At 36.0% G+C, this 131571-nt stretch overlaps 3 protein-coding genes and 1 pseudogene across 9 annotated transcripts; 2 read left to right on the forward strand and 2 right to left on the reverse strand.

Annotated features, from left to right (window-relative positions):
- The first annotated feature begins 7252 nt into the window (after window positions 1-7252).
- On the forward strand, window positions 7253-20881 carry LSM14B (LSM family member 14B). 2 transcript variants are annotated; one of them, XM_031951717.1, is made up of 10 exons: window positions 7256-7616; window positions 10892-11055; window positions 11671-11806; window positions 13027-13143; window positions 15284-15448; window positions 15666-15743; window positions 15982-16143; window positions 17203-17353; window positions 18804-18987; window positions 19575-20881. In XM_031951717.1, the coding sequence occupies exons 1-9, from the start codon at window positions 7490-7492 to the stop codon at window positions 18973-18975; spliced, it is 1272 nt and encodes a 423-aa protein (XP_031807577.1). In that variant the 5' UTR covers window positions 7256-7489; the 3' UTR covers window positions 18976-18987; window positions 19575-20881. The 2 variants fall into 2 exon arrangements, with proteins under 2 accessions (XP_031807578.1, XP_031807577.1); XM_031951718.1 differs by lacking the exon at window positions 15284-15448 and having other exon boundaries at window positions 7253-7616.
- A 3179-nt stretch (window positions 20882-24060) lies between these two features.
- On the reverse strand, window positions 24061-35599 carry PSMA7 (proteasome 20S subunit alpha 7). Of its 2 annotated transcripts, XM_012539651.3 has the most exons (8): window positions 35467-35585; window positions 35181-35305; window positions 30604-30730; window positions 29009-29133; window positions 27918-28040; window positions 25784-25903; window positions 25136-25198; window positions 24061-24302 (listed from the first exon to the last, which is right to left on the reverse strand). In XM_012539651.3, exons 2-8 carry the CDS (start codon window positions 35274-35276, stop codon window positions 24210-24212), a joined length of 747 nt encoding a protein of 248 aa, XP_012395105.1. In that variant the 5' UTR covers window positions 35277-35305; window positions 35467-35585; the 3' UTR covers window positions 24061-24209. The 2 variants fall into 2 exon arrangements, with proteins under 2 accessions (XP_012395105.1, XP_003757676.1); XM_003757628.4 differs by having other exon boundaries at window positions 35181-35599.
- SS18L1 (SS18L1 subunit of BAF chromatin remodeling complex) lies at window positions 35599-115776 on the forward strand. 5 transcript variants are annotated; one of them, XM_031951716.1, is made up of 16 exons: window positions 35599-36050; window positions 56435-56511; window positions 58738-58822; window positions 61917-62061; window positions 64156-64353; window positions 65014-65178; window positions 65919-66020; window positions 68149-68241; window positions 73142-73261; window positions 80667-80794; window positions 105444-105653; window positions 109035-109182; window positions 110133-110248; window positions 110930-111148; window positions 111459-111597; window positions 112690-115776. In XM_031951716.1, the coding sequence occupies exons 1-16, from the start codon at window positions 35982-35984 to the stop codon at window positions 113082-113084; spliced, it is 2409 nt and encodes an 802-aa protein (XP_031807576.1). In that variant the 5' UTR covers window positions 35599-35981; the 3' UTR covers window positions 113085-115776. The 5 variants fall into 5 exon arrangements, with proteins under 5 accessions (XP_031807576.1, XP_003757675.1, XP_012395096.1 ...); XM_003757627.3 differs by lacking the exons at window positions 105444-105653; window positions 109035-109182; window positions 110133-110248; ... (1 more) ...; window positions 111459-111597; window positions 112690-115776 and adding an exon at window positions 82885-86872; XM_012539642.3 differs by lacking the exons at window positions 35599-36050; window positions 56435-56511; window positions 58738-58822; ... (5 more) ...; window positions 73142-73261; window positions 80667-80794 and adding an exon at window positions 100087-100394 and having other exon boundaries at window positions 112690-113186.
- On the reverse strand, window positions 95758-100088 carry LOC100925307 (annotated as a pseudogene).
- Window positions 115777-131571: the final 15795 nt, after the last annotated feature.

Genomic DNA, 131571 nt, shown 5'->3' on the forward strand with positions numbered 1-131571 from the left:
TAGCAGCAAAGATTCAGAAGAATCCTGAAGAAAGTGAAATGAAAAAGAGAAGCAAGAAGGGAGGGAGGGAGGAGAGGGGGATGAGGGGAAGAGGAGGAGGAGGCAAAGAAAAAGAAGGAAAGTGGAAGAGATAGCAAACAAAAGTCTAGTCCTAATGGCAGAAATTCATTGTTAAAAAGTAAATGATATAATAGAATAGCACTGGACTTAGAAACCAAGAATCTGGATTAAAATTCCTGGTCTATCACTCATTGTAAACTGGAATAAGTCATATAACTTCTCTGGGTCTCCATTTCATCTACTATAAAAACAAAGGGATTCCCCTAGACTATTTCCTAAATATACTTTCAACTTTAAATCCTATGATGCTAAAATTTAGAATTTCTAAATCCTGTAAAAGGTACAAAGTATAACCAGGTAACTAATTGTCCATAACTCCTAAGAATTGGAGGAAATGGTTTTAAATACAGCAAAAATGAGTCTTGAGAAAACTTCTTGAAGGTAAGAGAAAATATATACTGGATATTCTTTTTCTATGCTAAAGCCCAAAGTATGAGGTATAAGAGGGGCTGTGTCTCAGTATGTCCTCTTTCCCCAAAAACTTTCTACTTTTCTCTAGACTAATCAATGTTCATTACTATTTTTTAAAACTACTGCAAAACTCTTCTCTTAAGGAAAAACAAAAAAGCATACCTAACTCTTCTACTGTGTTCTTTTATTACTTATACACAAACTATATTGCACTCTATTTGTTGGATACGCTGTCCATCATATACCTTGAAAGAATTACAGAATCCCAAAATCCCAGAGTTAGATGAGATGTCAAACAGTATCTAGTCTAACCCATATTTGAGCAGGAATCTCTGCCACATCCTCTGCAAGTGGATTATAACAGCTACTTCAAGATCTCCAGTTACTCATCTGTAATATGAGAAGACCTGCTAAGTGATCTTTAAGAACACTCTAAAATCCTTAAATTCTATGAAACCATGAAAATCCTTTTGGGGAAGCCCATTTCACTTCAGAATTCTTTAAAATCAATGCATTTTATATTTCCATAGTGAGTTTTATTTTTAATATATTTTCATATGCAATGATGATGATCTCAGATGATCCTTACAATTACAAAGTGAAGTAAGGGGCAAGTACTATTGTCCCAATTTTGTAGGCAATATAGCATGACAGAAATGTACTGGGACCAAGATTTATCAGCCATGTGAACCTGGGCAAGACATTTAACTGCTTTGTGCCTCAGTTTCCTCATTCTCAAAATGGGAGTGGTATTTGTTATAATGATCTCACAGGATTATTAAGACTATGCAAATCTTAAAAGTACATAAAAATATTAACAATATTTACATATTATTTTAATTAAGACTATAGACTGCAGAGAAGGGGCTGATCTACCTTGATAGAGGGAACAGTCTTCTCTCCAATTTATCTTATCTCATTTGTATGTCATTTCTCCAATTAGAATGTGACCTCCTTGAGAACAGGAACTGTTTCCTATTTTTGCCAAGCTTTGTAACTACAATTTAGCATAGATGCTGACATACAATAGGCACTTAATGAGAGACCCTTAACTTGACCTTCCTGAAGAGGGGATGAAAAGTTAGTATTACTATTATTTTACAGTTGAAGAACCTGTCAAATGGAAAAGTTATAAGGGACTTCTCTGAACTGCAGGTTGGTTACAGGTCTCCTGACTCTTAGTCCATCTCTTTTTACTAAATCAATAGTTGTGTGATTCTATGGTTTGTTTATATTTTGTTTCCAGACCAAATCTAGATTTTCCAAATAGAATTTTCAGATTATATACTATATACAAATTAGCTTTGCTAATTTGGGATGAGGAAGAGCAGAAAGTTGATTAGTTCCCAGGCTAAGTATGCTTCCTAATCTGGAAAACAAAATCAAACTAAACAAATCAAATGTTAGAAAGTCAGATTTAGGGCATCTCCCCAGCTCAGATTTGTCTTTAAGCTTTCCCAGATAGTCACAGGTATGGATGGTATATAATATCTTTTGAGCATTTCAACTTTGGTCTAAAATGTTGAATCATGGGGGCAGGCAGGTGGTGCAGTAGATAGAGTACCAGCCCTGAAGTCAGGAGGACCTGAGTTCAAATCTGATCTCAGACACTTAACACTTCCTAGCTGTGTGACCCTAGGCAAGTCACTTAACCCCAATTGCCTCAGCAAAAAAAAAAAAAAATTAATTGAATAAAATGTTGAATCATGGTTGGTTTTGCCTATGTTCCTTTGTTCATTTTGGGTCCAGCAAACAAGGTGTATTTTTAGCTCCCAACCTTGCTCTAGCATACATGTGATAGTTAATGTCCTCGGGCATCAAGCCAGTGACTCAGGCTACCCTGTAGGAATTGCAAAGGGGCCCCTGTGAATCACTCAGGGTATTTGGCTACCAGGCCTAATTAGTAATGCTTCAGGAGTCCCAAACTCTACTTTCCTTCCCAGAAAGTTAGTTGTTAGTTCAAACTTTCCCCTTTGCTCTTGGTTCCAACATCTGAAAGGTTTGTTTGATTAGAGGAAGTGGTCCTTTCCACTTCCCAAATCCTATGAGATGTGGGCTGCATATCTCTGCTGCCTCTATGCTTCTTCTTTTAAGACTAATGAGCCGGAAAAGGCAGTCCTGTACACTGGAAAAAGTGCTGGTCTTCAATCAGAAAATCTGAGGACAAGGCCTGGATCCCAAAGTTCTTATGTGACTCAGGTCAAGTCACTTAACCTCTCTGATCTTCAGCTTCCTCATCTTTCCCTTAAAACAAAGATTCATGACCTTTTTTGTGTGCTACTGACTCTTTTGACAGCCTGGTGAAGGCTATGAACCCCTTCTGAGAATTTTTTTAAAAATTTTTAATAGTACCTTTTTATTTTCAAAATATATGAAAAGATCATTTCAAATTCACTCTCAAAAAACCCTGTATTCCACATTTTTCTCACTCCCTTTCCTTCACCCTCTCCCCTAGACAGCAAGTAATCCAATGTGGGTTAAACGTGCAATTCTTCTAAATATATTTATCATGCTGCACAAGAAAAATCAGATCAAAAAGAAAAAAAAACCCAACAACAATAAAGGTGCAATCTTTATAGCCCTCACTCTGGATACAGATGTCTCTCTCTCTCTCTATCACATGTCTATTGGAATTGGCCTGAATCTACCTCACTATTGAAAAGAGCCAGGTCCATTACAGTTAATCATTACATAATTTTGTTTCGTGTATGAGAGTATGTATGTAGCACAGTCATAGCCAGTTCATATAACTCCTGAGAATGTTTTTAAATGCATACAAAGGACTATAGAAAAAACAATTATGTCAAAAGTTATCAAAATATTTTGAAAAACAAGTTTGCATAACTCATTTTTAGAATCCTTGCAAATTCTCCTCTTTATCAAACTTTCTTATTTCTGTCAAAGTACCACCAGTGTTCCAGTCTTCTAGGTTCAGAACATAAGTATTAACCTCTCTACTCCTTCCCATCCCTTACCTTATATCTAGTGAGCTGTAAAATCCTCACATTTCTATTTCCAACTTTTTCTCCAATCAGAATTCTCCTCTCTACTCATGGCATTCCTTTGGTTCAGGTATTCATCACCTTTTGCACAGACTACTGTAAAATAAGCCTAATTGATCTTCCTGCCTCAGATCTTTCCCAACCACAATCCATTCCCCACAAAGTTGTCATTTTCCTTTAGTGCAAATCTCACCATTATTTGTTTCCAATTCTCACACATGGTACTTCTTTTTCCACATCTATTGCTACAATGCATTCTTCATCTCTGCCTCATATCCTTCACTCCCTTCAAGATGGAGCTCAAACATCACTTTTATACAACACCTTTCCTGATCCCTCCAACTGCTAGTGCCCTTTTTACCCTATCATGTACTTCAAAATAAACTTACAAATGTATAAATTTGTATCCCCAAATAGAATGTTAGCTCTTTGAGAAGAGGTATTGTTCTATCAAAAATGTATATAAAATGCTTTGTAAACTATAGTTATATACAAATGCAAGCCATTGTTATCAGTAACATTTGGGAAAAGAATATGAAAATTAAGATTTTTTTTATGTGAATACACACATACCTATATACATACAATCTCAGTTAGCCCTTGGCAAGGTACCACTCTAAGTACATTGTCTTAGAAAGAATGGACCCCATCAATTGAGGATATGGCTAAATAAATTGTAGTATATCAATGGTACAGAACATTACTACTGCACTGGTAAGAAAAAATGAATATGATGAATTCAGAGAAGCATGAGAAGATATATAAATTGAAGCCAAGCCTGCAGAACCTTAGGGCAGCTAGGTAGCAGTGGATGTAGTGTCTGGAGTCGGGGAAGATTCATCTTTATGAATTCGAGTCCAATGTCAGACACTTATTAGCTATCTGGCCCTGGGTAAGGGCCCTATTTGCCTCATTTTCATCATCTGTAAAATGAGGTAAAGAAGGAAATGGCAAACTGAAATGTCTGAACAACATGTAGAACCTTGAGAATAATATACTCAAAATGAAAGTAAAAGGAAACTGAGAATTATGTAATTGTGATCAAGTTTGGTCCAGTAGATATATTCAGAAATAAAAGGTGATGTAGAAACAAAAGATATAAATTAAAAAAAAAACTGTAAAGGACGTGAGGACTTTTATCAATGTAGATTTCTGAGAAACATGGGATTCTTGTTGGATTCTCAATTTCTTCTTATGCAAATTCCCTCTATCAATTAAATCAAAGATCCAGTCCTTACCCTTATTAGGTACAAAGCACAGTTCCATTCACTGACAAATGCACTATATCATTTAAAGTTAGAGATACAAGGACCCTATCTTTAAGGAACTTAGTAAGGGAATAAGACATTAACACAGATAGTTATAATAGCTAATATTATAGGAAAAGTATAGTAACAAAACTGAGAGCTATGTAAAGTTTGAGGAAGAAGATCATTTTCACTTGGGGATAGAACAAGGAAAGCTTTCTAGAAGTAGTGACATTTTGTGGAGATTTATCGGATGAGTTCAAAAGACAAAAATAGGTAAAAAAGCCATTCTAGGCAAAAGAAACAGTTTGAGCAAAGGAAAACAATCCACTAGACACAATCTGTCCCTGGCCCAAAGTCCACTATTCTTGAACTTTAAAGAGAAAAGGAGGAAATGATTGGATCAGTTTTCTAGAAACTTTCTAAGGGTTAAATTCACCTTTCAGTGGGAAAGAATTCAACTTAATGAGCATTCATCAAATACCCAATATATACAGTTTATATTTTATTGGATAAAGACAATATATCCATGTATACCGTTAAGAGTTAGGGACTAGAGGGACAGCTAGGTGGTGTAGTAGATAGTCAGGAGGACTTGATTTCAAATCTGACCTCAGACACTTAACACTTCCTAGCTCTGTGACTTTGGGCAAGTCACTTAACCCCAATTGCGAGAGGGGGAGAGAGAGAGAGAGAGAAGGGAATATAGAGGTTCATGGATCATTAGGAAACTACTGTTAAGGTGAAAGACACTGAGGAAGATGTGAAACAAGTCAGTCTGGTAACTAGAGCCAAGGATAATTAGGAATAGGCATTTCTCCATGGGGAAAAGGGAGGAAAAATGAAGAGTAGAGAACGATTCTGAGGTTCAGAACCTGATGAGGGTGGTGGTATTGTCAATAGAAATAGGGAAGATAGGAGAAAAGGAAATATTAAAACTATGTCTCCCTTTGAAATAGTGACCAAAAGTAAAGAGCTCTTCCAGTGTGAAAGGGAATTTTTAGCTCCACCTCACAAGCTCCCAGCACCAGTACTACCGGTCCATATTTGGCACAGTCTCTGCTTCTTCCCCTTTAATTTGACTTTTCAGGTTAATTCAGACAAAAGCAGAATAATCTTTAATTGGTATATAGAAAAATGCTGCCCTCTAAACCTGACATAAAGTACTTAAACGTTAAATAATAAATTATTACATTTCTGGAATCAGTAGAATTTACATTTGCAGCTCCCAAAGCTGATTGGCCGAAGGGCCCATGCCTCCCATCGGACCAGCATTTGTGACGTCATTCTCTCTCCTCCGCTTCAAACAGGTGGGCCCAGAGCAGGTGCCAGCAGGCAATGTCAGTTTCCAAATTGTCTTCCCCTTACCTGTCACCGTCTCCTCAGTCACCTGACTCGTGCAATCAGTGCTTCCCTGTGGCGTCTCGTCCATCTTCCGCCTGGTAGAATCGGGGAAACTTACCGAGCTAGAACTTTGGCCCGGAACAGATCCCCAGGGTGCGGGAAGAGCCTCGCGCGGGCCTTGGTGTTTCAGTGCCAGGAAAGGTGGAGCAGCCACCAGGACTGTGCTGACTGCCGGGCTGGGAGTTCGGCTTCCCCGTCCCCGTCAAGAAACGCGCTTCATCTATTGCTGTCGGTCTCAAAGCCTTTGGGCTCGAAATCCTCCGTCTCCGGTTCATGGAGTATCAGAGCTGGAAGGGTCTAACATCGGCTCCGAGAAAAAACTGAGGCCCAGAGACTAGGAAGGACTTGCGCTGCTCCTACAGCCACTGACGCCTCTGGACCCGTGAGTCGGGGCCGGCCGGCAGAAGCCTGTCCTCAGGAAGCCTCAGGATGGCGAAGATGTGGAGAAGGGACACTTGCTGCGCCGCGCAGGCAAACGGGCTGCCTCCAGCAGTTGGTGGGAAGAAAGGGGCGGAAAAAAGAAGACCGAGCGGGTGCTCACTGGAGCACAGCTGGGGAGGGAGGGCCGGGCTGCAGGACAAGCCCCCTTTAAAATGACCCCGCCCCGGCATGGGCTGCTCACAGAAACTTCGGCCCCAGGTGACCCCGTCTCGGCCCTCCTCCCAAGGCGCACAGCCGTGCCAAGTCCCGCCTCTTAACTTTCAGAATCAACCGCGACCCCGGGAATACGAGCTGGAGAATGCACCGCCCCCCGCACGCCCTCCAACCCCGCCCCCAGGCACGCGCCTCCTAGGCTTTAGCAAAGCCGCCGCCGCCGCCGCGGGGCACACCTCCCTTCTTAGCCCACCTCCAGACCCACAGCCTCGTTGTTGCGCCGGCGCGGGCGCTGGGCACGCCGGGAAGAGAGGCGGAGGGTGGGTGGAGTGAAAGGCAGGAGAGTACAAACAACCAAAAAGCTTTTCTCGTCGCGCCTTGCCTCCCAGTCTCTGCGCAGGCGCAGGGCGTGGAGTCCCCAGTCCCCCCCGCCGGCCCCCGCCGCCATATTTAAAGGGCAATAAGTGCGGTGGGTCGGTCCGCAGTGTGCGTGCGTGGGAGCGGACCGGCGGTGCGCAGTCGGGGAGCACCCGGATGTGGCGCTCCTCTCCCTCCGCCCCCTCGCGTTCCCCTTCCCTCCCCTCCCCCCAGAGGCCCAAGCCCCACAGGCAGCGGCGGGAGGTGGAGGGAGCTGCGGAGGCTTCAGTGCTTGTGTGGTGAGGAAGGCCGAGCGGACCACGGGCCAGGCCCCGGCCCCGGCCGGCCGTGGCCATGAGCGGCTCGTCGGGCACCCCGTACCTGGGCAGTAAGATCAGCCTCATCTCCAAGGCGCAGATCCGCTACGAGGGCATCCTCTATACCATCGACACGGACAACTCCACCGTGGCCCTAGCAAAAGGTACCGGATCCAGCGGGCCCCGGATCGCTTTCAGCTCGGTCCGGCCCGCGCCGACTCGCCTCAGCCCGGCCCGCGCCGTTCCTCCTCTGCTCCCCTCCCCCAGCTCGGATCCCGGCCAGCGCCCCCACCCACAGCCCCGCCACCGGAACCCTCTCCCCCACCCCACCCCCCGCGAGGCCCATCCTGCCCCGGGCCGCCGCCGCAGCTGACCCGAATTCTCCTCGGCACCGACCCTTCCCCTTACCGATCCCCTCAGTCTCCTAGAGCCGCAGTTCTTTCCGCCTTCCCTCCCAGTCGCTACCTTTATGCGGCCCCGAGGCACCACCTTTAAGCTCCCCCCAAACCTTTCTTCTCCGGAGTGTGAACGCCTTCCTTTCTGGCTGCTCTGAAGACCCCTCACCCCCCTCCCCGTCTCTCGTGTGCCTCCGCTCTCCTTCCAGTGGGAGGTTGGGATTTCGTTCTCAGCTCCAGCTGCGTGCTGCACCGTCAGGGAGAGAACAGCCAGCCTTCCATTTCCCTTCTCCGGGTCTCACGGTCTCCGGGTCTCCCTTCGGCCCCAGATGGCAGCCCTTTCCCAACCTTGGGCCCGAGTCAACAGGAGCTTATTCTTTCTTCCAAGGAGAACTACAGCCTCCCATGTCTTGTTCTCTCACACACACAAATCTACTTCCTGAGGCTCTCAAGAGCTCCCCTGCAAGGGGATCGTACCCTTTCTCCCTCTTGTACATAGCACATATGCCGACATAAGAGGTTTACTGATCGTCCACATCTTTTATCTTCCCCCTCCCTGGGGATATCCCTTACCCTCTTCCAGCAGGCCCTCTTGGCTCCGTGCCCAAAAGAGAAAGTGGTGGTACCTGGAAGAAGGATGCCTTTGTACCTTAATCTTGCTGACCTCCCTAGTTACCTCTCTCATAAGCTTCTTTGGTTTGGACCAAAAATGCCTTGAGGTTGCTGATTGACACCAGAGCTTGAACTTCTCCCTCCTGCTCCCCCAATTCTCTTAATATCTGTATTTAATTTGTCCGTTTTCCTGTCTTGACTCTGTCCCGGCACATATATATGCCATGGTCTCTGTACTTCCATGGCTGGCACCTTGTCTTCTAGATCTCTGGCTGCTAAGCCCAGACAATAAATACATAGGGAATTTAAGGTAGGAGGACTTGATTGGGAATGCTGGTTCTGACTTCAGCTTTGGTGTTATTTCGTTTAATATGTCCCTCATCCTATGTTTTGTCCCCTCTCCCTCCACACTGCTCTCTTCCCCCCCCCCCTTTATCTGTTTGTTGTATTCCTTATGTAGATCTGCATCTCCCAGAACAATGAATGTGGGCTGATAAGAAGGAAGTTTTAATGTAGCTCTCTAGGTTTGTAAAAGCGTGTGTGTGTGAAGGCCATATCATTCTAATGTAACATCTAGGAAGAAGTATGACAGAAACTGGCTGAGAGATTGTGTATTGCCTTGGATCAGACAGCTAGTAAACGTCTTAAGGCAAGTGTACACTAAAGCCTGAAGAATCCACTCTTGGCTATGGTGGCAGGGCATGTGGAGGGCTAGATTGCTACAAGTTTTTGGAACTAATTAAAGTGCTTAGACTTTGAGAGTGAACAAATTCCAGATTTTAAGATGCAGAAGTAGGAGGCTGTTTGCCCTTAGAGAGACTCCCTTCTCTCTTAACTGTTTCACATTTATGAACTGCCCACTAAGTATAAGACACTTATGTTTTCAATGTCTTCTTTTTTCCATTCCTCTCCCCCTCAACCCTCGGATTTGTAAACTAAAGTTATGGTTTCTGTCCCTGCCTTTACTGTGATAAACTCTACCAATCTGACTTGGGACCACTAAAAGGCATCAATTTAAGGAACATTTATAGTGGAAGGACTTTCTTTGTGGCTATTGCTGTGGGTTTGTTTGTTTGTTTTTAATTGTATTAAGGTAAAGACAAAAGATGGCTCTTTTGTGGCATCTATTCTCCACTGAAGGAAGTTTAAGGGATAGATGAAGTAGAGTAGGTAGTAATCTGACTAAACTCCAGAGCTGGCAGTTGTTTTACAATTTCCTTAGTATATTTTGGGCACCATGCTTGTCTTGTGCAATTAGCAAAAAAGGATCAATTTGTCAAACTTGATTTCTTGTATCGGGGAAGATGACAGATCTGCAGGATGCAGGTAATATGGTAATATGGTAATCTATATCACTGTGCATGCTTGAATATTTAAGTGAATGAAGACATTGCAATTTCATTTTAAAAAGAAAATGTCTATTTAAGCATCCTAGTTTAAGTACATACACACACTTATGCTCCCAACTACAACATTAAGTATAATGTCTAAATCTTTTTAAAGGGAAGAACTGAAACAACAATCATGTTGGACCAGCTCAATCTCTGGAGGATAGAGGATGCTTAAAATCCTGTACCCTTAATTTATACGGGATGGGCTGATTCTTAGTTCTGGCCCAGTGAAAACCTGGCATTAGTTGAATTGTGAATTTCTCAAGTACTACCTCAGGTGATGACAGTTAAGGTGACTAATATATCCCACTTGTTCTACATTCATCTAAAGAGATGAATTTACTGTTGGCCCCGGTTCTGGATGCATTTTAAATTCATGCATTTTTTTTCCCCTCACAAAATTTTAAATGGCATTAAATTTGTTGAAGAAAATTCTCTAAACTAACAGGTATCTCTGTTTTGAAGGAAGTTGTCTAGTTTCTTTCAATATTAAAACTTATTCTTTTCTTTTTTTTAATATAATCGATAAGTAACAGAGACAAAAATCTATTCCTAGTAGGCTTAGTTATGTAGAATCTGTAGAACTCTACATTTATTCTCTTCAGAACCTTTCAAATTTTGCCTACTGTCAAATAAACTACAAATAGATATCAAATGCTTTTTGAAAAAATATTACGAATTTAAAGAAATGGAACGAAAGGGGTTTGTGTATAATAATAATTATTGTATATATAGGGTTTTAAGGCTTACAAACTGCTTTATCCTCACCACAGTCTTAGGGAGTTAGATGCTATTATACCTGTTTTCCTAGTGAGGAAATTAATGGAGGTTAAGTGATTTGCTTAGGGTAACAAAGCTTATAACTGACTGAGGCAGGATTTGAACTCACTATCTTCTTGACTCTAAATCTAGTGTTTAAGCATCTGCTTCTCATATGTTTTCCCCTTGAGAAGAAACCTTTAGTCAGACTAATAGTCACACTAGATTAGTCACACTAGTCAGACTAATAGTCTAACATTCTAACCTTATTTCATTTCTAAGTGAGATCCTTTGGTACAGAAGACCGTCCTACTGATAGACCTGCTCCTCCAAGAGAGGAAATTTACGAGTACATTATTTTCCGGGGAAGTGATATCAAAGATATTACTGTCTGTGAACCTCCAAAAGCTCAACACACACTCCCTCAGGATCCTGCTATTGTGCAAGTAAGTGATACTAGAGTTAATAATTTTGTTTTTATGAGTTCAGGATAAATATTTTTTGCTGTTCCAATTTATTTAAGCATTAACATGAAGAGCTTAAGTGGGAAGTGGTGGTAAGGAAGGATTTTCATACTTTGGTGATTTGGGCTTGGTCTCTTAAGTCAGAGTTCTTGGGAAATGAAATTAGTTACCAAGACTTATAGGAATCTTAGTTGAAGGAAGTTTTAGATTAGTTTTTAGATACTAAAATTGATGTAATTTATATATGGCTAGTAGACAGATGGTTTTATGATATATGCTATATGAAGTCAACGAATTATCCTCTTATTTGTCCAGCAATGTTTTTGAGCTTTAATATTGAATTTGAAGTGTCTTCCAATTTTCTCACTGTACTATTAGCAAAATGAGTCCCTTTACACTGTCCCTGGATCTTCCCCTACAATATTTTGTTCACAAGGTAATGAAATTTTTAAATTAGCTCCTCTGCAGTGATGTAGGATAGATTTTTTTTTTTCCTTTACTAAACAAATTCTGTGCATTTTCAGTTATTGTGTAGACTGGAAGTGAATCTTGAATATTAGGCCTAATTATTCCAATCTTACATATTGTTTTATTTAGTCTTCCCTGGGCTCTGCCTCTACATCATCCTTCCAACCACATGTGCCTTACAGCCCCTTTAGAGGTATGCCACCCTATAACCAGCTTGCTGCCAGCTCATTACTTAGCCAGCAGTATGCAGCTTCCTTAGGTTTAGGTGAGTAAAACTTTTGTACTTTGTTTGACCCATACAATATTTTTATTTTGAGGTGATGCCAGCAACTAGGTATCAAAAATAAATATATTTTAATTTTCTTCAGATGGTATAGTTAGCAGTTGTACTTTTGTGACCTTTTTCTGTTTGCTCTTCTAAAAAGATGAACAGATTAATAGTAAATGTATATTCTGTAAAAAAAAAAAAAAAAATTTCAAACCTTAATGTAAAGTGTTATTCTGAATTTTACAGTTCCTTAAAGGAAACTAGTAACTTGAACTATTAATATTTCCCAGATGGAGGTTCTGCCTTAATATTATAGTTACACTCAATCATTGTTAATGACTGGATGTAAATTACTAAATTCTAGACATTCTGTTTAGTAAACCATCTTTCTATAGTCTTCAGTTTGAGCCATGGAAGGCTTTGCTAAGCATTTTAAGTGCAATTCTTATGCCATGTTGAATTTAGACAACCTAATCATGATTACTCACTGGTATTATAATGTCTGATGGTAAGGACCAGTATAAGACTTAAGTACAAGACTATTGCAGTAGCTTACTTTCTATTAAAATGTGTTTGTCTTGATGACTGTTTTCTAACAAGCCAGGCTACATTCCCACCCTGGCTTGCTGCTTTTCTTAAATATTGTTTGTATTAGCACCCTGGCCTATATTAGCATCAAGGTTACTTGGATCTCTTTCCAAACTTGCTGTATGTTAGAATAGTATCTCATTACTTATTTATGGGCTTTCTCTTTTTGCTCTTTTCTCTCTTTTTTTTTTTTCCAAATAAAAATAATTTGAGTTTTATTCTTAAATGTTAATCTGCTGTTTTAATTATGCAACTTTTCAAGTAGGATGGTTTAACATTACTACAAATAGCTACAGTAGTTCCATATATATTCATTGATTAGGAAAAAACACAGTTCATTAAGTTACCAAATCTTTCTTATTTTTAATTTTGAAGGCTCTGTAAAATGTTATAGCTTCTATCTATTTTTAAGGTGTTTACTAAAAATGACACTATCCTCATAAAAAAAAAAAAAGAACACAAGTGATTAAAACAACTCCTTCCGTCCCTCTCCCCCCTAACATTTAAAGGCTTTAAGTAATATACATTAAGGCAACTGCTTTACAAATTAACTAGGGATGGATGATTAAACCCAAGAGAGTCTGAGTTAACCAGAAGTTAAGTTGCTCTTTTCTCTCATCTTATTTTAGAGAAGTTGGTAAGCCCTCCAGCCTCAGCCGCTGCTTCAAGCCCTAGTTCTTCTCCATCTCCACAGCCTGTTTCAGAACTTGACATGTCCTCAGAGTCACATCAGCTTTCTTCTAAGGGTAACAACAGTTTTGGAGAACTGCATCTGTCTTGCAAAGCCTGCTAAGAGCAAGGGGGTAAAACTAGTAGAACAGAATGACAGTAGCTGTAGTTTACACATGTCAGATTAGTGGTATACTTAACTTCTGTTTGAAAAAGTATATAGTTCTTTTATCCTTTTTAATAAAAGTACTGGAAATGATAAGGAACCAACAGTACAATCTTCATTGTTTTTATACACAATATTGCCTTTCAATAGTCATTTCCATTGTATATAGTAGAAGTGACTATTGAACATGAAGTAGAAAAGTCGCTATCAGAAGAAAGTAGCCTCTGGTTTTGACTGAACATCAGAATTAATCAATATATTAGTTAGAGTCGGTAAGCTACATTCATGGATTGCTGCATGTAATCGTAGTGAAATATAACTTTTCTGCCTGTTTATTGAGACTTATGAATCACAGGAGGGAAGCTAGAATTCAAATTGAATCTTAAAGCTGTAAAAAATAGAATAATGTCTTGAAATCAATCAGAATATGTGCTAGTACATTCAACTTATCTTAATACTTATGGAAAATCATCTACTTTTCATTTAGAGGTGGGATTTTATACCACTTCTTAAATGACTTAAATCGCTAAAAATTAACTTTGACAATTCTATAATATGTTAAACATAAATTCCAAAATCATTGAGCTTTGAATGGATTTTTAAATGTGAAATAATAATAGCTTTCATTATGTCATGCAACTACTGTCAATCTGTCTTTGCATGTTTTGAATTTGAATATGGTATAAAGCCTAGAATATTCTAGTTATAGAAGTAGCATACCAAATCTGCATTTTAAAACTATTCTATAGTTTAATATTCTTAAGATTAAAACCCACTTAGGTATCATTGCTCATGGAAAGATGAGAATTTTTAAAAAAAATAAGTATATCTGATGGTCCTCCCAATTATATTCTATATGTGAATAGATTTAAATAAACATTTAAACACTCTTGAAAGACTTTAGAGGATTAGCATGGAAAGGCAAGATGATAGACTAGAAAACCTGTAAATGAGTTAAATTCCTGTTATGGTAAATAGAGTTACAAAAGTTCTTTTAAATTATAGCATGTAGACCTGGAGAGGAACTTTAATCTCCTAATTCTAGCTGAATTGAGAAAAACCATGGATCTATTCTAATCTCTTCATTTTATAGAAACTAAAAGAAAATTATTTGCCTGAGATTGCACAGGTGATAAACAGCAGGTCTTAGAATCCTTCTGTTTAAGAGAGCTATTTTCTAGTTTATTTGGCGTTTTTCTTTAAGTGTTTATGGTGAAATTTCTAATCCCTGCCTCCTATAACAAAAACTTGTGGTTTGCCCTATAGGAGAGGGAGAAGTGGTTAATATTTGCCCCAAACAATCAAAAAAAACTTACCTTTAAGCTAGACTTATCCTCCCTGCCTGAAAAATTCCAACTTCTATCTAACCTCCCAAATCCCCCCTTGAAAACACCAGGTCCAAGGATTTGGAGGAAATAAATAGGAGAAACTGAAGATACATGTCCAAACACAGAAATGTCTTTCCTCTTCATACTTATTTGCTTTGGAGAGATCATGCTTCAGTTCTTTCACTTCCAAATGCTTTGGACTAGAAATGTCTTCTAGCAGATCTACTCATGAAAATATTGTATAAAAGATGGAATTAAGTATTCTTGAGTTTTTATTTGCATTAAAGGAAACTTTGGGGATAAAAGAAACCATTTAAGACTTTAGGTATCAAGACCTTCAGGCAGAACTAACCTTCTGAAATCACTTTTGAAATGACTGAACCACTTGTGTTTTTTCTCAAGCTATAGGACAGCTGTTTTTGTCCAGTATTCCCCAGGATTAAATAATCATTCATAGGCTGATTTTACCAAACTTTAAATACTCGATATCATAGATACATTTGTATCATGTCTTTTAATGACATGGGAATCTGCTTTAGATGGGCTTTCTGGGATTCTAAAGTTGGGATCAGCTATGAGGCTAGCCATATGTTTTGATGGGCTATGACTATAGACCTGATATTTGCATACTTCTAGGAGATTTTCTGATGTGCTAACCATAAGGGAAAGGGTGTCATATTTTCTTTTTCCTCTGATTTTAAGCCCTATTCTCTTTTAATTCAGGAGCTGGTTTTCCATCTATCCCAGTACGTAAAAGTCCCATGGTGGAACAGGCAGTCCAGACTGGCTCTGTTGATAACCTGAATGCCAAAAAACTGCTACCCACTAAGGCTCCCATAGGGATCCAACGAAATGGTCGCCAGGTCCAAACAAACAGCAAAACAAGTGGTACTTGAAATAATTTACCCTACTTTTTGTTTGGTAATTGGGGGAGGGAGGGGGGTGAGGAGTAAGAGGAAAGAAGGAATGAAGTGGAAAGAATGATTATCTCTAGCTTTTTACAAGACATTTGCTTTAAGCATAGTATCATACTTGGCACTTTTCATTATAAACTTGTGTTCGACCTCAGAAAATCTTTCTCTTAATATTCTCTTTTATGCCTTAGATGTAGTTCAGCCAGTACCTGTGCAAAATCAAGGGCAGGTGAATGATGAAAACAGAAGACCTCAAAGGAGAAGATCAGGTAATTTACTTTAAAATGAATAACTACAGTTGAAAATTGATAGAGCTTTAAAAATCAAAGTCAGCAATACTGAAAGTTAAATGCCCAGCTACCTGTTGTTGTATCATGGAATATGTGCACTTTGGATAAAAATCCAATTTCTTTAGAATGGAGATTCCTTTTTGAAGGCCTTATTTAGAGGTACTCCTCTGTGGAAGCTTGTTAACTTGTTTTAATCTTGACTTTTCTGTTCCCATAGGGAACAGGCGAACAAGGAACCGTTCCAGGGGGCAGAACCGTCCAACAAATGTTAAGGAAAACACTATTAAGTTTGAAGGTGACTTTGATTTTGAGAGTGCAAATGCTCAGTTCAACAGAGAAGAGCTTGACAAGGAATTTAAGAAGAAACTAAATTTTAAAGGTCTGACTTAGCTATGTTTGATTCTTTATGGAAAAATGTTTATAATACATTAAGGTGTAATTGGCATTTTTAAGAGGAATACACTTAGGATACACTTAGTGCTAACAGGACAGTGAAGGGTTTTAAAACCATACCCTTGAACTAAGTTGAAAGAACTAAGGATTCCAGCTTAGAAAAAGACTTAAAAGAGATACTAGGCGAGTCCTGCCTTCAGATGTTGGACGGGATGGATAAGATTTGTATTACTATAGAGAATAAAAAGAATGAGTAGGTTTTACCAGAAAAGCAAATTTAAATTTTATTAAAAAATTTAACAAGTGGCACTGAACTACCTTAATATAATAGTCAGACCTATAATAAATTGAGCCTCTTTTGCTGGAGATATTTTGTATATAGTAGGAATTTAGTGAGACTTTGAATCAGAGGTCTCCTTTTTTTTGTAATATTTTGTAATATTGTGAATTGGCTTAACATTGGGTATAAAAATTGTAGTACTTGTAAATTCTAAGAACCTCTTCTGTTGACTAAAGCTTTAAAAATAAACAAGTGGCTACTGATACTGATTTCCTCATTTGCTCACAGTGGTAAATATTTAAGTAGCTGGGTTGAGATGTACATATGTTAAATTTTATTCGACAGTTGGGGCAGTGAGGGAGTCCTATCTCTTAACTACAATGATATGTAACAAAGCACAATAAACAGTTGTAGTAATAAACACCTACAGGATGGTATACAGTAACATTGGTATGCGTGCAACATGTGATAGTTATGTAGACTTTGCCAAACTAATTCAAGAACTAAGGAGACAGTTAAATGGCACAGTAGATGGAATACCAGCTCTGAAGTCAGAAGGACCTGACCTCAAGTCCAGTCTCAGACACTTAAACAACATTCTACTGTGTAGCCCTGGGCACAATTGCTTTGCAAAATAAAAAAACAAACTAATTCTGCAACTTACAGAAGTTGATTCTTGGTTATGTATCTATGCTGTATTGAATTAAACTTTCCTTTTAATTACTGACTTCTCAACATAGTTCATATACTTCTTTATATTTCTAGATGACAAAACAGAGAAAGAAGAGAAGGGAGATCCAGCGGTAGTAACTCAGAACAATGACAGTACCACAGAGGAGGACCTTCTGGGACCTAACTGCTATTATGACAAATCCAAGTCATTCTTTGACAATATATCTTCTGAACTAAAATCCAGGTAAAATTGTGAACGTAGGGAAGGAAAAGGATTCTTGGCTGGCTACCTCTTGAAAACTTTTTAACTTAGATAAGTGCTTTGAAGACTGAAACTAGAAACTCAATACCAATCAAATCCCACTATAATAAACATTTCCATACAACAGACTCTGAAAGAGTCCTAGTTGATGAACATTTAATTTGAGGAATGACAATAAAGCAGATTCTGGTCCAGTTTTTAAAAATTGGGCAACCTTAAATTTGTCCTAGAATTTGCCCATCTGTACACCGCTGGCATTTTTCCTGTTTTTCCCCTTAATTTTTGTTCAGCTATCAGTTGTTAAGGTTAGGATAACACTTGTATAAAGAGTTAGCATCTACTCTGAATGAGCATTCACTTACTCCCATTTAGAATAGGATTTTAGAACTTAGAATCACCAAAGCAATTCCAGTAGACTTGGGGATGGAAAATGCCATCTGCATGCAGAAAGAGAACCTTGGAGACTGAATACAGATCAAAGGATTGTATTTTCACCTTTTTTATTTTTCTTATGGTTTTTTTCCCTTTTGGTCTGATTTTTCTTATACAACATACACACACATATACATATGTATATGATGATGTAGATCCTGAACAGTCTTAGAGATCCTCTGTTCCTCTTGTTTTACAGAATAGGGAACAAGGGCCTAAGAAAATGAAATGTTCCGGGGTTAAAGCTTTAGACAATAGGACAAGTCCACCTAGTTTTCTCCATGTCTAGTTTTTTTTTTTTTTGTTTTTAAACTATACTACATACTGCTTAGCCAACCATTATACTATAGATTAGTGTGGTGTTTTTTTCTTTTTTAAAATATAATGGTTCTCTGGGAGCAGGTTTCTTGGGGAGGTAGCCCTAGTTCAGTTCAGATCAATAATCACCCCAAATGCAGCCAGGCTAACAGATTAGCACTATCTTTTATACTTGGCCTTTCCTATGTTTCTCTGATTCAGGGAAGTAGTTCTTCCCTGATAGAACTACTACATTTTGTTGTTGGTCTTTGTATACTAATTGTCTGGCACATAGTAGGCATGAATATTGCTTGACTTGAGTAGTTAATTTGAGACCAAGACTAGAGGGTGCCTGGCAGCAATGTCCTGAAAATGGTGTACAGCTATTCCAGGATATGTGGGCTAGATAGAGTACTGGATGTAACAACACAGAGCTGTTTAGGCTCCCAAATGGACTACCTTAATAGAAAAAAGCATCAAATAATGTGTGCGTAAGCGGTTCTAATCAGTTGGGATATACAAATTCATTCCATCTCCTTATTTTTACAAACGTGGACTGTACCTCAAGACCATTAAGTTTATCAGACAATAATGATATACAGATTTTTTTTTTCCTTCTAATTCTTTGAGTGTTTTTAATTTTATAATGTGTGTTAAATTTAGCGTTATGATTCGTGTTAAATATATTTCAATTCTGACTCAGTTCTAGGCGTACAACATGGGCTGAAGAAAGGAAGCTCAACACCGAGACCTTTGGAGTGTCTGGAAGATTTCTTCGGGGCCGTAGTTTCAGGGGTGGTTTTCGAGGTGGAAGAGGCACTGGAACAGCCCGACGGAACCAAACTTCCCATAGAGCCGGTACTGGGAGAGTTTGAGTGTAACTATTTGTAAGTACAGAGGAATGGCTATTTCTTGCCTTGATATAAATTGGACATTGAGGGAGATTTATGAAAAATTGGGGAATATTTAGGCTAGACTTGAATGCCTCAAAAGGCATTCAGCAGTGTTAAATTTGGCTTATTCCTACGTCCAACAAAAGAAAATTTTAGTTAAGGACTCCACCTGTCATTTGCCGGAAAAAAAAATTTTTTTTTTTTAATTTGTGATTTCAGTGGTGTGGGAAGTTCATTGACACAGAAAAAGAAAATTCCATCTTTGTGAAGATTGGTGATTCAATTGTCAAAGTCAGGAGTACATCAAATATAGTTACTTAGAAACTTGCCCTGGTCACATAGCTGGTCTGCCATGGACAATACTTGAATCCAGGTTTTTTTGATCCAAGAGTAATCATTCACTATACTAATCGTATTCAGGATATAATATCCCTAATAATTTCCTATTTATTTTACTAGATGAGCTTCTCTTCTATATCAGAAATGGTCAGATCTAGAGAGGGAGTAGTCAAGGGAAAATATAGCTCTTTTTCCCATGGAATATGAATACCCAATCTTGGTCACTATCTTTTCTCTTGCAGGCTAAGTGGCACAAAGATGATGCTGTGTATATAAGAAAACATTGAAAATGCTGCACTTAATGTGGGGAGAAAATGGGTCATTTTGTTTACTACTTTTTTGGAAAATCCCACAGTACTACTGCTAATAGTTTGGACTTCAACTGAACTTGGACTTGGTCTGAGTAAAAACCACTTGTTTTTTGGAAGTGTTCATGGGTAACCTCTTTTGAGGTATCTTGGTCTCTTTCCCCCCCTCCTTTTTTTTCCCTCAAAGCACAGCCTAAATTTAAGCTTTCTTTTGGTATTTTGCAGAAGGGTTCCTGTATTCTTTAGTGAAAGTTTAAATCTATATATTTTTTTTTAAATAGCTTTGACTTTTTAAAAGTAGAACCAAATCTCATTAAAAATAAGCCAATTACATTTTTAGTAACCAAACTGACCCTTTGGTGCTGCTGGTCTGTCACTCCCACTTCTAAGAAGCAACATATTTCAGTAACTCTTGGTGTCTGGAGACCTGGATGCCCTGTACTAAATGGGGTTTACGAGTACTTGGGGTGGTTTGGGGTGGGTTGGGAGGGAATATAGGGATTGTCACATGGATCATGTATAAGCAAGCCACAGAGTACCCAGGGTAGGTGTCGGCCAGAACCCAGAGATGAGTTGTCAGAAGAGGAAGAATTAAAAGTTGACTTCCAAGAGGCCCTGTGAATATTCAAAGGTATGGGGCCAGGGTAGACTATATCATCCCTATGGGAACTGATGGGGGATATAAAACTCAGGGTTAGCCTCCCTAGAAAACCTCTTCACCAGCCCTCCTTGTTGCTGCCAATCAGTCTCTGGTACACGCTATTTCCCAGTCATGTGTTGGATTTTGGCATAACACTCTTGAATGCTGTTTTCATCCATTTAGGAATAGGGGGAGGGGGGAGGGCGGAGAAAAGAGCAACCTGCTCTTTAGTGAAATTGAGTTGGCAAAGGGCATGTTTCCTGCAAATTGTAAATAGGTTTTTTTGTTTTGTTTTGTTTTGAGGTGGGGTGGAGGGGAGGGTGGGGAACATAAACTTGTTGCATGAGTAAATGGGTTACATCTATAGTATAGGCATGTACCCCTCTCTCGTTGGTAGGGCATTTTGTTGAAATAAGCACCTTGGTAAATGAAAACCCCCTTAAAATAGCTACAAGGTTTTAGTTATGCATTGACTAAGTTACTGTAAAAGCTTGGGTTTATTTTTGTAGGAGTTAATTGCTAAGAATTAGAATTATAGCAATGGGGCTGCTCTGTTGGAGTATTGTAAATTATAAATAAAACATGCAAATGTTTAATACTTTTTCTTGGCTTTATCTTACTTTCCCAGAATCAATTACTTAAGGGTAGTTATGACATATATGTGGCTTATCTTTTTTACTAGCTTAAGTTTTAAGCTGTTTCACATCAATCAGGAAAGGAATAAAATCTGTCCCTTTTGGTACAAACTAAGATTTTCAACAAGAGAGACAAACTAAAATTCATCATAAAATAATGAGGCTTAGTTTCCCTCTTAACCTAATAGCATAAGTAATCTTTAAGCTTTAGGTAGAGAAGAAACAATTTTTTGATAGTGGTTTTAACTTGTTAGGGAACTAATTATCTCCCTAAACATCCCATTTCTGTTCTGGTGATTAGCACCTTTCCCCTTGTGAAGCTAATGTGAGCCTTATGGAATCAAGAACAGATTTTTCCCATGTCAGCCCTAAGGGGCTCACTTAAATTGGTATTTTCTACCTGTATTTTCTCAATCTCTTTTATTCTTTTTAATGTGACTTCTAAATACTTAGTAACATATTTTTCTCCTCTCAACCACCCAATCCTCAAAACTTTTAAAAAGCTCCCCTTCCCCTCCCCCAAACCCCTAAAACCCTTGTAACAAATAGTTTGGCAAAAAAAAAAAAAAAAAGACTAAATTAGTTGTGTCCAAAAATGAATGACTCAATTCTGCATCTTGAGACTATTACCTGTGAGGTGGGTAGCATCATGCCCCTTTTTTCTTAAGATACTATGAAGGAAAAAAAAAAAAACTAGATTGGAGGGTATTTGGGATTCAAATCCAAGTTCTACTGTGTATTACCTGTGTGTGACTTCGAAAAAGCCACTTTTCATCTCCCGGCTTCCACATCTGTAAAATAAGGCGTTTTGATATCTTGAAGTTCTTTCTAGCTTTAAATTTAATAAAGCTTTACACTCCCTGGTGTTTGGGTTTATTAAAAAAAAAAACATTTTTTAAATGTAGCTATGGTTTTAAATTCCCTTCTCAAATTGCTCCCTCTCTAGCTTGTCTTCCCTTCCTAACCCATGTGGAAAAGTGAAAATAGTATTCCAACTAAGGCCCAACAACTCTGTTCGTTCTGCACATTATACAGTATTAAAGAAGTCTAAGGTAACTGCTTTTCTGTCAATCACAGTTATTTGCAATCTACTATTCCACCCCCAGGGCTTTTTCACATTAAATTTTATCTCAATAATTCCTTCATTTTATTTTTTAAGCTTCTTAATAAGCAATTAAGCAAATCACTAGCCTGAGGTCTCTCAACTAGAGCCACTGCTGAGAGACAAAAGTTCAAGTGCCTCAAAATTCTGGCTTTAAGGAAATATTGAAGAAACTGCTACAACAACAGGAAGGCCACTTCAGACTTGGCCTCTTTCTGTAGAAGCAAATCTTACTAGGTAGGTCTATGTTGACTGGCTTCAGGTAGTTAATTCTAGAAATCAAATCAGACAGTTAAAAGTTATCTTACTGTTGGTCCTTACCAGGGATCAATTAAATAATATGCCATGTTAAAAGCAGATATAGTATCAGCATGAGTTAAATATTAGCCTTATCCTCTAGACATTAGTGTTGAGATGTTGAGTGATCAATTTTGACCAATTAGTATAGACCTGAAGAAGGATATAGGCACGAGTTAATACCATTTCTTTCTACTCTCTTGCAACTGGGATAGTTAGCTGTATTTTCTTATAGACAAACCTCTCTAATCCTTCATCCACTCTAGGGCAGAGCAATGAGGAGGCTAACAAAAACTTTTTATAATCTGATGGATTTAAATCTGTTTATTTGGTACTGTTTCAAAATCAGTAAAATCATGTAAATATATTTTTAGATTTTTCTGAGGTGTTTCCCCTCCCCACTTTTTTTAACCAAACATTATTGATTTATAGGAAAATCTGGCTAGATTTGGTACTGTTTCAAAATCAGTAAAATCATGTAAATACATTTTTAGATTTTTCTGAGGTATTTCCCCTCCCCACTTTTTTAACCAAACATTATTGATTTATAGGAAAATCTGGCTAAGCCTGTTATCAATTTTCACATTGCACAAGCTTGGTAATAAAATTACAACCAGCTAAAATTCTGCAGCAGTATTTGAAGCCAACTGAATACAAATTCTGTGTAATGATCAAGTTGACTTAATAATTGTTGGACCTCATCTAATAGGCACTACTTTTCTCCAGTATAGACTAAATATATTTAAGTTGGACACTTCTCACTTGTGACTAATGGTGCTCTTCATTTTAAACATGTGACTTAACTTTGGCTGTACTTATGCTGGACAATCAGATAAGGAATACAACAAAACTGAATAATTGAGAAAGTGAGCCAAATTTAAGATATAGTTAAGCTAGTGAGTTAGTGGTAAAAGAAAATGGGAGTAAGGTGGGAGGTTAGGAAGCTGTGAATCTTACAAAAGCAACTTAGTGGATGGCAAAGGGAAGATTTTAACAGATGGGAATTTTGGAGAAAAGACTCCACATCTTCACGGGAGACCTAGAGAAATGAATTAATGTGCCCTAAGAGATTATAAAGCAGCACCAGAACCATGAGCACTTGATTGATTATCCTCTATTCTAACTGGGAAATTCTTAGTTACCTTTAATAAGTTGAGAAAAAAGAACTGACAAAAATTAGTCAAATAATACATAAATATATAAAATTAACTGAACATCTTCCAATAAATACGGACTCAATAAGTGGTCTATGTCTCCTACTAAGGAGGTAAAAACTTATTTAAAGTAAGATTCATTGCTGAAAATGCATTCTTTTAAATGTTCAACAGTGGCAACTCTCCTAAGTGTGCCCCTGGTGCTTCTGACATTCGAAGCAAGAAAGATTTTTAACTTCAGTTCATGATTGCCCTTCCGTGTTGTTCCACCCAAATGGAGACACATGAAGATCAGATGGGATAATTTCATTGAAAATTTGATTTCTAATTTGACTACGAGGTTAGATGTACAAAGTACTTAAGAGAATTGCATAAATTTGAGTTGCTAGTTAGGACATGTTTTGTCATAAAAGTTTTGTCATAAAAGAACAAATCTAGTGTATAGCTTGGCAAATAAAGGTGTAAGTTAGTATTAATAAGGGAAATGTTCTGAAGAATGAATGTAGAGCTAACAGTGGCAGAGGTGGTATAAAATTGCATTTTTGTAAACATCTTTTTTATAAGTCCAAATAAACACTTTTAAGGGGGAGGGAAAGGCTTAAAAAATACATAGGTTTATTGTAGGTCACTCAGAAGTACAATATGAATAAATGGACTGGAGCTGCCTACTTGTCACTGTAGAATTACCATGATTTGAATGGATTAAAAACAAATAGCTAAAGCAACTGGATATTTCATTCATCATGATGTTTTCTTTTGTTTCTTCTTTTCATTTTCTTCTTTTTCTTTTTCAATTTCAGCCACATATTTTTCAATTTCTTCAGGATTTAAAATCTAACAAAAGAAAGATTCCATTCATAATTATCAGCCTACTGAGTAGTAGTACAGGCCCAAAGCCTTGGCCAGAAATCCCTTCCCCTGATTCTCCAAGGTGAAAACTATAAGATTCATGCCAAATTAGAACGTTTGTCCCCTTTCATTTAGAAATGGAACCCTGAGATCCTATGTTATCCCTACTATTTTTGGTTTTGCAAGAAATTTGACTCCTTTTAGAAATGAACTTTTTACGTCATAACCTGAGATGATCATATATGAACATTAAAACCTAAACAGTTGACTTGACCAAGATCACCTAGGTAAGTAACAAAGTTCAGAATCGAACCTTGCTATGCTAACTACAAATTTGGTAATTCTCTCCATTGGCACCATAATGCCCTAATCCAACTAGCAAATATTCTTGTGTACTTAACAATAACAGTAACTAAGGAATTTATAATGATTACACATTATGAAATTATCTACATTTCCTTAACACTCAAATACCTATTTTCAATTGATCAGATAGCTAAGGGGGGCTAGTTTTTATCTGAATCTGTAGATATATTTGCCTCTCTAAAGCATTACAGAATAGGTCAAATTTCTTTTTCAGCCTTTTGCAATTTTTCTCCTCCAGCTGTTTTGTGAAAGCAACTGGCATAGATGAGAATAGTCCATCTGTTTAGCCAATTAAGTCAACAGTGCCCAGAGGAAGGACTAACAAAGCCAAAGGGACAAGAAAACAAATCTCACTTTAAAGCTAGCTACTTTTAAAAATGTTTAGGTCTTGAGGTTAGTAAACAAAAGATTTTACATGAACCAAGGAAGAAATGGGAAACTTTGGCATTTACCTTAAGAGGCTGATCTCTCCTCATGACAGCTAGTTCAATGTTTTTGCCCCCTGACTGAACCACCTGTAAAAGGAATGGAAAGAACAGGAGAAGAGGATAGGAGTATTAAGGACATTTTTGTTGCCTACCATCTTCATAAACCCAAGTCTTCCACAATGACATGAGTCACTGGTGTTTTGTTTTTTTTCAATGAAACTATATTACTAAGGACCCAAAGCAGGAATTACACAACCAAAATTAACCTATTTTCCAAAAAATCCTTTAAATGTTTTGACTTCCTTTACTAGACAAAAACTGGCTAATATGGAATAAAATGTTTTTTCCTATTCTTATGTTTGAGATGCCAATTAACAAGGCAATAATCTCTCTAGAAGCAATAGCAGAGAAGTTGAAAAGGAATTGTGAAGTTTCAGAAAGATTAATTCCATCCCCAAGTGAAACTTGCTTGTGCTACATGTAAGGTAGTGAAAAAGTATATACAAGCAATAATGAATGGAATGATGGCTTCACATTCTTCACAAGTGCTCATATGATTGGTACCGACTGTTAAATGATTTTTTAATGGGCTTAAAAGGAACAATGAAATATGGCAGTCTAATTTTCTGAAGCAAGTTAGAACAAAGAGAAACATTTCCCAGTCAGACTTACTTCCAGAAGAGCCTTGATAACAAGCTTGATGGTCAAATCATCAGTTTCAATGGCTTCATCAGTATAATTCTTCTCCAAAAATTCACGGACTGACTTAGCTCCTCTACCAATAGCATTAGCCTGAAAGAGACATTTATTCACAACTGAAGTCAAGTGCAAAAAAAAAAAAAAAAAAAAAATCCAGTAAACACACCCAAAGTATATACAACTGATTTAAGATTAAGATCTTGGGTTCAGGGACACATATTTGTATTGTAGGAAACAATCCACAATGGATTAGGAGTGAATAAATCTATATTGTTACTATATCCTATCTGTGAAATCACTTTGTCACTAGCCCGATTTCTCCGTCAGTAAAGAGATTTGGTTAGATGGTCAAAGGTTTCTATCTAGCAGTATATTTCCTAACCTAATTTAAACTGAAATGCAAATATATTCTTGTCTGTCACAAGAAAAGCCAGACAAAAATGCTAGTGCAATTACACTTGCTGGAATCAACTCAAAAAGCATGCCCTACTGATAGTGATGGTGGGTTTATCATCTAGATATTATGTTGTTGGGTGTTTAAATTATCTAATCCATGATGGTGTCAAACTCAAAAACAGGGTTAAATTGTACTCTAGGGCCCTACAGGCTACATACTAACTTAGAAAACACATATTAACAACCTCTTCTATTGTGTTTTTTTGTTAAATATTTCTCAATAATATTTTAAATCTGTTTTGGTCTGCAATGGTTCTAGATCTTATCTGTTCCCCACTCTTTATTTTTTTAAATGACAAACTAAGGCCCACAAAAGACTTGACCAAAGTCACAGAAAAAATTAGCAGCAAAGCTGTGACTCAAACTTGGATTTTCTGATTTAGTCCAGGGTTTTTTCTGATAATAGCCAATAAACATTAAGTACCTTCTGCCCATAATGGTCAATAAATCACATTACCTTGGTAACAAAACAAGACTCCCCAAACCCCACCACACACACACACACACATCAAAAAAACACCCCAGATCAAAACCACTGGTTAAATTTATACTTAGATAAAACAAACCTATTGAAAACTATTTGCACACATCAGTTAACATCACTCTTTAACAGTTTCATTTTGCTCTTTTCAAGGATTATATATTAGTAGGGAATTAAATTGGAGTATTCAATGGGGGCTGTAATTTTACTAATACAAATTAAAATATAGCACTTCTAGAAAAGAAAAATGTTTATTAAAAACAAAACATCATTTTACCTTTCAAATGACTACAATAAAAGCTAAAATTTTAACTTTTTAAAGTTGAAAAGTCATGGAAGTTAAAGATGCACTCCATTTCACCTGTTAAATGTACCAGACAGATAAAGAAGTGAATGACATCACCTTTATTGGGAAAAATAAAGAGTCTTGGAGAATTGTTTTTTTCCATCTTACATGAAGCAATTGTTACTTGTAGCAATTGTTACTTGCACTATCTATCAATAGTGACCAAGTAAGGAATTTGTTAAAGGCAACCACATGCCAGTACTTCCAGAAAAATCTCCAATAGAATAAATCTCTTTAAAAACTGAAATCCTGATTTTTCTTGCAAAGAATATTGTTTAAAGATTTAAACAGGAAAGCAAGAGCTTTCTCTTGTCCAAAATGTAATAAGCAGGTATGTTATTGAAAAACAAGAAAAGAAATTGTCAAATGTTTACTTATCTTTTTATTTTTATTACTTTCTACTACTTATGCTCTGAGTAACTCAGGGCAAGACACTCACCCTCTCTTTTCCAGTTTCCTCAGCTAGAAGATGAGAGAGTTGGATAGACTATCGCCTAAGCTCCCTTCCAGCTCTAAATCTGCCATAGGATCATATGAACATTAATACAATGTTAACCATATCACAGCCGACTACATTTTTCCACAGTTTTCATTGTCATATCATTAGAGATTCTTTGGGCACACCATCTAAATATGTAGTTTTCACAAAACAGACAAAAAAAAATTTATATTTATGAAAAAGTAAATCATTTTAGTAAGTAAATAATAAAAGTAAAAAATAAATAATTTACTGGCTCAAAAAAGAAGGTGCAACAATTTTATATGACACTGAGGAAAAAAGACATAGAAGAATTCTGTTTCTTTCCTTTCAGCTGATCACTCACCTTCCATGCATGGTATGTGCCAGATGGGTCTGTCTGGTAAAGTCTGGGAGTTCCATCAAAGTCAAATCCCACAATGAGGGCAGAGATGCCAAAAGGTCTACGCCCATTACTCTGAGTATAACGCTGGTTAAAAGGAAAATTTTTTAAATTTTCTTTGCCTTCTCTTCATCCCAAAATATTAACATAAAAAAACCCAGCAAGGAACAGAAGAAAAAAAACAAAACAGCAGAATTTGACATTTCAGATACAGGCTCACTTTACTACAAGAAGTCTAGTGAAATGATGATTTTGTGAATTGTGAAGGCCATTTTTTTTTTAGAAATCTGCAGTAGGATGACAAAGTAAACTGATTTGCTTCAATTCTTATTCTTCCCTGTTTATTCATCTTTCAACTTCACTGTAGTACCTGGATTCCTATTAAAAAGACACATCAGTTATCTCAATCATCCAGAAATACAAGATGATGGAATTTTTAAATTAATGTTCTATAAAAAAAAGACTCTTGTATAAAAGAAATAAGCTTTAAAGGTCAATCATATTGTACTACAGAGGTAAACAGGTTTCAGTAGTGGTTAAAATTATGGTATCTAAGCTTTTAGTTACCTCTGAATGATAAAGCATCTTCATTAAGATCATAAGAAAACAATTTTGCTTTCAGAAAAACTGATTAAGCCTGAATTTAAAAAAAGATGACATTTTATCTACTTACAAATGATTAGAATAAAAAAAAGTTAAATTTTACTTTTCTAAGAAGAAAAGTAACAGGATCCTTTCAAGACCCTTTAACATGAATCAACTAGATACACCTAATTAGAAAAAAAAAAATACAGGAACATGGGACAGCTAGGTAGTGCAGTGGCTAGAACAACAGCCCTGATCAGGAGGACCCGAGTTCAAATTTGGTCTCAGACACTTAATGCTTCCTAGCTGTGTGACCCTGGGCAAGTCACATAACCCCAATTGCCTCACCAAAAAACAAAACAAAACAAAACCTTATGTTTTCCTTTACAAAGTAGTGTAATCTATGTTCAACATCCCCAAATAAGAGATAGTTAGAAAGAACATTTTCAGGACAGAACTTGAAAACACACCTGCTTCAGACTAGCGATGTAACGGGTGATATATTCCACCGTGACAGGATCCTCCACAGTGAGCCGATGGCTCTGGCACTCCACGCGAGCCCTGTTTATAACTATTCTAGCATCAGCAGTGAGCCCTACAACAGCAGAAAGACATTTTAGTTTGACTCCAGTTTTTCATTTGACTCAATAAAAAAAATATTAATTTCAACCTTTAAATTTAATCTTTTGCAAAATTTAATCAAGATTCCATTATCCTGGTCCCAAACTAGTGCTGTTCAAAGTTAGCATCAAACCACACAGTTACTCAAACTAGTCCTAATCTCAACCCCTTTCCTCTAGAGGATATGTATGCACAGTAAGGAAACACCCAGAAAGACTGCTTATAAGCTCAATGTCATCCTTCACTTGGAACTTAATACAGAGCAGCATTGCATATAGACCTATAGCTGACTTCCCAATCACAAAAATTGTTTTGTATGGTAATTAAAAGAAAGGAAGGAAATAAGCATTTATTAATCATCTATGTACCAGGCACTGTACTAAGCACCTAATGAATATTATCTCATTTGATCCCTCAACATGTCTGGGAAGTAGGTGGCATTATTATTTTTATGTTACAATAGAGAAAACTAAGCAAAAAGAGGTAAGTGACTTGCCTTGGAATTGTTCAATCCTCATGTTTCTATATGAGGATTCCATCAATCAATCAATAGTGCCTATGATTTGCCAGACACTTTGCCACTCAAAACTGAACTTGGTTGGGTCTTCCTGATTCCAGGTCCAGTGTTCTATCCATTGTGTAATCTAGCTGCTTTTACAGTCAGTAAGTATTTTGAAACAGATTTCCAATTCAAGTATTCCCAACTCTTAAGCTCAACATTCTAACCACTATACCACCTAACTAAATCATTTTTTGGTACATCATGGCATATTTTAATGTACTGTATTAGTTTTCTAAAATAATACTGTTGTAAAGCAAATAATCTCAATATAATTTCTACTTTGTGTATATTTGGATTCTTATACATTATATATTTTAAAGTAATTTAAAACAACCTCTAGCACTAACATGAAATCTAAATTCTCCCAATAAGCATGCTTTGGAAAGACAAGCCTACTTCCTAAATAGTTTGATGACAGTTGCCAGAGAAAAGATTATGAAAGGTTGAAAATAAAAGGCAAGGTTCAGGTTCTTTATATCCAGAAATGATTTCATTTAGTACAAAGGAAACAGTTGCTTATATGTGAGTAAGGAAGATGACAGCATTAGTTACTTTTTAGACTGTGAACTCTTTTTTCTTTGTATTCTCCAACCTATTATACAATGAATACATGAAAAATGTTTACTAAGAATGAGAGTTATGCTTCAATTAAAACACTGTCAAGACCTTTCCCCCCCTCTTTAGACCCACAATTAGGTTTCTTTGGCAATATTATTTTATACAAATTTGCTAGAAATCTCCAAATTAACCACAAAACCTTTTTTCAAAAAAAAAAAAAAAAAAAAAAAAATATATATATATATATATATATATATATATATATATATATATGTATAGGGACATCACAGAAAAATAAAATTGATTGTTTCATAAGACCCATACCTGCAAATGCCATGCAGACATTGTCATCCAAAGCACAAATCTTCCGCACAGTCCTTTCATCTTGTAGTTTAGCCACTGATTTCTTCTCTACACCAAGAACAACAATATCTTTTCCCCGTACACCAACCTTCAATAAATTCAACAAGTCTGATAAAAATGATTATCAGGGTTAATTGTCATGTCTAATGCTGTTCTAAGACCCAGATAACAATGCAGGATATATCCTCAGAGAGCTGCCTTTCTTGGACAAGTGAATACATCTACAAGGTCCTTCCTACCTTATTATACCTTCCTGGCTATTTAACTTCTTTCCCCATATCTCAGGCAAACGGAAAATCTGTCACCAAGATTAGCAATATTTGTTTTTATATGGTCTATTTTTGTTTTATTACTGTTCTTTCTATTTACATGTTGTAGTCATTGTATATATTATTTTCCTAGCTCCACTTACTTTACTTACCATTGGCTTATGTGTTTTCCTATACCTTACTATATTCTTCATATCCATTATTCCATATAATACATTCATATCCATATACACATACTAGCATTTATTTAGCCATTTCCACTCAAATATGCATTCCAAAACAATATTACTATAGATATTTTGGAGAATATTAGACCTTTCTCTCTTTAATCTCCTTGGGGTATGTGCCTAGCACTAGAATCAAAGGGTATGAACAATTTAGTCACTTTGTTGCATAATTCTAAACTTCATTACAACTGACTGAACCAATTAACAATCACACCAATCGTAAATGAATATGTCCATCTCTCTCTAACCCTTCCAACACTGATTATTCCTATCTTTTGTCATCTTTGTCAATTTTCTGGATGTAAAATGAAACTTCAATTATTGTTCTGATTTGTATTTTTCCTAACAGTGATTTGAAGGAATCTTTTATATGGTTAAATTTGCAATTCTCTTCAGAATTGCTTGTTCATATTCTTTGACCACTTATCCAGTGAAAAACTGTCTTTTACTGTTATATTTTTATGTTCATTCCTTATATTTTTTGGGATATCAGACTTATACCAAAGATATCTCTTAACTTATTTGTGCTGATTTTGATAGGGAAAAAGCTTTTCAATTTTATGAAATCGAAATTATTTTATCATTTCTATCCCGTTTGTATGTAACTTTTCTCCCTTCCTATCCACAGCTATTAAAAAAAAAAAAAAACCACCTGATCAGATTATCTTCTTATTTTTAAAGAGTGTGATCTTTAATATACCAATGACTGGAACCATCTAATACTTTTACTTACTAAGAGATAATTCCCCAAGTTTCTTCACACTAATAATTAGAAAAAGAAATAACCCTAAGATGCCCTATGCTATTTGTACTACAGTTTTACTTAGAGCATTATTTTCTCCAAGGGCACACTACTCTCAAGGTAAAAAGTTTATTATAATAAAATATCTTGATGATTACTCTTTTTAAAACAGTCTTACTATGTTATGTAAATAAAAGATTCTTAATCCCTTTCCTCTGAATACAACCAAAGTCCTGAAATTTAAAAAAATTATTCCTATTTTGTGCTATGCTGCTATGCCCCAATAAAAATTATGAAATATAATCTATCAAATAATTAACAATTATGCTTATTTAATTATTAACATTTTATTTGGTGATCAAATGTTCCCTTTTACAATTTTATCAGTAAATAAGATAATTATTAGAGGTTTTACTAATAATTCCATCAACCAATGAAAACTTTGAGAAAGTTACCCCAAATCCAAAACAGAAAGATAAATAAAAATGGGTCCATTGTCCAAGTAATTGGGGTATTGGGATTCAGGAAAAAGCAAAATTGAGTTCTGAAAATAAGTTATCTTCTTTTTAGAACAGTAACTATATATATCTTGCATTTCAAAGACAAGAAAGCTAAAGTCTCACAAGTTGAAAATACTTTCAAAAATTCCTATCTTTCCCCATCATGAACTAGTACAAAGCCCTAGTTGACAGAGAAAACAGAAAACTGACAAGTATTTTAGACTGCATGTGTCTCATCACAAAAATTGTACTAATGTAGTTATAGAAAAAAAATTTCAGTGGGCAAAATGAGACATAGTCATAAAATGAATTATGGATGACAGGCCAACCTGACACTAAGCACCCAACACTTAAGAGCTTATTATGGCAGAAAAGTTAGACCCAAGAATGAATTTATTATTAGTCCCAATGCCTATTCTGGGAACTGTATTAGTAGTAATATCTAAATGTCACTCTTTCTTATGTGAACTGATGCTGAGTGAAGCAAGCAGAACCAGGAAGACATTATACACAGCAACAGGAAGATTATGTGATGACCAACTATGATGGACTTGGCTCTTCTCAACAATTCAGTGATCCAAGGCAATTCCAATAAATTTTGGAAAATGCTGTCCACAGTCAGAGAGAGAACTACCAAGGCTGGATGTGGATTGAAGCATACTATTTTTATCTCCCCCTCCCCTTTCTTATGGTTTTTCCCTTTTCCCTGATTTTTCTTTACCAACCTGACTGATATGAAAATACGTAAAAAGAATGCACATGTATAACCTAAATATATCCATATATATATATTTTTTAAAAAAGAAAATTAAATTCCACCCTGCTTTATACTCATTTGTATCTTTGAATATAACTTCTTTCCCCTGGCAAACTGGAAAACAGTGAATTTCAAGGGCTGCCTGTCTTCTATCCATCTAACTCACTTGCTTAAAAAAAAAGTAAAAAAGGGCACAAATAAGTCGGAATGTTGGTCTTGAAATGCCTACTTGATTCCTAACTTGCTCAAAGCTAGTTTCTCTCTTTGTACTTGATTATCAAGTCTCAGCAACTTCCAGAGATCCTTTGCAACTCAGCTTCCCCTAGTCTGAAGTACAAAAGTGAAACCAACTAAAATGGCAAATTTAGTCAATCTCAGACTCATGCTTTGGAAAAGCTGTTTAACACACGTTTGAGAATACTGAGAGCAGATAGAAGAAAGAATGATGACCTCAATAATCATATTTCTTTAGCTCCTTTAATCTAATGTACCATGGAAGACAATTAATAGCAGGTTTTTAAACAAAGTTTACGAATCCCTTAAATATGACTATGGTAATCTAATTATCTAAGCCAAGTAATTAGGAAAGACCATAAAAATAAAAACAAATTTACTTGGTCTAGTCTTCCCAATTGCTCCCAATTATTCCATTTTTGATCAGAATGCTTTGCTTTATATCTTTAACTAAAACGAAACCAATTTCAGTTTTCAGACTTTTAGGAATGTGGATTTCCTAATAAGTCAGTATGCCACATAATTGACTTAGTTCTTTTCTTCAACAGACCAACATCAAGAAAATTTCCCCACACAGAGCTTATGAAAATCCAATCTACAACAAAGAAACGCTCACTTTAACACAAAGGAGGGAACTCTCAATATCTTGGCAAAGGAACTGTGTCCATTCGAATTAAGAGAGGAAACACTTTCAATAACAAGATACTTATATTCCCCTTTTAAAATGGCAAGCTGCTTCAGAGTAGCAGCTGTGACTTTTCATTGTATCTTCCGTGCCAGCCTGGCAACTTAATCAGTGTTTTGTTTTTTTTTTAAACTTTGTTTTCTAATGAAAATAAAATTTCCTACTTACTGGAAAAATGGAATACAACGTTAATTCTCAACCATTAATTCATGGAATATATAACATTAAAATCCCAAAGTAGGAGCAAATCAGATATCCTAACTGAATTAGTTGACACAATTCCACATTTCTACTAAATCCAAATGTCTCTTTTGCAAACCACATATCTGTTTTTTCTTTCAGTTTCTATAAATCACGTGAACTCAAAACCTTAAATACAATTTTAAAAATTTAAACATTAAATGAGAATGGGGTGGAAGTGTCATAGTTTCAAAGCACATCTAGGAGATCAGTTAGACATCTCAAAATATAAATACACAAATGTATCTAACTTTTTTAAAGTATTTTTGAGGGCAATTCTGTGTTTGTGGGATTCTTTGTCTGTGGCAATGGTCTGGGAATACTTCTCTTACGAGGACCCACTTTAGCAAGAGCTACCCCCAAATTTAAGCGGGTTTTCCCAGTTCCGGGCCAATCTCACGACTGTCAGCCAAACCCCCAGGATTCCCAGCCTTCCTACTCCGAGACCGTGCCCCGTCCACTAACAAGGCCTACCTCACCTGCCGCGGCCAAACACAGCCCAGTGCCCCCGCTCCCAAATCCCCAAGACACGTGCCTTTCTCCTTGAAGAAAAACGCCTTTAAAACCTCCGGGATCAGAGGCCCCACTAGAACCGGCCTCCTTAGGCCGGTTTGATTCTGAAAGGCTGGTCCGGCCTGGGGCCTGGAGCCTGAGGCCCGGGGGCCAACCCCGCGAGCGGCCATGTGCAGCGCCCTTCCCAGGCGCCCGCTTCCCGGGCAAGCCGCCGGATCGTCCACGAGTGCTCTCTAGGCAGAGACTCTGGGCGGTCAGCCCGGGCCCGGGCTCGGCTCCCTTCAAAGAGGGTAGGCCGCCCGCCCTTCCCTCCCGTTCCCTCCTCCCCGGCCCCCGGTGTCTCCTGGGCCAGGCCTGCGGCCGCTCCTTACCGCAGTCGAACCCTTTTTCACCGCTTCCTGCGCGTACTCCACTTGGAAGAGGTGCCCGTCCGGGGAGAAGACCGTGATGGCGCGATCGTAACTCATCTCCCTCGAGGTGGTGGGCGCCGCCGGCTCTGAGGGACGAAGGGAAGAAGGGAAACGAGGGAAGGAGGAAGGGAGGGGGAGGAAGGAGCCGCTGAGGCCTGGCTTGGGGTGAAGGCAGTGGTGAGGAGCCTAACACAGACAGGCAACAGTCAACCGCCACCAACCACTCTCACGAATCTGAGCTCCCTACCTAACAACACCCGAAGACAGACTCAAAAGCGCACAATCATCGCCAGGCGCAGCGCTGCGGCGCTCCCGATTCACAGAGGCGTCTGCGCCCAGCGCCCCCGCCGAGCCCCACTTGCCCCAACTGGCCTTTCCGTACGTACTTGGCGTAAGGCAGCCCGAGAGCGTGAGGGGCCGTGCGCCAGCGACGGGAGATGGAACGTACTACTGACAGCCTAAAGGGAGGGGAGAACTCTCTGGTTTGGGAGCCTTCTGGAACAATTTCTCTACTTCTTGCTCACGATAACGGAGCCTTTACTCAGTTGAATGAACTTCACGGGTGGGATGCGCAGCATTTGTTGTTGTTGTTGGGTTAGTCTGAGCCGGAGGATGGGCGAATCCACTTCCTTATCTCCCCTTAATATGCCCTCCCCCACCTCCCCCCCCCCATTGACTGCGGAGAATGAGAAACCTTTGGACAGGGAGAGGAGCCAGATAATAAACCCCAATGATTAAAGATTGAGACCCGCGGAGAGAAACATGTCGGTGGCCTTTGCATCTGCCCGTCCTAGAGGCAAAGGGGAGGTCACTCAGCAAACTATCCAAAAGGTAAACGCATGAAAGGGTAGGGGGAGCACCCCCAAAACCCCCGTATCCCAAGGGGGGTGGGGGGGGACTTAATTTTGAGGTGTTAGTGAATGTGTAATACCAGGAGAGAGGGAGAACTAGTGAATTTCGAGGATTGAAAAGATGGACAACTAGAGGGAGGCGGTGGAACAAAGCAAGGTGTGCAGATCCGTGCAAACCGGCGAGCCACCCTGGGAACTCTTGCAACCAGTCATTGTATCCTAGTAGGGGCTTACTGCCGAGTCCTGCATCCCCATTCTTGCAGCCGGGCAACTATTGCAACCGATTATTGCAACTGGGCAACTATTGCAGTTATATGCAAGTAGGCGTCACGCATTGCAATGGGTAATGTGAACAGACACACACGCGCGCACGCACACACGCCTCTGTGGCAGAATCTGCACGGGGACAGCGTTGTTGCTATTCTTGTCATTTCTTTGTGGAAAAGAAGCAGAGCCTTCTCAGTCCCCCTGCAAGTTTGTTTTCGTGTTTCCCCTCCCTTTCTTTAAACTGGGGGAATACATTGGAAACTCAGCTTTGTAAGGCGCTGTCAGTACTAGCAGGTGTGATTAATACTGTCTGAGACAAATGCACTCGTGGGGTGGAAATTCCGGGTGGGGACGATGCTTTTCTGGGAACGGGGGGCGGGGAGCTGGAAGTGTTAAATTTTTTTTTTTTTTAAAATATTGAGCAGGTCGCCGGTATTTTGTTTTTGTTTTTAATTTTGGGCCAGGGTTCCTCGGTGAAGCCCCGAGTGAGCAGTACAGTGCAGTTGGGAACTTGGCCGGAGGCAAAGACGGTCGCAGTTTACGGTTTTCTTTCGAGAGCTTAGTAAATGATGCAAGGTGCAGAGCACTTCTGGTCCGCCGAGCTGCTTTCCTTAAATTAGATTAGGCTAGTGGGTTCACCTTCTCATCTCCCCAAGGTGTCTGGGGTTCTACATCCTGCAGCAGTCCCTCAGCTCTTGCACGATAGAGATGGGGGACTCTGACAGGGAAATAAAAACCTGGCTTCCAAACCGAGACCCTAACCTATTTGTCAGTTATAATGGCGAATGCGAAAAAGGTGTCTGTGTTAAAAGAGCAGCCAGCGAGGTGCTCCTCCGAGTCTTCTAGTCAAGACAAGACAACCATCGCTGCAGCCTACAGATGGCCCTGAGCAACGGATCCTCCCTCGCGTTGAGCGATTGGGACCGGGAACTAAACAGGCTGGTAGGCTGACTTTCGAAGCTCAGTTACTGCCCTAAAATGGATGGATGGATGAATGGATGGGGACAATGCCTCATAATTTTTTCTTGTAACTTCTTGAAATGCAAAGGTATCAGTACAGATATGCGGAGAGATAGAATTAAACGTTACTTCCCATAACCTCACCTATCCCATAAGGTGCTGAAATACTCAGCCACAAAAACTTGAGGCTGAGTATATTAAATCTTGGAGCTTCCTGGTTAAAAAAAAAAAAAAAAAAAAAAAACGACAAATGTAGAATACCGTCATGTATGTATGTGATTGTAAAACGCACCACTAATGCATATTCCTATTTCACATTGTTTGGTTACACTCAATTTCCTACCTCCTTATTTAACAAAAACTTTCCGAATTTTAGTTCCAAATTCGGCATTATTTCTTGGAGTGATATTAAAATGGATTTTGTCATCCTTTTAAAAGTCTTTAAAATAAAACTTATTTCTCAAAATTGCAACTTTTTATTTTTATATGGTTGTTGGTTATTTGACAGGATTTGCAGTTCAGAAAAAAAAAGTTGATGTTATTAATTATTCCATTTTTTACTATTGAATGTATGTTGAAAACCTGATGTTGGGGCAAAAAATGCAAAGAAAATATTGCAGTGTCAGTGTCATTCCTTTTTGTATTTCTAGCATCCTAACAATAGTGATGTGTTGGTTTTGAAATATAATACTTGATTCATAATATTAGAGAAAAGGCAAAGTGTTTAAAAAGTCTAGAGTTTGAGTAAAAAGATATAAATCCAAGTCTAAGCTCTGCTATTGTGTGATCTTGGGGAAGTCACTTAATTTAGTGATAAACAATAATAATAAATGATTATAATAGAACACCAATTTTATGAAACATTTCCCATATTTTATTTGTTCCTCACACCAACCCAGATGTGATAGCTACAATATCATCTCCTCTTCAGAGTTTTGAGAAAACTGAGAATCATTAGAGGTTTTTGTTTTTTTGTTTTTTTTTTTTGTCTACCACTTCCTTTAAGTCTTAGGTAAAGTTTCTGAAAGAAGCTTTTTTTCCCCAGTTCTTTTTTAACTTTGTATTTTGCCCCTAAGATGATCTTCAAGTTAATACATATATATAGTTTGAAATTACATATTTGTGTGTAATCTATCTTCTATCTTCTTTGTATATAGTTATCTGTATGTCTTCTCCCTATCATATTGAGAACAGAAACTAACTGTTTTTCCTCCTTTATTTGTATCCTCAGTGATTAGCATAGTGTCTGGCATATATTAGGCACTTAATAAATGTTTCTTGGTGCATTAACCAGTAATTATGGGGCAAAAATGGCATTGAAACCCAAATCTCACCTGATTCCAAGTCTAGTCCTTTTTCTAGCATGCTTGAAGCCTATACTTCTAGAACATTGTGTTACAGGATTGGAGAGAGATATTTTGGCTAAAACTGAGTCTTGGTCATCATGGAATTTACTTAACCGTGCAGTTTCAGGTTCTTCACCTGTTAAGTGGGAAGAAGAATTCTTGTTCTACCTACTTCTCAGGGTTATTTGGGGGAAAACCTTGGTAGATAGTCAACTCGGAAATGCCGTAAGCATGGAAGTAGTCATAATAGAATTGATTTTTTAAAACTAAATGTGGACAATATTTCCTACTAATTTGTTTTTTAAATTTGTAGAAACATTTAGCAATCCATCATATTGACTACTGTGACATGATATATTAATAACATAACCAATATATGTTATTTATATACTTAATAATTTATTTTTATACTCTAGAGCCTCAGATAACTTAGAAACCAAGAAACTGCAGAATTTATTGAGTTTTATTGAGGAGACCCTATAAGTGGTGGGTTTAGAATAGCACATTGCTTAAAATGTTGGGAAAGCAGTTTTTCAATAGGACTTTAATTTGGACTTTGAAGAATTTGATTTTGTAGGAAAGTTAAACTGTAGATAGAGGAACATATGGGAAATATGAAAGATACCCATATCTGACATGTCAGTTGTTATGAGAGATAATTGAATTCCTAATTCCTAGTAGTAGAGGTTATTGCTGTTTTAACTTCCTTAGTATAAGAAGCACAGTTATTTATTACTGAATCCATCCATATTGCATTTCAACATATTAGCCCAAACTTCCAACTCACATCTTGTTCAGAGACTATGTAAAAATCCTCCAACCAATCTAACCTGAAAGAGATCTGGATACTTAAACAGATGGTCTGAAGGAATCAGAGCCAAACTGATTTACTGTGTAGGTCTCTCTTTAAATGGTACATGTTACTACAGAAAAGAAAATCTGAAGTAAGGTGAAGCTGCTGAATAGCCTACATTGGCATAACTTGATATGGACAGAAATCCCCTAGTTTCATGTAACAGAAGCTTGATATCATAACAATGAATGAATGAATGTTTGTATGTGTATACTGGGGAGGGGAACATCTTGCTCTCTGAGGAGAAAAAGGATAAGGGCATATAGACTTCTCTAAAAAGTAACAGGCCCAAGAACCAAGAAATGACTTGGTATGATGAAATTTGAGGAGATCTTCACTCTTCTTTGTGGCCTACTGTGAAGAAAGTAGCCAGTTCATCCTTTATGTCCCCCGTGTCTGTCATCAAAATTCAAGTCCTGGCAAAGTGGCCTAAAACAAAATTCTTTCCTAAATTTCAGTTTCCTATCTGTAAAATAGGAATATTAATCCTCACCCTATTGACTTCATTGGGGTTCTTTGGATCACAGGAGCCTAGTATTAAGGGTAGAAAAAGGTCTAAGAGATCATCTAGTCTTAACTCCATTATTCTACTGAGGGGGAAAGTAAAGTCTCTAAGTACCTCACAATTAGGTGGAAAGATAGAGTACTAGACCTGGAGTCAGGAAGGCCTGAATTCCTATTTGCCCTTATACAGTAATTTTATGACCTGGATAATTCACTTAGCCACTGTCTACCACAGTTTTTTCAACTATAAAAGAAACTGGCACCCAGTAGGTGCTTAGTAAATACTTATTCCTTTCTTCTTCCCTTAAGTTTCTTGTCTAATGTCACACAAGCTTTAAGGATCAGAGATATGGGGTGTTAAGGTATCTTAAAGGGAAAATGCTTTTCAAATGTAAAGGGGTGTTATTGTGTGCTTACTATATGGAGATCAGCAGATGGTATAAAAGTTGTTGGAGAAATAGATGATAATATATGGTACTTGTCCTCCAGTGAAAAGAGGGAAAAACACCCATATATGAGAAGAGGTACTTAACACATCAATATATGAGAAGACCCAAATTATTGATATAGATCATAGAAAGAATTTAGTATAGATGGAAATAAGGAAATTTTCATTGAATGGTGGGATTTGAGTTTGGCCTTGAAAAATAGATGGAATTTGGATGGGTAAAATAGGGGATAAGGCAAAAGTACCTTAGGGAGGGGAAGAAATCTTTTATTTCATTTGTGGGGGAATTCCTTTCATCAACGTAGATTTGCAACTTATCTCTGCCTTATAAGTCTTAATAGTTTTTTGTTGTAGTAGTTTTTCCTTCAAATAAATATCCAATAACTGTTAAGTGAATGTATACTTTACATATATTTTGTATATTGTTTACCACATATGGCATGGAATAAAATGGTCACTGAAAGACTGTCATAAAGAAACTAATGGAAAGTTGCATGGTAGGTATGAGCATGCTGCACCATATGAGGAACTCGAAAGAAGAAGTATTAAAAAATGTCATCAAGAAATTTTACTACAGGAAGAGAAAAGATGGACTGGTCTCATAATAAGGGGTAGGGATAACACGTGGTTGGCCAAAGTACTCTACTGCTACTTTCATGGCATCAGGAAACAGTGAGGAAAGCCCCCATCATATTTGGTGAATCCTCACTATCAAAATTACAGAAGAATGTGACTAAAAGTTCCCACAAAACAGGGAAAATGTCAGTGGTTGGGAGTCTCTATTGTTGGAGGTAACTTTGAAAATTATAAGCCCAAACCCATTTGAACTGATGCATTTTGCACTCAGGAACTTTCATTTTTGCCTTTTTATTTCCAGGATTTAGCACATGGTAGCACATTAGCTAAATTAAATTAGCACATGGTTGGCTCATTGTTGACTGAATTGACAGAAAAATATATATCTACATGTGAGTAAAGCAAAGATTCCAATATGTCCAAATGCATAATCTTTCATTCCAAACCCCACTTCTGTTCTAGATTTCCTTCATACTGTGTCACCACCATCCTTCTAGTCATCTATGTTTGCAACTTGTCCTTATGAGTTTCTAGTGACAAAAGGAATAGCACACTGGGGTATATTAGGAAGGTTTATGATACTGAAAAGAGCTGTGTAATAAGACTGTATAGTGAGGTGAAGTCATGTGATGTGGGAATTCTGAAAGACTTGTAGAAGTTAAAAGATGGGAACGTATCCCTGTCTAGTGAGTTATTTCTTCTCAGATGCTAAGTACATATTAAAGTTCTATGTCTTGTGTTCTGAAATAAGGAAGGAATATTCTTTATAACCAACTCTTGAGTCTACCCCATTGTTAATTACAATTATTTAAGTCTAGATCAATTGCTATGCATTCCTAAACTGGGCTTATTTCGTGTGATAATGAGTTATTTTTCAGTATTCGAATAGAAGCAACATAGCAAATATTTGGATTTTAAAAATTATGGGTAATATAATAATTTAGCAGTAAATACATATCAATTTAAATTATTTTTTACATTTGTTTTTTAGAATTTCGCAATACTCTTTGAGGGAATTGATAATATTCTAGGGTGTCACTAGTGAGATGTGATTTCCTAACTCTTCTCACTCTCTGACGCTTAGAAAAAGCTGTCTATAATCTTTACCACCATTTACTCATGATTTAATTACTTCTCACCTACTTGAAGTCTTATTTCAGACTCTACTATTTAACCGAAACTACTCTCTCCAATGTTACTAGCAATCTCTTAGTTGTTAAACCCAATGGCTTTTTCTTAGTCTTGGTTCTTCTTGGCCACATTGTGCCATTTTAAGACTTCTGAATTCTCTCTCTTTCCTGGGTTTTTATGATACTGTTCTCTTCTTGTTCCTCTTCCATGTCTGTCCTTTCCTTTGATGAATTATCACATTTATTTCTCACTCCCTTTGTATAGGTGTATCCCAGGACTCTATCCTGGACCCTCTTTTGTCTCTCATCTTTCTTAGTGGTTAAGTACTATGTCTTGTAGAGGAATCCTAACTACATAGCCAACTCTCATCTCTGCCCTAAGCTCTAGTCTTGTGTTATCAGCTCTTTGCTCTATATTTACACTGGATAAACCACAGACACCTCAAATTAAGTTTGTTCGAAATAAAACATGATTTACCCCAGTCCTGCCCTTTTCCCCACCCCAACAATCTCTCCTCTGTTTGGTGTTTAAATTCCTTCACAATCTGACTCCAATTTATGCTTCTAGATAGATTTCACAGTGATTTCGATCACATAATTAATGTCTAAACCACACTGGCTTTCTTGATGTTCCTTCCATGGAGCCTTATCTCCTTCATTCATGCCTTCATACAAATTATTCCTCATGCCTGAAATCCTTTCTCTCCTAATCTCTGCCTCTTGTTTTCTTCAAGGTTCCAATCCAGCACTACTTCTTACAGGAAGTCTTTCCAGATTTCATCCAGTCAGCATTTTTCCCCACATGCTTTTTTGTTTATTTTGTATTTGTTTTATATTTAATTCTCTGGGTATAAATGGCTTCCATTCAATATAAAGGAATGTCCCTAAGAACAGGACTCTGATTTTTTTTCTAGATCTTCCTAACACTTAGCACAATAGTGTGATCACTTCAAAGATTTTTGTGAAATTTCATTAATGTGGGCAGTTTCCACTAACAAAGATAATAAAGCATCTATAACCTATCCTGGACTATTCTTGGCCATGTTTTCTTTCTTTTTGGGGGTGATTGAGGGGTAGCTATGAAATGATACAACCATTTTATTTTTTTTCTTGCTTTATTTATTCAATATTTTCCCCAGTTACAATCAAAACAATTTTTTTATATTTGTTTCTAAAAATTTTAAGTTCTAGGTTCTCTCCCTTATCTCCCCACCTATAATTAAGAATACCACTTGTGAAGTTATGCAAAACATTTCCATAAAAGTCAAGTTGTGGAGGGAAAAAATCCCCACAGATCCTCCAACCCTAATGAAAATAAAAACCCTCAAGAAAAAATAAGTTTAAAAAAAAAGAGAAAGAGAGAATGCTTCAATTTGTATTCAGACACAATCAATTCCTTCTCTGGGTATGGATAGGATTTTTCATAAGTCCTTCAGAGTAGCCGTGGATGATTATACTGCTAAGAATAGCAAAGTCATTCACAGCTGGTCATCCCAGAACATTGCTATCAATTTGTATACAGCATATTTTACTTTGCTTGAATTCATGGAGAACTTTCCAGGTTTTGGCTTTTTTTTTTTCCCTCCTGAGATTGGCCATGTTTTCTTACAAGTTCTCTACAGAGGAAACACCCAATTCAATGAAAGTCTTCCTTTGGTTCTTTTATTATCTGAAGGATAATAAAGCATTCATTCATGCTGTCCATTTGCTGATTTCCATTCTGGGTACATGGCCAACCTAATAATAATCATATTTTTGAGTCTTATGGCACTTTAGCAGATATTTAATGTCTACCAACAATGTTCAAAGTGCCATGCTGGTCTTATATTACTTGTCACAGAGTAGGTGTGCATGAGTGCCATGAGATTTAAGAGATCATTTCTATTCCCAGAGAATATATAATTGGATTAAATGCAATAGGAAGTTTTGCTTTTTAAAGTACTTTTCTTTTGACTTTTTTTCATAATAGTTTCTGACTTGACAGGACAGAAATTATTACCACTTCACCTATGAACAAAGTTAAGCATTTGCTCAAGGTCTTTAGCAACAGAGGTAATTCTTGCTGCAGCCATGAGTCAAACTATAAATATTCCTAGAAGAATTAACACATTGACTTAAATTTATATTAACCTATAAGTACTCATTCCCATAGAACAGTTTTTATTTTTTTTATTTTTTTTCCCCGTTTTCTTTTTTTTTTTAATTAAATAACTTTTTATTGACAGAACCCATGCCAGGGTAATTTTTTACAACATTATCCCTTGCACTCACTTCTGTTCCGATTTTTCCCCTCCTTCCCTCCACCCTCTCCCCAAGATGGCAAGCAGTCCTATACATGTTAAATAGATTACAGTAGATCTTGGATACAATATATGTGTGCAGAACCGAACAGTTTTCTTGTTGCTCAGGGAGAATTGGATTTAGAAGGTATAAATAACCTGGGAAGAACAAAAATGCAAGCAGTTTACATTCATTTCCTAGTGTAGAACAGTTTTTAAAAGGGGGAATGATTGAAAGGAAAAAAGGAGAAAACTGGGCATCTGAAATAGGAAGGAGAAAATATTTTAAAGAAGAGAAGACTTGGGGCTTGGAAAACAAAGGGAAGGAGAAGGATAGAGTGCTCTGGTTATTCACTAGATGAGTATTTATAAGCATTCTGTGATGCATTTGGCTTGGACTTCAGTAGTGGTACTTCTTATTGCTGCTTTAAAGAGCATTTAAAAGATAGTGGGCCACTGGTTAGAATTCAAACACTGCTTTTTATCTCCAGACCTTCAAAGATTCTATATGGACTATTAGAGAAGAAATTGTTCTTTGTATATGACAGCAGTGAACCAAAAAAAAAAAAAAAAAAAAAAAATCTCCCTTTGTGAGATAACTAATGTTTAAGGAAGCAGAGGTTAACCATTCTTGATTAACTGAGTATAAGATATATACTGTAGCCCCATTTTTCTATGCTTTCCTATACCTAAAGCTCCAAAATATTAGATTGTTAATGTGCTACCCAAAAGGCAGTATAGTATAGTTTTAAAAAAGAGGAGAGGGACATTTTACAAGTTATTTATTTTCTCATGAGATTATTGAGCTAGGTGGTCCCTAAGGTCTCTTTCTAGCTCTGATGATTCTAGAATCTTGGAGCCATCACCAACACTTCAGTCTTTCTCTTTACCATATACAGTCTTGTCAGTTTGACCTCTACATCTTTCACAGGTTAGGATTTTAGAATCATAGGTTTACAGATGAAAGTGACTTTTGAAGCCATCCAATCTAACCTCCTCATTCACAGATAATATCCACCTTCTTCTTGCCACTCACAAAGACATCATTCTAGTTCAGGTCCTTTATCATCTCTCACTAGAACTACTTTCTTGTATTCCAAAGTTCTGTATGGCTCTCTCATATTATTCCCTATAGCATGATATTCAGGGTTTTTTTTTTTTTTTTTGTTCTTTTCATATAGGAAAGCCTTGATCTTCAAGTTATCTCTGCATATTTTCTCTTCAAAATCAATCTCTTCAACTTTTACAGATTTCATGTGTTCTTTTAATGTTATAGTATTTTACTTGTCTCCTGCCAGTTTCTTCTTCTGGCTTCCCAATTTCTTCTACACTATTATATGTGTTTTTCATCTTCTTAATGAATTCATATTTCTCACTTAATTTCTTCTTTCTTCATGCTTAATTTTTTCTTTTAACAATTCCATCCTTCTCCCCTTCCCTCTTCCTCTCCCCCTTTTTCTCACTATGTGAAGTGACCTTCTCTCATTTCGAATTTCTTGTTATCCTCTGATCTCTCAGAAGGCCATAGGATCCTTTTTTATCTGCAAAATTTGGCTTATTTTCCCTCATATTATATTTATACAATGTGCTCCAGCCTCTTTTTGAGCTTTACATATCTTTGTTTTTATCTTTATGATCTTTTCTTTTGCCTAAGTTTTTATTTGGTTTCTCAAACTTTTGGTCTTTCAAGTTTTTCTTAAGCTCCCAGTCATTTTCCTTTAGTTCTTGTCCTTGTCTTCCTCCTTTCCTCCCTTCCATATTCCCTCCTCCCTTTCCTCTTCCTACCTTCCTTGACCTGTAACCTTCTAAAGGGGGAGGAGTCGGAGTCAATGGAAACCCATGGAGAGGGAGAGAGACAAAACTGGTTTTACATATTCTTTTCCCTCGGGGCTGATATTCTTCTCTTCGCTCCCCTACCCTCATGTCCAAAACTGCATTGGCCTCCTCTAGTCACTTTCTGATTCCTTTACCTTACTGGACTTTCTTTTGGAGCTAGGGGAGGGTTCAGGCAGAATCGTTTCCATGGTGGAGGAACGGGCAAAGATTTCTACAGCTTGATCCCAATCACAAATCTATGAGTTTGTTTGTGCTCACTTAACTTGGGGAGTGGGAGTGGGGGATGGAGGATAATTACTCTTCATGAGAGCTTTAAGTATTTTAGTTAGTTGATATTATTTCATGAGATTTTAATCTCATAGTATTTCTGCCATCTTGTATTATAGATTTGGTTTTAATTACACATCTGGCACATAATTACTTTTTCTGAGGGTTTTGTGCTGCTGAAAGCCTCTCACCAGAATTATTGCAATGCAATGGAAAGAGCACTAGATTTGGAATCAGAGGACCTGGATTCAAATCGTCGCTCTGTCTGTATGACTGGAAAAATCATTTAGCTTTTCTGAAAATAAAGGAAAACTTCCCAGAGTCTTGGTTTCTTCATCTGTAAAATGGATTGTGTAATATCATGTAAAAGAATATTCACTCGAATCAAAGAACCTACATCCAAATCTGACCTCTGATATTACCTAAGGGAACTAAATTAACTCAGACCTTCTATGCCCCAATTTTTTTTGTAAAATGAGTCAGCTTGGACTTTATGGCCTCTAGAATTCCTTCTAATTCCAACTGTATGATCCTATAATTAGGTGATTTCTGAAGTCTCTTTAGAGATCCAGGCCTCTGATTCTGTGATCTCTGTTCAGTCATGTCCAATTTGTCATGACCCCATTTGGGGTTTTGTTGGCAGAGAACTGTAGTGGTTTGCCATTTCTCCAGTTCATTTTACAGATAAGGAAACTGAGGCAAACAGTGTTAAGTGACTTGCCCAGTTAGTAAGTGTCTGGGGTCAGAAATGAACTAATAAAGATGAATCTTTCTGATTCCAGGCCTTGTACTTTATCCACTGCATCACCTAGCTGTCTGTCCATCATCCTCACAGTTGCCAGATTGCTGTTCTCGAAGCATAGGTCTGACCATATTAGGCTTCCCCTTCCCAAGAAATTTAATTGGCTCCTTGTTGCCTCTAGTGTAAAATTCAGATTCTTTAAATTTCTATTCAAATTGATACTAGTCTCCTGACTAATTCATTTTACTACCCTCTACTCAAACACACTATGTTCACTGTACATGGTAGGTATTTCATAAAGAGCATAGATTTAGAACTAGAAAGAACTTTAGGGGCCATCTAGTCCCATTTCTTCATTTTAAAAAGAAGGAAACAGACTCAGAGATTGCCCAAAGTCACACAGGTATTAAATATTTAAGACTTTCTCTCCTCACTCTTGCCTCACTAGCAATCCCCTTTTTAGGCTTAGCTCAGGGGTCAACCCCTAAAAAAAGCCCTTTCCTGATTGTCTTCCTCCCTCATCCCCATTGTTAGGTCCTTTTCCTTGCTCCTGAAATTACTTTGTATTCACTTTGTATTTTCTTATCTGTTCATGTTGTTTCCATCCAGTAAAGTATAAGGCATTCAAGGACAGAAGTTGATTCATTTTATCTTTATATTCCTAGCATCTAGTAGAATTCCTGGCACAGAAGCCCTTGATAAATATTTTTTAATTGAATTGAATTAAACCCTGTCGGCCAGAGAGATTTCATGCTCCTTCTGTTATTTGGTCACAGATTGAGGCCCCTTCTGGCTCTTTTTTGTGCCTTAGACAGCAGAACCTTTTCATTCATGACAAATTCCTCTTCTCTGCCATGCCTGAAAAGGCGCTCTCTCTCTCTCTCTCTCTCTCTCTCTCTCTCTCTCTCTCTCTCTCTCTCTCTCTCTCTCTCTCTCTCCATTTCTCTCCTGGATAGTGGAGTGATTTTACTCTGGATAGACTCAAGTACCATTAAGTAGTATTAAGACAGGTGACAATTTAGTCATGGTGATGATTCTAAACTTTCCTTCCTAGTTTCAATCAAAGGATGTGCTACTTCTAGTTTAATTACATTTTAGTGTTCCATGTAAATTTAACACAAATTCTGATCCTACAAGAAAATCCTCTCATGAATTGATATCTGCTGAGTATCTACAGCACTATTTTTGGTGCTTCTAGCAGCAGGTTCTAGCGTGCCTAGTGCATAGGGCACTGGACTTGGAGGCAGGGAGAAATGAATTTAATTTCCATCACATCTACTGTCTGTATCACTTTGGCTAAGCCAATATCTGTAAAATGTGGAGATTGGACCAAGATCCCATTCAGCAGTCTGTGTTTTTGAATATGAACTAAGCATTTGCCTGTGTGTCTATTATTGATCTAAGCTCCAAAGGTTCTCTTCAAAATAGTGGTCACCAGTGGGGGAGTCTTTTGGCCATAGGGACTGATGAAGACCATCTCTTAAGGTATAAAAGAGGGTACCATCTGTACAAGTAGTTGAAGGTGCCACACTGTGTTTAAAATACTCAAGTAAAAAAATTCACTTTTATTTTCTAGTAACTAATTGCCTGTAGAATTCTGAAAGATGGGTATTTCAAGATCAAAAGAAAGGTGTGTTTTAAAAGAGAAATTAATATTGAGACATAGGTGAGGTTTGTCTATGTATTTCTAAAATTCTAAACTTCTGTTATCCACAACACAAGCTTTAAAGAACCAGAATTTCCCCTCAGCATTAAACATTGCTATTTGAGATTTATAATATTGTTCCTTCAGCATTTTGAGGTCCAACCCTCCAGCCATTTGCACAAAGCACTAGGAACTAAAGATACAAAGATGAAGAAAAGAATGAAAGAAAAAAAGGAAGGAAGAAAAGAAAGAAATAGTGATAGTCACTGTTCTCAGGGCACACACATTGTACTGAAAGGATATAACATATATGCAAAATGTATACAAATTAATTTTGGGGAGATGAGAAAGAGCCTCATGTAGGTAACTGAGCCTCCTGAGCTTTGAAAGGAGCTAAAGGTGTAGATGAAAGAGAATGTTTTGGGAATGAAAAGCACATAAGTGGGATAGTTATCAAAGATAAGTCAAATTATATTTAGTATTATTCTAGAGTCAATAATATTGTATTGTATTCTTATCTATGAAATTTGTCCAAAAGTGTTACATATTAGGGTGATCAGACAGGGCAAGAATAGGTGCCAGTGGTTTACCAGTCTTACTGGTAATTTTTTTCTTTGACTTTTTAATTCATTTTATTATATTGACTGTAGTGCAAATGGCTTAGATTGCCCATTTGTATCCCTCTATCATAAACTTTTGAGACTTTTAGAGGCAGAATGTTAACTTTAATTGTATCATCAATGTAGCTTATCATTTTTTGTACTCAGTCCTAAAATTTCATATAAAGCTCTGAATTGCTACCTTGCCATCTTAAAAGAAAGAGTTGTCTACCTTTGTATATATGGTAATTCCTAGAAATCACAAGATTTAAGTAGCAAGAGCATTCCATTTTTCCAACTCTCCTGAACAATCAGTTTAGTGTATTTTTCTTTCTCTGGAAAAATATTTTGTGCAACCAACTCTGTTGCAGATTAATAAAGTGGTAATGGCCATTGGCTTAAATCATCATCTGAATCCTAATTTATCTTCAAAGGATTTTATTATTATTAAGCTATGCTATTCTTTCTTATCCAACTCTAATGTCTTTTTTTAGCTTCAGACTCACCTCTCCACCTCTCCATTAGACATCTCAACCTTAGGTGTCCATAAACATCTTAAACTCATTCAACATGTTCAAAATTGAACTGTCAAGGGCACCACTATCCTCCCAGTTACCCAGAATTGAAACCTAGTTATCCTTCACTCTGCACTCACTACACATCCTCTTCAATTTGTTGCTAAGTCTTATCAATTTTACCTTAATAACAATTTTCATTTATGCCCCCCATTTTTCCTCTGATGTTGCCATCACATTGCATCAGACACTCATTACCTCACTCCGGGACTGATGAATAACCTACAGATGAGTTTCCCTGCCACAAGTCTCTCCTCATTACAATCCATCTTCTATGTAGCTGTTAAATTAACCTTTCTAAAAGTACAGATCTGACCCTATCCTGCCTCTTTTTATTCAGTAAACTCAGTTTACTCTGTTCAGTTGCTCTCTATCATCTCCAAGATCATTATAAAATCCTCTGATATTCAAAGCTCTTCACAACCTACAGTTTCCCATCTTTCCAGTCTTCTCATATTATTATTCTCAAGGATATTATATCCTCGATCATTCAGAACCAATAGAGATTGTATTTGGTGATGGTGGTGGTATTATTCAGATCTGTGATTTTGTCATTATTGTCTAGTGATGCAAATCAGCAATTAACTCACCTGGAATTTATACACTTAGCAGCTGCCTAGAGAATTTATAGGTTTAAGTGATTTGCCTTTGATCACAAAGCTAATATGTCAGAGGCCTCAAAACATGAACCCAAGTGTTCTTGGCTCTAAAAGGGCCCACTATGCTGTAGAGCCTGAAGACACTGCCCTCCCTGGAACATTACAATCCATCTCCACTTTCTGGGCATTTTCTATGGTTTTTCCTCATAACTGGTTTACTCTCTTGGCTTCCTTTCAGTCCCACCTAAAATCTAATCTTCTACAAAAAGCCTTTCCTGAGCCCCCTTAATATTTGTGCCTTCTCTTTATTGGTTACCTCCAATTTATTCTACATATATTTTATTTGTGTATAGTTGTTTACATATTATCTCTCTCATTAGATTGTGAACTCTGAGAGCAAGAACAGTCTTTTGGCTTTCTTTGTGTCTCTAACACTTCATAGTAGGCCTCTATTGACTGTTTATTGACTGAATGACTTTCTATCTTAAAGACAGCAGTCTCCAAAAAAGAAATATGATGTTATTGTCCTTGTGCTACTCAGATAATAATGCAGATTTCACATTATGCTTTTTAAAGTGAGGGAATTCCTTGTAGGTTTGTAGAAAATTAGTCAAAGATGAAATTAGTCCTTATATTGAAAAAGTGGAATTCATCTATGTCTGTCTGTCTGTCTGTCTTGTCTTTCTCTCTCTCTCTCTCTCTCTCTCTCTCTCTCTCTCTCTCTCTCTCTCTCTCACACACACACACACACACACACACACACACACACACATACACACATCCCTCTCCTCTTTCCAACTTCCCTATTTCTGTCAAGGCTATATCTTCCTTCTATTTCTCCATCTTCAGGGTCTCATATTCATCCTCAATCCTTCATTCCACATATTTAATCAATTTCAATTTTTTTTCTGCTCCCATAGTCATCACCTTATTTCAGGTCCCTTTCATTTGTATTCCTTCCACACCTCTGCTTCATATAATCCTTCAGTTTAAATATCATCTCCATGAATCCTTTCTTGACAAACCTCCACCTCAGTTTCTATTGCATCTCTACCCAATTACTGTATATTTATTTTATATACACTTACTTCTGTGTATATGTATCAGCCTCTCACCCTCACCCACTGGAAAGCCCTTTGAGATTATCATTGTATCTGAAATGAGTACAATCTCTGGCATAACTTGTTCAATAAGTATATGTTGATTGATTGTCTCAAGCCTAACATAATATATATGTTTTAAAAAGAAAGTGAATTTGTATTTTAGAATGAAGGGAAATTTTCATATTTGTGCTTCCAAAAGCCAAAATTGCTCTGCAATTAAAAATAAATTAAAATTTAATTACATTATAATTAAAACATTTAAAATCTGAGACAATGTAAATATATTTACAGAGACATATATTATTTCTTCATGATCTGTAGCATAGTGGGGTTCTTTTAGAGCCAAGAATTTTTGCATTCATATTCTGAGACATTAGTGTTGTGACCAAAGGCAAGTCACTTAATCTATAAATTCCTTAGGGGTCCTCAAACTTTTTAAATAGGGGGCCAGTTCACTGTCCTTCAGACTGTTGGAGGGCCGGACTATAGTAAAAACAAAAACTTTGTTTTGTGGGTCTTTAAATGAAGAAACTTCATAGCCCTGAGTGAAGGGGATAAACTTCCTCAGCTGCCGCATCTGGCCCGGGCCATAGTTTGAGGACCCCTGTGACTTATGCAGTTGCTAAGGATTATAAATTCCAGGTGAAGTAGATGCTGATTTGCATCGCTGGATAGTTTCTACATTAGAGAGTTCCCAATAATGATAAAATCACAGATCTGTATACCACCACCACCACCACCCCAAAAAAATAGAGCCTCTGTGGTATTTGCATATTGGACTTTCACATTTTATTGGAATGCCAGAGTAAAGTGGAGAAGAAATGGTTTCCAAGCTCCTTTTTTCCCCTCACTTTCACTTGATATTGAGAAAGTCTTTGAAAATGTGCATTTCTGTGACAGTTTTATTCTTCCTATAGGTGGGAAATCCATATCCTAGTTGAACATCCAACAGGCCACTGAAGAGTAGGTGCTGTAGCTCCCTCTAGTGGCTCACCCCAACCTTGAAGCAGGGCCACCCCCTTAGAATGATTTTATTTCAGGATGTTTGCAATAATAAAAAAGTAAAAAAAAAAAAAAAAAAATGTTCACATGGAAAGAGAGCTTTCAGATTTATAAAATATTTGTTTGGCTCTATTTTGATGCCAATTTAGAAATTTAAATACTAACTTAAAATGTGATTAAAACTCCCTATTCCAATATATTTTTTTATGTTGCTGCTAGGATAGTCTAATTTATTCAGAAATTTGGGTAGCCATGTCAGTATCACACTCAAAAATTTTCCCTGTTTTACTTTCTCTGGCATTTAAGCACCTTCATAAACCTGAGGTGCTCTTCCTTTGTTATGATTAACAAGGCAAGAAAGCTCATATCTCATATTGAGAGGCAACATGGTATAGTGGGGAGAAGTTCAGTTTTTAGAGAAAAAACAAACTTCAAGTCTTTCCTCTGATGTTACTAACTCTGTGACTGTGGAAAAGGTACTTAACTTCTCAGTACTACCAGGTAAGTTCTAAGACTATTTTATGTTATAAACAAATTGCTTATCTGTCTGATAGAGGGAGTTTCATATCAGGTATTGCTTATACGTTAAAAAAAAATGCAGCTCAGAAAACAAAAATCTCATATTATTTTCCTTTATACATTCAGTGACCCAGTCCAGTTGATCTACTCAATGTTACAGAGCCCATAATATACTTTCATAAGTTAGTGTCTTCCTTTAGGTTGTTTTCTGTGAATAGCAAAATAGGCAAAATGAGTAGACACAAAACATCAACTAGATATCAAGACAGTCTTCCTGCAGGAAGGATTATATGAGAGAAAGAAGAAATGTATCCTAAAAAAGGGGCAAAGCTGGGGCAAAGGCAATGGAGGTAGAATATACAGGAAACAGCAAGGAAGCCAATTTAGTTTAGAACATAGTTTGGGAAGGAAAATACTTCATAGGTTTCTGCAAAGCAGTCCAAGATGAGCTTGTGAAGGGTCTTCAAAGCCAAACAAGAGTTTAAAATTGATCCTAGAGGCAATACAGCTACAGGAGCTCTTTTGAGTAGGGAATGACATGAATGGATGTATGTTTTATGACTATCAGTTCCAGAGCCCCTTAAACTTTTCCACTCGCTACCCCTTTTCACATAAGAAATTTTTAGGTGATGCCGGATATAAAGGAACATAAAATAGGTATGCAAATCAAACATTTACTGATAATAATAATTTTATGACTTCCACATTCAGTTATGAGACCCTATATAAGAACACAAACCACAGTTTTAAGAAGCTGGGATTTAGACAATTAAATGGAGAATGCATTGAAGAAGGAGATCTTTGAGATAGAGAGATCAGTTACAATGTTATTGTAATAATTTAGGCAATCAGTAATTGTCCTGAGCTAAGGTGGTGGCTGTGTGAGTGGAGAGATGAATGAAATACACTATCGTTGAGGTAAAGAGGGAAAGATTCAGCAACTGATTGGATATGAGAAATGAAGGAGAAGAAGGAATTGTGAAATGGTGAACTTGGATGATTAGAAATATGGTAATACCTTAAAACAGAAATAGGCAAGTTAAGGAGGGCATTTGGACATGTTGAATTTGACATGTCTTGTAGGACATACAGGTAGAAAAGTCTAATGGCAATTAGTGATACAGGACTGCAGTTTAAGAGAAAGCCAAGGTCTAGAAGTCTTCATGGTACAGTGGAAAGAGTACTGACTCTGGAGTCAAAGGACCTGGGTTCATCTTGAATACTTAATATATCCACGATCTTGCATAAGTCACTTTTAGAGCTTCAGTTTCCTCATTTTTAAAATGAAAAAGTTAGAATAGATTACTTCTTAGGTCCCTTCCAATTACAAACATATGATCATTTGCATAGAGATGATAGTTGAAACAATGAGAAATGAATGATAATCACGATGACATAAAATATAGAAAGAGAAGAAGAGCAAAGATGGTTTCATTTTTGTCTTGATGTTCATAGTGCTGAGCCATATCCAGGATAAGGGTAGGATACAAAGAATCGTCTAGCAAAGAAAACTAAGAAAGAATGGGCAGAAGAGTGGGAGAAGAACTAGGAGAGAAACAATGTCATGAAAGTCCATAGAGATGATAATGTTTTGTAGAAGGGAATAATTTACTGTTTCAAATGTTGTTTAAAAAAAAAAAGTCAAGAAGAAAGATAATGGAGAAAAGGTAATTATTGAATTTTGCAATTGAAAGATTTATTGGTAACTTTAGAGAGAGCAGTTTTATTTGAATGATAACATCAGAAGCCGGATTGCAAGTGGTTGAGAAGAATGAAAAGTTCAATAAGTATTCAAAATTTTAAGTGAATTTAAGTGAAATTATAATATCTTATAACTTTAAAATTGTCTGAAATTCAGCCATCACCTAAAGTAAATTAAATTAAGTTAAATTTAGGAGCTATTATCACTTAAATTAAATCAAGTAAATAGTCTTTTTTTCCACAGTAATGAAAACTTGTAGAGAAAATGAATATGCAACTATTGCTGAACTATTAAAATATATATTTTTTTTATTTGAAGGGAAGGAGAAATTTTTTCATTGTTATAAGTTGTATTATGTTTCTTTATTTTCACTCCTCTTGAAAATACGTAATGTATTCATGTTCCTATTGTCTGCTAAATTAAATTTCTACACAGTGATATTTCAGTTGTCAAACTGAACATATTTTGTTTTAGGGTTCTTTAAGATTTGATGTATGAAATTCTATGAATAAAAATGTTTTCAATTTGTTTTCAATTCAACAAACAGTTATTGAGCACCTACCAAAATAGAAACACTAATACCATTAGTAATTAACATATAAATTATAAATATGGCTTTTGTGATTCCTATCAAAATTTTATCAAATAATTTTGATTATAAACCCCATAAGGGTTTCAGCTCCATGACACTGATTGACCTCCCCATAACACTTGTTTCTCTGCCCACATTAGAGTCTTATAGATTATTAGAACATGTCTTAATCTTCCATTTTCTATTGAGATTTCTGGTGCTGCAAATAAATCTAACTTGTGTTCTTTCTTCATATTGTAACACATTCTATTTGAGGAAAATGTCTCCTTGAATGTTCATTCTGATCTCTCTGGCATTGTATATCATCTTGAAACATTAGGCCTATTTTTGATGGTTATAGAAATATACTTCATTATTCCTTCTCTTGACTAGTCCAAATTCTGTACTTCCTTCAAAGTCTTACTCAAAACTATCTTGTAGCAACTGTCCTTATTCATGATACCATGATGATATGCCAGTGATACTTGGTCATGTTAAAGGTTTTTAATGTTTAGTATTAAATTAATTTAATTTAAAGTTTTAATTATATTTGTATTTGTTCTCTGGATGCTCTGTCTTTTCCTTCCAAGTAAATTGCAAATTCTTTAAGGGCAGAAACTATGTCTTTCTTTTATTTTTGTTACCTTCCCTTTTGTGCCTAATGTAGCATCATATATTTCATGAATATAGCAGGCACTCACCAAATACTTGTGAAATAAATGAATCAACTTGCATAAATATTAAGAAATTCTAAAACAAAAATCTGGATATTCAAGGATTGGAAACCATGCAAAGATATTTTTGTATTTTAACTTTATTTATTTTATTTTCTTAAATTCAGATGCTAGATGAAAACCATCACTTAATTCAGTGTATTATGGACTACCAGAGTAAGGGCAAGACTGCAGAATGTACTCAGTAAGTAATAATGCCATAGAAGTGTTATTCTTGCTTTCTAATGCTGCTTTTGTTTTTAGTGGTAAAGGAAACATATATGTGACAGAATATACTTGGTAATTAACAAGGCTCTATATAATTTGATTAACAGGCTTTAACCAGGACAGATATTTTCTGCTTTCTTCTGGAAGTGGTAGCATTCAATACAAATTAAAAATGGCCCATGGAATAGATTCTTTTACAATTAGTGTAAAAAAAAAAAAGGTTATTAAATTTCAGGCCACATGGCCTAAGATTCTGAGCATCAGACTTGGAATAAGAGACTCTGGGTCTAGCTTTAGACTACTTTTTGTGAGCTCTTAGTCTAATCACTTAACCCTTAATGGCCTAATTTCTAAAATGAAGAGATTAGACTAAATGATCTCTGAAAACCTTCCCAGTTCTTAAATCTATAATATTATAAATAGTTTTTATAAAAAATATTTTGCTAGATTTAAATTAATATAAAAATGATATAAAATATAAATAATAATAAATATATAATATAAAATTTTTCCTTTCAACTTATTTTAGGACATTTGGTTGACATATCAAACTTGTCACTTAGTTTTTGTAGAATCTTTTATTTTGTGCCAAAAGTTGTGTTATTCTTAAGTCCTAGGAAATTCCCATTTTGGATGCTAGTTGTTTTCAGTATAGGTGGTTAGGTTTAAGAATTATATATGTTTTAGAAGTACTAGATTCGGAATAAGAGGACTCAAGTTTTAGTTCTATTAGATTGGACAAATTACTTCTTTGAGCCTCAGTTTCTGTATTTATACAACTTACTTCATAGGATTACAGTGATGAAGGTACTTTGTGAACTATAAAGTGAGATATTAAATAACAATAACTATTAAATTAAGTGCTATAATATGAGAAATCAACTTAAAGGACATTTCTTGACATATATCCACAGAAAATTTTAAAAAAATTCCAAAAAATCCATAATGGTGAACATAAAGGCCTCTTTCTTATGTTTGAATAGAATTTATTTTAAGTATAGAGAATGGTGATGATAACAACGCTAATAATAGATTTTTATATAGCATATTACATACACTACCTCTTTAATCCTCCCAACAATCCTGGAATGTAGGTACAATTTTATTTTACACATTAGGAAACTGAGTCTCCGAAAGATTTAACTGATGTGCCCAAGGTCATAAAGCCAGTAACTTATTAGCCCTGAATGGGACAATATATGCACCAAAGGTTCAGCTTGGCTTTAGTAATTTTCATTTAAAATGAAAGCTGTAGAAGGAGTTTCAGAGATTAGGTCATTCCCAAATTAAGTCATCCGGGACTGCTATTGATTAGGTTATAGGCATTTATTACAGTCTGCTCCTTGGATATTCAGAACTGTACTTGCTAACTTTTTGAACGTAAGTCTAACTGTCTTCCCAGATTTTGTTTTGGACAGTTCTGAAGTTAAAAAAAAAAAAAGTTCACCAAGAAAAGTTAATAGAATTTGATAGATCAGATTGAGTATACTCCACAAATTTGCACTTTCTTTTAGCTACATTGCTGCCATTATATTTGTGGTCTCTCAAAGCAGCGTTTTCCTCATTAAAAGAAAATCCTGTCCCTTAATTACTTTTTTTTTGGAGACAATCAGGGTCACACAGCTAGTCAGTCTTAAGTCTCTGAGGTCATATTTGAGCTCAGGTACTCCTGCCTTCAGGGCTGGTACTCTATCCACTATGCCACCTAGCTAACCCCCCCCCCCAATTACTTTCTAAAGAAATGTTGGCATTTTCTACTATGGCACAGCTAAGATTTCTCTTTGAGTCTTTTTGACATCATATTTATTATTTTCTGTTTTTGGTGTGAGAGGGCTTGTCATTTCATTATAAAGTATATTTTCTATTGAATATTGCCATTTCAGATATATAGCTAAAATGTACAGACTGAGTATTATGGGTTTGATGCTTTCCTGAGTGGAATAGCAGTTTGATTCTGCCTTAGTGGTTGATAGAACCAAGGGACTTTAATGAAACAGCCAGCTTATTTATTTGTTTCTTTTTAATTTTTTATATTATTTTCTGGTGACTCAGAGGCATGTAATAAATATTTGTTGATTGACTGATATTTATGTAATATCATTAAGATATCAGTTATATCAAAAAGATAATTTCATGCTGATTTACATGGGAATGTTCAATATTGGTTCCAGACTCTGAATAATTTTACTCCTTTATCCCATAGATACCAACAAATACTACACAGAAATTTGGTTTATTTGGCAACAATAGCAGACTCTAACCAGAACATGCAGTCATTGCTTCCTGCCGTAAGTACTTCTAACCAGAAGAATATATAATGCCCACTGGAAGAGGGTCATTAATTCTTACCCTTCACTGGATCCCTGGTCTCATGAATGTGGACACTCCCTCCATTGCAGATCATAGCTCATTAATACCTTTACATCCTTTGCATTTCTTGTTTCTGTATTCTCATCTTCAAAGGTCTTATACTGGCTCATCTTGGTATGGAAGTGATCAAGGTAGTTCAAGGAATGGAGATATAAAATATGACTTAGACTTTTCCTTGACAGATTTCTTTATTCTGGGACAGCAGTTTATAGGGGATTTATCCCTTGAGAATTCAAAATTAGCTCCTAATAGATTTGTCCTTATTAGGTTTTCCACTTTGTGTTGAATAGTTATGATTCCACCATATTGGCTTTGTTTGAGTGAATGGAGAGGCGTATAGTCAAAATGAAAAACTGATGGACTTTGAAGTGAGAAAATCTGTGTTAGAATTGTGATAGGAATGAAATTATCATGGCCAAATCAGATAACTTCTCTGAGCCTCAGTTTCCTCATCTATAAAATAGGGATAATACCTGTATTACTTACTTCATTGGGTTGATGTAAACCAAAGTTTGTGATTTATGATTTTGAAAAAAGGGTTTTTAAATGTGACATCATTTTTGCTTCTCCATTGGGAAAACAGACCTGGTAACTCATACTCTCAAGAATTCCTTCATCTAGGGGCAGCTAGATGGTGTAAGAGATAGAGCACTAGTCCTGGAACCAGGAGGACCTGAGTTCAAATGTGGCCTCAGACACTTAATACTTCCTAGCTGTGTGACCCTAAGCAAGTCACTTGACCCCAATTGCCCCCCCCCAAAAATCCCTTCATTTAGAAAGTCAGGAAGTTAGTTCTGTGATTCCTATATATATCTTACAAATTTGTCTGAAGTCCTTTGAGTCCTTGCTTACAGTAACATTTTTGAAATTTCATTTTTGATTTAAGCCTCTCTGTATGATTACTGGTAGACATGAAGCAGTTAAGGGATAAGAAAAGGAATTAGAGAAATACTATAAACTGAGATGCTGAGTGCAAAAGATTTAACGCTTGTCTTATTCAAATCTCCAATGTAAGAACATTTCTACCACTGCTTAAGATAACTTAGATTTATAAAGTTTTTTTGATTGATGCAAGTGACTAATATGGAGGATCAATCCTCATGTTTTAAAAAGTATCAGTTTTTCATATCATTCTCAGCTGAAGAAATTTAAATCTAGCTATTCTTCTTTGGTATTTAAAATAATATGTACAAAAAGATGTTGAATTCTTTCTAAATTGGCTTATTCATTAATTCTAGAACATTTATTAAAGCTTTATGTACAAACATGTGTGGCTAGGTGGGCCAGGGCCTAGAGTGCCAGGCCTGAAAAGTCAGGAAGACTCATCTTCATGAGTTCATATCTGATCTCAAACATTTACTAGCTGTGTGACCCTGGGCAAGTCACTTAACCCTTAACCCATCAGTAAAATAAGGTGGAGAAGAAAATGGCAGACTGGTCCAGTATCTTTATTAAGAAAATCTCAAATGGGATCACAAAGAATCTGACATTACTTGAAACTGACTGAAACAACAACATGTATAAACACAATGCTAAGTACTAAGGAAGAAACGTGACTAAGATTTGTCATTTGCCTATAAGGAATTTATTAATGATGATATGATGAAATATCATTATGATCATATATATAATTAAAGGATTTGTAACTTTAGTAATATTCCTTAATGTAGCCTACAGGCCCTCTCTAACTTAGCAGATGTTTTTTGAGAGTTGTTGTAACCAACAAATGTCTAACTGCCCAAGACTACCCCTTGGACCAGTATGTAGCTATTTATCAGTGAGCATATTATGCTCAAAGACTTTTTCACTGAGGAATATATGTCCAAAACTTACAGTGCTCTCCTGACATAACTAAAACCTGAGCTTCTCTGTATTCTACAATGAGCCATAAAACTAGAACTTTAGTGGGAGCTTATGATGAATATAATTATATACTATAATTACAAATTATAGCACAATACCTAATACATATTTAATAGTCAATAGTATAACAGTATAAAATAGTTTAATATCAGAACAACATTTATTATATTTTCTATAGCATAGTTACTATTGTTGAGTCATTTTAGTTTTGTCCCCTTCATGACCCTGCTTAGGGTTTTCTTGGCAAAAATTCTATAATGATTTTTCTATTTCTAGCTCATTTTCTAGACCAGGAAACTGAAGCAAAAATTTAGGTGACTTGCCCAGGGCCATAATTTGAATTTATGAAGATAAGTCTTTCTAATTCCAAGCCCAATATTCTATTCATTGCATATTCTGATAGTTATTACAACAATGTATAATTACACATTTTACATATGTAATACATAATTATATAAATTAATGATGATGATGGTGATGATAATAAAATTTCTTCTCAAATTTTTTATGGGAGTTCAGAGAGAAACAAGTCATGGGACAAGTCACCATCCTGCTGCTGCTGCTCTTGTTAATGATGTTGCTTTTGTTATTGATAATACTAATTTGTTCTTTAAAATCTGTTTGCTTCAAAACTACAAGGTTGGCCAGCAGATTATGAATGGGGGAAGAGGAGGGCACGTCAGCTCATGATAAATTATCTTCTGATGGCCTAAAATTTTTGTTGGTGTAAGGAGTAACAGTATAGATTGTCCTGGATCTTTTGGCTCACTGAATTATACAAAAAAAACTGTGGTTTGAATGTAACATCTTTTTGTAAATGTTAAAAGTATCAAAATGTTCATAAACTTGATACATAGTTTAGAATTTTCTGTGTATGATGCAGTTTCAACACATTTAATATTAAATGTATTATTTTATGTAATCTCTTGTAGATTGGAACTTCAGATTAAACAGATTTCATACATATACACATTTTTATCTTTGTTTGGAACACATACATTCAACAGTTACTCCTTCTACACAGAAGTTTATGAGGTTAAAAAAATCAAAATGAATGTAGCTACAAGTTTTATTCCAACGCAGTCCTTTTTTTTTTTTTAAATAGCATCTTTCTAATAATAAACTTAAACTCCTTTTGAATGTTTGTAGCCACCAACGCAAAACATGAATCTTGGGCCAGGAGGAATGCCTCAGAGTGGATCCAACCAATCTATCCATTCCCAGAGCAATCTCAGTGACGCCATTGGAACAGGCCTCCCACCATCCTCTCTTATGCAGAGTCAGATTAGCAATGGTAAGCATCAGAAAACCTTTTGTGCTTTTTAAAAAATAGTTGCTTGGCAACAAAATAATTAATGCAAAGTATACTTGGAGGATGGAGGTTTTTTTAGACAAGGTATCTCACCTTTCAGGCTTATGGGAATTTAATCAATCATGTGCTGAAGCAGTCACAAAATGGCTACAGTTAGTTTAGAAACTGCCTTCAAAAAGACTAAATATAATTTAGAGATTAGAGATGTTTATGTGGAGACGTTTAAACAATAGTTAATTGTTCCTAGGCACACATTTATCTAGAATTTAATATGCAAAGAGTGGGTAAAAAGCTGTTATTTTCAGATTAAATAATTTATCTTGAATTCTCCAACTGTTTGAAGAGATATAAGATCCTTTTCAAAATATAGGATATATATTCTTTTTGTAAAAAGCAAACAAAATGATCTTATCTGTGATAACAGTTTATTTCCTTGCAAGCAGTATATCATTTTCTCATTTGTTCAGAATATATAGATGAGGGCAACATAGAGTCATAGTGGACTTTAAAACTGGAAGGGATCTTATAAATTATCTAATTGTATACCTCCTCTTTTACAAATGAGGAAATTTAAGCTCTGTGAGGTGACTTGACTAAGGTCACAGTTAGGAAAATCAAAATTGGTACCTAATTCATTGGATTCCACATCATTTGTTGTTGTCCTCTTCTTCCTCCTCCTCTTCCTTTTCCTTACCCTTTTTCCCTTTTCCCTCTTCTCCTTCCCATAATTATTCTCGAAAATCTCTGGATTTGGGTTTTAACAATTAATTTCACATTGTTCAAGCATTTAATTATTTTCCTAAAACTACATTAAGCTGCTAACTTCAAAAAGAAAGAAGGAAACCATGAAATAGGAACCTTTATTCTCTAAGAATTTCAAAACTTGACCATATCAGACTGAAAAAAACAAAAAAACAAAACAAAAAAAAAACCTAGAGTTTTACATTAAGTCCTAAAGCCCAGGGCTCAACACTTCCTGGCAATGTTTCCCGCATCATAAAACAAAGTCACCTTATTTCATTGTAGGTATTTAAGTACTTGGTTAGGAGAAAATCCCATTAATAAAATGAAGGGGGAGGAAGAGAGGTTAAGTTTAGATTGGTCTCACTGCCTTATCTTTTTTTTGCATCTTTAGACATATTCCCTATTTATTTTAACTCTTTCTCACTTGATCATATACTTGTTTGGTATAATGGAATTTATCTTAATTTGGCTTTTGTGTTTAGGAGAGAGGGATGATGATAATAGAATCATGGAAATTCTCTCCCTTACCAAATGATATGTCCATACCACATTAATGAAGTATAGGACAGGAAAATAGTCTTTTAAAAAAAATTGTCACTGCACGTTTATAATTAGAAAAATGTGAATGAAACCTTACTCAGAAAACATGTGACTGAAGTAAATGAAAGAATATAGAGGGTGAGAAGTAGATAGGGCAAAGAGGTTATAGTCACGAGGGTAGAAAAGGAACTGAGATGAAGAATAATCCAAAAACATTCTGGAAAACAAACAATAATCTGTATGAATGAAGAGGTACTTTATAAATGATTTTTCAAGAGTGACTAGAAATCTAGAAATCCAAGGGTAATTTTGGGAAATAATTCTTGCCGCGGGTCTGAGAGGCTGATGTATGAGTAAATCTCAAAGTAAGTTATATTAATTTAGCATTGTGAATAGAATGCACATCAGGCCTCTGTGAGACATTTGGTTTATTGCCTTTTTAGGATTCTACTGTGTATGTAGTAGAAGAGCATTAAGCAGAAACAGTCTTGGCTCTGCTACTTTTTCTGTGACCTTAGATAAGAGTGTTTATTTCATCTGATCCTCTGTTTCTCAATCTCTAAAATGTGGGAAATAATATATGACCGATTTCAAAAGGTTTTTATGAAGCTTAAATAAAATAGTTATGGACTTTGTAACCATAAGATGTCATATATGTTTTATGTTGTGATTAGGTTAGTTTTTTCTTTAACTTTAAGCATACATGTCCTAATAGCCAAAGCTATAGTTGGACAATATTTATAAAAAAGCATTTTACTATAAATCACTCTTGCTATTGCCTCTTTGAAATAGGTCCAAACCATGTGTCCATGCAGCAATCGGGACAAAACACAATGCCAACAACTTCTATGAGCATGACAGTCAGCAGCCATGGGACGGGACCAGGGTATAGCCACACTGTGCCTGCTTCTCAAAATGTGCCAATGCAGGGCCAAGGATCCATAGGGAATTATGTATCTAGAACCAATATCAACATGCAGTCCAACCCAGGTAATTCATCCTGTTCCCCTTGCTTTACTTTGGACTACAGGCAGTTCCTTGGTGTTCTAATGTGGATGTAGCATGAGATAGTGAACATTTTTTTTTTTTGTACAGAAGTGAAATGTTGTCCTGATCAATGTTTATAAAATAACACACCATTCACTTAAGAATGCTTCAGAAAAATTACAGTGAGCAGCAGAACATCTCAGTTTTAATTTTTATGAGACCTAGGCCTCCATATAAAGTAAGGCAAGGGGGAAAAAAGTGTGTTTATTTGAAAGATGAATCTTAAAGGCTTCAATGCCTGGAGAATAGGAACTAGATTAGTGACATTTCTATATGCAGTGTAAGATCCCCTTTGGTAACCCTGCTACAACCATGCTTTCTGTTATTTTCTGAATGTAGGTACGTTTTAAAATAGCTGACTGAAAAAGATGGGTGATCTGACCATGTAGTAGGATATTGGTTCAGGTTAGTATGCAGGAAATTTAATCTGGATATTGAGGGGGGAAATTAATAAATTTCATAGTCATTTGTGTGGAATAATAGGAAGAGAGTGAAAGAATTCATTATAACAGTTATAATTTTCATTTTAAGGAATATGTATGGTATGGGAGGGAGATAACTCTGATGGCTCATTTAGGAAAGTGTTCTGTATGTGTTCTGTAGTCTCCATGATGCACCAGCAAGCAGCAACATCCCATTACAATTCTGCACAAGGTGGAAGCCAGCATTACCAAGGACAGTCCTCTATTGCAATGATGAGTCAAAGCAACCAAGGAAGCAGCATGATGGGTCAGCGACCAATGGGTCCATACCGCCCTTCACAGCAAGGTAAAATCCAAAAATGTTTCCAGAAAAAGTCACAAATTTGGTTCTTCACACTCATTTTAATTCATTCTCCCGTTCTGCAAAAGGAATACAGATTGTGTAAGAAAGAACATAGAAAAAGTGAGGAGGGCTGAGTCTTCTAATGATGTACCAATGCTTTCTTTCTGTATTACTTCATGTCACTTTTTAGCAACATAATGACATTATGATCCATTTCACAATTCTGTGTTAACTAGCAGTTAGAGCGGAGTCCATCTGTACTTTGGTCTAGTGAGATAACTGAAAAGCCTGGAAATAAATTGAGAGTACAAAATGCCAAGAGGAGAAATGCAGAAAATGGTGGTTATTCAAGTACATTGTTGAAGTAATGAGATTTTTTGAGAACTGTATGACTAAATATTTGGGTGAGTTATTGGGAGTTCCTAGATAAAGTATTCTGTTGAGACAAATGTAAGACTTATGTGATCCTTTATAGGGGCAAGTTGGAGAATACCAGTAAATACTATTATTTTAGATTTTGTCATATTATGGGATCTATAAAAACTAATCTTATTGTTAGTATATTTTTAAAAATCAAAGCAGTGTTTTCTTTTATATAGAGCAATATATCCTTGAAATCCAGTAATTATAGATTAAGTAGTATATATTTATATATACACAGGTATTTAGAAATATAAGACTAGATGATATATTCTTGGGTTTAGAGACAATTGACCATATTTTGTTTTCTCTGACTTTTGTAGGCTCTTCTCAGCAGTATATGGGACAAGAAGAGTATTACAGTGAGCAATACAGCCATGGTCAAGGCGCATCTGAGCCAATGAACCAGCAATATTATCCAGATGGTAACTTTCCTGGGAGTGGGGGTGGAAGGACTGAAAACTTGCTGCAATTTTAAAAAATGTATGAATGACTTACAGCACACCTATAAGATCTGAGAAATTTATAGCATTCAGGCCATTTTAGTTTCTTTAAGGCCTCCAGGTTGTTGTTTGTTTGTTTTCTTATGTAGGATTCTGCTATGACATCTTATTTCTGACCCACAGGACTACCCATCCAGAAAACCAGACTTGGGTTTGATCAAGAAGAGTTAGATATTTGGTTATGCATCTGATAAGATTAGAATGAATCCATTAGCTTAGACCATTTCTGTTGTAATTTGAAGTAGGAGCTACCAAAGTGACAGAATTTAAATTGAACCCATTAGTGCTGTACCCTCACCCTTGGTTTCATCTGAGGGCTTTTAATTTTCTTTTTCATCCAAGGCACTGTATAGAATCTTCAAAATGTAGGGTCGGAAGGTGTAAGATGTCAGTTGTCTCACCCATCCCATCTCCAAGCATGGATACATATTCTTGAAAGATGTGTATAAATCTCGTTGTTAAAGAACTCCAAGGCAGAAGATTACAAAATCTTATTTGGTAACTTATGCCAGCATTTAACAAGAGTCCACTAATTTTTTTTTTCAAGTTCTTTTCCTTCCTACTAAATCACCTTTTGGTCTTTTCTTCTTTAGGCTAAATAATCCAATATCTTTTATTCCTGGGGTCTTCTTTATTCTCTTAACCATTCTTTTCTGTTTCTCTTAACCTGCATGTTCTCCTCATCTCATCTCTTTTAAATTGTGAAGTCCCATACAGAAGAGGGATGTGGAGAATTATTATTACATAAAACCTGTTTTATAACTGGTAGACTCAATCAATTAATATAAAGTTATTGAACACCTGTGAAGTGCTTGACAATATAGTAAGCCTTAGAGATACAAAATCAAAAATGTAATAGTTCTTGCACTCAAGGAATTTACACTTGTTGTGGGGGGAGGACAATGAATATATAATCAGTATATAAAGAGTAACTATAAAATAAATGCAAATTAGTTTAAGGAAAGATGATATTAGCATTTGAGGGAACCAGGAAAGGTTTCTTGTAAAAGATTATGTTTGAGGGATTCTGTGAGATAGAATTGAGGAGGGATAACATTTCAGAATCCTCTTATAACAAGGCTCATCTTTGCATTCATTCAATAACTATTTATTGAACATATGCTATGTATAAGAGAGAGCGAGAGAAAGATATGGAATAATAATAATATGTGAGATTTGAGCATATATAAACTGCTGCATTCCAGATATTTATATAGCTTAGCCAGGAAGATGCATTTACTTATAAGTAAACCCCAAAGCATTATTAGATTGGGGCACAAAACAAAGTTCTATAGAGCTTCAAAAGATGAAGACTAGGTAGAGGCTAGTGGGAATTGGTAGATGCTACTTAAAGAAGGGGAAAATTGATCTGGGTCTTGAAAGGTGGGTTCAGTTTCTTTTCCAAGAATGGAGTACTGAAGACATCGAAAGAATATTTCAGGAGAGTGGAATGGTATGAATAAAGACTTAGAGTAAGGAAAGTACAAATTACATTTAGGATATGAAAATTAAACCAAAATTAAACCAAATTGAGATATATCATAGGTCAGATCATGTACTCTCAAATGAGAACATATAACTATATCTTGCCTAATATTAAGAAAAAAGGAAAGAGAAAAGGTAGGGAAGGAAGGAAGAAATAAAGAAAAGGATGGAAAAAAGGCAAAGAGGAAGGAAACTTTTGTTTTAGGCAAAATGGTGTTCCGGGGAAGAGTTAGTTCTATGAGAACTATATCATAGTGAGGTTTATTTGTAATATATCTACAATCCTAGTTCTGCTGCTTGCTAACTTTATCACTTGGACAAATTTTGCTCAGCCTTTCTCAGCCTCAGTTTCCCCATTTATAGAATGATGGAGTTGGATTAGAAGTTCTCTGAGGACCCTAGTAGTTATGAGTCCTATGACAGATCATGTGGATTGCTGGCCTTTCTATATGGTATTTGTCAGGACATAATGCAGGGCATGTCTCATTCCACATTCCCTACAACCATACACATCATAAAGGTGTTCCCCAACTTTGATTTTGTCTCTGTGTTCCTTTGATTTCAGGACATGGTGATTATGCATATCAGCAGTCATCTTACACTGAACAGAGCTATGATAGGTCATTTGAGGATTCTACTCAGCATTATTATGAAGGAGGTAAGAAAACTAATTGACTTTTTTGGCTGACAAATATTCAAATGTATAATAGCCATATTCAGTAATCAATAAATATGCATATGGTGAGTGTTCACTGATTGCCAGGAACTATGCTAAGCACAAAGAGAAGTAACATTTGAACTATTTGTGCTGGCTAATAAAGTTTATATTAAGTAAAGTTATCTATATATTTTCTTTTATCTGCAGTAACATAAAGTCCAAGATTTCATGTATACTTAGTGAAATTCATAGCATGCTGGTTATCTACACATCTTTTGAGAATCACTGTTCTAAATCTGTAGAAGTTAATAAAGAGTGAGGAATACTTTATATAATTTAATAAATTATAATATTGCTGTTTAGGGAGATATCTTTCCAGTAAACATTTGTTACATAGTTTTATATTGATCTAGACATTTTCTGAAGTCCTGATACATATTCACCAGGCTATCACATTTACTTTATGTCTAATGAAAATAAAATCAGATACTTAAACATTAACCCTAAAGTGAAGCTAAAGAATCTTAGAATAAATATGAAAAACAGAGGTTTGGCCCAGACTTGCGAGTTGGAGACAAATAATAAATGTGGAATGAGAAATAGTATAATTTAAATTATGTAAAGAGCCAGTATTTGCATTTGTAATTCTAAAGAATTTGTATTTCTAATCTGTAGATTTGTAATTCTAAAGAAGTTCACATTTCACAAATGTAATACATAAACATAAAATTATTGTTGTTGTTGTTATATCTTGGTGCTTTCCATTTTACAGATGACAAACTGAGATTAAGGGAAATTATGTGACATATCACAAATCACACAATTAGCAGGTGTCAGATTTTAGGCAGTGTAATAAAATATATGGAAAACTGGCCTCCAAATCAAAAAGACCCAAGTTCAAATTCCACCTGTGACATGTTGGATGCCTGAAAATAGTTATTCTCAGTGCTCCAATCAACTCTGTAAAACATTTAAGTTGTAATGGATTTGCTGATCTGTGTTCACAGAGGGAGTTTTCCATACCAAAGAAATCACAGGACCAGACTGACAAAACCAAAACAAAATGAAAACGAGAAACATTGTGGAGGGAGAGCCAACAGTCTAGTCAAAATAACAAATGTACTTTTCTACAAGTGTGTGTTTAAATATTACAGTGTGAACATTCAAATCTAAAGTCAAGAATTGCTCTGAATGGAGTAAATTATCAAAGGTTTACAGGAGATTTAACATTATTCATTCTTTCATTTGTTTATTTAACAGACATTTACTAAGCATATGTTCTTTGACTTGAGCTCTCTTAAGCATTGGGGGAAATTCAAACTTAAATAAGGCCTCTCCCCATGGAACTAAACAGCCCTAGTCAATGATGTCATGCAATATTATTTTTGCAATTTTTATATTATTGAAATACAATGGGAAATTCTAAAAAGTCAAGGTTTTTTGCAATTTGGTTGATTTCCTGTGTATACCTTGACATGTTACCAGAAAATAACTGGCTGACCATTTTTTTTCTTTAGAATATTCAGAACAATGTCCATGGTTGCCATGGGAGATTTTAAAATCTTATGGGTCATAATAATTCATGTTAACATAGCATTTAAAGATTTACAAAGCACCTGTCCTTACAGTGATCTTGGGAAGTAAGTACTGCAAACATTTTCCTTATTTTATATGTGGAGAAGTTGAAACTCAGAATGGTTAAGGGATTAGCCCAGAATCTCACAGCTAAGTATAAGAACTGTGGTTATAGAACCAGGTCCTTTGTAATTAAAAATCCAGTGCTAATTTCCACACTACCAAACTGCTTCTATTCCCTTTGAAATAGTAGCTATTCACTTGCCTTTGAAATTTTCTTACTTTGGCGAATTTTGATTTGGATAAAGGTTTTTGCTATTTCTAGTTCATTCTCTAACCATATTCTGTCTTTAAAATTATTCTGGTTGTTTTTATATCAATATTGTAGAGCAGAAAATTTTCTAGAGAACACCATGTTTTATCAGGCATGAGTATTTTCACAAATAACAACAAATGTTATGTTTTCTTGGGTCACCACATTATGTTGCCATATTCCTACAATAACAATAGTCATTATGAATTTTCCATTAGAAGTACAGATTTTGCTGGTGGGAAGAGGTTCTGTTACTGATGACACAGCTGTGGAAAGATATAAAAGTGCATTTTGTTGTGCTCCAGTTCTACTGGTTGTGTGGAATATTGTTAATCACTGTTGAAGAGGCAGTCAGGATGACTGTACCTTTGATGCCTATGCTTTGATACCTCTCCCTTTATTTTGTTCCTATTGAAGGACTAGCTGTTTTCCCCTGCTAAATATGGTCTCTTTTTGCTCAGGCAGTGTATATATAACTTGTTATCAGTGTATGAAGAATAAACGTGGTACTATACAACACCAAAGGTACCCAGCAATAGCTACCTTAATATGTTTAGGAAAACTCATTTTGCCTCAGAGGCATGAAAAGAAGGTCTAAAATGAAGCAATTTTGAGAATTGTCTCCTTCATTTAACAGTATTGCTTCATTTTCCACTCTATTGTTGGAACCAGAGTTATACTTTTCAGAAAAGATTAACAGAAGTTAATGGCTGCTGAAATATTCTAAGGATGCTTAATAATTGGCAAGACTTAAATTAAGTTATTCAAGTATCAAATGAAAAGTACAACTTTTATTCAAGAGCTTCCATTTGTTTTGTTGTTCTGTGTAATTGCAAATTGAATTTCCCCCATAGTTTTTTAAGTAACTCCAATAAAAAAGATTATTAAGTCTTATTGAAACAAATAATTTCACTTTATTTTTTTCTTCTAAGAGTAATGCATAAAATGATGCTAAAAATAAACTGAACAAATATGAGGGATGTGACGAAGAGAGGAGAATTTTTTGGACACCAGATGCTGTGAACTGGCACTTTTGTGACCATGACTCCATTTCCTTACCTCTGGGACAGTTTTTGATTAGAAAAACTATCCATTTCAGACCATGCTGTTTATTTGCATTTTCTGTGCTAGAAATGAGTAAACAATTCCTTAGATCCCATCTGCCCCCACTGTGTGCTTCATAAGAACTGGAATTAATGAAGATTTAGGATTCAACAAATTGCAAATTAAAAGCAATGTGTACTTTGCATGTCTTTTTTTTTTTTTTTTAACAAAGCCCTGCTCAAAAGAAAATGATTGGAAAAGACAAATAGAGTCTATTTATAAAGATGTTTTGAAAATTGTTGAATGGAATTAAACAGCTGAATCTGAAATGGCAACTCTTTAGATTCATATTAGGAGGACTTAGTTGAAGTACTTTAAAATATAGTAATGGCTAATATCATTCTTTAACTTTTACATAATTGCTTGGTAATGCAATCATTTCATAATAAAAATTCTTTTTTTCTATGTAGTACAAAAACCAGTCTCTGATAGCTTTTTTTTTTTTAAATGATGCTTTCATAACGAGTGCTAAGTGGGACGAGGTAGTTTTTTAAAGTAAGAATTAAAGTTTTAATAACAGGATAAAGAAAAAGAGAAGCAAAAGAAAAACATGGAGTTTTACTAATACATGTAATTGGTAAATTCAGGTCAAAATTTCAGTTCCTTTGTCTCTATATCCAAAATGTCATAAAAATCCCCCTTTAAAAACTACTAGTATTTGCAAATTTAGCCTACTTGATTATAAATGAAATTAAGGAATTGTATAAATTATGGGGTCCTTTTGAATTCTGAAACACTGTATAAAATATGATAAAGATTAGTTTCATAGAAAATATGATTCATAGGATTATTGATATTGAACTAGAAGGGATCTCAGAGACCACCTAGTTCAATGCATCCATAAAATAGACCCAAGGAAGTGAACTTGCCCATGATTATACAGGTAGAAAGTACTTGAAATAAAATTTGAACCCAAGTCCTTTGTCTCCATAGTTAGTCTTCTTTCTTCTGCACCCTATTGACCCTGATTCCCAGAATAAGGGAATGTTTCAGTCACAGACTGAAGAGATGTATTAAGCAAATCACTGATTTTAAGGGTTTGAATGTTGTATCACCTTCCTTTTAAACACCCATTGACCATTTCAGAGAGACTATGGCCATTTCTATAATTAAATATGAATATGTTAGTTTTTGGACTCCTTTTCCTGGATTCTATCTTCTCAGTGCTTTGCCCTCCTAATCAGCTGTAACTTAGATACAGAAATTGCTGAGAGGTCTGGCTTTCTTGCCAGTGAAAAGATTTTCCTAAATGAGATCATTAGATCAATTCCTCTAAACTCCTGGTCCACAGATTACTAGTCTGTATTCTTATTATTACTAAAGGCCTTTAATTTCTTTTTTTTAAGGTACAGTTTATTGATGCCTTTTGTCTTTATATCACAGAAATCCTCCACCCCCTTTCCATTTTGACAAAGAAGAACATTAAGCAAAAAATCTGATACATAAGCATTGTCTGGCAGTAGTTACAATATGTTATCTTGGTAATCTTTGATCTCTTAGCCAAGAGGGAGGAGATAGATTTTGTTCTACCTTCTCTAGGACCCTAAAGGCTGCCTACTCAGTTCTTAAAACCTAACTTTACAAATGTGAAAAAACAACTAGTTCCACCTTCTTTTCTTTCTCTCTACATTCTTTTCCTTCCAAACTGAGTTTTCAGTATCCACTCCTTTGAAAGAGTAAGAGTAGTCTTAAGTAGAAGTGTTTGGATTGGAAATGAGTTCTCTTTGAAGCAAACTTATGGGCTCTTTTTCTTTGAAACAAATTTTCAAGTATTTGAACCACAAAAATATCAAAATCAAATTTGTTTAAGTAACAGACTCTAAAGATCTCAGGAGATTTCAGTTATTGATTAGCAACTAAAGTTAGATAATGAAATCATTTCAAATGAACTCTGCTTTCCTATTCTAGGAAATTCTCAGTATAGCCAGCAGCAGGCTGGATATCAGCAGGGAGCTGCCCAACAACAGACGTATTCACAGCAGCAATACCCAAATCAACAGAGCTACCCAGGACAGCAACAAGGATACGGTGAGAAAAACAGCATTGCCATGTCTTCTATGGGTTCCCCTTAGTAAAATGATCATTCAGCACACTGAAACATTTTTTTTTCTTTTAATATCCAAGGGAACATTCATTTCAGTTCAGTTTTATTGCTAAGTATATTTAGAGGCATACTTTTGGAAGGAGGCTGTTGCAATGTTGAGGCTATTCTACTTTGTCTATTGATGATGAATTATGTGATATATGGTAGGCTGATATTATACACAGTATTTGTATTGACTTGCTTTTTACAAGTTGAGCTGATAGGTTCCTTTGTTAGAATCTCAACAAAAGAAGCATAACTTATGTTGATTGGTTGTTATCCTTTGTTGTCGAAGAGGACCAAAATGACGTCACTATGTTAGAGTCAAGTTACAACGTGTTCAACTATAGTTGAGCAGATCAATATGAGTTTGGGATGCTCTACCACATGTCAGATACAAATAGTCCATGCAAACATTTGGGGACTTCTTTAATTTTGCACATCTAGAGTTTTCTTTGGGTTAATTCAAGTATGCTTTGCTCATAAAGCAGATCATTTTCTCTGATAAGGGCACACCATTCTGGGCGGTCCTGTGCCAGTGTCTCCCATGTCATACAATTGATTCTAAAGTTCTTTTTTTTTTTGGCTGAGGTAAGTAGAATTAAGTGACTTGCACAGGGTCACACAGCTAGGAAGTATTAAGTGTCTGAGGCCAGATTTGAACTCAGGTCCTCCTGACTTCAGGGCTGGTGCTCTATCCACTGTGCCACCTAGCTGCCCCGGTTCTAAAGTTCTTAAGAGAGAACCTTGAGAGTGTTCTTTTATTGCTTATTCTGACCACCTTGTGAGTGCTTGCTCTGTGTGAGTTATCTATTAATATTATCATCAGTATATAATTGGATTATATTACTACTAATAAAATTAGAGTGGTACACAAAGAAGAGTGAAGAATCACATTAGTTTGTACATAGTCAAGAAGAGAAAGAGAAATAGATTATATTCAGGCAATATGTCAAGAACTCATTAATCCTTCAAGGTGGGTATCCCATACACATCACAATCCCCTTTGCATTAAGAGATGGTCATCATGAGGGGCTATGACTAGATTTTCTGATCTGATAGCCAACTCTTATGATGACCCTTCAACTTTAGCTAATATGGTCCTTAGATGAACTTGGTGGGATCTGCTAGAGTTTGAATTCCATTAGCATTACATTCAACAACCAGTAATCATTTCTGTACTTAAAAGTAGGACCATAAGAATAAAAAGAAAAAAAAATTTAGCCAGTTCATCTTTTCACCAGAATTATTTGGCATCTTTAACATCATTTAAGTTCATATTATCACAGAATCATTAGAATTGGAAAATACCTCAGATGGCCCGTGGTCCAATTCTGACCTAAACAAAACTTCCCTCTATAAGACATCCTCAAATTGTCATCCAACCTTTGTATGAAGATCTCAAATGAGGAGAAAATTACAAGGCAGCTGATTCCACTTTTATACAGTTTAATTTGGGATTTTGCTACATTTGCTTCTTTGAAGCTCCAAGTTCTCATTTCTGGAGCCAAGCAGAGCAAGTCTACTTGCTATTCAACATAATAATCCTTAAGTCTACTTGCTATTCAACATAATAATCCTTCAAATACTAGACAGCTACTATGAAGTTCCTTCCTTCCAACAAATAATTCTCTAGGCTCAACATTGCCATTTTTTCAACTAGTCTTTATATGACTTGATCTCAAGACCTCTCTCCATGATACTTCTCCTTCCCTTGATGCTTTTCAGCTTATTAATGTCTTTCCCAAAATGTGGTATCTAGATTTGAATATCGTATTTCAGATGTGGTCTGATCAGCACATTGGGAACTATTAGCTCTGTAGTCTTTGGCACTAAGTCTTCCTTGGTATAGTCTAAAATCACATTAGCTTTTTTGACTGCTATATTATTGTACTTTTGAGCTGTATTTATATTTTAATCCCCCAAAACCTTGAAATATTTTAAAGACAAATTTCTCTGTGATAACACCTACCCCCTACTTTATACTTATGAAGTTGATTTTTTGAATCCAAGTATAAAACTTGATATTTATCTCTATTACATTTCATCTAATTACATTCAGTCCATATTGACTGTTAGGATATTTTTGGAACCTGATTTTGTTATCTAAGATGTTAACTATTCACTTGGATATTTTTGTTTATTTGCTTATACCTTGCAAATTTATTGTGTATACCATCTAAACTATGTACTATAAGTACATCCTTCAACTTTGTTTGTTGCTTTCATTTACATTGTTTTAGTTGTTTTCTTGGTTTTGCTTTATTTACCCTACATCCATTCATGCAAGGCCTCCTATTTTTCCATGAATTTCTTTCTTGTTTCTTATTAACATGACAATATTCCATTGCATTTATATACCATATATGTGTATATCAGCTATTCTACAGCTGATAAGGAATCAGTTGTTTCAAGTTCTTTGCTACCACTAAAAGTACTAATATGTATATATATATATATATATATATATATATATATATATATATACACATACATACATACATACATGTGTATATATATCTATATCTATCTGTTTATAGATAGATATAGATATATATATACACATCATGGTCTCTTCAGGGAGCCATACTTTTCCTGAAAGATAAGAAACTGCTATAGGGAGACATGCACCAATGGGGAATCAGGGTCAGAGACATATATCAGGATCAGAGGGAAGAAAACACAATTATGTTCTCCTTTCAGTATATTCTCTTCAGAGAGATCTCTGGGTCAAAGGATAGAGACACTTTAATAATTTTCCCAAATAACTCCAAATTGTTCAGGTTTCATTCCTGAGAGCTTCTCATATCTCTTGTACTAACTTTCCCTGTAGAAATCTTAAGCCATGAGATCCTACTCATCCTGTCTTTTAATCGCCTATTCTAAAATCTACAGTTCATGTCTTCTTCTCTTCTATCAGAAATTCTCAGATGCAGTAATCACTTTTCTGTAAAGTTAATAATATTTCCAATCAGTTCATCATTGTTAATGTGAGTCAGATCCAGAAAAAAAAAAGTTTTCTTTTATTGTTTTGTTCAACTTTTGAAGGATTTGATTATCATTAAGGTAAGTTAAGAAAGTATTAGCTGTCCAGCTTAGAGAGAGGATAGAGAAGAGTAAAGAAAGGAAAAAGGGAGGATAGTGAGAAAGAGAGAGAGAGAGAGAGAGAGAGAGAGAGAGAGAGAGAGAAATTGATTCTGCCCACTTCTTCCTCTAAAACTTATGTTTTCTTACTTGAGTATAATATTAATAAAAAGTAGAATTCTGCCATCTTTCAACTTTTTACCAATCTTACTCCTTCTGGATAAAGTCTGCCCCAGAGCCACATTCCAGTTTTGTATCTCATCCTGCCTAGTCTCAATAATATCATAAGGTCAAATTTATCTTGAATTGGGACCACTAATTGACCTGTTATACATACTTTGAGTATTTGCTCACAGATATCTGAAGGCTTTGTGTTTTATTGCAGGCTTCTTTATTGGATTTTGTCTCCTATGAATTTTAGGATGTCACTACTCCTTTTGTGTTGTTGCTATGACAATCCTATGGCAGGATTTTTTGAACTTTTATATATAATATATAAAATTATATTTCAGTATCACTGGTTTCTTTTGTAAACCTGACTATTTTATTTAATGCATTTAAAAACATTGTTCTGAGTGTGGCAAATGAAAGCTGGAATCACTAAAGAAAGGTTTGAACTTATAACCATATCATTTTATTAAGCAATGCATGCCAGTTGCCTCACAGATTGAGACCAGGCCCCCACAGTTTTAGCACTGGATCCTGAATACAGAGGGAGACAGATCTTTATACATTAAAAACAATTAATCAAACAAGACAAATTTATTTAAAGAAAACAGTTAATCGAGATACGAAATTAGGTAATCTGATTTCTAGTTGGAAGAAAAATTAGGGACTTTCCAAATTGGGGCTGGGTGAGAATGAACTAAGGCAGTACCCTGAAATAAGAAAAGGAGGTGTCCCACTCTTCCTAAGTATCTGTATTCAATCAAAGAATCATGGAAACCAGAACTGATTTACCAGTATGTGACCAAATTTCAGATAAGACATATGGATTGCTTAAGAAAAGCAAAACCCAAAGTTTTAAGAAAAGTCCTTGCATCAATCTTCCAATCTGAATGGGTTTCCAATCCAAGTCATTTAACCTCTCTGAGCTTCAGTTTCCTCAATTCTAAAATGGGATAAAAACATCACTTAACCCAAAAGGTTGTGAAGATCAAATGAGATATTTGTAAAGCATTTTCTGTTGTTTTTCAAATTAGGTAGAGGTGGTCCAGCTTCCCAACCACACAGGGCTAAGTTCAAACAATGCAACAAAGACCAGTTATAATTCCCACAATTGAACAAAGTTTTTTTCATAAGACCAAAATTTGACTAGATTCATAATTGAAAATAAAGGGAACTGTTTTAGCTCTAGAATTGAGTCATAAGATAGAGTTAGTGTGGTCCATTCAATTCTCAGTACCACTTGCTGTTCTAATTCTCTCATAAGAAGGGTCTATAGGATTTACCAGACTTCCACAGCAGTTCATCCATGACACAAGCAAAGTTAAAAAAAACTCCTGCTCCCTGGCATATAGTTTGTGGATATATGTAGGCACTTTTCTCCTATTTCCTTCTTTTTTCAATTTAAAGTAATTTTGATTAGATTTGTAAGATTCTAGGCAAGTATATTTTTCAGAGCCCTTCATTAGATTTAATTCTCTGACCAGGAACATGTCATTCCTATATTTTGTGCTGTGGTTTTAAAAGTTTAATCCTATTTAACATATATTTTAACATATTTAACATGTATTGGACTACCTGCCATCTAGGGGAGGGATTGGAAGCTATAATAATAATAATAATAATAATAATAAAACAAAATAAAATTTAAATCCTATTCTCAAATTCTATCTCCTTCACCAGCTTCCCAAATTTGCCTTACTTTTTAAAAAAAATAGTATTTTATTTTTCCAAATACATGCAGAGATAGTTTTCAACGTTCATCTTTGCAAAACCTTGTGTTTCAAATTGTTTTCTCTCTCTCTCCTCTCCCCTCTCCAAAACAGCAGGCAAACCCATAAAGATTAAATATGCAATTCTTCTAAATATATTTCCATATTTGTTATGTATATGTTTCCATATGCCATCTGTTCCATATGCAGAAAAATCAGATAAAAAGTGAAAAAAACATGAAAAAGAAAAAAAGAACAAGCAATCAAATAACAACAACAAAAACATGAAAATACTATCCTGTGATCCACATTCAATCTCCATAGTTCTCTCTCTGGATGTGGATGATATTTTCCAACCCATACCTATTGAAATTGCCTTGCATCATCACACTGTTGAAAAAGAGTCAAGTCCATCACCATTGATCATCACATAATCTTCTTGTTGCTGTGTACAATGTTCTCTTGGTTCTGCTCACTTCACTTAGCATCAGTTCATGTAAGTCCTTCCATTGCTTTACTCTTTTGAAGGCTTTGCCATCCCTCAGCAGCAGTGATGGAGACACCAAGCGGTCTATGCTTCTAAGGTTTTCACTTTTTTTTCTTTCTAATCTTCAGCAATACTTTTCTTTTGATAAAGTATTTCTGTAATTACACTAGTACCATAAATGGAGAGTTAGTTAGTGATCTGATTTAACTAGTCCTGTGAGATTTGTGACTAGGTCTGTCATGTTTTATACCTTAGAAAGACAGTAGACCTCTTTGCTGCCTCAGGCCAAGAAATAGCTGTCTCAGCTGGGAGTTTTGCTTCATTATCCAATCTTCTTCTCTTCCTTCTCTGACCTTTAATAGATGATTTGTCAGCCGATGGTCCTGTATAATGACATCACCATTTCTTGAAAGACAAGCAGCCCTTCAGAGGATTCAGTCCCCTGTACTTCATACAGTCACATCTCTTAATTTCTAGTGTTCTTTGATCCTTCATAACATTACAGCTTTAGAACTGAAAGGATCCTTAGAGGAAATCAAGTTCAGCCTTCTCATTTTGTAGAGAAGGAGAATGATGCCCAAGGAAATTAAGTAACTTGCTCAAGGTCACTCATTTGGCACATATCTACAGCAGGATTTGGAGCCAAGTATTCCCAATTCTGAGTCCGGGACTTTACTGAGACAGCTATATGATTCACTGGAGAGAATGCTAGGTGTGGAATCAGGAAGATCTGACATCAAATCTGGCCTCTGACAATTACTAGTTGTGTGACCCTGGGCAAATCATTTAACCCTGTGTGTTTCCTTAGGTCTAAAATGGGATAATAACAGCACTTAATCAATTGAGATATTTTTGTAAAGCACTTATGGTTTTTATTATTCACTTGTATCTGACTTCCTGTGACCCCATTTTGGGGTCTGCAATTCCTTTTACTGATAAGGAATTGAAGCAAATTGAATTAAGTGACTTGCTCAGGGTCACCCAGCTAGTAAGTGTCTGAGGCCAGATTTGAACTTCTAAAGCTGAGTCTTCCTGACTTCAAGCCCAATGCTCTATTCACTGCACCACCTAGTTGCCCCCTTAGCATAGTGCCTAACATACAATCAATGCTACATAAATGCTTGTTTCCTTCCCTTCCTACTTCCACATCTACTATGACACATAACTGCCCCATTTTCCTTCCCTTTCTCTTCAGTGTCATATATTCTTTGAGGAATGACAGCCTCTTCCAGACACTTTTTTGCAAGAAGATGTTGAATCATTAATGTCTATTTTTGGACCAATCAAGCCATTCAAGTAGATGAATCCATGTCAGTGTTCTATTGTCCTACTCACTTGTCTTATCTTGTTTTGCCAACGAATTTTCCACCAGTTTGAATTGTCATCTTCTTGCTCCAAATGTCTCACTCCAAGCTCATTGTTTGGTCTTCTTGAAAATTTCAAAATCATCCAGACCTGCTTCAGAATTCCTTCTTCAGTTCTCGTTCTTCTGCTTTATCTCTGATAATTGCTTTTCCTATCAAATAGTAGTAGAATCAGTTCCCTAAATGATTACTGAGGTCACCTGTGTTTTAGATAATGCAAACTAAGCACCTAAAAATAGAACCAAGGGCTCAAAAAAATTTTTATATTTATACTTTAAATATTTTTTTCAATATTGGCACATTATCTGTATGGACCTTAATGATATGCATTCCCTTAAATAGCAGGAGAGTTTGAAATAATTTCTGGTATTATGGGGGTGAAGATAATTTCCAAAATTGTAATATTGATTTCAGCATTTGTGGGGGTTTAAAAAAATTAAATATATTCTCTATCAAGAATAAAGTTAACTTATATTTTATATATAAATTAGCATATAAAATTTTTGTAATAATTAACCTTTTATGTTTCTTTTCTCAGGTCCTGCACAAGGAGCTTCATCACAGTATTCCAGCTACCAACAGGGACAGGGACAACAGTATGGAAGCTATAGAGCTTCTCAAACAGGACCATCTGCCCAACAACAGAGGCCTTATGGTTATGAACAGGCAAGTTTTTCTGAAATTTTCAAAGATAATTATCTTAGAAATTATAATTATCAAAGAAATTCTCACTGCTCCCAGATAACCATACCATTAAGGTACCAGAAATAAAGTCAGGAAAACCTGGGTCCAAACACTAGAGGGATGAATCACAATAAGTCATTTATCCTATCAATGTTTTAGGTAGCTTTTTAAAGATGCTAAAATGGAGTGACTACAACTGATAAATAGACTAATGTGTCCTTTTGCCACTAATTGTATATCTTTGACATTGAAAACTGTAGGTTTGGTTCTTCAGATAACCCAATAGTAGCTCTGATGGAATCATTGTTTTGGAATCCAAAAGGAACAATGTATGGTAACTCTGAATTTTGACTTAAGATTTAAAATTGAGAACCTCTTGTAATAAGTTTAGCAAACCAGAAGAAATTTGCCCTTGACTGGCAATATGCAGACTAGTTATAGTAGGAAAAACTGGTTTAAAGTGCAAATAATTTGCTTGTTACTAATTTGGATAAAATAAATACACATGATTCAGTTCAATTAAGTATTTATTAAGCAGCTATTTAGTATGGGAATCTGTGCTTGAAACCAGGGATATGAAACTACCCAAATAAAAATTCCAGCTTTTAAGGAACTTATGTTCTTTTTAAAATTGCATTTATTTTTTTAATTAACAAGCATTTATTTTCTCCTCAAATGAAAAAAAAAACAAAAAACCCTTGTTATAAATATACATATTCAATTAAAAAATATCCACATTGAGTTTATATTTCTAAATTTTTTATAGAATTATTACTAAAATTATATCAGAGTTATACAAACTAATTTAGTAAGAGGAGGAATAAAAAGAAATAGATTTTAAGGTAATCAATATCTGTCTAACATTCTATAAGTATTAATTTAATCTGTGTTTAAGAATTATGAATTATTATTTTAAAGAACAAGAAGATGCATAAGAAAAAGTATAAGAAAGCTGTTTTAGGCTTCAAGGATCAGTCTTAACTTTGTGTTCCAGTAAGTTCAAATCTATTTCAGTTAGTAAGCATTTATTAAGCACCTACTATGTGCCAGATATTGTGTTAAAAATCCCCCCAAAATTCAAAAGACAGTCCATGTTTTCTAAGAGCTCATAGTCTAAAGAAGACAACATGAAAACAATTATTTGCAAAAAAAGACAAATACAGGATCAATTGAAGATAATGAATAGAGGGAAGGACTGGGATGGAGGGGGATTAGGAAATAGTTCTTATAAGATGTTGGATTTTAGGTGGGACCTGAAGGAAGACAGGCAAGTCATGAGAATTCCAGACTTGGGGGATGTCTCCTCAGGTTTTTCCAGGGAAATCAGTCTCTAAAAGAAGCACACCAAATAAATTCATAACACAATGATTTCCAAACCAGAATGTCAGCCCAATGATTAAGAAAAGGAAATTGCAGGCTATCTATTCAGGCCAACCCATCAGAACATTTCTCCTCCTGGTACAAAATTCCTGGGAAACCTGATTAATAATTGGAATGTGTTTGGTGAATATACACTCTAGATAGGACTTGAATGATCGTAAGAGATATTTTCATCAAGCTGTGATGGCTTGATAGTTATTCTCCTCTACTAACCACATAATTGAATCATCTCACCAGGATACCATCTCCCTTATAACCTGCAGAGAACACATTGGTAAATTTTATTCTCCATCACCACCAGAGTTCTCTGTATGCTCTTGCCTTTTCTTATTTCAATATCTTTTCATAAGAGGCTATAATTTCCAAGGTTTGCAGTGATTATATTTTAGGCTGCCAGCCTTCAGGTGATATTTCAACCTCATTGGTAACACGACTCTAAACCATTTATAGGATGGATTATTTCTGGGAGGATTCTTTTAATAGCTGATCTCATGTAAATTATGTGCATTTTGGTTTTCTTCAGTCAAATAGAATATTTCTTGCCTGACTTGTGTGTTCTTCATGCCCAGGATCTGGGAGTCCAGCTTAGTTAGGGACATATAACTCTCTTTCCACAAAATATATAATCTTATTAACAAAAATATAACATTATTAACCACAAAAATATAATCTTATTTAACATTCTCTTTTAGGGCCAGTATGGGAATTATCAGCAATAAGGGACAAACTTCTTTGTTGGATTCATTTCAATACTATGTTCATCTTTGGAACTCGATGTACAGAAGGTTTTGACTAATTGTAATATGTTGGTTATTCCTTAGCACAAAGCAGTGTCTGTATGTGAACAGTGTTCATTTCATGCCGGTGATGAAGCAGTGCACTATACTGGTAAAGAGACAATGCTTTAATGGTCTGATATATTTGGTGCTGTGTATAGTATTGTATGTTGCTACAATGCAACTTTTTTTTTTTCTTTTCTCCTTCTTCTTCCCATTCTTGATGTTTCTAAATAGCTTTAGGGGTCGTTTTATCATCAGAGTTTTTTGTGCCCAATTATGGGAAACATCTAGGATATCCTGCAATCCATGTATTTATAGAAATGGACCTTAGGTCTAATTTCTCTATCCATCCTAATGTAGGTTAGGAACTTCTGTTTAGCTGGATGCAATGCAGCTTGTCCATGGCTTATGGTTGCCTCTGAAATATATGCCTCTTAACTATACTATTTTAGAGGCAGAAACATTCTTTGTGGTATGTCAATTTTCATGCTACACAATGAAAAAGAGAAATGTTTCATTTACTGGAAATATTATGAACAGTAGTTTCCAGTGCTTACTAATTACCCATGTCGCATCCTGGTTTAGTCTGTCCAACAAGGTCTACATTTTCATATTAAAAGGTAAAGAGGGATCATTTATTCAAAATAATCTGACTCCACAAAGGTGTGTTAGTGGACAATATAGATTGAGGAATATGGTATGAAGGGAAAGAAAAGAGAGATTGTTTGGGAATTGGTCCATTAAAGCAAAATAATATTGCTTTATTCTATGTTGATCTAATTAAACATTTCTGGCATTTGAATTTTTAATGTGCTAGATCTACATTTATAGATACTTTTAAATATTAATGCCAAATTTTCCTGTCAAGTAATTAGTTGGTTCTTTGTATATTATTTTTTCCAAGGTAGTTCAGATCTCCAAGCAAATTTTGTAGTCTTAATTAAAGATGTATTTCTGGGCTAATTTTATTTTGCCCCTCTTTTCCTACAGGGAACCTTGACTTAATTGAAATATAACTCAGGCAAAAAAAAAAAAAAGAATAAATGTTCCCCCTTTGGCAATTCATATTCTACTGTGAACATGTTGAAAAGTAGAAATCTGAAACTTTATATGGTGAATTGTAGCTAGCTTAGTTTCTAAGTGAAGAGTTCCTAAAATCTGCATAAACAATACAGAGTAACTCATTTTGAACAATTTTATTAAAGAAAAAACTTGAATAAATTTCTAATATCATATATGTTTGAGTATGATCAAACTTTACTTGGATAATAAATTTTTTATTTAATAGGAAAATAAAAAGAACTGGGGGAAATACTTCAACTAAATACAATCTTTAGATTAGAACAAAATATAACCTGAAGGAAATATCACCTTTTTTTATATATGTTAATTCTGGTGGAGATAGTCTTTTTTATTATTGTTACAAGTTTATATTTTGAAAACTCAAGTATAGAAAAATAGATATATCAAGATACATACATTTGTTTTCTTCCCTTCAGATAACAGTGGATTGGGATCCCAGAATTTTAGAGCTAGGTCACAGAATTTTAGAGCTAGAAGGAACCTTAGAGATTACCTAATCTAGCTCTTATTGTACAGATGGAGAAGCTGAGGGCCCAGTAAGAGAAATGACTTGCATTTGATCACACATGTAGTTAGTGGCAGATTAGGAAGTAGAAGCTAGGTCTTCTGACTCCCAGACCAGTGTTTTTCCAATTGTACGTCACTGTCTTTCAGCCAACTAATCAATAAATATGTCAGTTGATAAAAATTGATCAACAAATAGTATTTGATTGCTTGGAACCCTATGAAGAAATAAGGAAAGGATTGCTTTTTTCCAACCTGACTTTCATTCATCCTTGGTAGATTTGGAGGCAAAAAATAGTTCTTAAAGCTCACACTCCTTGATTCCTTTTCATTACATACCCTAGATTTTCCAGTAGTAGTAGTAGTACCTCCAGTTCTTCATTGTGTTATCTCTGCAGTAGAGATGATACACAAAGTATATAATCAATTTTCGTATAAGTTGAGGTAATGTGTGGGTATAGACAATTTATAACAAGTAGATACCAGCTTTGAGAACTAAAGTACTCTACAAATCTTAAGGCATTGGTTTACTGAGTTTATTTCATTATTGGTCTGGGGTTATCATATTAGCAGATCAGGTTACACAAAAGCGCTTAGTCATTTAGTATCATATAACTTAAAGCTGGAAGATACTCCAAATCTGGTGTTCTTCCTTCTGTACTATGCTTCCAGTCATTACAGCCCATAGCTGCTTCACAGTACTTGGAGATCCTTTTGGTGTGTGACAAAAGCCAGTAACTTGGATTTTTTCAGCCATACTTACTGTCCATCTTTGCTGCCATTCCTATCATTTCCATTTTACTTTTAAGGGCTTTCCATCATCTTATCCATTTCTTTCATGCTCATTAAATCTCAGAAAGGTAAAAGATCCCCAAGAATAACCTCCATCCAAAGTTGGGATCTAATTTTCAACTTCCTTGTCAGATTGTTATCTAATACCTATCTGAATATTTCTTGGTACTGGGAATGTATCACCTCAGATTTCCATCCATTTCTATCTTTCGTCAACTCTAGAAAGTTCTTCCTTTTTAGGTTGCTTTTTGTTTGAGTAACATTATCTGTACTAAATGTTACTTGAATTCTGCCATTGCTGAATTAATAGTTTTTTGCTAAAAATATCACAAGAAATTGAATTTAAGGGACTTGTCCCTTGTGGTTTTGCCATTTCTTTCCCTTCATCACAATTGTTTAAACAACTAATTTGAAAATTCCCAATGAAAATATTTAAAGATTTAGATAGCAAAGAAGATGCAATTTATTTTGCTTCTTGCCAACATGGAAATATGCCTCTTATATACATTTTTTTAAGTGCTGAAAACTGCTTTTGAGAAAAAAGGACATTTTAAAAATACATTGCCACTACTGTACCAGTCTGAAATGTCTTACATTAAGAATTTCTTGAATGTTGTGTATATATTTAAAAGAGCACTTTGGAAAATAGTTTATACATTTATTTCCTAATTTATATATGATTTTTTGGTGTTAATATTTCTAACTATTAATAATAAATGTTTATTTAATGTGTTGTCCATTTTTATGTATTTTTGTGAGAAGGAAAAGTAATGCCAGCAATTCTGACTTTTTCATCAATTGTATCACAACTTCTGTAATATTGAATGTTTAAAAAAGGCTTAGGCTAAAATGACTTGCTCGTGGAGTGTGTTGATGGTACTTTTTTAAAAAAAATAAACCAGTAACTAAAGATCAGTAAAAAAGGAGTTAAGGACTTTGGGAAATGGATGCCCACACTCACCCCTTATTGTCTGACAGATCACAATAATGCATTTAAGAAATGGTGGTGACAGTTTTCAGAATTGTTGAAAAAATGAGACTGGTATGCAAAGATCATCATGCATCGTAGTTTTGTGTTGATCAGTGTCTTTTGATGATATAACTTTAGAATATTACAAATAATATGAGGAACTCATTTCAAAAGCCATTGTTAAAGGTAGCATGGTGGGGAAAGGCTTTCTAGAAATGTGAAGGAAGCCTTAATATGTTTATATAGATGGAGATTAAGTGAACCTCTGATTTTGTCAGATATTTTATAGAGATGAGTCTGTAGCATCCATTCATTATTGTAAAAAGAGGAAAAGTGTTCTCATTTTCATTTGAAAATTTATTGCCATTACTACATTCCTGTTTATTGAACAAATCAGTTTAGTCTCTCTCAATTGTGAATACGGTACATTTTTCAGTAATCATCTTGATTGTTAGTTGGTTTTTTTTTCCCCTGTCAGATTTGAGTTTGGTGTACAAATGGAGTTTATGCTTTTGATGTAACCTATTAATAAACTGGTTCTTCTAAAAATCACATTACTACTGTATTATGAACAAATAGATTCAATTTAACTCTTAACATGTTCATCAGATCATATTCAGACATTCATTAGCCGCCTCCGCCCACTTTTATTTGTAAGCAAACAATAATATTTCAATATACTTAATAATACTAAGGTTTCACATTGTAAAACTGTTCAACGTAATATCCAAATTATTAGAAAACTAGAAAACATTTTAACAACTTAAATATGGAAAATACCGGGAACACTACAAGTAATAATTGATACTCTGTACATGTCTACATGTTAGAACAATGCCTTATATTGCACTTATAGTTTAGAATTTCTAAGATTTGTTGCACAAATATTTTTAAATATTTACATAAAAGATACTGAAACTACAATCGTAACAGGATAGTTTTTTTATAAAATCTACAGGCTATTTGGTTTTTAACTGGGAGTATTTCATTTGTTGGTTGGTTTTCCAGTTATTCAGATTGATAAATATTAAGCATCTACTATATGCTTAACTCTGTACTAAGCATTGGCAAAACAAATAAGAAAAAGAAAGATAGTATCTGTCCTCAAAGAGCTTACAATCTAATGGAGGAAGACAATACAGAAAAGAAATGTGGAAAGGGGAGGGGAGAAGGAGTGAGAGAACATCATATTCCATGGAGTTCAATCTAAGCAGAGCTACAAATACTAAAGGGAGATTAAGCTGGAAAGTCCAGATAGCCAACTGCTTTGGGAGGAATTTAGTCCTCTACCTTCCAGCCCTCTAGTCACAGGGGAGAGGAGGCAATAGGAATTGGGAAGGTAGTGGTGTGCCCAATTTAATTTGCTCTTTCTCTCTTATTGATGAAAGCATATATAAATACAAAATTTCCCTTAACGACTACTTTGGCTAAATCCCCAAAATTTTTATATTTTGTCTCATTGTTTTCATCTTAAATGAAATTTTAAATTGTTCCTGTGATTTATTCTTTGATCTGACCATTCTTTAGGAAATGTTAGTTTGGAATTAATTTTGACTCTTTTCTTTAGTGGTCCTATGTTGAATATATTTTTATTGCATTATGGTAAGTAAAGGATATGTTTAATATTTAAATTCTGCATTTGTTTTTGACATTTTTATGCCCTAATATGTGATGTTTTTTGAAGGTGCTATAAACACATGAGTATTTTGTACTTTCTATTCCTATTCATTTATTTCCAGAGGTATACTATATCTAAATTTTCTAAAATTCTATTCAAGTTCTTTACTTTTTTGTTTTTGTTTTTTGTTTAAATTTATTTAGCTCTAAAAGAGTAAATCGACATTTCTCACTATTATAGTTTTTCTCTATGTCTTCCTATAATTAAGTTAATTTTCCCATTAAATATTTAGATATTATGTCAACTTTGGTGCATATTTGTTTAGTATTGATATTCCTTATCTATGATAATTTTCAGTTAACTGTAATATCCTTGTTTATTTCTTTTAATTACTTGGGGGGAGGGGGGAAAGTTGATGTTACTCTTAGGTCATGATTACTACCCCTGCCTTTAATACTTCACTTGAAAGATAACAGATTTTGCTCCAGTCCCTTATTTTAATTCTGTGTGCATCTTTTTGTTTTGATATTTCTTGTAAACAACTTAATGTTAGATACTATTTTCTGCTAATTCCTTCCATTTTATGGGTGATTTCATTTCATTTACAATTATAATTGTTAATTACACACATTTCTCTATTGTTTCTCTTATGCTTTTTCTTCTCTTTGTTTCCTAACTGTTCTTTATAAAGATGAGGAACATGATGAAGGAGGAAGGAATACTCTAGATTTAGTGTAATCTGTGGCCATTTGCCCCTCTTCAATTTCCCTCACTCAGAGCCCAATAAATTCTTATCCTTTCTTCCTTCTATTTTAATCCTGTTTTCAACATCTGTTCTCCTTAAGTAGAGTTTTTTTAAAAGACTAAACTCTTCCTTATTACTTATTCTACACTTCCTCTTGTCCATCCCTTTGCCTACTCCCTCTTTTCCCTGTTGAGCAAAATGTATTTGTATACCCAATTCTGTGTATATTCTTCCTTCCTTTTACCAGTTCAGATAAGAGTTAGATCCTACAGTTGTCTTCTCCCCCACCCATTTCTCCATTTTTGTGTGGATTTCTCCTTATGCCTCCCAATCATGTGAGATAATTTTCTTCATCCTTCCTCTCCCTTACCCTTGGCCATAATGTGTTTTTCTTTTCCTCAGTTTCTATTTTTCTAAAACCATCCAATATAATAGAACCATTCTCAAAACCCCTAATTATATTCCCTCTCTGGTCCCTGATGATGATAGAATTATAAAGGAATATGCATATCATCTCTATATATTAGAATATAAACATTTTATCCTTGTTTAATTCCCTGAGATTCTTTGCTCATGTCTATCTTTTTATGTTTCTCTTCATGTATTTCTATTTCAAAGTTTCTGGTCTTTTCTTTAGGAATACTTAGAAGTCTTCTTATTTCTTTACAGATTCATTCCCCTCCCACAGGATTATTGTCACTTTTACTGGGTAAGATATTTGGTTGCAAGCCTGCATATCTTTTGTCTTCTGTAATACTGCATTCCAAACTCTCTCCATTCATTTATAGGGATAGCTACTATAACTTGTGTGATCCTGAATGTGATCCTTTGGTACTTAAATTCTTTCTCTATTATTAATTGCAGTATTTTTTTTTCTTTGACTTGGAGCTGTGGGTTTGAACTATAATATTCCTGGGAATTTTGGTTTTGAGGTTTCTTTCAGGAGTTATCCAGTGGATTATTTCTATTTCTACTTTGCCTCTGGTTATGAGATCTGGGGAGTTTTCTTGAAACCTGGTGTCTAGATTCTTTTTTGGTCATGGCTTTCAGGAAGTTCAGTGACTCAAATTATTTTTCCTCATTTTATTTTTCAGATCAGTTGTTTTTGCTATGTTATACCTTTTACTTTTTCATATTTTTTCCAATCTTTTGAGTTTTTCTTAATATTTCTTGTTTCACATGAAATTATTATCTCTTATTTGTTCTATTCTAATTTTCAGAGAGTTTGTAGCTTGGGCAAGGTTTTGTACCTCTTCTGCCAGACTATTATTTGCCTAATTCTTTCTTCCAAACCTCTAATTTCTTTTCTATTTTTTTCCCTCTAAACTTTAATTTCATTTGTGAAAATATTTTTAAATGTAAAAAAATTCTTGCTTCATCTCTTCTAGGAATTCAGATTGAATTTGTGCCAAGTTGTGTTTTTCTTTAAGGTTTTCTTTATAGATGTTTTAGTATCACTTTCTTCTTCTGGAGCTGATTATTGATTGTCCCTGTCACCCAAAGAGTTCTTTATGGTGGATTTTTTTTTTTTTTTTTTTTTTTTGCTAATTCTTCCAATTTTTTTCCTGATTTTGCATTTTATATTAAGACCAGAGTCTTAACAGACCTTCTGGATCTGGGTCAAAATTTTGTCCCCTTGTATACTTTTGCTGCTTTCTTGGAAATATTAAGTATAATATTACTCTAGGCTCTCAGAGATAGCTCAGGCTGGGGACCTATAAATTTTTGGTGCTTACAAAGTGTTCTGATCCAGTGCAAAGTTTAAGCTTGGCAAGTTCATTATGTGGGTTTGAGTCTGCATAACATCCTATTGGCTTGCCCTTCTTTGGAAGTTACAGAAGACTACTGCTGGACTCAAATATTAATAGCCAGCTGGAAAGATATTGCAGCCTCTTCTTTGATCTGAAATAACTGGCCTGGTTATTTTGCTACAGGTTTCACAATAGACAGGAGACTGAAACTGAGACACTACTCAGGTCCTGGGGTCAGAGTCACATAAAATACTATTTGCTTCTGAACTTGTTCTTTACTCCCCACACAGTTTAGCACCTGTAATCTTCCTCACCCTGGAACACCATCGCTATGCATATGTCCCCATCTTAATCTGCCTTGCAACTGTGACCTGTAAATTCACAGAGCTGCCCGCTGGTACCTCTTCCTACAGCCTACACAGGAATAGGATTCCCCTGTATAGATCTTGGATCTTTTCTTTCCCTGGTGTGCAACTTCAGTCTTTTTTTATTTCCTTTCTACTCCATTGTTCCTCGTGGCACTTGTCATATCTTGTCTTCCAAATTCACATGCCTGTTTTTCTTTGTTGATTTGTGCTAGAAATATGACTAATTTTTTTCCTTAGATTTCTTGGCCAGGACTTGGTCTGAAATATTTTCTAACTCTTTGTTGGAGGTTATCTGAAAGCACAGGATGAATGGGCAGTATTTGCCATCAATGATTACTGTTCTATAAAGGATGTAAAAGACTTGATAAGTCTTTACGTATAACATATAACACCCAAAAAGAAAACAGCTGGTCATGTAGTCAGAGAAACTTATAACAGATTGATCCGAAGTTTTATATTTATATTCATAAGATATTTAAAAGCATAGCATAATGACTAAAGAATTGACCTTAAAATCAGGAAGATTTGGATTTGAGTCTTATATCTGACAATGGCTATAACAATGCTAGGTTTTTGTCTGGAGAGTTTGACTGTATCTCTTCCTGCTACTTTGTCATCTTGTCTCTATTACATCCTAATTTACTCACAAGAACCACAAAAACTACCTTAATTTTTTCTATAATCTATATGCACTTTCATAGAAATTTGCCAAATATGCACTTCTATAAACATGAGTGCCAATAGGGGAATTAATTTTTTTGGTATTTGTTGCCCTCATGAAACAAAGACCAGTGAGGAAAACAAAACACAAATATTGTTGAAAATAATATGCAGGATTACCAAATAAGTGTGTTAGGTGGTGAACAAAGTGCTATATAAAGTCCACTAAGGAAAAGGCCTTACAAATTGATAGCAACTCTAAAGAATGTCTTCCTGTAGGAGGTGACATCTAGAGGAGTTTTCAAAGATAATCAAGATCCAGCTAGGTGGTACAATAGCTAGAATGCTAGACTTGAAGTGTTGAGTTCAGATTTTGCCAAGAAACTGAGATCTGGACAAATAATCTAACCTTTCTCTCAACTTCAGTTTTGCATGCTTAAAATTGAAATAATAATAATAGCACCTACTTTATGTTAAGCATTTTACAAATCTTAAAGTAGGCATATAAATCAATAGTGATTGATGATTTCTACATCATCAGTGGCTTTGGGAGGGTGATGGCAGTGATAATATTATCTGAGAGACAAAAAAAAAATCCTGATATTATGTAATTTTAAATCAGGCATGCCATAATTCCAAAAGAAGCAAAAGCTTAGGTGACCCGAAGAGCAATAGAAAGCACAAAGTGAATGTGCAACATTTTCCATTAATGACTAGCATGCAATAAAGGATATAAAAGATTTCAACACAGATGTATAACAGATTAGATTCTAAGTTTTGTATTTATTTTTGCAAAAAAATTAGAAGACCCAGAAGTACAAAGTGTTGGAATACACGAGAGCCACTTGACAGTGGCTGCTGGAGCTCCAATCCAGTATGGATCTCCTTTTGTGAGAAGATGATACAAGGAGACTAAGAGGCACTTCTGACTGAGAGGCTGTTGTATTGTCTGACCTCTCTCCACTTCCCCAATTTATCTCATTCCTGGTCTGCAAAACACCTGTGTCAGGAAAGGCTGTCCTGTAACTCCTTCAGATGTTATGATCCACAGCTGTGGAGGCTCTCAAAGAATTGACCTGTCCCTTGACAACAAAGCATAGAGCCTAAATAACAGGCCTTGAAGGCAAAAAGATCTGGGTTTAAGACCTGACATTTATTGGTTGTGATACCTTAGGCAAGTCATTTAACCTCTCAGTTGTTTAGGCAATTCTCTAAAACTCAAAGTTTCAGACAAGATGATGATATGGTGATGAGTCACACTGGTTTCCTCATCTGAAGATTCTCTATATATCAAAGAAATCATAGGTCCAATCCCAATTGCTTTTCACTAAAAGTCTCCGTAGAAAGTCACCATTATAAATTTATGGATAATTTATAGGAATACACAGTTGAGAACCATATAGAACAAGAATCCGAAAAGTACTGACCTTATGGGAAGAAAGAAAAATAAAATGAAGAAAACTTTCTTTGATATGCCTTCAAAATAGCAACAAAAGTAACTACATATGTATTTATATATATAACATATATGTAGTTGTACCTATATCTAGAGTAAGACTTAATAGACTCAAAAGAAATAGTTTTCAAGAGGGTAGAGCCAAGATGGCAGAGTACTGGGAAGAAATACAATGAACAACCCACCCAAACTCCAAAAAGATCTAGAAAACATGCTGGACCAAATTCTGAAGGGCAAGTCAAGGGGGAAAATAATTATGGTGAACAATTTTTCCAGTCTATATCAGAAGAGGGATTCAGAGAAATGTGTATTGTATGTCTGGGTGTATTGTGGACAAAGTCTGACCAGTGGCTGTCTAGAAGAATACTCTAGTGCAAGAAGAAGTTCTGAAACTGGGAGATTTCAGTGCGAAGATTACTAGCGAATAATAACTATGGCACCCAGACGTGTAGATCTGTCAGAGCTTTTCATCCAAGTCTGTAAAGTAACTGAAAGAAATAGCACCAAGACAGAATCACACCAATTCTCTGTTACCTAAATGGGCAAATAACAACATATTAATATTGTCCTTAAAAGCTTATTCCATATATACCAATAGCTCAAGGTTCTTTTAGTCATGGAACAGAATCAGCTCCAAAGTAAACATTTAGATACTCTTACTCTCATTCACTGAACATGAAATCAGATCTGAAGATCCATTCTAAGCTTTCCTTTGACTCCCTCAGGACATGGAATGATTCCAAGGGTGTGCATGCAAATCTTTCCTCCGTAACACTGTTTAATATTCCACATGAACCTAATGAACAATCCTCATTTCAATGTCTTAACAACATGTGATCATGACAATATTTTGTTACTTATTTATAGGTTGGAGTGGGGTAGGGGAATTCATGATTTCAGTCAACCTCTGAGCTGCTGATTCTCTTCATGATTAAATGACTTCCCCTTGAGATTTTAACTTTAGAATAAAGATCAAGACAAGGTGATGGTGAAATAGCATGTAAACAAGACAATAGATTCACTAGAAAAACATACTTTTTTGTCTGAACAACAGAATTGAAGAAACTTCAACAAACAGTAATACATGTACCTGAGTAGTTATTACTATTCAATTTAAAGAATTATTAGATAGTTTACAAATAAATGTAGCACATCTGAAGGACATAGATCAAAGGAACAACTTAAGAAGTATTGGACTGAAAAAAATGTGAGGAAAGAGTTCTTAATTATAAATAATATATTTGTTTATTATGTAAACAAATTGGAAGGGGATATATTTTATATTGGAAGGGATACATTTTAATTTGACAGAATTTACAGAACATTAACATGTATTAGTCCTAGATTCTGCTTGCTCACATATTTCATCATCTGGTGTCAAAAGTAAAATAGCAAAGAATTGATTTTACAAGCAGCCTAGAAGAAAAAATATTAATCAAAAATCATCAATTCCTGCCTATTTAGAAAATAGAAATAATGAGGACAAAATAATGTAATTATATAAAATTTATATAAAAAGGTCTTTACATATTTATAATATTACATGTTCCTAGAACTACAAATTTGTGCAATCCTTTTTGAAAAGCAATATGGAATTATAAAATAAGAGTCAGAAAACTGTTGAGACTCCTTGACCTTACAATAACAAAAATTAAGAATGGAAGCCCTTACCTTTCATAACTATGTGTGAGAAGACATAGGAAAGGGAACTCTTGCTTATGAAGAGCAATTAAGTTTTCTGTGGAAATCTTTTGTGTAATATAGTGTTACAGGGAGATTTATACTATCTCCATCTCAATTAATGCAATCACAGAAAGTACAGGCACCTTAACAGAATCAATCCATTAATCAATAGATACTCATGAGATTTTAATATATAAATAAGATATAACTTTTAAGTACATACAAACACCTTTTTGATTGAATCACAGAATCAATCAATAGGAGTGGGTGGTATACTTTTTCTTACATTCCTAAAAATGTAGGTGTAAGCCTTTAATTGGAGGATTATTGGGATTTGGCCATGGGATGAAGACAACACTGATGCAAGGAAAAAACCAATTTATGGTTGGTTAAAATAATCAAATATAGCCCTGGACCTATGTATAAAAGAACAATCAGTCCAATGTAAATAGAGAAACTAGACCAATAGCAGAAAGTATAATCAGCTGAGATAAGAAAGATTAGACCAGTATGAGAGAATGCTCACAAGAAACAGAAAGATGACTGAAAACAAGGAAATCTCTGAAGGGAGAGATTTCCCATGATAGGATTTATTGAGGAAAGACAGTTTCATAAAATGTGCCTTCTTGTGGATAAGAGAAATGTCAGCAATGGATTTTAGAAAGGTAGAGACTCTTAGATTCCAGTAAAGAACTATGCCTAAGGAGAGTTTCATGAGACTTCCATGAATGGAGAAAAGACTTCCAGTGTTGCTAATTGTGAATTATTTCTTTGCTGAATGTATAATCTATACTCAAACTGTAATGCCAACAAAACTGAGCAAGGCAGAGGTTAGACACCAATTCAATAGTTTATTAAATGGAGAGAGATACTGGAACCAGATGGCTCTTGGTCCCCGAGTACTGGGACAGCAACCTTTTTTATAGTATAACAAGAACAGTGACATAATGGGGGAGGTACCTAGGTGGGGATAACCTAATGGTGGGGAGGCCCCTAGGATGACACAATGGGGGGAAGTTACTGATATTTTAATGACATCTAAAGTGGATAAACCTTTATCCTGTCAAACATTAAGAAGAAATGTCTATAATCTAAAGATATAAAACCTTCATCTCATCAACCATTTAAGAGGGAATGATTATAGCCTGGGGTTTTGGGGCAGAGCAACTGAGGTAGACCTTTATCTCATCAAACATTAAAAGGGAACTTTGACACAACAAAACCTCTACCATTGTATTTAAATTTGAGTATTCTTTTCCCATGGAATTTGTATTTTTAGGAGAATGTAACTCAGGCTCATAAAGAAAACATTTGTACCAAATGTTTTTACTATATCACTTTAGTAAATGCCTTTTCTAAAAGCTAATTTAGCCTACTAGTTGAGTGTTGATGGGAAGTATATTGCTAGGAGCTTGTGAATTAATAGTGGTAGCAATAGCTACCAACAGAATAGCCTTAGGACCTAAGACATTAGTTACCCTCTGGAGACTCAACCCCCAAATACAAGTTGAAGAAGTTGAAATAGCCCAGGCAATAAAGTTCAAGATGGCCATAGCAATTCATAATTGAGAAATAAATTTATCTGTAACTGTCCTAGATGGTCTTCATGGCCAGGATGGACCTCCAGTAGGATTCTCTACATGGTTCCATGTCCAACTCACCCTTGCTGGCACCTTTGACATTAAACAGTGACTCGACTTTACAGGAAAAAAGATACAATGGCAGATGTTTAACGCAGTTTATAGGTCAGGGTTATCAAACAGATACCCCTCATTGTTGAGCAGGCACTTTGAAGTGCAGAACACCTCCTTTAATCTAATTGAGCAGACCTTTCTCTCGAGCCCTAGGCCCTTTAATCTAAAACTGAGGGAGGGGAGAGGAGGCCAGTCCTTAGTCCATTTCAAAGTAACACTGAGGTAGTATTACAAATATAACCTGGCCATGAAAAGAAATTCAATTCAATTCAGTGAGTCACTGATTATGTACTATTTGAGATAGTGGAGATACAAAAATAAAAATGAAACAGTACTTGCTCTCAAGGAGTCTACATTTTACAGGGGGTGGGGGGGAAGGGGGGAAGGGAACAGTATCTATGGATAAATACAGAATGTTTTATGGGGAAGAGTACTAGTTGAAAAATCAGAAAGAGCTTGTGTAGAAAGTACTTTTGAACTGAACTCTAAATGGAAATGGATATTTTCAAAGATGTTGGTATTAGTAAATTGTAGATAATGTTAAATACTCCATGCATGGAGGACAGCTTGTGCACAGGTTAGGAAAATGTTATGTATGGGGAATAGCAGGTAGATTAGCTATACAGGAATGTAGGATGTATGAAGGAAGTGAAATGTTTGGAAAGATAGGTTGGAGACAGATACTGAGAGAATGTTTCATACAAAAATGGATATGGTAAAAGACAAAAATGGCAAGGATGTAACAGAAGCAGAAAAGATTAAAAAGAAGTGGCTAGAACACATAAAAGATCTTATACAAGAAAGATCTAAACATCAATAACCACAAATGATGTGGTTATTGTTCTAGAGACAATCTGGAGAATGAAGTCAAATGAACCTTAGGACGTATTACTAACAATAACGGTAGTGTAGGGGATGGAATTCTATCTGAACTCCTTAAAATCCTAAAAGATGATGTTAAAGTGCTGTATTCAATATACCAACAAATTTAGAAAAATCAACAGTGACCATTACATTAGAAAAGAAGGGCAATGCCAAGAATGTTCAAATTACTGAATAATTGCTCTTATTTCATATTCCAGCAAGCTTATGCTTAAGATTCTGCAAACTCAGTAGGCTTTCAACAATATGTGAACTGAGAATTACCAAAAGAACAGGTTGGTTTTTTGTTAATGGAAGACTTTGGGCCCAAAAAGGATTCCAACTGAGTGTGATCACAGACTGCAAAAATGTTTATTATCTGAGAAGAGTTTACAAGCAAAGCAGAGCTCTCAGCTTCTCCAAGGGGAGTAGAAAACAAGTGAGATATTTTTGGTTTCTAAAGACTTGTGTAGATACTATAACCCAATGAGTAGGATGTTTGGAAAGTCCCAAGTCTGCAAGTGCTGCTCAAAGTTGTTTTTGAGCCAGTCATAGCTAGTTCTAAGGTTTCTGGCAGTTGCAAGCATCTCCAAATTCAGCCAGAGTTCAGCCACAGATGCAAAGGATCACTGATATATCAAGTTGCCCTAGACTTTAGAAGTTCTTTTGATTGGCTGACTGTTGTGTTACTCCATTGTCCAGTTCATCATGAAGAAGGGAAGCTTTGACAATCTGATAGATTAGTATATTCATTATAGAGTCCATGTTCATCTTTTCAAAGAGGCAAAGGAACTAGAGATCAAATTGTTAATATTTACTGGATTATGGAAAAATCAAGTGAGTTCCAGAAAGAAAGAAAATTCCACTTCTGCTTTATTGATTAAACTAAAGCCTCAGAATGTGTAAATCACAACAAAATGTGGTTAGTTCTCAAAGAGATGGAAGTACTAGATGATTGTATTTGTCTCCTGAGGAATTTGTATGAGAACCAAGAAGCAATTGTGAGAACTAAACGAGGCTCTGTATTATTTATGTGTTAATTTTAAAATAATAATAAATAATAAAATAATAAATTTAAATAGCAATGTTAGCAATATTTATTTATTTAGATGCAGAGCATGTTAAGTGAAATGCCAGTCTGGATGAATCAAAAGCTGGAATTAAGGTTGTTGGGGAAAATATCAGCAATCTCAGATATGGAGATGATACCACTCTGATGGCATAAAGTGAAGAGGAATTAATTAGTTCTCGATGAAGGTGAAAGAGGAGAGTATAAAAACTAGTTTGAAGCTTAACATCAAAAAAACTAAGATGTTGGCAACTGGTTCCATCACTACCTGGCAAATAGAGAGAAAAAATGGAAGTAGTGTCAGCTTTTATATTCTTTTCCCCCCTCCACATTAAACTGTTTTAAAAAGTCTCAATTCTGTGACAGATTTTTGGTCAAGTTGTTTCCATTTTTAAATGACTGATTTTAAAAACTAATAACTTAAAACTTCCACAAAACAAAGAGCTCACAAAAACATTCCTTTCCTCCTGAAGCTTTTATGATACAATGTAATAATTAACCAATCTTTTACTATTAAACTTAAATGGCCAATTGAAACAAACAGTTCAGAGGCTATTCTTCTACCATTGATTGAGACTGAGGTGGCAGGTGTTGCACAGAACATTCATTTAGCCTTCTGGGCAGATTTTGTGACCTTGCCAGCGCCAGCAGCTATCTTGTCAACTGCCTTGATGACACCAACTGCAACAGTCTGTCTCATATCATGAAAAGCAAAACTACCCATTGGAGGATAATCAGAAAAGCTCTCCACCCACATAGGCTGACCTGGAACCATATCAACAATGGCAGCAGCATCAGATTTCAGAAATTTAGGCCTTCTTCCAGCTTTTTACTAGAATGACAATCAATCTTCAATTTAGCAGACTCGCAAGCAATATGAACCGTGTGACAATGCAGAACTAGTGCGTAGCCGGCACTGATTGGTGGATGGTTCGAAATAATTATCAGTGCAGCGAAGCCAGCTGCTTCCATAGGTGGGTCATTCTTGTTATTACAGATACATGCATTATTGCTACAGCAAACACATTCTTGATATCCAAACCAATGTAATCCTCAGTCAGAGTCTCACACAAAGCTTCATGGTAGATTTCAACAGACTTTACTTCATTTGTAACATTGACTGGGGCAAAAGCGATCACTATGCCTAGTTTTAAAACACCAGACTCCACTTGGCTAACGGGTACAGTGCCAAAAACTGACAATTTTGTAGACATCTTGGAAGGCTAGACAAAGGGCCATGTGCAATCCAAAGCTTCATGCAGTGTAGTTCCTAGCACTGTCAGCCTTGGGAGTAACTTCCCCTCTTGAAGCAAGGCATATTAGAGCTTGGCTCTTGAACGTTGTCACAGTTCCAACCGGAGACTGGCACAAAAGCTACTGTATCAGGGTTGTAGGCACAAAAGCTACTGTATCAGGGTTGTAGGCACAAAAGCTACTGTATCAGGGTTGTAGGCACAAAAGCTACTGTATCAGGGTTGTAGGCACAAAAGCTACTGTATCAGGGTTGTAGCCAATTTTCTTAATGTAGGTACTGACTTCCCTGACAATTTCCTCCGGTCCGCTGGGGGTTGGGCGAGGAGGGATGGAAGGCTTGGGGGAATCCAGTGTGTTTACACCATTAGTTCCGCAAGCCAGAAGTGAATGCTCCTGCCTCTGGCCATTCTTTGAGACACCGATTTCAAAATCACCAGCAGGGGCAGCAATCATCAGGACGGCGCAGGCAGCCCGAGATGTTCCCGTCACGTTGTTCCTCCTATAGTCCTCGTGGCCTGGAGCATCAAGAATGGTTCCGTAACGCTTGGCGGGTCTCCACTTCCCACCGGGAGAGACCGGCGCCGATACGCGCTCCTGGTTAGCTTCAGTTTATGCAGGCGTAGACGAGATGACCTTTCGCATCTCAGCAACCTCGTGCTTCATTCTGGGCGTAGAAGCGTCCTCCTGATAGAGGGCTCTTGGCACGGGTCCTAGAAGTAAAGCAGCAAGAAGGTTTTGGGTGCGGAGAAGCCAAGGACCAAGCGGCCCACAACAATTCTTCTCCTGCCCGTGGGCAATGCCGTCACCAGCTCCCCCAGCGGGCTCCTCAGAGACGCCCAAACCAGCCTTTCGTTTTAACTGAGTTTGAGGCCGCATCTAAATTCATCTTTCAGGATAAAAGGAGGAGTCAGAGAAGTAAGACACACACACACTCACTCACTCACTCACTCACTCTATTTACACACAGAGACTGGGCGCACCGGCAGAAGGAGGAGGCGGGAAGGGCGAAAAACAAGGGAAGCGGCGGGAGCATTTCACGCATGCGCATTGGGGCTTAGGCGAGGTAGAGTGGGAAGGAACCCCTGGGGCTGAGCCGAGCTAGGGACGCTGCGGAAGACTAGGGGGAGGGGCGGGGCCCGCGCTCACGGAAGCCGGAAGTGGTGCCGGAAGTTCCCTCCGAAGAGAAGTGAGTATTTTTTTTTCACTTGAAAGTAAGGGAGCTCTCGGGGAGGGAAGTTCACGCTGGGTGGGTGTACAGGGAGTCCTGCACCTTTCCCTCCAAATAAGGGTGGGGCCTTTGGAGAGCGACCCCGGCCCTTGACCTTTGGCGGCAGAGCTGGGGGGCTCTGGCCGGTGGGAAGCGTCGGGGCGTGAGGGAGTCATTCTTCCCGGAACCCCCGTCACGGGCAGGAGCTTAGGCCGGGCTTTCTAGGGGATGAGACACAGCCGGGGTCCCCAGGCATATGATAGGGGAGGTTAGCTCCCGACGTAAGCAAGCATTACACAGATCGGGCGGGATTAGGAAAAGAAACGGCTTTGAAATCCTTTGAGGGAATATCCTTCAGCTCTTGGGGAGACCCTGTGGAGAGGCAGCCCCCCTGGAAGCGGGACAGGGCAAGGACTGCCGTTCCCGCAGTCGGAGTTTGAGCTGTTCTACAAACAGAGAAATTGAGGCCCGGAGAAAAAATGACATTGCAGGTCATATTCTGGCGCCCTTTTTCATAAATGCACGTGGTTTGAATTGGAGTGCAGGGCGGGGAATCTGCCTGTGTGGCTTCAGATGACGAAGTGATGGAAGAAAGAAGGTTTCCACAGAGCTGGATTTCTTAAACTTTTCCCACTGGCAACCCCTTTCCCCATTACGTGACCTTTGGTATGTAGATATATAAAACTGCTTAAACTTCCCACTCGCAACCCCTTTTTTCCCATTACGCGACCTTTGGTATGTAGATATATAAAATAAATATAGAAAAAAGCTGACTGTTAATCATAATTTCGTGATTCCATTCAAGTTAGGAGAGACCCCGCATGGAGTCATGAACCACAGTTTAAGAAGCTAGTCCCATAGAGCACTCACTTCATAAAGAACAAGCCAATGAATTCAACTAGTGTTTTTGTCTAAGTCCTTTGATTTTGCATTGGGCAATCAAGCATTTACTAAGTACCATTCCTGAGCTAATCTCTGGAAAGATATAGAATGGAAAAAAACAAGGATCTCTGCTCTCAAAGAGCTCCAGTTATAATGGGAGACACAACATGCAAACATCTATGTACATATTCTGTCCTAGAGAGAATCCCAGGGAAGACACTGCATTGGGGGTGGGGAGAAAGAAAGAGAGGGAATGAGAGAAATCAAAAAGACTTTTTGGAAAAGGGCGATTTCATTCAGGATCAAAAAAGGTGTCAGATAACCCAAGTCTTTTATTTTTTTCTTTTTAATAACTTTTTATTGACAGAACCCATGCCAGGTTAATTTTTTACAACATTATCCCTTGCACTCACTTCTGTTCCGATTTTTCCCCTCCCTGACTCCACCCGCTCCCCCAGATGGCAAGCAGTCCTATACATGTTAAATAGGTTACAGTAGATCTTAGATACAATATATGTGTGCAGAACCGAACAGTTCTCTTGTTGCTCAGGGAGAATTGGATTTAGAAGGTATAAATAACCCAGGAAGAACAAAAATGCAAACAGTTTACATTCATTTCCTAGTGTTCTTTCTTTGGGTGTGCTGCTTCTGTCCATCCTTGATCAATTGAAACTGAGCTAGATCTTCTCTTTGTCAAAGAAATCCACTTCTATCAGAATACATCCTCATACAGTATCGTTGTTGAGGTATATAATGATCTCCTGGTCCTGCTCATTTCACTCAGCATCAGTTCATGTAAGTCTCGCCAATCCTCTCTGTATTCATCCTGCTGGTCATTTCTTACAGAACAATAATATTCCATAATATTCATATGCCACAATTTACTCAACCATTCTCCGATTGATGGGCATCCATTAATTTTCCAGCTTCTAGCCACTACAAACAGGGCTGTCGCAAACATTTTGGCACATACAGGCCCCTTTCCCTTCTTTAGTATATCTTTGTAACCCAAGTCTTTTAGTGCCTACTCCAGTATGCTTTATTCTACTACCCTTTCTTGGATGCTCCCACCTTCATCTTCCACTTTTCTTGCTTTTACTTAGGAATTTGGTTATATGCAGAAACCTCCAAACTATTTCTTCTTAGTCTGTTAATTTATAAAGTATACAGAGATGTAGAGATCCAACAACTGTGTGTACCTTTCTTTGAAATAATAGATAACTACCTTCTGCAAATAAAGACAGTTGCATGAGAAGCCTGAGAAGGGATAAGTGTATGACTAAAAATATGCTAATAATTTCTTAGATTGGACCACTTTTATATGTTCAGTACCCGCATATGTGAGGAGATAAGTCTGTCTTTAGTTTTGAAATATCAGTGATTTGACTGAAGATGCAAGGATGTCTGATTGATTCTAATGAGGATAGCAGGATTAACTGTCCAGAAAGATCTTGATAGGTTAGGTACCATAGGTTGAATTTTATAAGATCCAGTTTAATAAGGATATTCTAAATAGAGGTACTTAAATTCCACTCTATTTTTTTTGTTTTGTTTTGTTTTTGCTGAGGCAATTGGGGTTAAGTGACTTGCTCAGCATCACACAGCCAGGAACGTGTTAAGTGTCTGAAACCAGATTTAAACTCTGTTCATCCTGACATAAGGCCTAGTGCTCTAGCCACTGCACCATCTAGCTGCCCCTCACTCTTATTTTCTAAAAAAAAATCTATGCAAATTCAGGATGGAGAGTGGGGTGCAGGCAGGTAGTGATTTTTAGGTTTTTAGTGGATTTTTGGTTCATTGTGAGTCAACAGTAATATAACAGCTGGAAAAAGCCAGTGTGATCTTAGACTACTTTCATAGAAACTATTATGCCTCAATTCTCTTTAACTGTTCTGACTTGGTTTCCCTGAACTAGTTTCCTTTGTCTCAGTTTCCTTAACTGTTCTGTCAAATCCCCTTAGTTGTAAAAACCCACTCTGGTCCATTAAGATTGGGAACCATTTACTCTAAGGTTATAAATTGCTAGCAAGATAAACAAGAGAGCAGAACTCCTGACCCTCCCCTGTCCTCAAGAATTTACAATATCCCTCTAAAATATTCCAAGATACCTCATTGACATCTTTATCTCTGGGTATTCAGACATCCTGTCTCTGGGCTTTTAGGAGTTATGGTCTCCCCCCAACCTGAGAGAAGCCTTCCCGCCTTTTTGAGGTCTTTGTTTCTAGGGTTGTTTAAGGAATGGGGCAGCTCCTATTCTTGGCTGGATTCTTTGAGATGACAGCCCTGGGACCAACATGGATTCCTTGGTCCCAGTATATTTTTATCTGACTGGATAATTTGAGATGAAAGTCCTGTCCAGTCAATTATACTCTCCAATTAATAAACTATTGAAAACTCTCTAATCTCTCTCCTGCTTCAGTTTCTCCAGCATTACAAAACCATTGTGTCCAGAATGAGGGATATGATAGTCCTTTTTATTGTGTTTCTTTCTGGGTACTAGGAGTAAATTGATAAAGCTAGAGTATATCCAAAAGAAGGCAGTTAAGATGGTGGCTATATGATACAGTGAAAATCCTCTAGAGTGTGACAATTTAAGTTTAAATCTTGCCTGTGATGCTTACTACCTGTGTGACCTTGGGAGAGTCATTTAATCTCCCCAGGCCTCACTTTTCTCTTCTTTAAAATAAGGATTGCTCTCTTAGGTCTTTTCTAGTTCTTGATATGATGGCAAAATGATTTTTTTAAAATACCATAATAGAACAGGTTGAGAAATTAGAGGAGTGTAGCATGGAGCAGAGGAGACTTGGGGGGGATTTAATACTTGTCTTTGGGTATTTGAAGGATCATTGTGTGGTGAGAAATTGGTTTTTTTTGTTGTTGTTTTGATTTTGTATGGTTCCAAAGAGCAGAATTCAGAGTAGTAAGTTGCAGAGTTGAAGATTCAAATTCAGTGTAATGGAAAAAATTATATTATTAGAGTTATCTAATCAAGATTGTATTGGAGTGTGGTGAATTTTCCATCTTTGGATTTCTTCAAGTGGAAGGATAATAACACTTATAGAATATAGTAGACAAGATTTCTGGTTTAAGTATGTTTTGAATTAGATGACCTCTGAAGTGCTTTCAGACTATTAAATTCTATGTATTATGTATGTTGTTATTGGTTAGAATTACTATAAGAAAAGTAAGGTCAGGAATGGAGGAAAACTAGGTGATGCAGTGGGTAGAGCACCAGCCTAGGAGCTAGGAAGATCTGAATTCAAATCCAGCCACAGACACTGCTTTGTGACTGTTTACCTCAGTTCCTCATCTGTAAAAAGAGCTAGAGAAAAAAATGGCAAACCATTTGAGTATTTTCAACCCCCCCAAAACCCTAAATGGGATCATGAAGAGCTGAACATGACTGAAATGACTCAATAATAACTAAAAAGGTCAGGAATGCCTTTTGGTTAGTAAATAGAGTGGTTGGAAATCAGGAGATGTTTAATTCTAGTCCCAGATCTATCATTAACGAGAGTGTAACCTTAGATAAACCACTTCACTTCTGGGCTCTGTTTTCCTCATCTCTAAATTTTTCAGGTTATTAAGAAAAAAGGAGAGCAAATGATCTCCAAGGACCCTCCAATTCTAAAATTCTATGTGTTATGAATTCTAGATATTAAAGCCACCAATGGATAATTTGATATCCTAGTTTAGTTTTATAAATATCTCTGATTTTATTTAAACAGGGTTTGTACAAATTTTGTACATCAAAGAATTTCAAAGTTGGGAGGCATTGATTTAAGGTGCAGATCCTTATCATTTTGGGTTCACTATTTGGATGTCTGAATCCCATGACAGAATAAAGATTTGACTTATGAAATTAATTCATTTAGGTGAGCATGTTACCTCCAAGGTTTGTCTCCACCCTAACAAGAGCTATATTGGAAAGCAAGAGGCCCTGGATTCCAGCTGCAGACACTCTTCTTGATCCTGGCTACCTATTTAAACAACAAACTTCTCCAAGGCCTCTGTTCCTTAGCTGTGCACAATGTTCAAATCATCAAGAACCTAAAAGGAAAAGAAACCTTTCTGAGAAAAAGTTGGTAAGAACTAAACATGAAATTCATAACCTTTTTCCAGAGTGTATTGTATTGAATACTGTTTTTAGGCTTGGTATTTAAATGCTGCCATTAGCTTCCATTGTAGAAGATAAGAGCTGCTGTTCTGGGGGAGTTTTTCCTCTTTGTCTTATTCTTGTTGATTGTAATTAGCATAATATGGTCACAGTTATTCAGGGAATATATTTTTGAAACAAAATAAAAAGATTTTATAGAGAATCTTTGGAAAATAATAAAAGGAATATCTGTACACTTGCCAAACAGATATATGTTCCTCTTTTTAAAAAGTATCACATTTATTTTTCATAGTTCTCTTAATTCTTATTTAAATCTTTTGAGATGTGAAGTAATTATTGACTGAAATTAACAAGAAGTTTCCTTATATTTTTGTTTTCTGCTAAGTGGAGAGATTGTAGATTAATGTTACTAGGGCATCCAGGATTTAATAAAATATTTAATATTCATTTAAACTAAAATCTAGTTGAATTTCTGTATTGTTCCCATTCTTTCCATTGTTTTGCATTGCTTGTCATATCTGCATTTTAAATCTGAATTATTAGAGAAAATTGTATAATCTGTACATACTGTTAGCCAATTAAATTATTTTTTTGAAGAAATTAATCAGTGTTGACTGCACTGCAAAATGTTGATTTTTGAAGCAGTAATTCGCAGTTTTTCCATATGGTGGTGCCAAAGAAATTTAAGTCTTTTTAAAAAATTTAATTCCATTTGTGAAAAAAAAGTGAATACATGATGAAGAGGTTTTTAGTGTATGATGGGAAGAATTTTTATGATGGTCAAGATCTGCATAATTATTATTATGTACACACTGTATAGGGTCAGATTGTTTTTTTAGCTCAAAGACAGAATTTGATCTATTTTTAAAATATTTTAAACACAGGAATATGGCAGAGTTTGTTGTCCTTAAAAGGAAAACTGATGATTTTATTGTGATATGGTTCTTAAATCCTAAAAACAAAGAATATTGCCTTCATTTGTTCTGATGGTTAGATAGCTGCTCCTCAGTTGATCTTCTTTTTTAGAAAAAGGCACTATTACAAAAGACACTTAAATATATTACTACTTTTTTTTAAATCTGATTTACCATTCAAAAAGTATACTGTTCTTAAAATGTTTCTTCTGTTTATGGGAGTAATTTATATTTGGAGACATTTATCTCATTCTTTGTCCTTTTTTGTTTTCGAATTATAATTTTGTTATCACTGTAGAGACCTGTTCTTCCAAGATTGTGTTCCTAAATAAGTAACAATGACTCATTTATTTATTTCATTTTATTTTATTTTTTTATTTAATAGCCTTTTATTTACAGGTTATATGCATGGGTAACTTTACAGCATTAACAATTGCCAAACCTCTTGTTCCAATTTTTCACCTCTTACCCCCCCCCCCCCCCTCGATGGCAGGATGACCAGTAGATGTTAAATATATTAAAATATAAATTAGATACACAATAAGTATACATGACCAAAACGTTATTTTGCTGTACAAAAAGAATCAGACTCTGAAATATTGTACAATTAGCTTGTGAAGGAAATCAAAAATGCAGGTGTGCATAAATATAGGGATTGGGAATTCAATGTAATGGTTTTTAGTCATCTCCCAGAGTTCTTTTTCTGGGTATAGCTAGTTCAGTTCATTACTGCTCCATTAGAAATGATTTGGTTGATCTCGTTGCTGAGGATGGCCAGGTCCATCAGAACTGGTCATCATATAGTATTGTTGTTGAAGTATATAATGATCTCCTGGCCCTGCTCATTTCACTCAGCATCAGTTCGTGTAAGTCTCTCCAGGCCTTTCTGAAATCATCCTGTTGGTCATTTCTTACAGAACAATAATATTCCATAATATTCATATACCACAATTTATTCAACCATTCTCCAACTGATGGGCATCCATTCAACAATGACTCATTTATATATTACTTCATAGTTTGTAAGGCAGTTTACTCACAAAATCCTTTGAGATAGTGCAAATGTTATTTCCTTTTTACACATGAGGAAATTGAGGATTAAAGAGGTTATATAACTTGCCCCATACTCACATAGCTAGTAAGTATTAAGATTTAGGTTCAAAACTAGGTCTTCTGAATCTAAAACCAATGCTTTTTCTCATTTGCTGCCCAAATGAATAACTTAACAAATTGCTTTATTTCTAAAAGTTTAGGGAGTAGTTCTTTTTCTGTTTTTAGCTTAGATATCTTGAGTTTGTTATTAGTTTGTGTATTAATGGTTGCATACTTACTTCCAGACTTCATGAACTCCCCACTTAGATGATTTTCATAAGTTGGTGTGGCTTAACTAATATCTCTCCTCTCACCCTATTCACTCCAGACTCCCAAAACCCAAACATACCAATTTAGATTCTTATTTGGTAGTCGGCATCCTAGTGCTAAGCAACTCTGTATTTAGTTAGCTTATTCTTGGAGGACAGATACACAGTCAGTCTGAGCATCTAGTCTCAGAGCTTAAAACTTGACAAAAGTTGATCTAGTCTTTCCATACCACTTCCATACACAGAGGAGGACTTGATTAACAAATGGAGTGCTCATTCACATACTTTATTTGTAATGTGAATTGTTTATTTAAATTTGCCTTTTTGAAATGAATGTGTCATGACAGTAGAAAGTAGAAATGTTGTAAAAATAGACTGGACTTGGAATAAAAGGATCTGCGTCTGATGTACAGCAAAATAATGTTTTGGTCATGTATACTTATTGTGTATCTAAGTTATATTTTAATATATTTAACATCTACTGGTCATCCTGCCATTTAGGGGAGGGGGTGGGGGGGGGGTAAGAGGTGAAAAATTGGAACAAGAGGTTTGGCAATTGTTAATGCTGTAAAGTTACCCATGTATATATCCTGTAAATTAAAGGCTATTAAAAAAAAAAAAAAAAAAAAAAAAAAAAGGATCTGCGTCTGAATCCTGACCATGCTACTCACTACTTTTTTGACTTTGGACAAGTCACAAGTTCTCTTGGCCTCTCTGTTTCTTTATCTTTCAGTGAAGGAGTTTTGACTAGCTGGCCAGTGACATCCCTTGCACCTCTTAATCCTATGTTTCCTTAAAATTGGAATTATTAGGAGTAGTCAGCAATATATTAATAGGATTAACTTAAAAAATATGAAAAAGAATTTTAGCTTTGTCATGGACAGAATGGGGGATACAAGAAGAGTAAGTGCTTTAATGGTATCCACAAAACAAAAAGAACTAGAAGATCTATTGAAAGATAAGTACAAAAATTAAAGTGTTTATAAATAGAAAGGGTAATTGTTATATATATATGTATTATTTGCTGAAAGATTAAAAATGTATTAGTAATGGAAAATGGCCTTTGCTTTGTAGAAACGATATTTTGTGGATCATCGAAGAGTATTTGTGACTGGAGGCAGTGGAGGCAATGGAATGAGTTGTTTTCATAGTGAGCCCAGAAAAGAATATGGTGGACCTGATGGGGGAGATGGGGGAGATGGTGGCCACATTATTCTGAAAGGTAAATTGGTCTTTCTTGTTGGGAAGGATAAAGATTTAAAAGCTATTACTTTCTCCAAAGATAAATTTGAATTTTATCATTAATTTGGTGGAGGCATTTTAGTAAATCAATATATACCTTCATACTTTAAAATTATAAAGAAAAACAATTTTCATAAATTATTTGAAGGAAAATTGTTGTGTCACAGTTCCCTAATTGTCCTGCCTCAGTTTCCCTAAATTGTTCTACCTTAGTTTCCATGAATTGTCCTGCCTCAATCCCCCTGGTTTCAACCCTTCTTTTCTGCTCCTTAGAACTGAGATAATTAGGGCTGTGGAGATCTAGCATTCCAAAAGATAAGACTCCAGATGTCCTATTGCAGATATCTAATTGGTTTCTCTAAGTTTCAGACTTCCTGGCGCTATTTGGACACCTCCTAAGTCCTCCCAATTTGTAAGAATTTATGGTCCTACCCCCAACCTGTCAGAACCGAATTGACGGTCCCTGCCTGGAGCTTCCCGCTCACCAGAGTTTGGACTCCACCCCCCCACCTTTCTTTGTCTGTCTCCCCAAGTTTAGAGCCATATACACGTAATTGAGAAACTCGCATTCGCTGCTGGATGCTTTGGACATCAGCCCTGGGGGCATCATGCCCCCAGCACAATCTCTCCCTCTCAAATAAAATATTAAAAACTCTCTAATCTCTATCTTGCCTCAGTTTCTCTGGCATTACAAAATAAAGAGAATTTTTTTCTTGTAAAGTTATATTGTTAGCTAAATAACTTCTGGACATGTCCTTAGAGAAAATTTATATATTTTGAACATCATTCCATTTATCTAAATGCAATTTTTGTTCTGTTTTGGTTTTGGCTAGACCACAGAAAATTCATGGAATCTGTTTATTTTTAAAAATTAAGTCTGAAAAAAAATTAATTCTCAAATAATGTAATAAACCTTGGTTTAATTTTTAGTTGACAGGCACGTCAGATCATTATCTTCAGTCCTTTCAGTGTATCGGGGGTTTGATGGAGAACCTGGTGGAAGCAAAAACTGTTATGGGCGTAATGGAGATTGCCTCTACATTAGAGTAAATTGCATTTTTTGTTTGTTTGTTTGTTTCCTTATCAGACATGATATAACTCAACATAATGCCTTTAAATTCCTGTAGTTTTCTCACTTAACTTGAATTTTACACATGAAGTCTTGGGACAAAAATGGGCAAAAATATATCTTTTATTCAGGCCAGAAAAGAAAAGTTCAGTACTGAAAGAAATTTCTCTAAAAAATCTTTCTTCCCTTTCCACAATTTGTTTCTCTTCACATTCATATTGCAATATTAATAACAATCCCTGGACATTTTAGGAAACAATTTAATTTGGATATTATGTTGGGAGGTTTTTGGTGACAGTATACTTCTCTATTCTTCTAATATTTTTCCTTAGTGATCTCTTTCTTACTACTTTCTAATCATATCCTGTATCATAAAGTTTTTAAAAGTCTTAAAAAGGTTTTTTTGGTAATTAAAATTAGTCTTAGATAACCTCTTCTAAGTTCAATTCTTTGAGGACAGGGATCATGTTTTCAAAATACTTTATAACTGCACTGCTGAGCACAGTAGAATTTGAACAAAAGCATTGCTAAACATAAACCTTTTGTTCTTTTTTGGCTTTGTGGTTATTTGATTCTTTACCTGGGGAATAAATTCAGAACAGACTTGCAATAGTTGTGTGTAATATATAGATCTATGAATCCTTTCCTTATTTTTAAGGTTCCCCCAGGTACTCTGGTTAAAGAGGAAAATGAAATTGTAGCTGATCTTTCTCAGCCAGGTGATGAATACATTGCAGCTTTAGGGGGAGCTGGAGGAAAAGGCAATCGATTTTTTTTGGCTAATGACAATCGAGCACCAGTAACTTGTACCCCTGGGCAACCGGGTCAAGAAAGAGTACTCTATTTAGAAATGAAGACTATGGCTCATGCAGGAATGGTATGTACCAATACCTTCAGATTCTTTTATCTCCAGTTCACTATGTTTCCTTTATTGGGGTAAAAAATCATTAAAAAATCCAGCATATTATAATACATTTATATGAATTTATTAATTTTCAAAAAATAATAAAAAATTGAAATCCTTTATTTTTCAGCCATTGTGTTGTTTAGTTTAATATTAGTTCTTGTTATCCATCAAAATTTGTTTCTATTCTAGAAATTCTTTTCATCCTGATTAGTTTCAATAACTTATAAGTGTAAAGAAATTTTCATAAAATTATGTGATTATTTAAACATTTTTTTCCTAGGTGGGATTCCCCAATGCTGGAAAATCATCACTTCTTAGAGCAATTTCCAATGCAAAACCTGCTGTGGCTTCTTATCCATTTACTACCTTAAATCCTCATGTAGGTATTGTTCACTATGAAGACTACCAACAAGTGGCAGGTAAATTTTCTGATATACACTTGAGATTAGGTTGATTTTTAAAATGATGGTTAATTGAGGAAAATGTGGGTGTGATATCTGGTTAGATTTAATTGAATTTAGCTTCCTATTTAAAGTGTTAAAAATGTTTTTCATTCAAAATGTTCTTATAATGCTATCATTATAGATTTTAGGGGAGTGATTTTTCATTATTAAGCTGTCGCCTTACTGTTAAGCAAATTTTCATTTAAATTTCAGTGATGAGGAAAATTATTTCTACTACTTTTATTCTTTGTGCTGTGCTTTTCACAGCAATATCAGTCACGTGGACCACATGTGATTTAAAAAATCACTTTTTTAAACTTTTCCTGTGCCATGTAAGAGGGAAAAATTTTATTTTAGGAGATGATGTACTTGTTAAAATTACAAGTAAGCCTGCTGGTAATGTTATTTGTGTAGCTCTTTGTATTTCCAAAGTGCTTTGCAATAATTTCTAAGTTATTTATAGCATGCAAAAAGCTATTTTTCTTTTAAAGAATTTTGCAGACTAGAATATATCAAATAGCATTTAGTATTTTGGCCCAATATATGTTGCCCCCTCCGAGTTTTTTTTAAATTAATTTTTATCTTTTGCATCTAGATTACCCATATCTCACAGTTTATTCCTCCCCTTTCAATGAGCCATCCCTCTTAATAAAGAAGTAAAAAGAGGGAAAAAAAGAATTCATTAAAACTAACCAACATATTAGAAAAGATTAACATCATATATGGTGTTCCACATTCCTTATTCTCCACTATAGCAAAAAAAGCAGGTAGAATTGTATTTTCATAATTTTTTTCATAAAATGTTTCAAAGTATTTTTCAGAAAGAAAAATTAGATATACTTTCATAAACACTGACCAAATGAAATATTCAAGTGCTAAAGGAATGTATTCAAGTTCAAGCAGTGAGTTGGATGAGAAAGTCATAATAAAACCCAGTTTTTTGATACCAGAATTGATATATATGGTCATGTTATCATTCAACTAAAAAGTTTGCACAGATGCACAGTTATAGTCACATATGGTATTTGCTAATCATACTTTTGCTTTTTTTTTTTTTTTTTTTTGTAGTAGCAGACATTCCTGGTATAATAAGAGGAGCTCATCAAAACAGAGGCTTGGGTTTTGCTTTTCTGAGACACATTGAGCGATGCCGCTTTCTGTTATTTGTGGTGGATCTCTCGATAGCAGAACCATGGACTCAGCTTGAGGATTTAAAATATGAGCTAGAGAAATATGAAGAAGGCTTGTCAGAGCGACCACATGCAATCATTGGAAATAAGATTGACCTTCCTCAATCTAAAGTCAATTTGCCTCAACTTCAGGCTCGATTAGAACAAAAGGTCATCCCCTTGTCAGCGTTGACTGGAGAGAACTTAGAGGAATTGCTGTTGCATTTGAAAGAATTATATGATGATTATGTACAGATTGAGCACAAACGGGGACAGGAGCCACTAAATTGGTGATGATTGAAGTTAAACTAGAATTGGTCGTTGAAGGAAAAAAATCTTAAAACTCTTAGAAAGTTGAAAATAGTAACAAGGGTGAGAGCATCAAGGACAGTGAAAGTGAGGATTGCTGCATCAATAAAATGTATTTAATTTGTGGTGTATATGTGATCTTTGTGTAGGAGAAAGTAGTTTATAAATCATTTAATTTAGTAGGTTGTTACCCTTCACTGATTCGTCAGGGGCTTATTCTCAAGTGGCACATGATCTTTAATGATCCTTATACCTTCTGGCCCAGGAAGTGCCAAATCTGTACTAGATTTCCTTGTGTGACAGCATATTGCTCCACCACCTGACACCCAGCCTGCTTACCAATGCTTAATGCATCAGTCAGCCTTGTGGTTAATTTTCTGAGATTGGACTCATTTGTGTTAATTAACAGCTGTAATTAGCAAGAGGAGACACATTGCTGATTGATGTTACAAAATGCTGCTTGAAAATGCAGATATTCACTAGTGGATTTAAAATGTATATACTCCTGTTTTAAATTTTATTTTCTATTTATTTCAGCAGTTGATCACAACAGTAGCCTTTTAATGCCATTGGAATAATCTTTGCCCAGTTAACTTTCAGTGTCAAATTAAGGTTTTAGAGATCTTAAAAAATTATCAATGTGATGTTCTGCATGTGCTACTGGAATTAGAGATCAGGAGTGTTTTTGCATACACCATCTCTGGTGTATATCTTGCATCTCTTTTTAATGCAAAAGACATAAATACAGGATGATTTTTTACCCCCATCCTTAAAACTACTGGAAAATTTACTAAGTTCATTCCTATATGTTTGCAAAACAGACTCATGTGTCCTGTTGAGCTAAACACTGAAAAATAATCATAAATGTGCTTTATGATTGAATGCATCTAGGATCCTAAGAAACTGTTACCTTCTGTGTCAGAACTTAAATACTTCAAGCAGAGTATTAATTAGTTAATGTGACACCAGATAATATAATTTCTGACTTCATTTTCATAATATGAATATGATAAAGTAAAAAGGCTAATATAGTTTTCTTTGCATATGAAGAATGCATTCATATTCATAAACATTTTGCTGGAAATTGTGAAAAAAATCTTAGTTACACCTTCCAGGGATCATGAGCTTGCCAAAGTCTGCCTAATTCTAACTAGAGCAGAAAACTATAATTTACTGGTAGGTAATGACCCAAAGTCAATTATTAATGACAGCTGAGAAAATCTTTCACTTATATAATACTACATAAAAGCAAATGTTATCTAAAAAACAACTCTTTAGTGTTTGTGTGGTTTAATTACTATATATCTATGGAGAGATTGGTTCTCATTTTATTATGAATCAAGCTTGCTCATAATTTTTAGTGGCAACAAGTTGCTAATTGCACCAATAAGTCATCTTTTTAATCTCATCTATGACCTGGTTGTCTAGTAAAATGTAATTGGACACTTATTCCTTAAATGGAAGCTAATAATTCTTAAGTATGCAGAGGCCTCCAGAGAAATTTGAAAAGCCATGAGATTGAAGTCAAGGGACAAAAAAGCAGGAGCAAATGGGAATTTGTGAGGAAAAGAAATAGGATATAATTATTTGGGGGAAATAAAGTATGCCATGGATAAGAGTAAAGAAAATATATTTTTAAAAAAGTATACAGGGATTGCAGTTTAATGAAATGGGATCCCTGATACTGAAGGAAATAATAACTGTCTAGATGCTGGATTAATTTTATTTTGAACATACTTACTGTTAAACTTGTCTTGAATGATAAGCTACCTTCAAGAGTCTTTGGAAATAATTTTGTTTTTGATGTAGTTCCATCTATCTAGACTAGGAGAGAGTCTTGGAGTTTTATTTTAATGTCTTATAATTTCAAAGGTTTCTCTGTTTTAGAAGCTAGAGATAGGTTTTTATATCCATTTAGTTTCTCTTCATACATACCACAAAGGATTTTCTAAGAGTAAAATAAAATATGAGCTTATGTTAATTAACATTAGCCTTTCATCTTTACAGAGTAGGGCCCAGGCCTGCATTTGCAATTTGGGGGAAAAAAAAAATAGAGCCAGCCAGGATAGTTCTGTCTCTCTTGGCTCTCTCCTGAATGAATGTGACTTTACCTCCCAATGTTTAAAATACCTGGTTTATTTCCCTCTCCCCACCCCCGAAATGTATTGGTTTATTTCAAATTCATTAGATAATGCTTTGGATTTTGTTATATAATTTTCTAATTTTCCTCTGATGAAATTCATTTAGTTTCTTCTAACTATAGACAGGTTTTCCTGTTAACTCATACTCTCTAACAATTGGACTTAGTGATGAAAAATGTTTTTTCCCTTCCTTCTTCTGGCTATGGAACACAAACATGACATACTTAGAAGAGAGGGACATACCTTTCTATGATACTACTAAATGATTTTGCATTTAATAGTCACACAAAACAATGCATGGATGTTTCTAAAAGAGTATCAATAAGCAATGGCAGTAACTGAATAAAGCAGCAATTTACAGAAGCCACTTTACATACTGTGACCAAGTGCACAGTAGGAGCAATTACAATGTGCTTCAATAAAGCTTATTAGTTCAGAAAAGTCAGACATTAGTGCTTTACTGTAGAATGGAAAATTTGGGGCAATCTTATTATCTTTATGAAAATTTTTCTGTATCACTGAATCATTTTTCATAATTTAAAAAATTGCTTTTCTCCGTGCGCCACTCTTGTTTGGAAACCTAACGCTAAAATCAATTTTCTCATTTCCTCATTCCTCAATTTCTTGATTTTGTCCTATTGTTGAAGTAAATTTTTTTTCTTTCCACAAATATTAAGACATTGCAGTTCTCTACATATGTTGACATTTATTTTTATTGTAAATATTCCTGAGAAGTTCCCAGGTACTTCAGAAATCAGTTGTGATAATCAGTAAAGGCAAATCTTGGTAAGACAGTTAACATTCAGCCATGATGCCTTTAACTTCTACTCCCTGTAACCCATGTTACCCTCTTTTAGATTTTAGTCCTGGGGAGGAGGAACAAAAGAAAAATAGGCATGGACCACTCTACACTTTCATCAATATTTAATAAATCAATTCTTTAATAAAATTATTTTCTAACTGCATCCAATATGCAGACTCGTGTTAGAAATAGTTACAAAGTTGAGATATGATAAGATCTCCAAGATTTTGCAATTTAGGGGTAGAGTAATTTGACATGCAGAAAATATGTGGAGGGGGGTGAGGGAGAAGATTAGTTATTAAAGGAATCAAGAAAGGTCATGGAGAAGATGATCTTTGAGTTAGGCTTTAAAGGAATGACTGAGATTTCACAAAGCAAAGAATAAGGTACAGACAGGTAGGAAAGCACAGAAGGTGTATGATAGGAAGTAATCCAATTTGACTAAAAGGGTGGAGTATGTGGAGAGGAACAATATGAAATGAACATATAAAGATAGGATGGTGCTAAATCATAATAAAGGACTTTGGAAAGTCAGCCAAGAGTATTTGAATTTCTCAGTAGACTGAAGACATAGGTCTCTCTCTACACTTATCAAGGATTCTTGAATGATCATAACATACAAAATCATGGAGGACATATGGTGGAGACCAGCCTCATAATCCATGCAGTAAAAAAAATCAAATGAATAAGAAATGCCTATTACCCAGACTGTGATATTCTCGTGGATGGATAGCCTTTTAATTTATCAGTACATACATCTTGAATAAGCACTGCTGATGGACAATGAGCTGGGATTAGAATTGAGCAGGGGAAAGACAGTAGGCTGAATGATATTTGGCTAATTGTGCAGCCCTTTCAACAATCTCCAGCTATTGTACTTCCTAACACAGAAAGCTATGTTTTAAATACAAATGTGGCACTGTCTTAGAATATCACAGTCTTCGAAGAATCAAAACTTGTAAATGACACAAAGGCAGGAGAGAGATGTATGATAGTGATTTAACCTGGTATCATTGAGAACATGTAAGTAGAAGGTATCATCAAAGAATTAAGATCAGAAAAGGAGATTGACTGGTCTTGATGCAAGATGGTTTCTAGCACTTTGGGTAGAACTACAAATGAGAATATATACAAGGTCATAAGAATCTCAAAGTTTCTGAAATTGAGATGGGGTCAAGATCTTTCCAATGGAAGGGAATACTCACATTGATGAAATCACAAATAACCAGCCAGCTCAGAGATTGGGTCTAGCCAATATCTCAGGAATGTGGTTCTTTGCCCACAATGTTTTCTGCCTCCTCCTTGACTCCTCTCAATATCAAGTCTCCTGGTTTGAGTTGCCATCCCCTTCAGTATCTGGTAGCCATTAGACCTTTCCAACTGTCTTCTCCTTGGGTGGAACATATTTAGAGCCAGAAGACCTGATGTTGAATCTTGTCTCCACCATTTATTGCCTAATATCAGGCAAGTTTTTTCACTTCTCTGGGTCTGTTTTCTCCTCTTTAAGTGAGAAAAGTAAACTAGGTACTCAGTTCTAAATCAATGATAGATTCATTTCCTTCTATTTCCTTCTATCTTATTGGTTCTTACTGGCACTTAGCTTTCTCCTGGAGTTATCACATCTCTTGGCACCCTCTCCAATAGTTTTCTCCTCTTTATGTCCCCTGATTCAGAGCCAGGAGGAGGAATTGGCATATATTTTGTTTCCCACTTCCATAACTAGACCATCTCTTTACCACCATCATTTAGTGACTAGCTTTCCTCCTTCAGAATTCTCCTTGAAGATCCTTATTGCTATCATCTATGCATCTTAAATTTACTTCCCTTTATCCCTGTGACTCCGACTCCTATTCCCTAGGTGTTGCCCTTTTTGGTCTTAAAGTTACTTAAGTTCTTCAACTCCTAGAACTCTGTCTCTAATCTCCTCCAACTATTTAACAGGGATATTTGGTCTCCCTCCTCCATGCATATTCCACACACCCTAGTTGCTCTCCCACTGCCCCTCAGTTCTTATTCTACATACTCTAATTTAACTGAATTTGCTGCAAATGCAAAAATTTCCAGTTTCAGTTTTGTGCTGAAATGTTGAATTATATGTAAAAGTGTGTTAATTGGAGAAGTTCTTGGTCAACTGGATGAGCTTCCCAATCCAGAGAAGAAGATTATGGAGTTTAGCCATTATTTGTAAGCCTCTGAGAAGAGCTTCTCAATGGAGTATGGGCATATACATTGGTATCTTACTGAGATGAGACCAGGAATACCAAGATAACCCCCATTGGTTCAAGTTAGTAGTCAAACAGTAGATACAATTAGCCTTAAGTAAAAGATGGCAGAATAAAAACAATGGCCCACCAAAATCCTGAGCCAGAATACTTCACAAATACAACATCTGTGAGAAGAACACAAAGGGGGAGTACAGTGGTAATGAGAGCACACAGAGGAGACCCATATAACTCATAACTCTAGAATTTTAAGACTACAGTGTTATTTCTTTCCTCATCGAATCCTCTCTGAAACTCCTAATGTCCAAGGTTAGCTTTCTCTTAAATTTATATCTGGGTCTCCTCTCTCTATCTGTGACTGTGTGGAGTGTATATCTGTGCATGATTAATGGCTCCTGTCTGAATTTTCAAATCTACAAATCTATAAACTCAGAGCTCTGGAATGAATGGCAATTCTTCTGGGCAAATTGCTCTAACAATAGATAATAGACACTAGACACTAGACATGACACTAGATACTCTCATACTAGGCTGAGAGATGAGAAGAAAATCTTCCCTCCCAAAAGCTGGAGAGCTGGGACCAACCTGGATTACTGAGTGATTCATACCTAGAGTGTCTCCTGAAATGCCTGGACTGTCTCTTTAAAGAGTGGTCTGGGGCATGGCCAACTATTGTTCATCCAATGATGTTGTTCCCTTATGACTCAGAGGCAGATGTTAATGTTTCCTAAATGGAACGGTTAACACCTTGTCAACACATTAATACCTCATCATCTATAATTCTATCCTGTGACCAAATCAACTGAGCTGGGGAGTGAGGATTAGGAGAGGAACCAAATATTACCTCTCTAACACATAAACTGTAAAATTCCATGAATAAAAATAATACTAATCTAAACCAGATTTTTTTTGTATAGTTACTTAAACAGAGAAAACAATTGACTCATTTTCAGAACCACATCATGAATCCAATTCCAGAAGAAAGAAAGTTGGGTCAAATCAGCAGCTACATTGCAAGGGAAAAACATTAGTTGAATTCCCTTTCAGCTTCAGTATTCTGTGGTTCTATGACTTTATGAAAATAGCAGCTCGGGAATTATTTTTCAGTGAGGTGAAGTTAAGAAAACTTGTCAATATGTGTCAAGTTGTGAAATGCATCAATAAACATTTCCTTCTCTAATGGAAACAAGGGTTCACAGGTTAAAATAGATGACTTCACCAAGTTCCATTCAAGCTTTGAAACTCTGCCCCAAAGGGTTCTGAGCAAGATTGAAACTGTATGTGAAGTGAAACTATGTGTGATATAAGTGGTTGGTTAATAAGCACCTTGATTTGATAGAGCAATGGATCTGGAGACCTGGTTCAAAGCCTTACTCTGCTACTAACTAACTGTATGTGTAGATTTGGGAAAATCACTACATCTCTCTGGATCTTGCTCCTTTCATTTACAAATGGGAGGGTAGAAGTTGGATTCATTAATCTTTAAGGTCCTTCTGTGTTTTAAGGCCCCTTCCATTTTAATATTCTCTGAGAATTTGGTTTGGTTTCTTTTTCAGGAATCAGTTAAGCATCTAAATAAGATTCATGTTTCTAAATATCTCTAAGGACGAAAGGATTTGTTTGATTTGTTTTTGTTTTTGTTTTTACATCAAAAGAAATAATAAGATTTTTTTTCTCTTCTGAGTGTGATCAGTTGGGGGAAGGATGTTCAGATCTGAACAACCAATCAGAGCCAATTTTCTCCTGACTGGTCTCATATTGCTAGCAAAGAATCAAGAAATGTTATGCCCTACTTGGCAAGAGTAGGTGTGGTCTCGGTAGATTTTTTATTTTTGCTTGTTGCTGTAATATAAATGGAGTCAGTTCCAGCTATCTACATATGGCAATTAAAGGGGAACTTATTCCACTGATTTTTAGTTACCAATCATTCTCTAGCACTTGTCTGGGAACAAGAAGACAGTAGCAGACTGCCCTAGTTTTACAGAGAACTTGCATATAACCAAATCCATTGTCTGAGTTAGATTGTGTTTGTGATGCTTCTTTGCTAGGGTTGAAAGGGACTTGTTTAGTTTATCACATAATTTCCTGTTAAGCTTTCAGGCATCAAGCCTTATAAGAAACTTCTAACAGACACAAAGCATGCATGGAATGTGATGGCCAAGCACTCTGGACAGTTAGAGCTGACATTAAGAGGAATAGTTGGTCTTCTATGGCAGTCTCAGGCTATATAGGCTGTAAAAGGCTATATAGACATGTCTAGTTGTTAGCACCCTCCATTCTGCTTCTCTTCTCTCTCTCCCCTCCTCTATTGCTAATGAATTGGCTATAAGTGAGGGAGGAGCTGTGCAAAGTCTCCAGCCTCCCTCTCTCCTCCCAGAACCATCTGAGTCCAGTAGCCAGATATAAATCAGGACAACAGGAGATGTCCCTGGATGCTGTGGAAGACCTTGGTCTTTTTAAGCTGTCTTTAATAGGTCTCAGTTTGATTGAAGAAAGGAATGAGGCAGAGAATGGTCTCTTACCTAGTCTGGGGGAAAAATATCAATCTGAGAGAAGCAGACTCTCAGGGTTTCTGGCCAAAACAGAAACAGCTTTATTAACCAGTAGTTGAAGTAGTTGAGTCCAATGAAAAATTTAGTAAATAGCCTGTGTGGTTCAACTCAAAGATTCTGTCTGCTATTTTTTAAAATAAATTTTTCTTTATAAAAATTAATTTATGTCAACTGGTTAGTTGAGACTGGGGAGCAAACTGGGTAGGGGCTCATAGATGATGAAACTTTGATGGGGTCAATGCCAGGGTTCCCACTGGTATGGGAGTTGATGGAAGTAGACCTGGCAGGTGTGCTCCATATATGTGTTGTTTTCCCTTTGTGTTTTGCATATAGCATATAGCCGGTATCTAACAAATGCTTATTGGAAAAAAAAGAATGAAAAAAGTGTCAGGTCCTCAGTTACTGCTTGTAAGAAAAATGTACCATTCTCAACTATCTTAAGCCTTTCAAACTACTAAATAATACCCTAAGGTTAGCAACTTCTTTAGCTTTAGGTGCTTAAAGTGAGTTTGAATAACAGCAAGAGAGGCTACTAACAGGCTTAAGGCATAGTACTGGACAGAAAGAAGACAAAAGAGAAAATAACATTAGAAGAAAATAAGATCAGGAAAGGGAGCCAAAGAAGAATAGCAAGACATTTGAGGTGTGTGTGTGTATGTGTACATAGGGGTTAGAGAAAAGGTAACCAAAGGAATACCTCAGGAACTCTGGGGATCTCTTTTGTTCCTGAGAGATTTTGATTTCAACTTTTTCCATCTCAAACATAACCTAAAACATTATCTCACCCTTAAAGAATACAATAGAAGATGACTTCATTCCTTTTCTATACTAATGGACATTGAAAGAGATATGCAGTTTTCTCCTAAGCAGCTAGGTGGCAAGACCTAGTCAGTCAGGAAGACTGAGTTCAAATCCAATCTCAGATAGTTACTAGCTACATGATTCTGGGCAAGTCATTTAACCTTGGTTTGCCTCAGATTCCTCGGGGATAAAGTGAGGATAATAATAGCATCTTCCTCCCAGGGTTATTGTGAACATCAAATGAGATGATTCTTGTAAAGCATCTAATGTATAGTAAGTGGTATATAAATGTTTATTCCATTCCCCCTTCCTTTTCCTTTCTGAATGGTTTCAAAACTAAGTCTGTTAGGTGTTAGACTTAACCTATGGAAGAAATATTTCTGGGAAATTTCAGAATTTACATATCCTGAAGAAAATGGATCCCTTGGAATTTTCATGCGGTAAAACAAAGAAGCCATCATCCTCAAAGTTTTGAATTTTTCCTCCACTTTAAATCCTGAACTGCAATCTGCTGAGGCAGGAATCTGCAGTTGTCAGTGAAGCACTATGGAAAAAAGGACTACTTTCCATAAGCAAATGTGGCAGTGGTACTTTGGGTTCACTTTGGAATTCGAATAAGCTCTTTGGATTTCCTGCACTGGAATGCAATGTTTCTCAGTGAGAGATCACCACCTCCAGAATTTTTATAACAGTAGCTCACATTTGCAACATTGTTTTAAGATTTGCAAAATGCTTTTCATGTATTATTTCATGTGATCCTCAAAATGAACTCTTTAAGGTAAGGACTATCATTATATTCATTTTGTGGATGAGGAAACTGAGGCTAAGGGAGATCAAGGACCTTGTCTATAACTACACAATTATTAAACATATGAAATGGAAGTTTGAACCCAGGTCTTTTTCACTCCAAATCTTTGATTTATGATGCCTTATTGCCTCTCGAGACCCGAGTGTCAGTATGCCAAATAGCTGTTTGGGGGTGGCAGCAATACAAACCATTAAATACAACCTTCTCTCCTGTGTTGTCACTGTTGCTCTCCTCTCTGCCTTGTCTGTTCTCTTCTCCACCCACCAGCTCCCATCTTGTTCCACAAACATTTCATTCAACATTTATTGAGCACCTTATAAAGGCAAATCCCTCAGCTCCTTTATTATTACTATTATCACCTTCCCCACCCACCTTTTCTTGTTAACATCTTTTCCTGGAGAAATAAAAGAAAGCTATAACAGTTACTTTCCTCAAAAACATAGAAAGACCATTGCCATGCTTTTCCCTTTTTGGTACTGGAAAGATGTTGTAAAGACCATGAAGAGCTTCAAAAATAGTTTGAATAAAGGTAGTATAAATCTGTTTTAATAACACAAGTAAGTTTCAGTAAGCTGTTCATCAAAGATGTTCATGGTTTTACCAGTATTTCAGAAGAGACAAGTTATACCATACATTTAGGGAAGTTTTCCCATTGACTGCTTTCAGCCTGGAGAAATCAAACCTAAGGAAAAGTCCCATCTCAAGAGAAAATTATGGAGTATGATCCAGGCCTAAGTCTAATGATTAAGATTATCCTCTCTCAGTCATTTGATTGAGAACTCATGGTTTGAGAAGGAATGGAGAAGCAGAGGTTTGAAGGTAGTTTTGGATGTGCTACTTACTTCCTAGAGTCCAAATTCATGCAATTAACTAGAAAGAAACACCATGCTTTCTTTTGACCATTTTGGTGGCCCATTGAGCCCAAGCTCACTCAAAGTTTGGTGACGATCATGGCTGGGAGGAGGTCCATCATGTAGATTAAACAAGAAGTTCCAGTGTAGATATAGATTGGGAGCATTTAGAAATGCTAGTAACTGAGACTGGTTGGGTAGATCAAAGAACTGAAGGGGAAAGACAATTTCAGTCATGGAAACAGGGTCCAAGTCAGAGATTCAAAAGATCCAAAAGGTGGATTGGCAAAAAGCAAGCTTTTATGTCAACTGCTAGTATCTGGTATTAAGAAACAATTGAGTAGACAAGATCATGGATTTAATTTGATCCTCTCAAAGGCTGAATTGGGAAAGGCAAATGTTAAGATTAGTTTTTGTGTGGACTAGATCCATTCTCCCAACTCACCAAAATCCCTATCGATTGGAAAACTCCTTAAGCTGTCATTTTCATTAGGCTACTTGGAATCTATGGGGCAGCAAGCTCATTCACATTCCTTTCAGCTAAAGGATGACGTGTATGATATCTTTGCTCTCATTAACTTCCATGGAATTTATAGGGCAGAAGATAGCTATTATGACATATTGCTATATAAAAAGCTACAATTCTGACCATCCTTCAACAACTGAACATATATTCTGAGGGTAAAGAATGACTCATAAAAAATTTTCAGAGAAATGCAGCATCTGCTGATTCTGATTTTCTCCCCCCATCCCTCACCCATTTCATAATTCTTCCCTTTAGGGATAAACATACTAATTCCCAAGGTGACTATCATGGACACACACACACACACACACACACACACACGATGCTTCATTGACACTAATACCATAGCTGCTAATGATGCTAATTCCAAAAATCCCAAAGGGAGGAGTAGAGAACATCAATTTGTTAGTATAGTTATAGTTAATATATTATGTTATAGTATAAGAAGTTATACTATACTATACTACACATAGTATAGTATAGAATAGAAGTATAGATGGCAGACACACTCAAGTTTTCCACTTAAAGTTGGAAGAAACATCAGCAACCATCTCAGTGAAATCTGTATCCAAATGGGATCCCTATTATAATGTAGCATGCCTATGAAGCACTCATGAGAATATAAGGGAAGTTATGGGTTATTGTTTTACTCTTTAAATATTTCTAAGTGCACATTTATAAGTCTTTTATATTTTGATTATTTATTTTGTGGTAAAGGAAATTGCCCCAAACATGATCTATTGGACATCAGAGTACTTTTCTAGAGAAGACCATATCTCTTATGAGGAGAATTTATACATGAGCCAAACTTAAGATTTGTTTAGGACATTTTCCCCAGAGTATTTTGTATTCAGACAGAAAGTATGAGAAAAATTTGATACTCCCATTTAAGAGGTCAGATTCACTTAGGACTGGAACTGGTTTAAATTAAGGTAGTGTTAAGGCTCTTTATTGGGAGTAATCTCTCCTTTGGCACATGAGCCCAGCTCTCAGGTCTTTCTGACAACACTGTTTCTTTGCAGCTTCCATCCATTGCTCTTGGTTTTCCCTTCTAGGACAGATTGCATCCAACCCCCCTTTCATGTTATACTCTTCAAATACTTTATAGAAACACAGAATTTGAGAGAAGGGATTGTAGCAATCCATATATGGAAGGAATTCTCACTATAACAGAAATGACAAATGGTTTTCTTAACTCTAGAAGGCAGCTATTATATCACCACTAAGTTTTATCTTATTTTGTTTTGTCTTGTCCTGTCCTTCCTTGCTTTGTCTGATCTGGTCTGCTCTGATCTTGTCATTGCCAAACTATAGCAAAGGGCAGCTTCTGCCCACAACACACTTCTGGTGTTCTTTATATTTGAGCTGGAAGAGATGGAGAAATCACATCACTCCTCCCTTACAAACATGAAGGGTGAAACATTTAAATCAAACATGATCAATCAATTAACCAAATGACAACATTAATTAAATACCTGCTTTATGACAGGCATATGCTGGGGATACTACATCAAAAGCAAACTGTCCTTGACGTAAGAAGCTTACATTTTAATGGAAGAGACACTATATGTATATATAGGTTTTTAAGTAATATTTGGAAAACAAAAACAAGGTCGTTAGGGAGGAAGTTCACTAACAGCTGTGCACATGGTGCATCAAGGAAGGTTTCACGGTAGAAAGAGATAATTAAACTAAATCTTGAAGGAAACTAGGGAGGTGGAAGTGAGGAGATAATGTTTGAGGGTTCAGCCAGTAATAGGGATTCTAGATGGAGTATTGGTAGCAAATAGGGCAGTGTAGCTGGATTGCATAGTATGTAAAGGATCTGTTTTATCTTAAATCTATTTTATATTAAAACAGATGAGTTTATATTTGATCCTGGAGATAACAAGGAGTCACATGAGTTTTTTGGGAAAGTGGGGTGTGGAGGGGGAGAAGGAATGAAATATTATGATAAGATATATGCTTTGACGTTTGTTTGAAGGATGGAATGGGATAAGGAAATGTTTGAATTGGGAAAACAAATAGGAGACTTTTGCAATAATCCAGGTGAAAAATGATGAGGTCTGGAACAGTTAGAGATTCTATGGCTAGAAAAGAGGGGACATATATGAGAAATGTTATAAAGACAGAAACAAAATAATGGTCTGGCAATTTATTGGATATTTAGCTAAATGAGGAGTTGAGAATGACAGCAGAGTTGTGAATCTAGATGTCTTGGAAGTTGGTAGCCTTGACAATAATAGGTGAGTTTAAAAGAGGGAAGGGGTTTTTGGCAGGGAAGAAGTTTTGTTTCAGATATGTTGAATTTCAGAAGCTATAGAATCTTCAGTTTGAAATGTTTAATAGTCATATTGAAAATAGAGTAGTTTGTCATAGACATGATAAATAAACTCAGGATTACTGTTGAGATAACCAAGTGAGCGTGTGGAAAGAAAATGAAAAGAAGGAATAGAATGGAGTTTTAGGGATATACTTACAGTTAGTGAGCATGATATAGATGAAGAATCGGCAAAGGAGACCTAGAAGCAATAGTCAGGAGGAAAACCAGGAGAAAGTAGTGTTAAAAAAAAAATTAAATCCAACAACCTAAAGAATGTGTATTCAAGAGAAGAAGGCAGACAAAATTATTGAAACTTGAAGAGAGGTAAAGGGGGTGAAGGGGATGAGAATTGAGAAGAAGCCACTAGAACTGGCAATTATGAGATCATTAGTAACTTTGAACAGAAGAGTTTCAATTGAGTGATGAGATCATTATTTAGATTGCAAAGGATTTAGAAAAGAATTGAGAGAACAAGTGGAGAACCCTAGAGTAAACAGTTTTTCAAAGTTTTTTCAGTATGGCTGAAGGAAGGAGAGATATTGGATAACTAGCATGGATGGTAGGATCTAGTACGGATTTGTTTTTAAATGAGACTATGAAGATAGCAAAAAAAAAAAGAAATCAGTAGATTGGGAAAAATTAAAGATGAGAGACAGAGAGAGAGAGAGAGACAGAGAGAGAGAGAGAGAGAGAGAATGAGTGAGAGTGTAGCTTCAAGGTCACCCAAGGACTAAGTAGAATGCATTGATTGACTAGAAGTTAAGTGATGAAGTATTTGCTGTTTGATTTAATTGCTTTTTATTTATCTTTCATTTCATTTAGTAAAATTTCTTTGCCTTAATATGATGGTATATTTTATTTTGCTGTGATTAGAGACATTCAGTGGAACTGAGAGCATATAAGTTTCAGGTTGAGAAAGATGATCACCCTCATTGAATGCCAGGAGTCTAAGAGCAACCTCTTCCTGCATAGAGTTTTCCATCTCTAGCTTCTATGTCTTTTGCATAGATTCTATCTCATTTCTGGAATGTACTACTTCCTCCATGAAGAAGCCTTAGCTTCCTTAAAGGCACAATTCAGATGACACTTTCACCACAAAGGTTTTCCTGATCCAACCATGAGATTTCTTTTCTTCTTAACAATTATTTTGCATTACTTCATACACACTTTATATTTACTTGTTTGCATTCTGGCATCCCTTTAGTAGTATGTCAGTTCATATAGAGCAGGAATTATCTCTTTTTTAAAATAGTATTTTATTTTTTCAAATACACATAAAGATGATTTTTAACATTCATTTTTGCAAAACCGTGTTCTGAATTTTTCTTCCTTTCTCCCTTACCTCTCTCCTCTCCAAGACAGCAAGTAATCTGAAATAGGTTAAATATGTGCAATTCTTTTAAACATATTTCTATCTGTGTTATGTTGTGTAAGAAAAATCAGATCAAGAGGGAAAAAATCACAAGAAAAAAAAAACAAGCAAACAAACAACAACAAAAAGGTGAAAATACTCTACTTCAATCCATATTCAGTCTTCATAGTTCTCTCTCTGGATACAGATGGCACTTTCCATCACAAATCTTTAGGAATTGTCTTGAATTACCACATTGCTGAAAAGCGTTAAGTCCATCACAGTTGCTTATCCTACGATCTTTTTGTTGTTGTGTACAATATTCTCTTGGGGAGCAGGAACTATCTCAGTCCATCTTTGTGTCTCCAGTGCCTACCCAATGTTGTTATTAAATATTTGTCAAATGAATTGAATTATTGAACTGGGGGTATCCTAGGGAGGCCTCTGGGAATGGGACTTGAGGCTGATATAAATAAATCTAGACCTAGCTAAGGGAAGGGCTGTGATGAAGGACTAGAGGGCTCTTTGTATGTTTACAAGTAGTACTGAATGTTACCTAGATTCCTGAAAGTATTAATAAAACCAAGATGGATTTGAACTGTTCACTCTGTAACTGAACACTGACAAATAAAAATTAAGTCAAATGTTTAAGAGTATCCAAATTATTTTGCATTCTTGGAGCAACAGCAGGAAAGGATGAAAACTACTTACAAACTATAACTCAGATTGTTTAAAACTTGTTCAAAGTCATAAAACTAGTTAGTGCCAGACCCAAGACTAGAATCTATGTCTTCTGACTCTCAGATTAGTCCTCTTTCCATTATACCACAGGATTTGAAACCAGAAGATCTATCTTTTACAGCCTATGTGATCCCATCTCTCTGATCTGAACAAGATGAGAGGAGAGGTGCTGTAGCAAATTGACAAACATGACAAAAGATAAGAAATAGTTCATTTTGGGATAGCTATGGAAAGAGAGGACCATTTATACACTCTTAGTGGAGCTGCCAATTGATCCAATCATTCTGGAAAGGAATTTTAGAATTATATCAATAATTTGATATATGACTAAATATATCAATGACTAAAATGCCCTTAACCCTCTAATCCAGAGATTCCATTGCTATGCATAGACTGCAAGAGAGTCAAAGACAAGAAGAATATTTTCATATACACCAAAATATTGATATCAGAACTTTTTGTAATAGCAAAGAACTGGAAACAAGACAGATGCCTTTCAATTGGAAATAGCTAGATAGATTGTGGTTCATAAATATAACAGAATATTGTTGTACTACAGGAAAAGATGATTATGAAGAATTCAGAGAAGCATAAGAAGATATTAATTAAAGCAAAATGAAGTAAGCAGAACCAAGAAAACTATTTATAATGATTTCAACAATGTAAATGGAAAGAACAAAGAAAACCATGTATACTGTATAACTGTAATGACCAAACCTAGCTACAGGGAAGAGATAAGAAAATGTCCCTCTCTCCCTTCTTTACAGAGATTGGGGTGGGGATCAAGAATGTGAAACACTATCAGATTTGATCATTGTTTTTTGTTATTTTTGCAGAATTGCTTCCTTTCCTCTTCCTTTTTTTTTTTTTTTTTTTTTGAATTCTGTGTTATAGGGGTTAGTTTTCTAGGTAGTGGAGAGGGGGAATATATTGAAAAATTAAGATTATCAAGATAACAGTTAAAAATTTTTAAGGTAAGGATAAAGCTAGATTACTAAAGTCCCTTTCATCTTTGAGGCATTTCAATATTTTCAAGAGAAATTTTTTTTCACTTTGAAATTGTATCTCATGAATTAATTGGTCAGATTTAGCCCATGAGGTGGGTTTTTTGTTGTTGTTGTTTATTTTTGTTTAGGTTTATTGTGGAGAGGACTGTGCTTTAGCAAAGCTGCAGAACTGGCATGAGGATGAGTTCTCGAGCAGGTGGAGTGGGGCCATGTGAGGACTCAGAGATAGATACAAGGGCACAAGGTTTATCTGGCTAAAAGGGAAGCTCAGGGCAGAGTAGAGCTGATGATGAGAGCAAACCAAAAAACCCAGAATAGGAATTGCTTGGAAGCTCACAATCATATAAAGTCTCCTCTGAATCACGAGGCAAGTGACAGCCAATTTTAAGAAGGAGCTTGGAAGAATGTTTGCATGAGGCATGATGTTTGATCTACCTGGTAGTTCTCCAGAGCTTGTATTCCTTGCAATTCCAAGGCAACTCTCTGATCGTTGCTATAATGATACACTGCCACAGAGCTCCTGCTGCTAAGTGCCTGGGTACCAGATTCAGACTCCTGAGCACAGCCAGCCTCAGGCTGAAGGTGTGCAATTAGGCTCCAACAATCCACATCTAGCTCTAGCTTTTAGGACCATTTCACCCCCTGGTGATTCCTTGGAAAACCATAGTGGAGGCCTCTGAGGACAACCTTTAAAACATTATTTTTCTGAGCTTGGCTGGCAATGATACAACCAAAACCCTTCTTTCTTCCTCTTCTTTAAAAGGTGGAATGCTATAGCAAATTGGCAAACAACAAAAGATAGAGGATATTTCATTCTGAAGCGATTATGGAAAGACAGGTCCACTAATATGCTGTTGGTGGAGCTGTGAATTGGTCCAACCATTCTGGAAAGAAATTTTGGAATGATTTCTTCCTATAAATCTCTTGTTCAGAACTTTCAGTGATTTTCCCAGTACCTATAGGATAAAGGTCAGACTCCTTGCCCAGCATTCTAACCTTCCACAATTTGACCCTACCCTTCTACCTCACCTTCAAAGAATCAAAGATTCAGAACAAGAAAAAAAAATCTCAAAACTTTGAGATTGTCTTCTCTAACTCCCTCACTTTTTAAGTTGGGATAAAGAACTTGCCCAAAGTCCTAATAAGTTCTGATGACTGAGTTAGGAGTAGCACCCCATAACTATTCTGGAGTGCTTCCCATTACTTTCCCCACTCTTCTTCCCAGGTAGGGAAAATGAAGATCCCACATATCACTATGTAGATATGAAAGATTTGTACCTGGTGTTCCCAGATGCGGATCTGTGGCTAATAAGAGTGGACCGATTTATTGGCCTGAGTCTAGATAAAAACCCAGCTTACAACCCAGCATGGAAACTGCCGGTGAGCAACAAACCCTATTTGCATGAGGTAATGTAATTGCTGAAGCATTACTTGTCAGGGAGACATCTGGGATATTACTGCTGAAATACTCTTGTTTTGATTATCTTATTCATGAAAATCACACTGTTATGCCACTGACTATTTCCTGCTGTTTCCCCCGGATTATCAATCAGAAAACACATCTGGCTGGCTGGTCTGCCTTGTCCAGGAAAGGCAGCTCTTCATCATGTTTAGAAAGCAAGGCAGTGACATATGATTGTGCCTAATAGCAAGCTTATTTCCCTGGGTACCTCCACACGGGGCCAGGTACTTTTAGAGGAGTCTAGGGAGAGAGCCCACCCCTGATGCCCCCCCATTCACGGTCATTAGCACTCTTAGTAGAGGGACCAAGGGCATTCGTTATAGGCTCTTGCCAATCTGGAAGGAGGCAAGGTTGATTTAGCTCATCTAATCACCTTCCCTCAAAGCGTTTGTAGCCTTCTGGGCCTTTCTCTAAGGGGGGTGAAGGAGTGAGATTGCTTGAAGAAAAAGAACTTTTCTGGAAAATGCAATGTCATGTTCATCCTGAAGGTGATAAAGGAAGGAAAGAAAGGTGTTCTCCCGTGTGGTTCCTAATTGTGAAAGTAAATCAAGTATTTAGACCGATTGATATTGTACCCTGAGGGAGTGAAGATCCTGTTTTCGTATTCCCTCTCCTCTTTGGAAAAGTGGAAATAGGGACGATCCTTCAGGATCTGTGGGATAAGGTCCTTAACTTCCCACCCTCTACCCTGAGCCCCCCACCCAGTGCCCTTTTCAGCGATCTCCATCATTATCTTGGGGATTCTGCCAAGCTCCACTCAGCCCAACCTCCCCCAGGGAGCAGCTTCCCCATCACTTAATCACCATCACCCCTTCTGCCCCTCTCCAAATTCTTATTCTTTAAATGTAGAGAGCAGAATATTTCCACTAAACTCCTTCACACAAA

Source organism: Sarcophilus harrisii, chromosome 2 (genome assembly GCF_902635505.1).
Source record: "Sarcophilus harrisii chromosome 2, mSarHar1.11, whole genome shotgun sequence".
NCBI classification, from domain to species: Eukaryota; Metazoa; Chordata; class Mammalia; order Dasyuromorphia; family Dasyuridae; genus Sarcophilus; species Sarcophilus harrisii.

Bases quoted from the DNA above. Each gene is read 5' to 3' on its own strand.
- LSM14B (XM_031951717.1), top strand. From the start codon at position 7,490: ATGAGCGGCTCGTCGGGCACCCCGTACCTGGGCAGTAAGATCAGCCTC. The intron at 15,744-15,981 runs GTAATTTACTTT...CTGTTCCCATAG, and splicing joins ACCTCAAAGGAGAAGATCAG to GGAACAGGCGAACAAGGAAC. The intron at 17,354-18,803 runs GTAAAATTGTGA...ATTCTGACTCAG, and splicing joins TCTTCTGAACTAAAATCCAG to TTCTAGGCGTACAACATGGG.
- PSMA7 (XM_003757628.4), bottom strand. From the start codon at position 35,276: ATGAGTTACGATCGCGCCATCACGGTCTTCTCCCCGGACGGGCACCTC. The intron at 25,904-27,917 runs GTGAGTGATCAG...TGTCTCTTTCAG, and splicing joins GCACATACCATGCATGGAAG to GCTAATGCTATTGGTAGAGG. The intron at 24,303-25,135 runs GTAAATGCCAAA...TTCTTTTGTTAG, and splicing joins GGAGAGATCAGCCTCTTAAG to ATTTTAAATCCTGAAGAAAT.
- SS18L1 (XM_031951716.1), top strand. From the start codon at position 35,982: ATGTCGGTGGCCTTTGCATCTGCCCGTCCTAGAGGCAAAGGGGAGGTC. The intron at 73,262-80,666 runs GTGAGAAAAACA...TTCTTTTCTCAG, and splicing joins AGGACAGCAACAAGGATACG to GTCCTGCACAAGGAGCTTCA. The intron at 111,598-112,689 runs GTAAATTTTCTG...TTTTTTTTGTAG, and splicing joins AGACTACCAACAAGTGGCAG to TAGCAGACATTCCTGGTATA.